This window comes from Dendrobates tinctorius, unplaced genomic scaffold (assembly GCF_039654945.1).
Source record: "Dendrobates tinctorius isolate UK_male_01 unplaced genomic scaffold, ASM3965494v1 ptg000138l, whole genome shotgun sequence".
Classification (NCBI taxonomy): domain Eukaryota; kingdom Metazoa; phylum Chordata; class Amphibia; order Anura; family Dendrobatidae; genus Dendrobates; species Dendrobates tinctorius.
In genome coordinates this window covers 21,244,041-21,382,576 of record NW_027361806.1, presented here as the reverse complement: position 1 = coordinate 21,382,576, position 138,536 = coordinate 21,244,041, and the positions used below count along the sequence as shown (strand labels likewise).

General features: G+C 42.9%; 1 protein-coding gene, 1 long non-coding RNA gene and 1 pseudogene across 4 annotated transcripts; 2 read left to right on the top strand and 1 right to left on the bottom strand.

Annotated features, from left to right (window-relative positions):
* Window positions 1-8,100: 8,100 nt before the first annotated feature.
* On the top strand, window positions 8,101-21,338 carry LOC141048892 (quinone oxidoreductase-like; annotated as a pseudogene).
* Window positions 21,339-24,755: 3,417 nt separating this feature from the next.
* On the top strand, window positions 24,756-80,794 carry ERICH3 (glutamate rich 3). 3 transcript variants are annotated; one of them, XM_073544794.1, is made up of 15 exons: window positions 24,756-24,779; window positions 47,804-47,897; window positions 48,632-48,757; window positions 49,829-49,900; window positions 51,704-51,829; window positions 57,305-57,466; window positions 57,921-58,124; window positions 59,223-59,403; window positions 61,233-61,419; window positions 61,536-61,828; window positions 65,324-65,548; window positions 67,451-67,882; window positions 75,114-75,236; window positions 75,595-79,005; window positions 80,311-80,794. In XM_073544794.1, the coding sequence occupies exons 1-14, from the start codon at window positions 24,775-24,777 to the stop codon at window positions 78,969-78,971; spliced, it is 5,607 nt and encodes a 1,868-aa protein (XP_073400895.1). In that variant the 5' UTR covers window positions 24,756-24,774; the 3' UTR covers window positions 78,972-79,005; window positions 80,311-80,794. The 3 variants fall into 3 exon arrangements, with proteins under 3 accessions (XP_073400895.1, XP_073400894.1, XP_073400896.1); XM_073544793.1 differs by lacking the exon at window positions 24,756-24,779 and adding an exon at window positions 24,888-25,196; XM_073544795.1 differs by lacking the exon at window positions 24,756-24,779 and adding an exon at window positions 40,957-41,088.
* Window positions 80,795-83,548: 2,754 nt separating this feature from the next.
* Window positions 83,549-128,060, bottom strand: LOC141048793 (uncharacterized). Its single transcript, XR_012220149.1, has 4 exons — window positions 127,751-128,060; window positions 105,239-105,462; window positions 100,376-100,502; window positions 83,549-85,338 (listed from the first exon to the last, which is right to left on the bottom strand). It is a non-coding gene; the product is annotated as an uncharacterized lncRNA (long non-coding RNA).
* Between the last annotated feature and the right edge of the window lie 10,476 nt (window positions 128,061-138,536).

The following is a 138,536-nucleotide window of genomic DNA, read 5'->3' as shown; positions in this document are numbered from 1 at the left end:
TGATAGAACAGTGTCAGGACACGCAGAGCATCACAGCTATGATAGAACAGTGTCAAGACACGCAGAGCTTCACAGCTATGATAGAACAGTGTCAGGACACGCAGAGCATCACAGCTATGGTAGCACAGTCAAGACACGCTGAGCATCACAGCTATGATAGAACAGTGTCAGGACACACAGAGCATCACAGCTATGATAAAACTCCAATGTACAAGAAAAGTCTACAGCGACCACATGAAATATGATTCTTAAAACTTGACGTTTATTTGATCATCGTTAAAAAGCCCAGATATGCAGATATGGGCAATCCCAGTGCAAGGAAAATTCTACATGTTTCAACCTACACGGTCTTAATGAATCCATGATTAAGACCATGTAGGTTGAAACGTAAGATTTTCCTTGCACTGGGATTGCCCATATCTGTACTTTTTAATATGATGATCAAATAAACGTTAAGTTTTAAGAATCATATTTCATGTGGTCGCTGGAGTCAACTTTTCTTGTACATTGGATTTCCATACCACAGGGACCAGGACGGCCCCGTGCGCCAATGCCCAGCCAAGGAACCTGGACATAATGGGGGGAGCTGAACTTTTTCCTTTTTATATACAGTTAGGTCCATATATATTTGGACAGAGACAACATTTTTCTAATTTTGGTTCTCGCCATTACCACAATGAATTTTAAACAAAACAATTCAGATGCAGTTGAAGTTCAGACTTCCAGGCCTTTTATCTGCTTAATTGAGAATGACATAACGAAGGGATTGCCCACACCTGTCCATGAAATAGCCTTGGAGTCAATTGTCCAATTACTTTTGGTCCCTTTAAAAACAGGGTGGCACATGTTAAGGAGCTGAAACTCCTAAACCCTTCATCCAATTTTAATGTGGATACCCTCAAATGAAAGATGAAAGTCTGAACTTCAACTGCATCTGAATTGTTTTGCTCAAAATTCATTGTGGTAATGTCTAGAACCAAAATTAGAAAAATGTTGTCTCTGTCCAAATATATATGGACCTAACTGTATTCCTGTATATTGTATAACTGTGATAGAACAGTGTCAGGACATGCAGAGCATTACAGCAATGGTAGAACGGTGTCAGGACCCGCAAAGCATTACAGCTATGGTAGAACGGTGTCAGGACCCGCAAAGCATTACAGCTATGATAGAAAGGTGGCAGGACCCGCAGAGCATCACAGCTATGATAGAAAGGTGGCAGGACCCACAAAGCATCACAGCTATGATAGAAAAGAGTCGGGACCGCAGATCATCGCAGCTATGATAGGAGTCTGGACACGCAGAGCATCACAGCTATGATAGAAAGGTGTCAGGACACGCAGAGCATCGCAGCTATGATAGGTGTCTGGACAAGCAGAGCATCGCAGCTATGATAGAAAGTCAGGACGCGCAGAGCATCGCAGCTATGATAGGAGTCAGGACATGCAGAACATCGCAGCTATGAGAGAAAGGATTATAGCCAACAAAAGAATTCCCATGTTCAAGAAAAATCAATCATTATTAGAGTATACAAATAAACAACAGTATATGTTAAAAACAATTTAATGGAGTTAAGCTGCAGCGATTACAAGTAAGAATTTTTATGTTAGTCCTAGAAAGTGTAAATCAATGTAAGGCCGGTTTCACATTTGCGCTTCAGGGCGCAGCGACGGCCTGCGCACGGCCGCAGCTAAGCCCCACCCCCTGCCGCGCCTCCACCGGTAGCTCCGCCTCCGGGCGCATGACGCTGCATGCGTCATGCGTCCCCTGTCTTTATCACTGAGGACAAAGGCCGTGTGCAGTATGCGTTTGGCGGCGCCTACGTCCTTTTGATGGTGCGCCGAGCGCAACCAAATTGCCACAGGTTGCGTTTGGCACTGGTCGGCGCACCGTCAAAAGGACACAGGCGCCGCAAAAACTCATACTGCGCACGGCCTGCGTCCTCAGTGATAAAGATAGGGGACACATGACGCATGCAGCGTCATGTGCCCGGAGGCGGAGCTACCGGCGGCCGTGCGCAGGCCGTCGCTGCACCCTGAAGCGCAAAAGTGAAACCGGCCTAACATGTTTATTTTTATCTCACTTATATAGCACCATTCATTCCACAGCACTTAACAGATATTACCGGCACTGTCCCCATTGGGGTTCACAATCTACATTCCCTATCAGTATGTCTTTGGATTATGGAAGGAAACCCACTCGAACACAGGGAGAACATACCATCTCCTGGCAGATGTCCTTTGTGGGATTTGAACCCAAGACCCCAGCGCTGCAGTGCTAACTACTGAGCCACCATGCTGCCATATAATGCCAATAATAGATGACCCATATGGACAAAAATCAGTCAGAAAAATACTGAAACATGATATTACCTTGAACAGATCATATAATGTCTCCACCTAGAGATCAAACATGTACATGACACCTCATGGTTTCACAATATTTTAGTCTACAAGAGTCCATATAGTTGCTCCGAAGATATAAGAATGTTCCGTTATATAGTAGATTATAAAGTGCAAGTGCTGAAATTATTAGGAGCATGGTCCTGCTCAGGTTAGTAAATACAGAAACAGACCTATGATAGAAAGGTGCCAGGACACGCAGAGCATCACAGCTATGACAGAAAGGAGTCAAGGCACACAGAGCATCGCAGCTAAGATAGAAAGGAGTCAAGGCACGCAGAGCATCGCAGCTATGATAGAAAGGAGTCAAGGCACGAAGAGCATCGCAGCTATGATAGAAAGAAGTCGGCACGCAGAGCATCACAGCTATGATAGAAAAGAGTCAAGGCACGAAGAGCATCGCAGCTATATTAGAAAGGAGGACATGCAGAGCATCGCAGCTATGATAGAAAGGTGTCGGGACACGCAGAGCATCATAGCTATGATAGAAAGGTGTCGGGACACGCAGAGCATCACAGCTATGATAGAAAGAAGTCAGGACATGCAGAGCATCACAGCTATGATAGAAAGGTGTCAGGATATGCAGAGCATCGCAGCTATGATAGGTGTCAGGACACACAGCATCGCAGTTATGATAGAAAGGTTAAACAAAAATATCCCCCAATCATGGGAACCAAAATTTATAGCACAACTCAAAATTCAACATAACATACCAAATTCCCTTTATCAAGACAATTATGCAAGAACTAGGGATTCGAAGAGTTTTTGCAAAAACCAAATAAATTTTATTACAAAAGAATTAAAAAACAGCATCATTGCTAATGCAGGCACACACAGGCATAAGTAACAACAACTACACCTTAACACATGTAAACAATGAATAAAAAATCTTATTGTGGCACAAAAATAAAAAATCCCCTATTTAATATTATAACCTACTATAGGCAATTTTAACAATAAATGAAAGACGGGATGAAATGTACTAGTGCTAAATAAAGTGCATCACATGCTCTGCTACATATGTAGCTCGCTAATTAACAAAATTTGCATAAGTAAAGAGTGCACACAATAGATGTAAAGGCATAAATGCCGTAAACAGAAAGTGCACAACATAGTGGGGATTACCCACCATCAAAAGCATAACGCCTCCTGAAGAAGCTACGGCGTAACGCGCGTAGGGGCGGCAGGCTGGGTCAGCACTCTCCGTTACTTCGTGTAAGTTACTTTAGCACCTTAAATTATCTGACTTTTTCAATGCACTTTATGCTTTTGATGGTGGGTAATCCCCTGTCTTTCATTTATTGTTAAAATTGCCTAGAGTAGGTTATAATATTAAATAGGCGATTTTTGTGCCACAATAAGATTTTTTATTCATTGTTTACATCTGTTAAGGTGCAGTTGTTGTTACTTATGCCTGTGTATGCCTGCATTAGCAATGATACTCTGTTTTTTAATTCTTTTGTAATAAAATTTATTTGGTTTTTGCAAAAACTCTTTGAATCCCTAGTTCTTGCATAATTGTCTTGATAAAGGGAATTTGGTATATTATGATAGAAAGGTGTCAGGACATGCAGAGCATCACAGCTATGTTAGAAAGGAGTCAGGACACGCAGAGCATCACAGCTATGTTAGAAAGGAGTCAGGACATGCAGAGCATCGCAGCTATGATAGAAAGGTGTCAGGACATGCAGAGCATCGCAGCCATGATAGAAAGGTGTCAGGACATGCAGAGCATCGCAGCTATGATAGAATGGAGTCAGGACATGCAAAGCATCGCAGCTATGTTAGAAAGGAGTCAGGACACGCAGAGCATCACAGCTATGTTAGAAAGGAGTCAGGACACGCAGAGCATCACAGCTATGTTAGAAAGGATTCAGGACATGCAGAGCATCGCAGCTATGATAGAAAGGTGTCAGGACATGCAGAGCATCGCAGCTATGATAGAAAGGTGTCAGGACATGCAAAGCATCGCAGCTATGATAGAAAGGAGTCAGGACATGCAGAGCTTCACAGCTATGATAGAAAGGAGTCAGGACACGCAGAGCTTCACAGCTATGATAGAATGGTGTCAGGACATGCAGAGCATCGCAGCTATGATTGAAAGGTGTCAGGACATGCAGAGCATCACAGCTATGATAGAAAGGTGTCAGGACATGCAGAGCATCACAGCTATGATAGAATGGAGTCAGGACATGCAAAGCATCGCAGCTATGATAGAAAGGTGTCAGGACATGCAGAGCATCGCAGCTATGATAGAAAGGTGTCAGGACATGCAGAGCATCACAGCTATGATAGAAATGTGTCAGGACATGCAGAGCATCGCAGCTATGATAGAAAGGTGTCAGGACATGCAGAGCATCGCAGCTATGATAGAAAGGAGTCAGGACATGCAGAGCATCGCAGCTATGATAGGAGTCAGGACATTCAGAGCATCGCATCTATGATAGAATGGAGTCAGGACATGCAAAGCATCGCAGCTATGATAGAAAGGTGTCAGGACATGCAGAGCATCGCAGCTATGATAGAAAGGTGTCAGGACATGCAGAGCATCGCAGCTATGATAGAAAGGAGTCAGGACATGCAGAGCATCGCATCTATGATAGAACAGTGTCAGGACACACAGAGTATCACAGCTATGATAGGATAAAACCTAAAAGAGACAAAATGAGCAAAAACTGCTGTAACTAAATAAGTAAAAAGCAAAAGTGCATCTAAATAATAGAGTTCTTAGTAATACTGTGTTTGATAAAAAATAGCATAAAAGCCGTCCCACTGTCGACAAGGTGACTCTGATCGGAGCGCTCCTACACTGTCTAATATTAAAAACCTTACCATGTGTCAGAGTTGACCTCAGTGTGTGAATTCTGTGTTATTGAAACCCCTACTAGAGGCAGAAGACAAAATTATTAAAGGGTCGTTGGACTTATTCTGCCTGGCATGGAAAGTTATTTAACTTTGCATTTCACTGTATGAGGGTGATTTGTCTTAATTTTCATGTAAAATAAAATTTCACATTAGCGGCTTCCGCCCGGCTTTCCCCCGTCTATTTGGTGCCTGCAGCTTCACTGACATCTGTATGTACTCATTGGAGTACGGAAGATGAGCTGGGGAAGGATAGAAGAATATGCAGAGATACTTCATCCGCCTCCTGGAGAATCTTGGAAAGTTGCCCATAGAACAAGTGTAAGAAGGAGCGCACTTCAGACCGGAGGGAAGGAGCAACTTCTGGAGAAGAGAGGAGAGTGCAGATATCTCCTCCATGATCATCTGGAAGAGGCCCGGACTTTTTTTTTCTGTTTTATGAGTTAGACATCTGAAAAGAGATAGAGAAGAAACAGCTAATCCCAGGTAAAGACCTCTAAGCTTAAAGGGGTTCTTCTCAACCTTTGGGGACACATTTTTTCTGCATAAATGCATGCATTTGGGGCTAGAGAGAATTTTTGCATTTGGGTTGCATTAATAATTCGGCCCCATTTCTCATTTACAGGCTCTTAGTTTCTCTGCACATTTAACTTTGTTGTGGTCTCTGGTTATAAATCTTAGAAAAAAGTTACAAAGTTACAAACTCTCCATTAGAACATCAGAAAGAGCTCACTGATGTAGTCTCAGTTAACTCATTCTACAGCCAGCAATGGTTAGTGCAGCACAAGGAATATAGAAAGCAAATGGAGCAACATTTTTAATGAAAAGAAAAATATTTTTTAGAGTAAATTGTATTTCCGTAAAAATAAAAAACGAGTATGAGTGTCCGTACAGGGTGCTGAAAGTGCACCAATGGGGCAGCGTAATCCAGCCCCAGGCTCTCTGTACCTGACGGCATCGATATACAGCCGTGGAGCAGGTGGGCTCGCCGAATCTTGGGAAAGACGCACCTGACTTACTATTGGAATATAAGTCTGCACAGAGTAGGACGATGATCTCTATTGTATCACGGCAGGACGGATGTCAGTAACTCTGCCGTCTCCTACCCAACACTTGGCCTTGTTCGCAGGACAGCAAAGAACCGGTTATACGGTACTGAGGGGCGCAGGAGCCCGACGTGCTGAGGACACGTCTTCTATCCAGAGAAGAAGGGAAAGTACAGGGTCTGAGGCTTCCCCATTCCATTATATGTGGATTTATTTATTTTTGTATTTTGCTTAATTGATGTCAATGGTTTCACTGCTTGTTTTCTATCAGGCAACTGAAAAAAAAATGTTAAATGGAAGCTAGCATCAAAAACTTGCTTAAATCACACTTTTTTACCAGTTTCCTTATCACCATTCACAATCACATTATAACACCTCTATATACAGTCGATAACACAGGATCCACCATTCACAATAGGTGATGTCACAGCTCACCTCCTGTACAATGACTGATAACACCTCTATATACAGTCGATAACACAGGATCCACCATTCACAATAGGTGATGTCACAGCTCACCTCCTGTACAATGACTGATAACACCTCTATATACAGTAGATAACACAAGATCCACCATTCACTATAGGTGGTGTCACAGCTCACCTCCTCCTGTACAATGACTGATAACACCTCTATATACAGTAGATAACACAAGATCCACCATTCACTATAGGTGGTGTCACAGCTCACCTCCTCCTGTACAATGACTGGTAACACCTCTATATACAGCAGAGAACACAGGATCCACCATTCACTATAGGTGGTGTCACAGCTCACCTCTTCCTGTACAATGACTGATAAGGGGGCATTCTCTTCGTTTGGAGGAAAGACAATTTCTGCACCAGCATAGAAGAGGGTTCTTCACGGTAAGAGCAGTGAGGCTCTGGAATTCTCTTCCTGAGGAAGTGGTGATGGCCAACTCACTGAATGAATGTAAGAAAGGAATGGAGGCTTTTCTTGTGAGTAACAGTATAGAAGGTTACGAATAACAGAATATTATAGGTAGATGGTTGACCCAGCTTAGGGGAGGGAATTTTTTTCCCTATGGAGAAAATTGGCTTCTACTCTGTGGGTTTTTTGCCTTCCCCAGGATCAACAGCTGCACTAAAAATAGGCTGAACTAGATGGACATAAGGTCTTCCTTCAGCCTTCAAAACTATGTACTATGTTACTATGTTACCTCTATATACAGTAGAGAACACAAGATCCACCATTCACTATAGGTGGTGTCACAGCTCACCTCCTCCTGTACAATGACTGGTAACACCTCTATATACAGTAGAGAACACAAGATCCACCATTCACTATAGGTGATGTCACAGCTCACCTCCTCCTGTACAATGACTGGTAACACCTCTATATGCAGAAGATAACACAGGATCCACCATTCACTATAGGTGATGTCACAGGTCACCTCCTCCCCTCCTGTACAATGACTGGTAACACCTCTATATGCAGAAGATAACACAGGATCCACCATTCACCCTAGGCCATTTTCTGACAATCGCTTCCATTTTTTAAAGATGAGTTAATCCGGTGACACATTTTGTCATTCTGGAATCTTCCTGCCACCCATGATATGATTTGGATCAGATCTTGCGCCATTACCAGGTTCTTGTGGATTGGGGAGAATCTGGACTGCACTTTATGGGACATTTGGTCAATAATGGGAAAGTCCGGGGGGCTTTACAGCATACAGTCGGGGTCTGCTCTTGTACCCTGTGCTCCTCGTGCTGTGTGTGACGCCTGTATTGTAGGTGTATACATATATTTATGTGTTTCAGACCAGTATGGCTTCTACAAGGTTCATGCGAGCAATTCGGGTCTCAGAGTTTGGGAAACCGGAGGTTCTGAAGCTCCATACAGACGTCCCAGTGCCTTCACTGGGAGAGAACCAGGTACACATGTTTGCATAGAGCAAAGCTGCAGTTTAGAGAATGGTGGAGAATTGCTTAAAATGCAAGTCCACTCATGAAATAGAAATTTAAACTCTTCAAAACTGGCGCACACAATTCAAGAATATTGTGCAAAAGCAAAAAATGCTCCTTTGCCCTTTAAAATGTCCTGCGATTTCAATGTGCAGGTTCTGCTAAAATGTCGCAAAATGTTTGGTGAACAAAAAAATTCAGAAGATCACTCCAGAGGAAAATGGGATTCACAATGGCGCAAAAATGTTGGGAATTCTTAAAAAGTTGCACTTGATGAATCGGCTGCAAATATCTGGAAACCCAAAAGCACGCAAACACCAAGAACATAGCAAAAAGCAGGCAAAAACATAAAAGCCAAAGGTGCAAATGAAAAGAACGTGGCACAAAAACACCAAAAACTGTAGAAAAAAAGGCGAGAATGTACTAATCGATCAGACTTTTTGCTTTGTATCTTTTTTCCCGTCTTTCATTAAAGGTTCTGATCCGAGTGCTCGCATGCGGAATTAACCCAGTGGAGACCGATATCAGATCTGGCAGCTTTGAATGGAAGCCGAGCTTACCCTACACCCCCGGGTCTGACACCTCGGGGCTGGTGGTGGATGTTGGCACGAAGGTGACGGCATTTAAGGTAATTGAAGTGTTTTTCTATGCCTTTTTTATGCTTATTTGGCCATTTGGTGGCGCTATTAGTTATGTTTTCTATATTTCCTATAGTGGAACTGAATAAACTTTCCGCTGAATCATTTATGGAGATTTCCATCGGGGCATTCGTCATACAAGTGTCGCCATATTTAATGCGCTAAGTCATAGCAGCGCGACTATTCCTGTAGTGATACTGATGGTGATGATCTTTATGACGGCGGGTCAACTTCACTACACAGGCGTTCCACAATTATATAGTGGGCACCTCGCCAGACGATAATGTCAGCACTGAATATGAGACGCTATATATTACCGCCATGTAGTGCCCATATAGTGTTAGACACCAGTCCTGCAGATCTCTCTGATTGCAGTCTTTAGTGTTTCCTTTCTTCTCCTCCTGACCCAGACCTCCATGACAACTTCTCCCAGCACCGTCTCGTCGGCAGAGTTTCTCGCACCTATGCCCCTAAAAACTATACTTCAGAAATTGTGATGTCATTACTGTAATTACTTCCCAACATCTAATGCCAAACAGACAACATCCTGAAAACGATAATGCCATATAGATAGCGCCTCAAAAATAATCCTGCCATACAGTGCCCCGTATTAATCCCCAATAGTGTATCGTAATAGTGCCATATTATGTGGCGTTCACCCTTGTGCCCCTTGGTGCCTACTAGAAAGGACTCCTGCAATCAGCACTTTCTATGAGCATTACGTCCCTTTAATTACACAGGTCTGCCATGGGAAAGTAGTTTGAAAAGTAAGAGGTGATCTTTATATACCTCCGATACTCCGTAAAAGTATCAAAAAAATTCCATCACGTGCAGTTTTTTCACAAACACGGACCCCATATAGGTTTTTTCTTGTAACGTACTTTGGCCCCTTTGTGTGACCTTTGGTGGATGATTCTGGAGTCATTACATTGGTTAGAAATTAATTGGCACTGTGCTGCGATTGGCTGCTGTGAACAGAGAAGATTTCCTTAACCCGGCTCCCAAATAGTGTGGTGGTGTCCATAGCATCCAATCAGAGCACAGCTTGCATTGAACCTCAGCAGTATAAGAAATGAAAGCTGCGTTGTGATTGGTTGTTATAGGCAGCAAAGACAGATTTTTTTTTTAGTTACAGTCACTTGTAGGAAAGCTAGGAGAATTTAGACTTTATTCTCGAGAAACTTAACTACGTGGATCAAGGGTGGTCAATATTTGGTGATCGGAAAGCTCTCTCTTTACTCCTTGGGCAGCAAGGAAGATACATGAAGTAGCCATGGTTATTGTGTGAATGGGACGGCCGGGATAGGACTCATCACTGGAGCCAAAAAAGTTGGCCAACGAAGACATGTTTGCAACCTGGACTCAAGAACATAGTTGCGGAAAGTTTAGTTGACCCCACTGAAGTTCTGCCACCGCTCCACATTAGGCTTGGACTGATGAAGCTGTTTGTGAAATGTCTACCGATAGAAGGAGAGACTATTAAGTACCTGTGTATCAAGTTTCAGGAACTGTCTGAAGCAAAACTGAAGGCAGGCATTTTTGTGGGTCCAGATATTCAGAAACTCATGAAGGACGACGTGTTTGAAACAAAAATGAAAGCTGTTGAGAAAAAGGCTTGGGATTCTTTTAAGAGATTGTGCAGAAATTGCTAAGTGACAACAAAGATCCATTAATTCCATGGTGGAGAACATGCTGAAAAGTTTCAGAGCCTACGGTTGTCTGATGAGTCTGAAGTTACCTTTTTGTACATTCCCATTTGATGACTTTCCTGAAAACTTCGGAGCTGTTAGCAAAGAGCAAGGACAAAGATTTCACCAGGATATCAAGGAGATGGAACGACGACATCAAGGAGATGGAACGACTACATCAAAAAGATGGAACAAAGATATCAAGGTGATGGAACGATGTTTTTTTAAAATCAGGGCATAAGGAAACATAAGAATCAGCCATTGGATTTGAAACCATTTTCATAAACCCAAATCTTGCATACCTGTGCTAGTTCAGTTACATTTGGCATACGGTTGTGGCTGTAGGTGCCACAGCCACAACCATATGCCAAATGTAACTGATTCTGCAGCTTTGTGTAGGCACAGCCACAACCGTATGCCAAATGTAACTGATTCTGCAGCTTTGTGTAGGCACAGCCACAACCGTATGCCAAATGTAACTGATTCTGCAGCTTTGTGCCAGTTTCTTGATTAGGACTGAGCCTCAGAACCAGGCACAGCAGGCCGTGCATTGTACAATGTTATCAGCGTTGTTCAGGATGCTCTTTTATTTTTATTATAATTTTTTATTTTAAACCTTGTACACAAAGGAGATCGTGTGTTCACCACTGGAACAATCACAGGAGGATATGCAGAGTACGCAGTCGCTTTCGAAGATACGGTCTACCCACTTCCCGAGCAGCTGAACTTCAAGCAAGGAGCGGCCATTGCTATTCCATACTTCACTGCCTACAGGGCTCTATTCCAAAAGTAAGTGCCATAGGCGTCTGCACGGATTGGCCACACTAAGGGTAGAAAGGACTCTACAGGATCGTGACCAGCAAACAACACTCTGAACAGGTTGCAATGCACATCACAACCACTGGGCGGGCGTATACAGACACGTATAGCATAAATATCTCCCGACATTGCTGCTTGAATAAGAATATTATTATGTGGAGACACGGGGGGGCGGCAGGCGCCCCAGTCCGCTAGCCGAAACCGCATGGACCAGGGAACGTCACGCCGAACACCCGCTCTCCTTTTATCGTGGGCATAACGCTACTCAGATAGCTCAGGGTGAGGGTACAACAGTGTGGCAATGCTTTATTGAACCACAAAACAGGCAGATAACACATTGGACAGTCCCAGCAAAATACCCCAAGATGGTGCACATTACAGAGTCTCACCCTTCCGCTGACTCGCCGGGATAATGGCAGCTGTTACTTCAGAGCTTCCAGGGCTGACAACCCCACCTGTGGCACACACACAGAGAGGAGGTAACGACAAGCTTTGGAAGATGACAGTCCATTGATGTACAAGGCCAGGTGACCTGAGGGTCACAACCTGACTTCTCCAAACATCTCCATGGAGCCAAGGCGACCAGCGGGTCCCAATCCTGTTTTTCTCCAAACATATCCATGGTTCAGAGATCAGATCAGCAATGGAGCAGATCTGTATTCTTCCAGCAGGGGCCGAAGTCCCCTAGGTTGTTTCCTGTAGAATGATAGATCTATGTCCCTCATGATGGAGCCATGATGAATTGGCAGCAGTCCTGTAGGGTCCCCTGGATGGTTGGATGTCTTGGCAGAATCTCTGGCTGTCTCTCAGTCTCTGTATACAGAGGCATGTAACCTATTTTTATACTTAACATGTGTCCTTCATTCAGTATTGACATAAAGGGTAAGAATGGAGATAAGATCAAGTAGCATTACTTGATTATTCCATCTATTTGCCTAGTTTTTCCTCCTGTTTTCCAAGTCACCAAACTATCTGGCTTAACACAATGCATAATTAGCATATCAGTAAACATCACTAGTCATTAAGGATAAGAGCACAATATGTTGTATGAAATGTCAATATTACAGGCTTACACAAGCAAAAGTCTGCTATCTTGACCAACACATAAATTCAAAAGTCAACATACAGATAACAGTCTATTCTTCTTGGTTTGCTAAAAATAGTTGTCTGGTTATTTAAGATACAATGTTGTGTTTCCACATTATTTGTTTTTATTTAGCCTCTTAATGACCAGTCTTTTTCAAGCCCAAATGACCAAGCATTTTTTTTTCCCTGTCAAGTCCTAATTTCATATTCATATTTTTTCACCATTTTAGCCATATGGGGCTTGTTTTTTTTTTGCTTTCTTTTTTGCAATTTTTCTCTAACAAAGCCATTTACTTTTTTTAAAGGAGGGGTATGAAAAAAAGCGGCAGATGTGCCATTGTATTTTTGGGGTTTTCTTTTTGTAGCATTCAATGTTTTGGTTTAATGACATGATACATTTATTCTTTGGGTCGATAGAAGGGCAGCGAGGCCAATATATATATTATTTTATTTGTTTATTGTTTTAAATTATTGAAACTTTTGAACAATAAAAGAAAAGTTGTGTTTGTGTCGCCTCAAGGCCTGTAACTCTGAAGAGTCATAAACACAATGTTGTTTTTTTGCGGGATGAGTAGTTCATTTCTAATCTTCTGTAGGATACGGATGAACAATCAATAAGGGCAAATGTGACATCGGTTCTTTTAGTTTTTACTTTCCGGTGTTCACGGTGCAGGATAATTACCGTAATTCAATTGTTAAAAATTTAGGCTGTTACAAATGCGGTGATACCGATACATCGTTTTTTGTTTTGCTTCTTGTTCTTTTTTTAATTGTTTTGTAACACTTTTTTTTTTAACTTTGGACTTTTTGTCATAAGACTTGATTAAAATTTTATTTTCAACATTTATTAATCCCACAAGTAGACTTGTACATGGACCTTTGATCGCTTGCATAACGCAGTGCGTTTCTTCTGGCAATATATACCTCACAGGCCTCCTATTAGGGCTGAATCAGCCCTGAGCCCCGTAGATGTTGTGGTCATTATCGACTTAGCATCTAAGCCTTAGATTCTAAGGCATCTTTCTCTTTTGTTACATAGGACACACGGCAAACCCGGGGAGGTGGTCCTCGTACACGGCGCCAGTGGCGGAGTGAGTAATATGACCTTGTAGCCTGTGATAAGAGGGCATCTTGCTGTGATAATAGCTCATTTTAGGGCCTATAAAATGCATCCAGGTAGCGGCAATCAGTGATCGTCTGCAGCGGTCACATGGGACAAGCTGTCGCTGCAGGAGAACGGAGGCATACAAAGACCAACAGACGAGCAGAGGAGAAACATACGGGGAAAAAAATGTGAAAATTTGTGTTTTTTTTTGTTTCTCCAGGACTTGCAGAAAAAGTGTAAGTTTGCTGCGGATTTTCAGCTTTTGGCATTGAACAATAAAATCTGTAACAAATCCACAATAAGAATCCATATTGCCGGACCGAATACACATTGAAAATCCTTAGGTCGTGTTCCCATGTAGAAAAAACCCTGCATCTTTTATTGTGCCGAAAATTTGCTGCATTTAACAGTTGAATTAAAGTCGATGTGATGAAAACTCCGGCGCCTGGACATTATTTTGGTGTTTTATTCCCTGTAGACATTCAGGAGTCTGTTAAAAACACAAAATGTCAATTGTTTTTTTCACAATGATTCTAAAAAAATGCCGTATCTAATGTGCACTAAGGTCGTGTGTGTACAAGACGCATTTTTATTCCTGTGACGTTTTTTATTTTATTTTCAGGGGGTTTTTTTAGAAACGGTTTTGGGTGCCAGAATTTTTTTTTTTACTTCAGTTTATTGTATAGCCAAGCAGGCTATCACAGGGTTAAGTCTGTTAGTAAAAAATGTAAAAACAAAAACTGTAAAAAATATAAAACTCGACATCACCCCAGTTTCCATAAGCCAAACAGAGAAATCTATAAAATAAAAGAAGGTAACATATTTAGTACCGCCACATAGGTGAGACTGTGCCCACCCAGGATGAGGGTGATAACTAAACCTTGTACCCCCCAGACTGTAACCATTAAGCTCGTTCACTACATAAAGTGACTGCAACCACAAAGACGACGGCGCCTCTACGGTAGAGAGGGAAATGATAAAAACCAAGTATCTCCGTGGGTCAATCAGTGAACAGTCAGCCTTGATGTTGGCGTGGTCCGCGCTGCTCCGCTTACCTCTCCTCTCCCCTATAGGTGGGAATAGCGGCTTGTTAGATCGGCAGAGCCCATGGATTCAAGGTATTCGGGACCGCCGGCAGCCCCGAGGGGTTAAATCTGGTTTTACAAAATGGAGCCCACAAGGTGTTCAACCACAGGGAGAAGGATTACATCGAGAAGATCCGGGTCAGTGTCCGCATTGTGACCGCCATATACTCTAATGTTAGACGTACATTATACTATCCCCCCGGTGTAAGTGATGTCCGGGAACATAATGTCCCTATTTATTAAAGAATGTATTGTGCTTTCTAATATGTAGGAGGCTGCTGGAGAAGAAGGGGTTAATGTCATCCTGGAGATGTTGTCCAATGTGAACCTGAGCAATGACCTGAAACTCCTCTCATCCGGCGGCCGAGTGATGGTGAGTGTCTGTATCCTGTCTGTACACTGGTCCCCTCCGTCATTTCTCTCCCTCCATACGGCTTTTTCTCCTATAAGGTCAGGGTCACACTTGCAAGAAACTCGCACGAGTCTCGCGTCTCAATATCCGGCAGTGCCGCCGGCACTCGGGACCGGAGCGCTCAGCTGCATAGAAATACATGCAGCCGAAGACTCTGGTCCCGAGTGCCGGTGGCAGTGCCGGGTATTGAGACGCGAGACTCGTGCGAGTTTCTCGCAAGTGTGACCCTGGCCTTAAGGGTTTTCTAGGTTATCGATGGCACATGTTTAGGATCCATTGTCTATACCACATTAGTGAGGGTCCAGCACCCCCCACTGATTAGCAACTTCCAGGTCCTGTGTGCCCGCAGTATACAGTGTACGGAGCTGTGCCAGCGCCGCTCTGTGCACGGTGTAGTGGCCGTTCTTAGTACTGCAGCTCAGAACACATTTACTTCTATAGGAGCTAAGCTGCAGTACCGAGAACAGCCACTAGATGGTGTACGGTGCTGTTCAGGAAATGCCCCAATCATACCGGCACAAAGCAGAAAAGAACTAGAGGATCAAAGGGAAACTGTAATTACAGCAGTATGTTCCTGAAGACATGTATTTGAGAAATAAAGGGTGTAACGCTGCTGGCCTGGGGGACAAAATGCTTGCATCAGTGCTGTGTGTGATGGGGACAAAATGCTTGCACCAGTGCTGAGTGTGATGGGAGCTGGCAGGTCTCCAGTGCTGTGTGATGGGAGCTGGCAGGTCTCCAGTGCTGTGTGATGGGAGCTGGCAGGTTTCCAGTGCTGTGTGATGGGAGCTGGCAGGTCTCCAGTGCTATGTGTGATGGGGGCTGGCAGGTTTCCAGTGCTGTGTGATGGGGATGGCAGGTCTCCAGTGCTGTGTGTGATGGGGGCTGGCAGGTCTCCAGTGCTGTGTGTGTGATGGGGGCTGGCAGGTCTCCAGTGCTGTGTGTGTGATGGGAGCTGGCAGGTCTCCAGTGCTGTGTGTGTGATGGGAGCTGGCAGGTCTCCAGTGCTGTGTGTGTGATGGGGGCTGGCAGGTCTCCAGTGCTGTGTGTGATGGGGGCTGGCAGGTCTCCAGTGCTGTGTGTGATGGGGGCTGGCAGGTTTCCAGTGCTGTGTGTGATGGGGGCTGGCAGGTCTCCAGTGCTGTGTGTGTGATGGGAGCTGGCAGGTCTCCAGTGCTATGTGTGATGGGGGCTGGCAGGTCTCCAGTGCTGTGTGTGATGGGAGCTGGCAGGTCTCCAGTGCTGTGTGTGATGGGAGCTGTCAGGTCTCCAGTGCTGTGTGTGTGATGGGGCTGGCAGGTCTCCAGTGCTATGTGTGATGGGGCTGGCAGGTCTCCAGTGCTGTGTGTGTGATGGGAGCTGGCAGGTCTCCAGTGCTATGTGTGATGGCTGGCAGGTTTCCAGTGCTGTGTGATGGGAGCTGGCAGGTCTCCAGTGCTGTGTGTGATGGGGGCTGGCAGGTCTCCAGTGCTGTGTGTGATGGGGGCTGGCAGGTCTCCAGTGCTGTGTGTGTGATGGGAGCTGGCAGGTCTCCAGTGCTATGTGTGATGGGAGCTGGCAGGTCTCCAGTGCTGTGTGTGTGATGGGAGCTGGCAGGTCTCCAGTGCTATGTGTGATGGGGATGGCAGGTCTCCAGTGCTGTGTGTGTGATGGGAGCTGGCAGGTCTCCAGTGCTATGTGTGATGGGGGCTGGCAGGTCTCCAGTGCTGTGTGTGATGGGAGCTGGCAGGTCTCCAGTGCTGTGTGTGATGGGAGCTGGCTGGTCTCCAGTGCTGTGTGTGTGATGGGAGCTGGCAGGTCTCCAGTGCTATGTGTGATGGCTGGCAGGTTTCCAGTGCTGTGTGATGGGAGCTGGCAGGTCTCCAGTGCTGTGTGTGATGGGGCTGGCAGGTCTCCAGTGCTGTGTGTGATGGGAGCTGGCAGGTCTCCAGTGCTGTGTGTGTGATGGGAGCTGGCAGGTCTCCAGTGCTATGTGTGATGGCTGGCAGGTTTCCAGTGCTGTGTGATGGGAGCTGGCAGGTCTCCAGTGCTGTGTGTGATGGGGCTGGCAGGTCTCCAGTGCTGTGTGTGATGGGGGCTGGCAGGTCTCCAGTGCTGTGTGTGTGATGGGAGCTGGCAGGTCTCCAGTGCTGTGTGATGGGGGCTGGCAGGTCTCCAGTGCTGTGTGTGATGGGAGCTGGCAGGTCTCCAGTGCTGTGTGTGATGGGAGCTGGCAGGTCTCCAGTGCTGTGTGATGGGGCTGGCAGGTCTCCAGTGCTGTGTGTGATGGGGGCTTGCAGGTCTCCAGTGCTGTGTGTGATGGGGGCTGGCAGGTCTCCAGTGCTGTGTGTGATGGGAGCTGGCAGGTCTCCAGTGCTGTGTGTGATGGGAGCTGGCAGGTCTCCAGTGCTGTGTGTGTGATGGGAGCTGGCAGGTCTCCAGTGCTATGTGTGATGGCTGGCAGGTTTCCAGTGCTGTGTGATGGGAGCTGGCAGGTCTCCAGTGTTGTGTGTGATGGGGCTGGCAGGTCTCCAGTGCTGTGTGTGTGATGGGAGCTGGCAGGTCTCCAGTGCTGTGTGTGTGATGGGAGCTGGCAGGTCTCCAGTGCTGTGTGATGGGGCTGGCAGGTCTCCAGTGCTGTGTGTGATGGGGGCTGGCAGGTCTCCAGTGCTGTGTGTGATGGGGGCTGGCCGGTTTCCAGTGCTGTGTGATGGGGCTGGCAGGTCTCCAGTGCTGTTTGTGTGATGGGAGCAGGCAGGTCTCCAGTGCTGTGTGTGATGGGGGCTGGCAGGTCTCCAGTGCTGTGTGTGTGATGGGAGCTGGCAGGTCTCCAGTGCTGTGTGATGGGGGCTGGCAGGTCTCCAGTGCTGTGTGTGTGATGGGAGCTGGCAGGTCTCCAGTGCTGTGTGATGGGGGCTGGCAGGTCTCCAGTGCTGTGTGTGATGGGAGCTGGCAGGTCTCCAGTGCTGTGTGTGATGGGAGCTGGCAGGTCTCCAGTGCTGTGTGTGATGGGGGCTGGCAGGTCTCCAGTGCTGTGTGTGTGATGGGGGCTGGCAGGTCTCCAGTGCTTTGTGTGTGATGGGAGCTGGCAGGTCTCCAGTGCTGTGTGTGATGGGGGCTGGCAGGTCTCCAGTGCTGTGTGTGATGGGGGCTGGCAGGTCTCCAGTGCTGTGTGTGTGATGGGGCTGGCAGGTCTCCAGTGCTGTGTGTGTGATGGGAGCTGGCAGGTCTCCAGTGCTGTGTGTGATGGGGGCTGGCAGGTCTCCAGTGCTGTGTGTGATGGGGGCTGGCTGCTCACACCAATGGCTAAGCCATGTACAGAAAGAGGGTCGCTCCCTATAGTCAACATGAAAGGAGCCAGGATCAGTAAACAGCAGCTAAACACTCCAGAAAATAAGAATTTACTGACCTCAACATTCATCTTCTCCAAAGCACAGTTCTAACAGAGCGCTGTGTTCTCTTATTCAAGATAGTTGGATGCCGAGGTCCCATCGTGATAAACCCTAGAGACACAATGATGAAGGCGTCCAGTGTCACCGGAGTTGGACTTTACCTATCCACTAAGGTAACAAGATGGAGCGATATCACAAAGTTGTATGAAATGCAGAGTGACATATATATAGAATCATAGAATCATAGAATCATAGAATCGTAGAGTTGGAAGGGACCTCCTGGGCCATCTGGTCCAACCCCCTGCTCAAAGCAGGATTCGCTAAATCATCCCAGTCAGATGTCTGTCCAGCCTCTGTTTGAAGACTTCCATTGAAGGAGAACTCACCACTTCTCGTGGCAGACTGTTCCACTCATTGATCACTCTGTCAAAAAGTTTTTTCTAATATCTAATCTGTGTCTCCTCCCATTCAGTTTCATCCCATTGCTTCTAGTCTTTCCTTGTGCAAATGAGAATAAAGTTGATCCTTCTACAATGTGACAGCCCTTTAGATATTTGTAGACAGCTATTAAGTCTCCTCTCAGTCTTCTCTTTTGCAAACTAAACATTCCCAAATCCTGCAACCTTTCCTCATAAGACAGGGTTTGCAGACCGGTCACCATTCTGGTCGCTCTTTTCTGAACTTGCTCCAGTTTGTTGATGTCTTTTTTTAAAATGTGGTGCCCAAAACTGGACACAATATTCCAGATGAGGTCTGACCAAAGAGGAGTAGAGGGAAATAATGACTTCACGTGATCTAGACTGTATGCTTCTGTTAATACATCCTAGAATTGCATTTGCCTTTTTTGCTGCTGCATCACACTGTTGACTCATATTCAGTCTGTGATCTATTAGTATACCCAAGTCTTTTTCACATGTGCTGTCACTTAGCCCTATTCCTCCCATTCTATATCTGCTTTTTTCATTTTTATTGCCCAGATGTAGTACTTTGCATTTCTCCCTGTTAAAAACCATTCTGTTAGTTGCTGCCCACTTCTCCAGTTTATTTAAATCTTTTTGAATCCTCTCTCTCTTCTCTAGTATTAGCTATCCCTCCTAGCTTTGTGTCATCAGCAAATTTAATCAGTTTACCCTCAATTCCTTCATCTAAATCGTTGATAAAGATGTTGAACAATACAGGGCCCAGGACAGAGCCCTGTGGTACCCCACTTGAGACATTCTTCCAACCGGATGTGCAGCCATTTACGACCACTCTTTGGGTCCGATCACTAAGCCAGTTATGAATCCACCTAACAGTTGCCTTGTCCATTCCATACTTAGTCATTTTTTCAATAAGGATTGTATGAGAGACTTTGTCAAATGCTTTGCTGAAGTCAAGATATACTATATCTACAGCATTTCCTTGATCCACCCAATCAGTGATTCCGTCATAGAAGGAAATTAAGTTAGTCTGACATGACTTATTAGTTACAAACCCATGCTGACTCTGTTTAGTCACTTCATTCTTATCCAGGTATTGACATACATGTTGTTTAATAATTTGTTCAAAGATCTTTTCTGGTATAGAAGTCAGACTCACCGGCCTATAGTTGCCTGGGTCCACCTTCTTCCCCTTTTTGAAGATAGGGGAAACAAGCTGAGAATGTATCTGAGATCAGGGACAGTTCACTCATCTCTTCCTGTAAATGATGTAGGTCCAGATAGTGCTGCTTCCCTGTTTCTCCCTGTAAATGTCGGTTCAAATAGTACTGCCTCACCGTCTCTCCCTTTCCATTCAGATAGTGCTGCCTCCCTGTAAATTTCATTGGCTCAGATAGTGCTGCCTGTATGTCTCTTCCTGTCCATTCAGATAGTGCTTCCTCCCTGTTTCTGGTGTTCTTCTGTAAATGTTCTCCTATTTGTTGCCTATAGAATTGTGTGCAGTAGATTGAGATGACCACAGTGACGTCAGTTATACAATTAGATTGTGGAATTGCTATTTAAACATTTTTCATATATATATAAAAAATATTTGTCAGTGTTTTTTTTATTTAAAAAAAAAAATAAATCTCACAGTTTTCACACTAGCTACTGTGCCTTTTCTAGAATTGAATCTCCTCTTCTAAGCCCCAGTGACCAGTGTGAAAATTGTGAGATTCTTTTTTTTTTTAGTTTTTATTACAGATTATGACATGGAAATATTTTTTTTTGTCAAACTTAAACAAATACATTTAACACAAAACCTCATTTAAACAATAGGTTATTTTTTGACGATGGATTCCCTTTAAGTTGGAGACAATTCAGGGCTGGATTTTTGAAAGCTTTCTCAACAGAATTCTGGAGTAAGAACTCTTAAAAGTCACAAAGTTTAAGCACAATTTGTAGCTGCTGCAAAATGTTGTGACTTTTGGCGTCTTCATGACAGTTTCCCCAGCTCCACTGAAATGGACGACGTTGGGGTGAGACGGGGACGCTCCGGGTTGGGGATGAGATGGGACCACAGCTGTGGCATTCTCTACACCAGAAATCTCACTCCAGTCCCCTTCAGATGCTCCAGATTCATGAAGAGGTGCGCACCACTGACTCCAGCACGGCGCCGTCATCATCAGGCCGGTTTTGATGAATCGGGTCCTGAGTATTAATAATAAAGATCTTGTCTGGTTTTAGGATGAATGGAAGGAGGCTGGAGCCGCGCTCCTCGCGGGCATGGAGAGCGGATGGCTGAGGCCACTGATTGGTCCAGAGTATCCACTGGAGGAAGCAGCTCAGGCCCACGAGGACATCATCCAGAGCAGCGGCGCCACCGGCAAAATGGTGCTTGTGATCTGATTGAATGAGATTATTAATCCCTGATCTGAAAACCTAATCACTTACGATTCCTGAAAACAGAGGATGAGCATGAGGAGGGGGATCAGTCACTGCACACTGTATACACTATATGGAGAAAAGTATGTGCCCCCCACATCCACCTCCAAGAGCTTTTCTGACCTCCCATCCTACATCCATAGATATTAAGTTGGATTCTCACCGCTGCAGATGTAATGGCTCTGCTCTTCTGGGAAGGATTTTGGGGGATGTTGGGGCAGTCTGTGTGCTAGTTCATGCTCGTGGTGTTGGATGGGGCTGAGGTCCAGAATCTGTGCGGCCGCTCATGTCCCCCCCATGTCTGTATGGAGCTTGTGTACTGGGCACAGTCATGGGGGGCAGATAAGGGTCTTCCCCAAGCTGTTCCCACAAAGCTGAAGCTACAATTGTCCACAATGTCTTGTGCTGAAGAATACGATTTCCCATCACTGGAGCTGAGGGTCTAACACCGCCCCCTGATAACAGCCCATAGCATTATCCTCCTCCACCATCTGTACAGGGGGCACAATGCAGTCAGGGGGTATTGTCCTCCTGGAATCACCAAACCCAGACTCCTCCATTAGACACAGAGAGAGAAGTGCGATCCATCACTGCACAGAACACGTCTCCTGCAGAGTCCAGTGGTGGCGGCTTTACACCACTCCACCAGACACTTGCATTGTGCTTGGTGATGTATGGTTGCATGTAGATTCTTAGCCATGAAGCTCCCAGTGGGGGCGCAGTGTCTGTGCTGATACCATAGGACGTCTGGACTCTGCAGTTATGGGGTCAGCAGAGCGGTGGTGAATTTCCAGCACTCTGCTCCTCGGCACTCGACCCCTCACTCTGTAACATTACAGGGTCTCCACTTTGTGGCTGAGTGTCTAACCTCTAGCCCCACCGGACGATCTGTCACATGGTAATAAAGGCAAATAGCATTGTGGGGCTAGAGGTTAGACACCAGGGGCAATGGAGGGTCCGAATGTTATATACTGGAGGCAATAGAGAGGCCGGATGTTATACACTGGGGGCAATGGAGGGACCGGATTTTATACACTGGGGGCAATGGAGGGGCCGGATGTTATTCACCAGAGGTGATGGAGGGGCTGGATGTTATTCACCAGGGGTGATGGAGGGGCCGGATGTTATACACTGGGGGCAATGGAGGGGCCAGATGTTATTCGCCAGGGGTGATGAAGGGGCCGGATGTTATTCACCAGGGGTGATGGAGGGGCCGGATGTTGTACACTGGTGGCCATGGAGGGACCGGATGTTTTACCCCAGGGGCAATGGAGGGGTCGGATGTTATTCACCAGGGGTGATGGAGGGGCCGGATGTTATACACTGGGGGCAATGGAGGGGTCGGATGTTATTCGCCAGGGGTGATGGAGGGGCCGGATGTTTTACCCCAGGGGCAATGGAGGGGCTGGATGTTATTCACCAGGGGTGATGGAGGGGCCAGATGTTATTCACCAGGGTTGATGGAGGGGCCGGATGTTATACACTGGGGGCAATGGAGGGGCCGGATGTTATTCGCCAGGGATGATGGAGGGGCCGGATGTTATACACTGGGGGCATGGAGTGGCCGGATGTTATACACTGGGGGCAATGGAGGGGCCGGATGTTTTACCCCAGGGGCAATGGAGGGGCCGGATGTTATTCGCCAGGGATGATAGAGGGGCCGGATGTTATACACTGGGGGCATGGAGTGGCCGGATGTTATACACCGGGGGCAATGGAGGGGCCGGATGTTTTACCCCAGGGGCAATGGAGGGGCCGGATGTTATTCGCCAGGGATGATAGAGGGGCCGGATGTTATACACTGGGGGGCAATGGAGGGGCCGGATGTTATTCACCAGGGGTGATGGAGGGGACGGATGTTATACACTAGTGGTAATGGAGGGGCCGGATGTTATTCACCAGGGGTGATGGAGGGGCTGGATTTTATACACTGGGGGCAATGGAGGGGCCGGATGTTATTCGCCAGGGGTGATGGAGGGGCCAGATGTTATACACTGGGGGCAATGGAGTGGCCGGATGTTATTCACTGGGGGCAATAGAGGGGCCGGATGTTATTTACCAGGGGTGATGGAGGGGCCGGATGTTATACACTCGGGGCAATGGAGGGGCCGGATGTTATTCGCTAGGGGTGATGGAGGGGCCGAATGTTATACATTGGCGGGCAATGGAGGGGCCGGATGTTATACACGGGGGGCGATGGAGGGGCCGGATGTTATACTGTTGGCAATGGAGGGGACGGATGTTATACACCGGGGGTGATGGAGGGGACGGATGTTATACACCGGGGGTGATGGAGGGGCCGGATGTTATACACCGGGGGTGATGGAGGGGCCGGATGTTATACACCGGGGGCGATGGAGGGGCCGGATGTTATACACGGGGGGCGATGGAGGGGCCGGATGTTATACACCGGGGCGTTGGAGGGGCCGGATGTTATACACCGGGGTGTTGGAGGGGCCGGATGTTATACACCGGGGGCGATGGAGGGGCCGGATGTTATACACCGGGGGGGGTGATGGAGGGGGCCAGATGTTATACACCGGGGGCAATGGAGGGGCTGGATGTTATTCACCAGGGGTGATGGAGGGGACGGATGTTATACACTGGGGGCAATGGAGGGGCCGGATGTTATACACCGGGGGTGATGGAGGGGCCGGATGTTATACACCGGGGGTGATGGAGGGGCCGGATGTTATACACCGGGGGTGATGGAGGGGCCGGATGTTATACACCGGGGGTGATGGAGGGGCTGGATGTTATACACCGGGGGTGATGGAGGGGCCGGATGTTATACACCGGGAGTGATGGAGGGGCCGGATGTTATACACCGGGGGTGATGGAGGGGCCGGATGTTATACACCGGGAGTGATGGAGGGGCCGGATGTTATACACCGGGGGTGATGGAGGGGCTGGATGTTATACACCGGGGGTGATGGAGGGGCCGGATGTTATACACCGGGGGTGATGGAGGGGCCGGATGTTATACACCGGGGGTGATGGAGGGGCCGGATGTTATACACCGGGGGTGATGGAGGGGCCGGATGTTATACACCGGGGGTGATGGAGGGGCCGGATGTTATACACCGGGGGTGATGGAGGGGCCGGATGTTATACACCGGGGGTGATGGAGGGGCTGGAAGCTATAAAACTGATTAAACAGAGTTCAGTGATCAGGACGTTTCTGTGGTGGATTTTGTTTTTGTTGTTGGATTAAATAAATTAACAAGAATGGAAACTTTCTCTGATGTTTTGTGAAAATGAGAAGAAGACTCAACCAAACCGTGTTTTAATTATTTCTCAAATAAAGCGCAGAGGAGCACCACAACTACACTGCACGCGCCCATAGAGCCGGGGGTGAGGCCGCGGTCACACGGTCAGTATCCGCTCAGTATTTGTAGCCAAAATCAGGAGAGGAACAATCAGAGGAAAAGCAGAAGAGAAACTCGTCACAGCTTCTGGATCCATCACCCTCCTACAGACCAAATACTGATGGGGTGAGGTGCGCCTACAAATACGGACTGAATACTGAAGGTGTGAACACGGGCGGAGCCGCCGGTGCCGGGGAAGATTTTTTTTTTTTTAATGAAAGTGAGAGACGGATCCAAAAATAAGGAAAACTATCACTGAGAGTCGGACACGTCTCCTTTTTTTTTGCATTTGCTCCGTCCTCCCGCCGGGATCTCGGGGTGTAGCCGCCATTGTTGTGACTGCCGGCTCCTAGGGAACAGGGATGACGGCGGCTCAGCCCAGAGGCCGCAGCAGAGGGCGGGTTACCCCGGGATTGGTCGGGCGCTCTCCTGCCCGCCTTGTGCGCCAGCACCGTGATGTGTGTGAGCCTAGCAACCGGGAGCCATCCGTGCCGAGCCAGGGAGGGAGCCGGCCGCCTGCACCATGAGCCGCCCGTACCCCGGGTAAGTGAGGACCCCCATCTGTGCGGAGAGTGGGGTCTCCTCCTGCAGACCCCGGTATATCCTGCAGGCAATTATTCCAAGGTCACTAATGATGTAGCGCGCAGCTCAGAAGAACTACAACACCCATCATGCCCGCAGAGTGTAATTAATCAGAAATTCTGTCACTGTCTGTTCTGGTGCCAGTTAGGGGCTGATCATCTCTGAGACTGCGGTGAAGCGACAGCGCTCATTTTTGCCTTTGGAGACCCCATTGGATCCTGCACCTTTACCTGCGTTCATCCCTTTAAATGATTGCTCCGGTCGCTGTCGGTGTCGTGTAAACCTCTTACGCTCCCGTGTACATTTTTGCTTTACTTTTTATTTTTTTCTGCGAACCAGTGCCGCCAATTTTTATTGACTAAATTGGAAAGGTGCGAAAGAGAAGCTGACATGGCGGCTCCTGCCGGATTGCTGGGTGATCACTGACGGATCAGGGTATTGAAAGGTTCACTTTAAGGCTGTGTGCACACGCTGCGGATTCACCTGCGGGTTTTCCTGCAGTTTTCCCTTGCGGTTTCTACTATGTTAAAGGTGTGAAACCGCAGCGGAATCCGCAGAAACAATTGACATGCTGTGATTTATAAACCGCGCGGAAAAAAACGCAGCGTGAGCACAGCAGTTATTAAAACCCATAGGGTAACATGGTACTGTACCATGTCTGCGGAACTGCAGCGGAACCGCAGCGTGTGCACACAGCCTTAGGCTCCGTTCCCACGATGAGGTTTTGCTGAGTTTTTGACAAAAATGGAATTCTCCTATTTTACTTAATGGGTGCAGAAATCTGCTGCATCAAAACCTCATCATGGGAACAGAGCCCTAGACTACATTGCAGAATGTATCAGGAAATTGCTTATATACCAATTCCCGGAGATAGTGAAATGTGAGAGATCCCATAATACTGGCAGTATAGATGGGATCGGAGTGTGATAAATTAATAAATGAACCTACAACTCCCAGCAGCCGGAGCGCCACAGGTTGTACAGGAGGCATCAATAACACGGTCGTAATTTTGTTGGATTTGCTTAAATAATACTATAGTAGGTAATTGATATTTAAGCATTTGCCTTCCATACACCACCTGCTGCTTCTCCCTTTACACTACTCCCCTACCCCCGGACATTTAGGGGATGTGCACACTGAGCCTTTTTACTGAGTTTTTGGAGTAGAACCTCCAAATGTTTGAGATTGATTTGGAGAGATTGTGCCAAGTTTCTGATCCGAAAACTCCACATAAAATACAGTGAGTTTCGGCACCGGATTTCTCCCCAGGTACAAACGAATTATTCCCAATATTGTCATATTGCTAAGATATGGCATCACTTTACAATTACTGGGGGTCTCAGCCCTTAAGAATAAGGGGCTGCAGCGATGACTTCCATGCACAGCGGCGCCCCCAGACATCGTGTCAGGAACTGCAGCGTGGATCCATTGAGATGAATGGGAGCGAGTGCGTTTCCCTGCACAGCTGGGAGCCTGCAAACTCCTCCTGGGCTCCAAAATCCTATTGCGATTGTATCCCTTCAATTGTTTATCGCTTTAGCAATGATTTTTTATTTTTATACTTTTCTGTTTGTCTGCACTTTACAGATATTTCTTTTAGGTTTTCTTTTAATGCAATATGGATGAACGTGCGTCGGGGTTCAGATGTCGTTGATGACTTGTGAAGTTGTGATATCTTAGCAATGAAATTTGCGACTTTATTTCATGAGTTTACAGAACAGACGAAGTTTAGATCAAACTTCCACAGAAATATAGGAGAAAATTGCAGCTTTTGCTCATAGCCGGTGTCATTTTGTCTTCATTTTGGGCTGACATCACAAGTTGCATATTTGGCCTCAGCGTATTTCACCTCCCACAGTGCTGAGATTTGAGAAGATCTCCTCTGCACATTGTAGATATTTTGGGCTTGGACATTGTGCTGCGGTGCTGATTTTTAAATCTGTAGCTTTTTACACTGTGTTCCAAATTATTAAGCAAATGATATTTTTCTCTGATTTTCCTAAATAGTCGGTACAAATGACAGTCAGTCTAATAAAAGTCATCACTCGTTAGAATATACATCAAATTTTATTGAAGAAACCTCCCAATAATAACAGTATAATCTCCAAAATGAATAAAAACTCAAATTGCACTGTTCCAAATTATTAGGCACAGTAGCATTTCTAAACATTTGATCTGTTTTAAAGAACTGAAAATGTTCATTTGTGGAATTTGCAGCATTAGGAGGTCACATTCACTGAACAAAAAGGATATTTAACTTCAAAACATCCTATCAGGCCAAGTTACATGGTAACATAGGAACCCTTCTGTGACATCACCTTCACAATTCTTGCATCCATTGAAATTGTGAGTTTTTGGAGAGTTTCTGCTTGTATTTCTTTGCATGAAGTCAGAATAGCCTCTCGGAGTTGCTGTTTTGATGTGAACTGCCTCCCACCCTCATAGATCTTTTGCTTGATGATACTCCAAAGGTTCTCTATAGGGTTGAGGTCAGGGGAAGATGGTGGCCACACCATGAGTTTATCTCCTTTTATGCCTATAGCAGTCAATGACTCGGAGGTCTTCTTTGCAGCATGAGATGGTGCATTGTCATGCATGAAGATGATTTTGCTCCTGAAGGCACATTTCTGCTTTTTATACCATGGAAGACAGCTGTCAGTCAGAAACCCCTATATACTTTGCAGAGGTCATTTTCACACCTTCAGGAACCTTAAAGAGCCCTACCAGCTGTTTCCCCATGATTCCGGGCCAAAACATGACTCCTCCACCTCCTTGCTGACGTCACAGCTTTGTTGGGACATGGTGGCCATCCACCAACCATCCACTACTCCATCCATCTGGACCATCCAGGGTTGCTCGACACTCATTAGTAAACAAAACTGTTTGAAAATTAGTCTTCATGTATGTCTGGGGCCACTGCAACCATTTCTGCTTGTGAACACTTTTTAGGGGTGGCCGAATAGTAGGTTTATGCACCACAGCAAGCCTTTGAAGGATCCTACACCTTGAGGTTCGAGGGACTCCAGAGGCACCAGCAGCTTTAAATATCTGTTTGCTGGTTTGTAATGGCTTTTTAGCAGCCGCTCTCTTGATCCAATGAACTTGCCTGGCAGAAACCTTCCTCATTCTGCCTTTATCAGCACAAACATGTCTGTGCTCAGAATCAACCACAAATCTCTTAACAGTACGATGATCACGTTTAAGTTTTTGGGAAATATCTAATGTTTTCATCTCTTGACCAAGGCATTGCACTATTTGATGCTTTTCAGCAGCAGAGAGATCCTTTTTCTTTCCTAAATTTCTTGAAACCTGTGGAACATCATTCTTAAGTAGTTTTCCTTTAATTGAGCTCATCTTGTAAACTAATTATCACAGGCGTTTGAGATTGACTTCAGTGATCCAAAGAGCCCTGATACACAATACCATCTATGAGTTTATTTGAAAAACAAAAAATTACATCTTTAGGACACTTAAATCCAATTTGCATAATAATTTGGAACACAGTGTAAATTCTTTGTTTGGAAAGAAAGGTTGAAATCTGCACCAAATCCGCTGCAAAATCAGCAGAGTGCGCAGAAAAGCTGTAGATTCACTGTGGATAAATCCGCATCAGATTTACAGATTGATAGTCAAGAGCATGAAGCACATCATGGTGCTGAGCGCTATTCACCCGTTCCTGCAGGCTGGCCTCGCACTGTACCTGTGGGTTATTATTTTTCCTAAGGGTGCGTGCACTCAGGTTTTCGGAGCAGAAACTCTCCAAATGTTCTGCTCAGCGGTTATGTGCACACAGTGGTTTAAATGAGTTTTTCAAGCAGAAAACTCTTCGGGAAACTATGTAAGTTTTTCCTTTTTTTTTTTTTTTTTTGTTGTTGCTTTCTGAGAAATTTCCAAAGATTTGGAAACTCAGAAGTGGTTAAAAGAAGTGACCCGCTCATTCATCAGGCAGCTTTTTTTAAAATCTGCCCACTCTCTATAGAGGATATAGAAAAAAAAAATGTTGGTGTCTGATGAGCTGCTGAAAAAACAACCGCAAAACTACCGGCAAATCCACTTCAGGAAAAAAACATGCCGGCTTTTTGCTGAATCAGCTTTGATAGAAAAATTTGGTGGCATCAGACTTAAACACCTCCTGTGCCCATACCCCCAGAGAAAGATGTGTAGATACATACCCCTGGAGAAAGATACATAGATACATACCCCTGGAGATGGATGTATAGAGACATACCCCCGTAGATAGATGTATAGATTCATACCCCCGTAGATAGATGTGTAGAAACAGAGCCCCGGAGATAGATGTGTATATACAGAGCCCCGGAGATAGATGTGTAGATACATGCCCCTGGAGATAGATGTGTAGATACATACCCCTGGGGATAGATGTGTATATATAGATACATACCCCTGGAGATATATACACATCTATAGATACATGCCCCTGGAGATAGATGTATAGATACATGCCCCTGGAGATAGATGTATAGATACATGCCCCTGGAGATAGATGTATAGATACATGCCCCTGGAGATAGATGTATAGATACATACCCCCGGAGATAGATGTGTAGATACATGCCTCTGGAGATAGATGTGTAGATACATGCCCCTGGAGATAGATGTGTAGATACTTGCCCCTGGAGATAGATGTATATATAGATACTTGCCCCTGGAGATAGATGTGTATATATAGATACATGCCCCTGGAGATAGATGTATATATAGATACTTGCCCCTGGAGATAGATGTATATATAGATACTTGCCCCTGGAGATAGATGTATATATAGATACTTGCCCCTGGAGATAGATGTATATATAGATACATGCCCCTGGAGATAGATGTATATTTAGATACATGCCCCTGGAGATAGATGTATATATAGATACATGCCCCTGGAGATAGATGTATATATAGATACATGCCCCTGGAGATAGATGTATATATAGATACATGCCCCTGGAGATAGATGTATATATAGATACATGCCCCTGGAGATAGATGTATGTACAGATACATGCCCCTGGAGATAGATGTATGTATAGATACATGCCCCTGGAGATAGATGTGTATATATAGATACATGCCCCTGGAGATAGATGTATATATAGATACATGCCCCTGGAGCGTCTGCCAATATTCTACACACTTACATATGGATTTTGCAGCAAATTTGGTGCAGAATCCACAGAATTGACACACCGTGAATTAATAAAAACAAACAACAGAACAACTCTTGTGCAGATTCCGCAATGAAGCCAGAATCAGACTGCGGATGAGATTACTCTCGCTCACTTTGCTGGTACCGTAAAATCCGCACCAAATCTGCAACGCGTGAACATAGCAGCAGAGCAGACGAGCCGCGCGTCTCAGTAACTGCGCCCGGCACGGTTCAGTAACGCTCCCTGATTTGCACTGCCGATGTTCCCGACACTGGTGGGGGTCTCGGATGTCAGGGGTGTTGGATTCTGGAGCTTCGTGGCACACGGGGCGACCATGGCGTCTCCCGTTTCTTTTTGGGAGGACTAGTGTAGTCTCTGATTCGGATTCGCAGCCGCACTCTCAGGTATCCTGTGAGCAGTGATCGCCGGTGTAGCGCGGCCTTGTGCCGCTGCTAATAAATAAATGACACTTTGTATCACGTAGCGAGCAGGGCCGGGTCACACTGCGGATTCTCCGTTCACGTCATTTGCTTTATTCAGACGGCGACCTGTCATTTCCATATTTATTCTGTGTGAACGCTGAGAATTGTGCTGGTTTTTCGGGGTCCCCTTAATATTTTACAGCACAAACCTCTAAACCATAAATGTAAGCCCTGCCTGTGTCCCGGGCCCGTTCACACTGGTGTGGTAATGGACGCGGTGCGGTCTTCTCACTGGTGGTGGCCGTGTCCGGGATCCCGCACAACTCACTACAGCGGGAATTAGTTATGTGGGGGGGGGACTCCGCTGTTCCCCCTGGCGGTATTGTGATGTGGTGTACCCTGGGCAGCGGGGCCCGGAGTCGGGGTATGGCCTGATTTCAATGGTGGAGCGAGGTGTCGCCAGCTCTGTGCTCCTCCGTCCTGCCTGTGCCCCTGAGTCTGTGCCCAGCGGGTGCGATGGTGTCACTGGGGCAGATCATGGTGGGCGCACGGCTGGGAATGTGGGGATTTTGTAGCTTTTCTTTCTTAGCCAGTGATTTTCTAGGGGGAGGAGGGAGGAACCTCATATTATACAGGGGGCACAGTGGGGACGTAACTGAGTGTAGAGGGCACTTTGGGCATACTGTGTGTGGGGACTACACTAGGCAGGGGGCACCATACTGTGTGGAAGCATTACACTGTGAGAGAGGGTACCTTGCTGTGTGAAGGCATTATGCTTTGGGGGGGCACTGTGTGGTCATCATACGGTATGTGTGGAGGGCATTTTAGGGGCATGGCACTGTGGGGGTGGGGCACTGTGGAGGCATTACATTTTGTGTGGGACACTGTGGGGGTATCATAGTGTGTGGAGCACTGTGGACGCACTACACTGTGTAGGGGGCACGGTGTGGGTGTGATACTGTGTGGGGGACACTGTGGGGGTATCATAGTGTGTGGAGCACTGTGGACGCACTACACTGTGTAGGGGGCACGGTGTCGGTGTGATACTGTGTGGGGGACACTGTGGGGGTATCATAGTGTGTGGAGCACTGTGGACGCACTACACTGTGTAGGGGGCACGGTGTGGGTGTGATACTGTGTGGGGGACACTGTGGGGGTATCATAGTGTGTGGAGCACTGTGGACGCACTACACTGTGTAGGGGGCACGGTGTCGGTGTGATACTGTGTGGGGGACACTGTGGGGGTATCATAGTGTGTGGAGCACTGTGGACGCACTACACTGTGTAGGGGGCACGGTGTGGGTGTGATACTGTGTGGGGGACACTGTGGGGGTATCATAGTGTGTGGAGCACTGTGGACGCACTACACTGTGTAGGGGGCACGGTGTGGGTGTGATACTGTGTGGGGGACACTGTGGAGGCATTACACTTTGAGGGGAACTGTGTGGGCCGTGTTATTAAGCTTTGTGTGCCGCAGCAGAGTATAACGTACACAGCAGGAATAACGCAGCCGGTGTCTGACTTGTGCTGCTGGCGGTTGGGGCCGCTTGAATTAAATGACCGATTCCCCATTAAGTCTTAATTTATTAGAGTCCAGGAATGGAAAATCCTTTAAGTTTAAGCCTGGACTGCGGCTTTGTTTGTTCTATAGGGGTTGTGTTAACTTCTTTTCACTGAAAAGGAGCCTTGTTTAGTTGACTTTTGTTATTTTCAAAATCTCCGCTCAATCTAGGCTTAAGAGTCCAGTGGGCGGTCCTACTCACTAGCTGGCACACTTATGCAGGCAGTAGGGCCGCCCGCCGGATTCTTACGTCTAGAATGAGCAAAGGTTTAAATGAGAAAAATTGCAAGTTTTACTGAATATCTTTCCAAAAACCAAGATCTCAATCTGGCCCGCTCCTCCTGCTCTCCAATCTGCTTCCTGTACGTCAGATACAATGTTTAACATGAGGGGTTCCCCTTTAAGAAATAACATGCTGACAGTCTGCAGTCACCGCTATGTATACTGAGCATACACTGAGCTCAATAGCAGCTCTGTATGCAGTGTGCTCCTGATCTCCCTCTAGTGGTGCCTGCAGGTAGGCAGAATGAGATACATTTTTTTGCCTATGCAGAGGATTTGGAGTTCTGACAGTTATACAAATATATTGAATCATCTATTTGCAAAGAATTTTGGATCTACAGATGACGAGATAATAAAAAAAGAGCTTCTGTGCAGCTTATGTAATCCGGGAGAGACCATTGCCCCCCATCGCCAGAGCCAGAAGCCTGTAGATAATGGCTGCAGTTACTTTCTTCTTGTGTGGTCATTTCTCATTATCAGTCTGGAGACCGAGGGTCGATATGTTTTAGTTACATGTGTCGGGTGACACCTCCCTTTGTTCCGTGCGCTGATATTTAGAGGATCCGTTATCGGTATACCCATGAGCGGTGCACAGACGGCGCAGGTCACCGTACACATTACATTACATCACTTCTGGCGTTTGTTTGAGTTTTATGTTCTGTGTATAACGGATTAGATCGTCTCCTGTTACCAAAGGAGATAAGCGGCATCGCAACTTCGTGATCGCCGCTTATCCTCTTTCCTTTATTGCTGCTTGTCAGTTACTAAGCTGCAGACACCAGCGCGTCACAGAACCGGACCTGTCTGCTCTAATAAGTCCATCAAAGTCTGAAAAAAGACGGAAAAATGGCTTTATGAGGAACAGGCAGATCACGTGGTAACTTTGGACTGGGACCCTCAGTGATCAACCCAGCAGCAGGTGTTCAGTTCCCCCACAGCGCCTCCGCAGGGAATATAAGGAATTACAAGGTGGCTATAGAAATCAATGGGCTGTCTGTGTAATAAGCAGTCAGGTCGGGTCCTCCAGTGTAAGAGAAGCTGCTTGTTGCCGCTCTCGTTTTTAAGCTGTTCGGTCCAGAATCACATTTTTTTTTTTTCAATTAAATTAGATAACCCCCTTTAAAGGGTTTACCAAGGATAAGAAAAACATGGCTTCTTTCTTCCATAAATAGCACCACTCTGTCTGTTAAGGTGTATTGGGTTTTGTAGCTCAGTTTCCATGATGTGAATGGAGCTGACCTGTAATACCACATACAACCTGAAGACAGGTGGGGGTGCTGTTTGCAGAACAAATAAGCTATATTTTTGTAATCCTGGACAATTAACGCTGCAGCTTTTCGTGATGTAGGAGCTTCCAATTTTGGTGGCATGAATGCGCGACCGATCAAGTTCCTGCAGAGCCTTATGGGGGTTAGTAGTGAGGTGGGCAGCAGAGAGGCGGTGCCAGAGCTTTCGTCTCTATATTGCAGCATGTATTGTATATCCGTGATCTCGGTGTTTGCTCCGAGTCATCAGCTATTACCGTTACAGCAGCGCCACGTTATATAACGGGGGGCAGCTCAGCTCATGCGTTTCTATTGCGCACGAAGCGCATCGCTAAAAACCGCTAATGTGAAAGTAGCCTTAGCGGGTCAATGAAGCTTAAGGCGGCACTCTGTTGTTTTAAAGGAAACTTGGCGGGCATTGTTGCTGGGTTAGGGGATGAAGTGTTTGCCTTGGCTTTGGGTGCTGGCAATCCACTTCTGCCACAGTCTCCATCTCCAGTCCATGTTTTCTATGGAGTAGAAATCTCTAGGGGCCAACGTCCATCGAGAAAGAGGTGGGGCATATACACAGACGTTATTTGAGCAGATTGAGCTGCAGTATAAAGTATGGAGGAGAGACAGAAAAGAAACCGTCTCTGTTCCGACAGGAGTGGTTGGCGGTGATTTGCACATGATATTTAGGGCACTTCTGGACATTTGATCTTAAATTCGTACATCAGGGCTCGTCTCCATGAAATACTACAGGGGACACAACTACCTGGAAAGCCGCACTCAGGTGTCACTCGATCAACCTATTAATCAGTAAGGCGATACCGGTGACATCAGGATGGTAATTATACGTTCTCTTCCCGTACGGCTCTTGTACCTCTTCCAATAGGTTCATTAAACTTGTAGCAAAGGAAGTATCGGCAAATATAAATATATAATGGACCCGTTCATTAGAGCTAACCATGAAGACTATTTAACGACGGCTTTGATGTTTGTTTGTTCTTTTATTATTTGTAAATACTTGTAGACACATTATCGTCTGTAGGCAACAAATATAAAATCCAACATTTTATAACATATTTTTATTGCCTTTTCTGCTGTTTTAAATGCAAAAAAATGTATTATTGTTACCTGGAAACAGTCAACAAGGTGCTGTTCACGGACCTGGGAGTTTTGCTTTTCTTACTGCTTAATATATAGTGACGTCCTGGTATGCACGAGCTGAACGTCTGTATGGATACACCAAGAGAAACAGGAGTAAATAGGTGGATAATATAGAAATTTCATCTTTATTTAGTACATTAAAAATAACATCAAGGTAACAATAGCTTAATAAATATGACAACACCGCAGGGTGAAAGCAGGAGACCACAAGGTATACAAAATTGTCAAACTGCACACAGGTGCACGATGTACAGAGTGATGTCACAGCAGATAGCCAGTGCGTATTACGCAATGATGTAAAATCATGTACCACGGTAGAGAGACCCCCATACAGCAAGTGCATAGAGAAAGTTGAAGCGGTCCAAACATTCAAGAGAGGGGGAATATCTTACCGATCGCAGAGGCAAAATGAACCCTGGGCCAGGGGTGAGAGGGCCCGACGCGCGTTTCGCGTGTCACACAGCACGCTTTCTCAAGGGAAGTGTAAGACTGGTATCAGCAGGACCTTCTTAAGCCCCATGTGATCAGTCACATGGTGGCCAGTGAGCCAATCATTGTGGTTCTAGGCGGCGCATGCGCACCGCACATCCCAAGTGTCGGCCAATACAGGGAAAGCGTCATGCGTTACCACGGGCGTGCGGGGAAAAGCGTGAATGTCCTCGAGTGTCCGGAGAAGGCACCCCGACGCCCCCCCGATTGCCAGCAGCATGGGAGCGCAGAGTGCACGCGCGCAACGCACTAGCGAGATTCCTGCTGAGTGTGTGTGTGTGACAGCGATCAGCGACCGGCCCCCCTGCCGGTATCACTGATCGCTGCAAGAAACCTCTGGACATTTTTTTTAGTCGCTGATCTCCCGCTGGCCAGCACGCATCGCTGCGTGTGACAGGCGGGAGACCGGCAATCAGCTGGTAACTAACGTACGCATCAGGTATCCAAGGGATGCGCGTCCCTTGGATACCCGATGTGTACGATAGTTACCAGCGAGTTAGAGGTGCCGCCGCCGCACGCTGGGGACCAGGAGACAGCAGGACGTCGCCAGGAGAGGCCGGGGATGCAGGCGCGCCCTCTGCTGGTGGAGGACTGGAACAGCAGGCACACTTGTCCGCTGCTCCCGGGCTCGCTCCTCACCTCGGCGTGCTGATCTCTGGTGAAGCTGTCTGTGTGACAGCTCACCAGCGATCACATAGCGACTTACCAGCGATCCTGACACCTTGATATTGTTGTCGGGATCGCTGGTAAGTCACTATGTGTGACTCCAGCTTTAGTATATGTAAAGGGAGTCATGTAAATGTACACCAGAATTAGAATACATGTATACGCTTGAAAATACATAAGATACAGATCTCCATACATATGCATACAAAGAAAGTCACATAAGTATACAGTAATGTTGAAGTACATATATATGTTTATAATGCAGGTCACTATCAAACAGGTGAATCAGCGGAAATGTAGAGCTCACGTCCAAGGAAGAAAGGGAGAGGGTCCCACTAGAACTACAATAGGAGAAAATGTCACAAATTAAAAAAAATACAAAATTCATATCAAAGGTTAAAAACAAAAGTCACCCCCAAACAGACCCCCCGGAATATGGGGGACATAGAGGGAAGGACAATAAAAGGGAAAGAGAGCATAGATTCAGTATCAGCTCGCAATAAACATATCACCCGGAATTGATCCTACAGATAGGAAGAAAATGACAAGGACTCATTTAAGACCTTAGGTGTCAATGTATCCAGTATTGTAATCCATTTGGCTTCAACTTGAGCCATTTTTTTTTTTTATAATCACCACCTCTAATACCAAGATGGATTTGGTCAATCCCTCTAACTTGAAGGGAAGCAGGATCACAGTTATGAAATTGCCTGAAATGGCGTGGGAAAGAGCTAATGGTGGTACAGCGCAGGACATTTGTGCATGCCAGACAGTGGCCGCATGATATAGATCCAAATGTAGGGCCCCTGGAGCTAAAGGGGTTTGGAGGGGTAGGTGCGTAGTGACTCTTAACAAGAAGGTCATTAAGGTTTTTGGACCTCCTTGAGGTCATGGAAGGATATTTACCCAGGGAAGCACCCAGGGAGGGCTCGGTACTTAATATCGGCCAATGTTTGATAAGAATCTGCCTCATCCCCTCCCATTGATGATTAAAGGTGGAAATAAACATGATGGGCCCATCTCTGTCCATGTCAGGGTTCCCCCTCTGGGACTGTAAGGAGCCTGTGCGATCGATCGCTTGTGTGGGGCAGAATCGATCTTCAATCCTGGCTGCAGAAAGCCGTCAAATTGGTCTTATCACACAACTTTACGATAGACTTTCCACGTTACTTATATCCTAAAAATAAGGCTCATCACCAGATTATACCTCCTTTCAAACCGCACTTCTTAGACACTGTTAGACCAGTTTTGTGACTGTACTTAATAATTAAAGGGGTTGTCCACTTTGGATAATCCCCTTTTGAACTGGAAAAAAAACCCCACCAAAATGTTGTTCTGCTGTTAAGTCTAATAATAAACTGTAATCTGTGGGAGAATGTGACAGTAAGTGTTACCTTTCTCTGTAGTGCCCCCGCAGGAGAATTGAAGAATTACACAATTCTCACTCAAAGGGTCCCCCAGAGAAAGCTGTTAATAGGCGAGGCTTCTGAAAGGGAGAGCACTCTTTATTAGCTCAAAAATCGAAAACTGATGCCCCATTAATGTCTGTATTGGATTAGTAATAGACCTAAATACTAGCAAGAGAGATTACAGCCTTGACACTTATAAATTAACAAATTTCAATTAGCTAATTATCTCTATACTTAATTAATAAAGGGTGGTGCCTTTAAATTTTTAGGCCATACCTGGCACTAGATGCATTGTCACAGTGCAAATTGCCCCACCCCTCATTTAAAAATAATAAAACAAATATTTATCAGTTATTGTACCTGTGCTTGAATGAGACCAGGATCTATGCTGTAAATCTCGCCTTGATTGGACCTCCGCCATGTACACTATAGAAAGGTGGCGCCATCCCGTACACACAAAACATATTCATGACTTTTTGTTCTGCACTCAATTCTGCAGCAGGAAAGAAGTTTAATTATCTGTAATTATTGTTATTAATCGCTGCTATTACTTAACGTTGTCCATCCATTGTATTAGATAATCCTTCTATAATAAACAATAAACCCAAAACCTGTACATACAAAGAGTTTAAAAGACATTCTGTTCAAATACTTAAAGTACTTTTCCCATGTATGAAAATATCCTATGTACAAGAATATAGCTACTATAATACTGCTCCTATGTACAAGTATATAACTACAATAATACCGCTCCTATGTACAAGAATATAATTACTATAATACTGCCCCTATGTACAAGAATATAACTACTATAATACTGCCCCTATGTACAAGAATATAACTACTATAATACTGCTCCTATGTACAAGTATATAACTACAATAATACCGCTCCTATGTACAAGAATATAATTACTATAATACTGCCTCCTATGTGCAAGAATATAACTACTATAATACTGCCCCTATGTACAAGAATATAACTACTATAATACTGCCTTTATGTACAAGAATATAACTACTATAATACTGCCCCTATGTGCAAGAATATAACTACTATAATACTGCCCCTATGTGCAAGAATATAACTACTATAATACTGCCCCTATGTGCAAGAATATAACTACTATAATACTGCCCCTATGTGCAAGAATATAACTACTATAATACTGCCCCTATGTGCAAGAATATAACTACTATAATACTGCCCCTATGTGCAAGAATATAACTACTATAATACTGCCCCTATGTGCAAGAATATAACTACTATAATACTGCCCCTATGTACAAGAATATAACTACTATAATACTGCCCTCTATGTACAAGAATATAACTACTATAATACTGCCCTCTATGTACAAGAATATAACTACTATAATACTGCCCTCTATGTACAAGAATATAACTACTATAATACTGCCCTCTATGTACAAGAATATAACTACTATAATACTGCCCCTATGTGCAAGAATATACCTACTATAATACTGCCCTCTATGTACAAGAATATAACTACTATAATACTGCCTCCTATGTGCAAGAATATAACTACTATAATACTGCCTCCTATGTGCAAGAATATAACTACTATAATACTGCCCCTATGTACAAGAATATAACTACTATAATACTGCCCCTATGTACAAGAATATAACTACTATAATACTGCCCCTATGTACAAGAATATAACTACTATAATACTGCCCCTATGTACAAGAATATAACTACTATAATACTGCCCCTATGTACAAGAATATAACTACTATAATACTGCCCCTATGTGCAAGAATATAACTACTATAATACTGCCCCTATGTGCAAGAATATAACTACTATAATACTGCCCCTATGTGCAAGAATATAACTACTATAATACTGCCCCTATGTGCAAGAATATAACTACTATAATACTGCCCCTATGTGCAAGAATATAACTACTATAATACTGCCTCCTATGTGCAAGAATATAACTACTATAATACTGCCCCTATGTGCAAGAATATAACTACTATAATACTGCCCCTATGTGCAAGAATATAACTACTATAATACTGCCCCTATGTACAAGAATATAACTACTATAATACTGCCCCTATGTACAAGAATATAACTACTATAATACTGCCCCTATGTACAAGAATATAACTACTATAATACTGCCCCTATGTGCAAGAATATAACTACTATAATACTGCCCCTATGTGCAAGAATATAACTACTATAATACTGCCCCTATGTGCAAGAATATAACTACTATAATACTGCCCCTATGTACAAGAATATAACTACTATAATACTGCCCCTATGTACAAGAATATAACTACTATAATACTGCCCCTATGTACAAGAATATAACTACTATAATACTGCCCCTATGTACAAGAATATAACTACTATAATACTGCCCCTATGTACAAGAATATAACTACTATAATACTGCCCCTATGTGCAAGAATATAACTACTATAATACTGCCCCTATGTACAAGAATATAACTACTATAATACTGCCCCTATGTACAAGAATATACCTACTATAATACTGCCCCTATGTACAAGAATATAACTACTATAATACTGCCCCTATGTACAAGAATATAACTACTATAATACTGCCCCTATGTACAAGAATATAACTACTATAATACTGCCCCTATGTACAAGAATATAACTACTATAATACTGCCCCTATGTACAAGAATATAACTACTATAATACTGCCCCTATGTACAAGAATATAACTACTATAATACTGCCCCTATGTACAAGAATATAACTACTATAATACTGCCCTCTATGTACAAGAATAAAACTACTTCAATAATGCTTCCTATTTACTTGTTTATGACTTCTATAATACTAGAGCTACAAACAAGAATTGGATGCAATATTCTTAGCTTTTGTTTGCACAGTATATTTATCTACCGGACTACAGAGACTGACTGGGTTCTCGGCTATATGAAATGTTCTTAGCACACGGGATCAGCGTCGGACTGGCCCACCGGGAACCGGTGGATTCTCCGGTGGGCCCTGGCATCTGGTGGGCCCTGGCACCTGCTGGCATACAGGGCCAGCAGTTGCCTAGGGCCCCGGCTGTTCCAGGGGCCCCCAGCCAGTCGTGTGTCGCACACCATGCAGCTGCTATGGGGGCCCCTGCCAGTGGAGCAGCAGCGGGTGTCAGGAGGCAGGAGCCCCTGTCCCCGCTGCTAAAGAGAAATGAATATTCACTGCGGAGCAGTGAATCTCATTTCAGGTCTCCACCCCCAGAGGCCCCGCCCCCAGCCCAGTAAGCCGCTCTGCATCAGGGCCGGCGCCGCCCTCAGTCCTCTCTGCTCCTGACTCACAGCCAGTGCGCGATGACGTCACTACATCACACACCCGCTGTGTGTCTGGCAGAGGGGGCAGCTCCTGACACTGAAGCCGGGATCAGGTGGGAGCGAGGAGGAGAGGTGAGTATTGTGTTTTGTTTTGTTTTTTATATCTCTCTCGCACTCTCTCTCTATCTGTCTCTCTCTCTATCTATCTATCTATCTATCTCTCTTATATCTATCTATCTTTCTATCTATATCTATCTATTTCTATATCTATCTCTATCTATCGCTCTATCTTTATATCTATCTTTCTATCTCTACATCTATCTCTATATCTATCTATCTCTATATCTTTCTATATATATCTCTATATCTATCTATTATATCTATCTATCTATCTCTATATCTATTATCTCTATATTTATTATCTATCTAGCTACCATCTATATCTATCTATCTTTATCTATATATATCTCTATCTAATATCTATATCTATCTCTATACCTATCTATCTATTTATCTATCCGTTATCTATCTCTATATCTTTTCTCTGTATCTATCTATCTCTATATCTATATCTCTCGCTATCTATCGCACTATCTCTATATCTATCTCTATATCTATATATCTATCTCTATCTATCCCTATATCTATCTCTATATCTATATCTATTTCTCTCTATATCTCTATATCTCTCTCTGTATATCTATCTATCGCTCTATCTCTATATCTATCTTTCTATCTCTATATCTATATATCTATCTTTCTCTATCTATTTATCTCTATATCTTTTCTCTCTATCTATCTCTCTATATCTATATCTATCTATCTCTATATCTATTTCTCTCTATATCTCTCTCTATATCTATCTATTTATTTATCTCTATCTCTATATCTATCTCTCTGTTTTTCTATCTATCTTTCTATCTCTATATCTATCTCTATATCTATCTTGCTCTATCTCTATATCTATCTTTCTATCTCTATATCTATCTTTCTATCTCTATATCTATCTTTCTATCTCTATATCTATCTTTCTATCTATCTCTATATCTATCTATATCTATATCTATCTATTATGTCTATCTATCTAGCTATCTCTATTATCTATATCTACCTATCTCTATATCTTTCTATCTATCTGTTATCTCTATATATATTATCTATCTTTATCTATCTATCTCTATCTATTATCTATATCTATCTCTCTATCTATTTATCGATCTCTGTATCTATCTCTCTCTATATCTATCTCTCTCTATCTACCGCTCTCTATCTATCTTTATATCTATATCTATCTATCTCTATATATATTATCTCTATATCTATCTACCTACTGTATCTCTATATCTATCTCTATATCTATATCTGTTTCTCTCTATATCTATCTCTATATCTCTCTATAGCTATCTATTTATTATCTCTATATCTATCTATCTATCTATCTCTATATCTATCTATCTATCTCTATATCTATCTTTCTATCTAACACTATATCTCTATATCTATCTCTATATCTCATTATCTATCTATCTCTATCTCTCTTTATCTATCTATCTATTGATCTATCCATCTATCTCTATATCTATCTCTATATCTATTATATCTATCATCTATATCTATCTATCCATCTATCTATCTAGCTATCTCTATCTATCTATCTCTATATCTCTCTCTATATCTATCTATCTTTCTAACTCTATATCTATCTATCTCTATACATATCTCTATATCTATCTCTCTATATCTATCTGTCTCTATATCTATCTCTATATCTATCTATCTATCTATCTCTATATCTATCTCTATATATATCTCTATATCTATTTTTATTTATAGCCATCTATATATATTTATCTCTATATCTATCTATATATGTCTATATTATTATTATATCTCTATCTATTATCTATCTCTATCTATTATCTATCTCTATCTATATATCTATCTATCTCTATATCTTTCTATCTATCCATTATCTATTTTCTATCTATCTCTATATCTATCTACCTATCGATCTATCTATCTATATTTCTTTCTATATCTATCTTTATATCTATCTCTATCTATCTCTATCTATCTCTATCTATCTCTATGAATCTTTCTATCTATATCTATCCATTATCTACTTTCTATCCATTATCTACTATCTATCTCTATATCTATTTCTACATCTATCTTTCTATCTATATCTATCTAACTCTATATCTATATATCTATATAGCATTATTCCCTATGAGGGGGGCAGTATTATACCCTATGAGGGGGTGCATTATACCCTATGAGGGGGTGCATTATACCCTATGAGGGGGGCAGTATTATACCCTATGAGGGGGGCAGTATTATACCCTATGAGGGGGGCAGTATTATACCCTATGAGGGGGTGCATTATACCCTATGAGGGGGTGAATTATACCCTATGAGGGGGGCAGTATTATACCCTATGAGGGGGGCAGTATTATACCCTATGAGGGGGGCAGTATTATACCCTATGAGGGGGTGCATTATACCCTATGAGGGGGGCAGTATTATATTCTATGAGATGGCTGCATTATATTCTATGAGGGGGCTGCTTTATATTCTATGAGGGGGCTACCCCAACTCCTGCTACATAATTAAGACATGTACAACCTTATATTATAGATATAATAGATTATTATAGATATTAGCGTGTTTTACCGCACAATTGGTGGTCTGGTATTTAACTCTATGCAGCTACATAGTGGGCCTCAAGAATGATTTTCTCTGGTGGGCCCAAGGTGTTCCAGTCCGACGCTGCACGGGATCATGCCATGCTGGCAATGATGGGATTACCTCTGCACTATGAGCCCTGAAGTTCTGTGTAGAGAATTACTGCCATGCTTTGCTAGAATTGTGTCTTGTTTAATTAGATACATTGTAAACAGATTGGTAAATTCCCAGCAACCTGCAAACAGGCTCCAAGGAAACTCTATACTGTTGCTATAGTGTATGAGCGATAGATTCACAATGCAGAGCAAACATTGTGTATTATTAAAGGAGAGGATAAGGTCACAGACACACAGGACGCGGACTCCTGACACGATCCATGATACACCCCATCCAGCCAGGTCACTGTCAAAGCAGAAGGAAAACAATCTCAGGGGGAATGACATATTCACTCTGATACAATCCGTGGTTATTGGAGCAGATGACTGATCAGATCTTTACTGCAGCACTAATTTAAAGGGATCATTCCATTTCATGAAGATAAAACTTAATAATTATATAATGAAAAGTTCACCAACTTTCAAGTTTCAATTCCTCATTTTATTTTATGTCTTTGCTTGTTTTCAGTGAATGGAACATTTTTCATGTAGGGACATTCATATTGTGTAGTACATTATTTTTCTAAAAACACCCCTGCATGCCCCCTCTCCCCTAAAAATAATAATAATACCCCTTTACTGATCCTCCTCCATACCACTCCTGTTACATCACATCATGTAAAGTTGGAGTTAGACATTTTCTGAACATGAGAATCCTACAAGCCAATGTGGAGTGATGCAAATGCACAGGAGAATCCTGATACAGGCAAATGTATCTGACACATGTTACATAATGTTTTCTGTCAAGCTGTACCTTGAAAATATCATGTCCTCTAGCTTTCCAGAAATCGTGATTGCCTAAAATAACCTTCATTGCGTCAATGATAACAAGGCAGATTATATCCCACCTCCACATTCCTGGCTCACGATTGTCTAAATGAACTGATGACTCTTGTTCTCAGAAGAAACATCAGAACGTATGAAAAATAAAATTCTGCACGTGCCAGGCTAACGCATGCTATAATACTGCCCATATGCACAAGTATAAAACTACTATAATACTGCCTCCTATGTACAAGAATATAACTACTATAATACTGCCTCCTATGTAGAAGAATATAACTACTATAATACTGCCCCTATGTAGAAGAATATAACTACTATAATACTGCCGCTATGTACAAGAATATAACTACTATAATACTGCTCCTATGTACAAGAATATAACTACTATAATACTGCCTCTATGTACAAGAATATAACTACTATAATACTGCCCCCTATGTACAAGAATATAACTACTATAATACTGCCTCTATGTACAAGAATATAACTACTATAATACTGCTCCTATGTACAAGAATATAACTACTATAATACTGCCCCTATGTACAAGAATATAACTACTATAATACTGCCCCTATGTACAAGAATAAAACTACTATAATACTGTTTCTATGTACAAGAATATAACTATTATAATACTGCTCCTATGTACAAGAATATAACTACTATAATACTGCCCCCTATGTACAAGAATATAACTACTATAATACTGCCCCCTATGTACAAGAATATAACTACTATAATACTGCCCCTATGTACAAGAATATAACTACTATAATACTGCCCTCTATGTACAAGAATATAACTAATACTGCCCCTATGTATAAGAATATAACTACTATAATACTGCCCCCTATGTACAAGAATATAACTACTATAATACTGCTCCTATGTATAAGAATATAACTACTATAATACTGACCCCTATGTACAAGAATATAACTACTATAATACTGCCCCTATGTACAAGAATATAACTACTATAATACTGCCCCTATGTATAAGAATATAACTACTATAATACTGCTCCCTATGTACAAGAATATAACTTCTATAATACTGCTCCTATGTACAAGAATATAACTACTATAATACTGACCCCTATGTACAAGAATATAACTACTGTATTACTGCCCCTATGTACAAGAATATAACTACTATAATACTGCTCCTATGTACAAGAATATAACTACTATAATACTGCTCCTATGTACAAGAATATAACTACTATAATACTGCTCCTATGTACAAGAATATAACTACTATAATACTGCTCCTATGTACAAGAATATAACTACTATAATACTGCTCCTATGTACAAGAATATAACTACTATAATATTGCCCTCTATGTACAAGAATATAACTACTATAATACTGCTCCTATGTACAAGAATATAACTACTATAATACTGCCCCCTATCCACAAGAATATAACTACTATAATACTGCCCTCTATGTAAAAGAATATAACTACTATAATGCTGCCCCCTATGTGCAAGAATATAACTACTATAATGCTGCCCCCTATGTGCAAGAATATAACTACTATAATACTGCCCCTATGTACAAGAATATAACTACTATAATACTGCCCTCTATGTACAAGAATATAACTAATACTGCCCCTATGTATAAGAATATAACTACTATAATACTGCCCCCTATGTACAAGAATATACCTACTATAATACTGCTCCTATATACAAGAATATAACTACTATAATACTGCTCCCTATGTACAAGAATATAACTTCTATAATACTGCTCCTATGTACAAGAATATAACTACTATAATACTGACCCCTATGTACAAGAATATAACTACTGTAATACTGCCCCTATGTACAAGAATATAACTACTATAATACTGCTCCTATGTACAAGAATATAACTACTACAATGCTGCCCCTATGTATAAGAATATAACTACTATAATACTGCCCCTATGTACAAGAATATAACTACTATAATACTGCCCCTATGTACAAGAATATAACTACTATAATACTGACCCCTATGTACAAGAATATAACTACTATAATACTGCTCCTATGTACAAGAATATAACTACTATAATACTGCTCCTATGTACAAGAATATAACTACTATAATACTGCTCCTATGTACAAGAATATAACTACTATAATACTGCCCCTATGTACAAGAATATAACTACTATAATACTGCTCCTATGTACAAGAATATAACTACTATAATACTGCTCCTATGTACAAGAATATAACTACTATAATACTGCTCCTATGTACAAGAATATAACTACTATAATACTGCTCCTATGTACAAGAATATAACTACTATAATACTGCTCCTATGTACAAGAATATAACTACTATAATACTGCTCCTATGTACAAGAATATAACTACTATAATACTGCTCCTATGTACAAGAATATAACTACTATAATACTGATCCTATGTACAAGAATATAACTACTATAATACTGATCCTATGTACAAGAATATAACTACTATAATACTGCCCCTATGTACAAGAATATAACTGCTATAATACTGCCCCTATGTACAAGAATATAATTGCTATAATACTGCTCCTATGTACAAGAATATAACTACTATAATACTGCTCCTATGTACAAGAATATAACTACTATAATACTGCTCCTATGTACAAGAATATAACTACTATAATACTGCTCCTATGTACAAGAATATAACTACTATAATACTGCTCCTATGTACAAGAATATAACTACTATAATACTGCCCCTATGTACAAGAATATAACTACTATAATACTGCCCCTATGTACAAGAATATAACTACTATAATACTGCTCCTATGTACAAGAATATAACTACTATAATACTGCTCCTATGTACAAGAATATAACTACTATAATACTGCTCCCTATGTACAAGAATATAACTACTATAATACTGCCCCCTATGTACAAGAATATAACTACTATAATACTGCCCCTATGTAGAAGAATATAACTACTATAATACTGCCCCTATGTAGAAGAATATAACTACTATAATACTGCTACTATGTACAAGAATATAACTAATATAATACTGCCCCTATGTACAAGAATATAACTACTATAATACTGCCCCTATGTACAAGAATATAACTACTATAATACTGCCCCTATGTACAAGAATATAACTACTATAATACTGCCCCCATATGATTTAGTGATTTTTCCTCTCCATGATTTCTATCTCTTACAGACCTTTGTCCGGGTATAACAGCCTCACAGATAAACATCTAACAGGATATTTTAACAATACCAGGATAAGGAAACAGCTTCAGAGAGCTGGACTGGTAAGAGACCTTTATGTACTAAAGTGTAACAATTATGGTAAGTGTAATTTTTCATGACATGTCGATAATCTGAAGAAGAAAGTAAGAAGATAAATAACAGTAATTAGAATGTTATCCTAAGAAAATACTCAGTTTGATACAATTGATCAGATAGCAGAGAGAAGCTCTGGGTGTTTGTGCTGAGCGTGCCCGTAGTGATCCATTCTGACATCTGCCAACAGGCGGACACATGAGATCGCTGGTGCTGCAGAAATTATTGGATTTGACAAGTTCTTCAGATTTGTGTAAAATGTTTTAATAGTACAATATCTAGGTAGTGCCCTGCTGGGATCTTCCTCACAAGTTTGGGTATTATAAAACATTATTTTCTCTCTTCTTTTGTTTGGGGATCGTAGTCATTCCTACAAATTTGCGGAGTTTGCTGCTCTCTGGCTCTCGGAAAATGTGTCCCAGCGCCCCCAATAGGACTCACAAATAAAGTTTACTGCGTCGGAAGACCAATCTAACTGATTAAAAGGGACAGTAGAGAGAAAGCGGTAGAGCCTGGGGGTCAGAATGATGTGGTCAGTATATTAGGGAGGTTACGGAGACCAGATTTCAGCTCTGAGACTGTCGATGAGTTTGTGATCTCTATATTAATCTGTGTCGATGGGACTCACTTATTTCACTCACATTCCCCCTAAAAACGAGAATCAATTCTGCAACTGTTGCTTTACCCTGAGTTTATATTCCAGATCACAAGGAGCGGGAGAATACTGACGGAAAAAGAATACCGGATCAATGCCATGAGACGAGACCATCAGAAGTACATCCGGGAATGTCTGGCCCAGGCGATATTTCACAAGGTCCTTGATCTGGAGGTGAGCACCTTACCCTCTCCTCAGGGGCGAGGCCAATAGCGGCCATGTGTCCGGCCCATTGATGTGCTTGTTTCCACTTTCCTGCACCACATGCACCTCCTCATCCAACACATCCATACGACATGCCTCACAGGGGCAGGTTCTCTGCTGGACTGCAATCCTCCGGTATAGATTAGGAAACCCTTAGTACTGTCACTCAGACAGGTCATAACATGAGCGCTGCCGGCCAAACCGCCAAGGAAATCTTCCCAAGCCCACCATCAACATATAAGCTTGGCTGAAGACACTTTCTAACTTTTTTTATATAAAGCGAGAAGAAGTCCGTAATGATGGTGTTTGTACCGCGCTCTGCAATATGATGGCGCTATAGAAGTACAATAAATAAATGCCACGGTCGTTACCAGTACAGGGATGTTATTTACTAGTAGGGGCTGAACACACGGATATTGTGCTGTGCAGCCTGTTACCTTCCTCTCCTCGGACACGAGACTTTGCAGCTTGTGATGTGAGACAGGAATGAAGCGTAACTTTACTCCGCAGTCAGCGAGCGCTCGGTGAATCCTCATTATCACGTCCGTCACTGAGCGTTTGTTCTTCCTCTAAACAGGATCTATTACTGGCCCGTAGTGAATAATACATTGCTGGAAACCATCACTCCACTTCGATCTTACTACACCTGATTCACATCTCAAGATAATTTGATACTTGGAACTTATGTAAAAATTATTCGTAAGGGAACTTAAAGGAGTTGCAGCGATTGTATTCCACATTACCAGACTTTATAGCGCTGACGATGCTGATTACAGCAATGGGTTAATCCTGTCTGGGAGGGGCCGCATTGTGAGGATGGCGCATTTTACATATCAGTGTTCAGCCTCAATCACCGATCAGATCAGTTCTGCATCCTTGTCTCTTACTGCCACTGGTGGTAAAAAGCGGTATTGCATTTGATTTGCAAAATGATTTCCATGCAGCAGTCACAAAATTTCACCGACGTAAAGTTTTTTTTTTTGTTTTTTTTTTGCTACAACCGTTAAACTGACATTATTTTATATCTTTTTGTCTTCCTAGCGACGTCACCAAATTGACATAAAGAGAAAACTGGAAACATTCGCCAGGAAAGAACGAGTGCAAAGACTTAAGGTAATAATTGCTATACACAACAATACTTAATATTGAGACAACGCACCGCCCAGAAAGCAACACATTGCTGGAGTCAGGCTATAAGCCCCTACATAATGATGCTGTCGGATTACATGGCCAAAGCCTGATGAGAAATTCCCTTTATGAGCAGCTGCAGATTTGTGCCAAAAAATTGCAACATTTTCTGGTTAAAAGTTTAATAAAAGCTTAAATGTTGTTGCCCTCTATCTCATAGCCCACCTGCCGCCATCTTCATCGTTTTCTGGCATTGCTCCCGGCGGTGACCTGCCTCCAGCTTCAGTGTTTCATGGAGCGGCGCCGAGGTCACTTTTCAATACAAGTCTATGAGAGCCTCGTTCCTGCCTCGTTCCGGCCTCGTTCCGGCTCTCATAGACTTCCATTGAAAGCTTGGACATATCGTCTGAGTTCCGCCAGAAACTGAGCTCACAAGATGGCGTCACAGGACCGGAGCGGCACCAAAACCGGTGAAGATACTCGAGGGTGGGTTTATGACCAGGGGCTTAGATTTAAAGCACCATTCCAGCACTGAACCCTCCCTGCTGAAATGGTGCTTTATCCAATTGAAAGTTGCAGTATAAGGATGCAAGCTCAATTTGTCATTCTTTGACTTGTAAAAAAAAAAAAAAAAAAAAAAATTGAGATTTTTGCAGCTGTCAAGTCTCCTGTTACTTTGCTTTTTACATAACAAAATGTTAAGTTCATGTTGCAGTTGTAGTAAAGCCTCGGGTGTTGAAGTCTCCATCCTTCTATCAGTCCCTAACATTGCTGATAGTGTGGATTGGGGTCACTCTTGTTCCCCTTCCACAGACCCATAATCACTATCTGGGCTGCCTTTATAACATTTAGTAAAGAAAGGCATCGATCTGTAGAATAATAGGAATTGTCTTCATACCCATAAAACATGCCAATAAACAGTTTTCATCTAAAATGTCTTGTTCTCCTCCCTGTCTGTCTGCAGGTAATCCCACATACTTCCACTAGGGGGCTCTCTTGCCACACATAAACCAAAAAGTTGCAATTTTCACTGAGTTTTTTGTGGCTGATACCTTTTAATGGCGAACTGAGAAGATGGTAACAAATCGCAGCTGTGGAGACTCCTCAGGTCTCTTCATCAGGCATTGACTAATGCAAAATCTGAAGAATCACATATTTATACACAGCACAGAAATAACACAATAGATAAGACAAGTGACGTGAAGCAGAACTATGTCTTTATGTCAGGATTGATCTCTTTTTGCATCACCTAAGGAATCTGCTCCTCAGACCTTTAGGGGACATCACAATCATTGACCAGACCTCAATCACAGGACAATAACATTTTCACTTTCCTTTATAGATGAACTGTTCCAATATTTATGACCACAATTGTCTTCTCCCTGCCCCACATCTGTAGTTCTGCTTCACGTCACTTGTCTCATCTATCGGGTCACTCCTGTGTCCTCTTGTGCATAAAATGTGACTTTTCAGATATTGTGTTATTCTCTTATTCTCTGCCTGATGGAGAGACCGGAGGAGTCTCAAAAGCTGCAATGTGTTACCAAATTTTCATTTGGCCAATAATAGTTGTCAACCACTGAGGACTCTAAGATCTAAATATTTTTCTTGCTACTGGCGATAAGGGTACAAAGATATAGATTTTTCCTGTAACAATTTTCACTGACAACTTTTTCTGAGCAGATAACACAGTTGATGCTGAAAGTGTCACGTTTCTGTTACGTTTCTGTTACATTTGTCACCTTTCTGTTATGTTTCTGTTACGTTTCTGTTACATCGGTGTTACAGGTGGATCATCCCAAAAGGCCTGAAGGAGAAACCTTTCCAGCCTTCTCCCCTCACCCTCCTACAGGACCTAAGAGTGGCACCAACAGACGTCTGGGGAATCATGAACGTTCGGATTCCTCTGAATCTGTAAGTGAGAATCTGACTATAAGCCGTGATCATCAGCACAGTGTCAGCACTTATCAGATCTTCCCCAGGTCTGTGAGTGCTCAGTATTTGGGATGTGCTCATTATAAGCGCTGCATGTGTCCAGCATGTGAATGGTCAGTGTTCAGGATGATGGTGCTTATGTGCCACATATCCGCTATGTTAATGGTGCATGTGCGGCATGTATGATGTGCAGGACACGTATGCGGGCAGCATACACTGAGCATGAGAACAATTCATGTGTCCAGTATATGAGAAGTGTGAACTTGGCACATGCCCAGTATGAGTGCTGCATGTGCAGTCGGAGTCCAGTGGAAGTAGTGATCATCCGGCATGTGACTTGTGTTTAGTATGTGTCTAGCATTGAATGGTGGATGAGAAACATGTCCCACAAGCTCGCTGCCTCGGGGTTATCCTTGACACTGATCTCTCTTTCAAACCACATATCCAAGCCCTTTCCACTTCCTGCCGACTTCAACTCAAAAATATTTCACAGATCCGTACATTCCTCAACCAAGAATCTGCAAAAACCCTAGTCCATGCCCTCATCAACTCCCACCTTGACTACTGCAACCTCCTGCTCTGTGGCCTCCCCTCTAACACTCTCGCACCCCTCCAATCTATTCTAAACTCTGCTGCCTGACTAATCCACCTGTCCCCCCGCTATTCCCCGGCCTTTCCCCTCTGTCAATCCCTGCACTGGCTCCCCATTATAGAATCATAGAATCGTAGAGTTGGAAGGGACCTCCTGGGCCATCTGGTCCAACCCCCTGCTCAAAGCAGGATTCGCTAAATCATCCCAGACAGATGTCTGTCCAGCCTCTGTTTGAAGACTTCCATTGAAGGAGAACTCACCACTTCTCGTGGCAGCGTGTTCCACTCATTGATCACTCTAACTGTCAAAAAGTTTTTTCTAATATCTAATCTGTGTCTCCTCCCCTTCAGTTTCATCCCATTGCTTCTAGTCTTTCCTTGTGCAAATGAGAATAAAGATGATCCTTCTACAATGTGACAGCCCTTTAGATATTTGTAGACAGCTATTAAGTCTCCTCTCAGTCTTCACTTTTGCAAACTAAACATTCCCAAATCCTGCAACCTTTCCTCATAAGACAGGGTTTGCAGACCGGTCACCATTCTGGTCGCTCTTTTCTGAACTTGCTCCAGTTTGTTGATGTCTTTTTTAAAATGTGGTGCCCAAAACTGGACACAATATTCCAGATGAGGTCTGACCAAAGAGGAGTAGAGGGAAATAATGACTTCACGTGATCTAGACTGTATGCTTCTGTTAATACATCCTAGAATTGCATTTGCCTTTTTTGCTGCTGCATCACACTGTTGACTCATATTCAGTCTGTGATCTATTAGTATACCCAAGTCTTTTTCACATGTGCTGTCACTTAGCCCTATTCCTCCCATTCTGTATATGCTTTTTTCATTTTTATTGCCCAGATGTAGTACTTTGCATTTCTCCCTGTTAAAAACCATTCGATTAGTTGCTGCCCACTTCTCCAGTTTATTTATATCTTTTTGAATCCTCTCTCTCTCTTCTCTAGTATTAGCTATCCCTCCTAGCTTTGTGTCATCAGCAAATTTAATCAGTTTACCCTCAATTCCTTCATCTAAATCGTTGATAAAGATGTTGAACAATACAGGGCCCAGGACAGAGCCCTGTGGTACCCCACTTGAGACATTCTTCCAACTGGATGTGCAGCCATTTACGACCACTCTTTGGGTCCGAACACTAAGCCAGTTATGAATCCACCTAACAGTTGCCTTGTCCATTCCATACTTAGCCATTTTTTCAATAAGGATTGTATGAGAGACTTTGTCAAATGCTTTGCTGAAGTCAAGATATACTATATCTACAGCATTTCCTTGATCCACCCAATCAGTGATTCCGTCATAGAAGGAAATTAAGTTAGTCTGACATGACTTATTAGTTACAAACCCATGCTGACTCTGTTTAATCACTTCATTCTTATCCAGGTACTGACATACATGTTGTTTAATAATTTGTTCAAAGATCTTTCCTGGTATAGAAGTCAGACTCACCGGCCTATAGTTGCCTGGGTCCACCTTCTTCCCCTTTTTGAAGATAGGAACAACATTTGCTCTTCTCCAGTCTTCTGGCACTTCTCCTGTTCTCCAAGAATTTTCAAAGATTATGGAGAGGGGTTCAAAAATATCTTCTGCTATCTCCTTCAGTACTCTGGGGTGTAATTCATCTGGACCTGGAGACTTGAATTCATTTAGGTTAGCTAAGACTCCATTACAAAACCCTAACCATGACATACAAAGCCATCCACAACCTGAGTCCTCCATATATCTGTGTCCTCGTCTCCCGGTACTTACCTGCACGCAACCTCCGATCCTCACAAGATCTCCTTCTCTGCTCCCCTCTTATCTCCTCTTCCCACAATCACATACAAGATTTCTCCCACGCATCCCCCATACTCTGGAACTCTCTACCACAACATATCAGACTCTCGCCTACCATGGAAACCTTCAAAAAGAACCTGAAGACCGACCTCTTCCGACAAGCCTATAACCTGCAGTAACCACCGATCCACCAAACCGCTGCACGACCAGCTCTACCCTCGCCTACTGTATTATCACCCATCCCTTGTAGGTTGTGAGCCCTCGTGGGCAGGGTCCTCTCTTCTCCTGGACCAGTCGTGACTTGTTTTGTTTAAGATTACTGTACTTGTATGTATTATGTACACCCCTCCTCACATGTAAAGCGGCATGGAATAAATGGCGCTATAATAATAATAATGTATCCGGTGTGTGTGTTGCATGTGCGCTGTATATCTCATGTGTGAACAGTCCAGTATGAGTGGTGCATCTGTTATGCAAATGTGTGTCCAGCATGTAGGTAGTGGGTATGTGACATTAGTCCAGCTTGTGAGTGGTCAGTGTTTGGGATGTGTCCAGTATGATGGTGTGCGTGCGGCATGAGGGGTTTTGGGTATACGTACTGAGGGCTCGTGTGCAGAATGTATCCTGTGAGTGCTTCTTGTGCCGCATGTATCCATGGTATGAATGCTGATACCCATTGAGGCTCGATATTACTCCTACGTTCTGTAAGATGACTTGCCTGTGACAGCAGAGGTATAGCGCGGTATAATGAGACCCCATGCACGGCGGCGGGCGCCCTATGACGGCATTGCATTGTACCGCTCTATGCATGTCCTCATCGTTACCTCCAGTCTTTCTTCCGATGTCTCCATGTGATTTGTGACCAGATTCATTGCTTCTCGTGCCAAACTCTTGGAATTTACCGTCCCTTGCTCTTGTTGCGGAGCAGCGGAGGTTGGAGACAGTCGGCGCCAGTTTATTATTGTTTGTGATTACTCCCATCAGAGCGCGACGATAAAAAGCTTCACAAACAGCAACAATCTCCGTGTCCCGGCCTCTTCCCTCATACATTATGTCCTCTGACCTCGGCCTGTTCACATTCACAACAATACCCAAATAAATATTTACTGCTCTCCTGCGAGTCCGAAAGGGAACGAACTGTGACGAGTCCACAACATAATAGTAATAATCGCACAATGTCAACACAGCGATTATTCCAATAAGCAGCATTATACAATAACACCGCGGACAAATATTCACATCCCCAACCTACCGCCATAATGTGCTGGGAAGATTTCCATGCCGCCAGCTACTATAGAGCAATATCACAGAGCTCGCCCCCAACCCCCGGGGTCCACAACTGTTCTGTGATGTTTTTATCAGGAGATAGAAAAGTTGTTCTGTTCATGGTCTCTTAGTGGTCATAATGGAATATACCGGTATGTTGGCTGCAAACATTATCTATACATATTCAGTAAGTTTGGGCACCCCTGGTCAAAATTATTGTTATTGTGAACAGTTAAGCAACTTAAAAATGAAATGATGTCTAAAAGGCCTAACGGATGACACACATACTTTGTATTTTAGGCAAAAAAAAAAAATTCCCGTTTTGAAAATTGCAAAAAGGAAAATGGGTTGATGCAAAAGTTTGTGCACCCTGCATGGTTAGTACCTAGTAGCACCCCATTACAGCTTGTAAACCCTTTTTGTAGCCAGACAAGAGTCTTTTAATTCTTGTTTGAGGGATTTTCCTCTATTCTTCCTTGGAGAATTCCTCCAGTTCTGTGAGATTCCTGGGCCGTCTTGCATCTTTTGCTTTTTTGAGGTTTAGCCACAGATTTTCAATGATGTTCAGATCAGGGGACTGTGAGGGCCATTGTAAAACCTTCATCTTGCGCCTTTTGAGGTCGTCTATTGTGGATTGTGACGTGTGATTAGGATCATTATCCTTTCATAGAAGCCATCCTCTTCCTCTTTTCACTTTCAGCTTTTTTACAGATGGTGATATGTTTGCATCAAGAATTTTTTGAAATTTCATTGAATCCATTCTTCCTTCTACCCGTGAAATGTTGCCAGTGCCATTGGCTGCAACACAACCGCAAAGCATGATTGATCCACTCTCATGCTTAATGGTTGACGAGATGTTCTTTTCCTGAAATTCTGTGCCCTTTTTTCTCCACAGATTCCTTTGATAATTGTGGCAAGAGAGATCTATATTATCCTCATTGCTCCACAGGACTTGTTTCCAAAATGCATCAGGCTTGATTAGATGTTGTTTTGCATATTTCTGACACTGAATTTTATGGTGAGGATGCAGGAGAGGCTTTCTTCTGATGACTCTTTCATGACGGCTATATTTGTGCAGGTGTCTCTGAAAAGTAGAACAATGTACCACAACTCCAGAGTCTGCTAAATCTTTCTGAAAGTCTTATGCAGTCAAGCAAGGGGTTGTGATTTGCTTCTCTAACAATCCTATGAGCAGTTCTCACTGACATTTTGCTTGGTCTTCAAGAACTTATCTTGACCTCCACTGTCCCAGGTAACTGCCTTTTCTTAATTATATTTCGAACTGAGGAAACGGCAACTTAAAAATGCTTTGCTATCTTCTTATAGTCTTCTCCTGCTTTTTGCGGCCTCCAACATTTTCAGAGTGCTAGGCAGCTGCTTAGAAGAACCCATGGCTGCTGTTTTTTAGCACAAGGATAGAGGAGGCTATGTCTTTATAAAGATGGGAAATTTGCATCATCTGACCTTTCCTAACGATGATGGTGAACAAGCCATAACCCTAACAGACTTGTTAAGGTATGAAAACTTGGCCAAAGTTGTCTGAGCACACAAATCTCCAAGAGTGCTCAAACTTTTGCATCGTCCCATTTTCCTTTGTGTCATTTTTAAAATGTAGAAGATGAAAATATAGATATTTTTGCCTAACATGCATAGGAAATGTGTCATCTTTAACCTTAGCCCTTTAACAGTAATTTTGACCAGGAACACCCAAACTTTTACATGTCACTGTACGTATGAAAACAAATTCTACATTGTGTATTAATGCTGAATGTATGTATAAATAACAATAATTCTTTCTTTACAACTCTAAAGTCTTCATCTCTTCGCCCAAACACCGCCCCCGGTAATATGCAGCGTCCCGTCCGTCTCCAGCCGCTGCCAGTGAACTCCTCTTCTGGTAATGCACCCAAAATGTCCACAGCTCCCCGGCAGAAACACTCGGCTGATGAGGACGATCAACGCTGCGCCCGTACGGTGAGACCAATCTGCGATAGCATCTTTCCATTTATCTAGTATCTATCAGGGGCTCTCCAATAATTTTGATCTTGGGGCCCAGTCTTCAGCTACATGCAAACATTATTGGCTGTGGATGGAGGATACAATGTGATTTGCTCATTTTTTTGTAATTTCAGCTGATAATTCCATAAAATAATGAAATATCCAGTTTGTTAAATAAATGAAATGCTTTCTGCTGACTTTGTCTGTATATAGTGTACTGTGCTCATCTGGGGGGGGGCCACCAGGGGATTCACCTGTTCCCCATTGGGCCAGTGCGAGCCTGCAGTACTGAATAGATTGACATAAGACATAGTTGAATACTATATATCTAATATAAAGCTAACATAATAAGGAAGCAGATCCACCAACAGCAAATTGCTGACGGTTTCTGAACGTTTCTTAGCTGTTTTTTTCCGCTTCATTCTTCCAGACAGACAAGGAGATCCTGAGAATCCTGCACAGCACCGAGCATACGACCGGGATATCGCCTTATCGACTTCCTATCATTAACAATTTTGTGACGCCGGTTCCACCACCGCCCCAAAAGCACCCTAAACTGACAATGAGCTCAACCTCTAGAGGGAGGCGATACCGGCCCACCACCACCGCAAATGGGCCTGACGCCCCTGCAAAGGTGAGAAGAAAATGAAAGAAGAATGCAGGAACCTCATCTCTATGTAGAGTAAATGTCGCACTGACCCTACAACGATAGGTCAGTCCCTCCATGTACAGCATGTTTGGGGGCTGAAGTATGTAGTGTCTCGAAGAGCTCCGACCAGTCGTTAGATTCTTTGGTCAATTGTGACTAAAAGGGAATCTGTCACCGGAAATTTGCGGGCTATGTACATGCCCTGTGTCCGGTACAATGGGCGGTGTTTATTCTTCTTTTCTCCATCCCATCCGTGGCCGACATCCGCGATATTTTCAGTAATTAGAGTAGTTCTCCATATTTCACGCGTGCACAAAGCAATCTTGCCTCGCGCATGCACAGTATGCTTAGCCCAACTGCGGGCAAAGCCGAAAATCATTACTGCGCATGCGCCGGTGCACTATGTCCCGGAACACAGCAAAATACTTCTGGGACATAGTGTACCGGCGCATGCGCAGTAATGATTTTCGGGTTTGCCAGCAGTTGGGCAAAGCATACTGTGCGTGCGCGAGGCAAGATTGCTTTGTGCACGCGTGAAATATGGAGAACCACTCTAATTACGGAAAATATCGCGGACGTCCTCCACGGATGGGGTGGAGAAAAGAAGAAGAAACACCTCCCATCGGACCAGACACAGGCCATTTACATAGCCCGCAAATTTCCGGTGACAGATTCCCTTTAAGTGGTTATGCCCAGGAGGACCACATCTCTATTTTTCTCTAATTTTTCTTAAAATGAAACCTGAGCAAAAATGGTAGAATGTTTTTTTTTTTTTTCACCATTTAATGCTTAGTTCTATTCATTTATACCTTTTGATATTTACAACTAAAATACCGCCACTTCTTTTTCCCCAGTGCAGCTGTTTTTCGAGCTTCCCCCCTTTCAATTTAAAAAAGCAAAAACCTTTCAAAAATAAATAAAAAGAATTGTATGACAAGAACTGAACAAGATTATTAAAGTTCCCCGGAGGCGATGATCAGGGACAGGCCGCGGCGTGTGATATGTTATGGTGTTATACGGCGGTGTCGACTACCGCGGTGATTTACCGGAGGAATCATCTGATTTATTTCTCGTTCTCTCCAGGACACCGGAAAATTTCATAAAACGTCCTTGCACAGTAACGTGAAGATTACCATGGTTTACCGGGGAAAAAACGTGCATTTATCACACGAGGTTGACGACTACAAGGACGAGATAAAAGTCTTCCAGCAACACTGCGGGGGCGAGAACCTCTGCGTCTTTAATGGAAAACTCCTGGAAGAAGGTGAGGGAAGGATGAGACCTAAAACATGGGAGCGTTTGTGACATGACCCCCCTGCATACACACATGCTTATACATAGTACGTTAAGTGTTCGCTATATTGTACGGGTTGTTATAACTGATGTGTCCACGTTCTTTACTGGTTTGTGACAGTAATTTAAACAAGTGTATTACAAAAATGTGTTTATTGTAATTTGTTTTGTTGCATCATTATTTTTCTTTTTTACTTTTCAAAACTTTAGAATATACTGGCAAATAGAGAGATATCTGTATGTTGTAGCAGATTATGCCTGAACAAAAGAAAATGATGGTTTTTAGGCAGAGAGAATCCTCCCATGCACGACGATGCAGCCTTTGGCTCACTGTTTGAGTTTCTGCCTTTCGTACCACAGTTCCTGAGCTTGAATCCCAGTAGTGACAAGCTATAAGTAAGAAGATGACAATTGACTAACTATGTGAAGAAATCTATAGAGAATTCTGGAAAACACTGCACTGTCTTCCCCCACTGGCCGCAGTGCAGCTGAACCGAATAACTAGAATAAGAAGTATCTTGTCTAGCTTTTGAGTTGGTTGGTTTCCAGGTCCGAACTACTAGGGATCACCTAAGACCACTAACTCTAGCTTAAATAATGTATCTCTTGCAGGTTTAGGAAGAGTAAAGTATACTCCCTGGCTGAAGCTGTGGCCTCTTTTAACTGCAGCTCATCGTGTTCTGATTGACTGTTGTGTACAAGCACAAGCCCCTCCACAATCTCCGTAGTCGGTGAAAGGAGATCTGATTTCCTTTAGGCACCGGTTGACACAGTTCCTGTTCTGCCGGTGACCAGGGATTTCCAGAGACTCTTATCACTGTGCAAAATTCATGTAGCATCACATTACTTAGTGATAACAATAGTTGTCAGGGAAGTTTTGTGACTGTGTGCTAACAGCATCATATCTGAAGACGACTAATGCAAAATTCATTATTTACCATGTTAAGCCTATACGTTTCATTATTCTCATGTTTCCTGCTGTATAAGTAGGGAGCGACCGAAAATAATCTAGTGAAAGAGATGGGAGTCGTCTGTACAGCAGTCGGAAGTTAGTGTGACAAAATGAGCAAATATTTTCAAGCCGTACAGAAAATCAGGTAGTTGCTAAGAAATCAGAACTAACTAAATAAACTAACTTTTTTTTTTTTTTTTTTAATAAAGAGTGTTTTATTAGATGTACCTCTAAGTAACCTCACAGCTAAAGGGTGCTGTTCTGGTGATAACATTAAGGGAAATGTAATAATGTACATGCAGTGTACAATCATTTATAATCCCATTCTAAAGTATTAGACAATTATAATTCCAGCTATTTCTAGAATGTTCTTGTGTCCTATATGTCACATTCAGTAATTAGGTAAGTGAGAGGGACCTAAAACAAGCGAGTTAGAGGGTGATGGAGCCTCCTATACAACGGACAGAAGTTCCTGTGGCTAAATGAGTACATGTTCGGAAGGAGGTAATAAAAACAGAAAGTCAAGTGGTTTCTTGGAAATCTGAACTAAACTGTCCTTAAAGAGTATTGTAATAGGTCTGCAAGTCATCCAAGTACCTTCATAGCTAAAGGGTGAACTTCTGAAAATTTACATTGAAGATTTATTAATATAAGTTCGAAACATCATTGAAAAACCTGCCCCAGTGTATTAGACAATTGTTATTCCATCAAATTCTGGAATATGCCTGTATCCTACAGGTCTCTTTTAATGAATTATTAGTGTCTGAAACTGTGGAAATGTGTAAACTGTATAATTAGTCTCCTAGTAGATCTGCTGTTACTGTTTTTTTTTGCTGGGTTTGTTGCAGACAGCTTCAGTTTGGTCTCTAGACGTCACCACGGTTTTCCGTTCAGCCTCACGTTTTACATTAATGGGATCCAGGTGGACCGGCTTAGCTCTTGCTGTGAATATAAACATCGCAAGGGAGCGCGGCTCGGGGGCAAAAATGGATATTTTGGATTCATCAATATTGAGGGAGCTTCTCCATGTTACAGGTATTATCCATAGAGCTCCTGACATCCAAACTCAGCAAATACCAATGCGGTGGAAAGCATGTTATTAGGCCAGAACTCTGCTGCATTTATGTTGTCCTAATGATTTCCCTTCCTAGGTGCATCATTTCAATGGGTCTGGATAAAAAGCCATCTCCTCCACCAAAGAGTAAGACAAAGGAAAAAGACAAGAAGGACAGTGACGAGGATGGTGATGAAGACCATAACGACAAAAAAAAACAAGAGGAGGACAGCAATGAGAAAGAAAAGAGGAGCCCAGTATGTGACGAAGAAGGTGAAGAGGACGACCAGAAGCCTGAGGAAAAGTCAATCATGGACTATGAGGAGGAAGGAGAAGAGAATAAGGACTACAAGACGGATGAATATGAAGCTGATGATGAAGATAAGGATGGTAAATTGTGCAGGAGATGAAATGTTCATATATCTTTACAAGTCTACGTATATGTTTTATTGTTTCACGGTATACATGCCTTATTGCTACACAACTGTCTAAACAACTTCTTCACCTTTCTGCAACATTTTATATTTTTCAAAAAAAGTTTACTCACTATGTAAACAGATTACATTACTTATATTGCACATTCTGTATTATGCTCCAGAGCTGCACTCACTATTCTGCTGGTGGAGTCACTGTTGCACATTCTGTATTATGCTCCAGAGCTGCACTCACTATTCTGCTGGTGGAGTCACTGTGTACATACATTACATTACTGATCCTGAGTTACATCCTGTATTATACCCCAGAGCTGCACTCACTATTCTGCTGGTGCAGTCACTATGTACATACATTACATTACTGATCCTGAGTTACAGCCTGTATTATACCCCAGAGCTGCACTCACTATTCTGCTGGTGCAGTCACTATGTACATACATTACTGATCCTGAGTTACCTCCTGTATTATACTCCAGAGCTGCACTCACTATTCTGCTGGTGCAGTCACTGTGTACATACATTACATTACTGATCCTGAGTTACATCCTGTATTATACCCCAGAGCTGCACTCACTATTCTGGTGCAGTCACTGTGTACATACATTACATTACTGATCCTGAGTTACATCCTGTATTATACTCCAGAGCTGCACTCACTATTCTGCTGGTGCAGTCACTGTGTACATACATTACATTACTGATCCTGAGTTACATGATGGCAATGTTGTTCACTGCTTTCTATGCTATGTAGAATAATCATGAATTCTGCTCTGGAGTATAATACATATACAATAAAAGGGTGAATAAAGGTGGATCTATTCCTTAAGGGAGTCTTCAGGGCTTTTAATATCGATTGGCCTTAAGTCCTGAATATCAGACAATCTGACATCCGACGAACTCTGCTGTTTTAGCGGCTGGATATAAACAATAAATGGCGCCAGAACAGCACGTAGTCATATATCGTGTTCTGGCTGATGTCGGGCGCTGCAGCTCATAATCTATTTGTTTATTTACAAAAAAATCCCATTAATCTGCAAGACTTCCCCGTGTATTCTGCACAGTGTCATTGTAAGGCCGGGGTCACACTAACCGACGCAAAATACGGTCCGTATTTTACATGCGTAATACGGATGAATGACCCCTAAATAGTGCTCCATATGTCATCCGTAAGCAAGGTGTGGTCGCGTATTTTGCGCATGTCTGCATCCGTATGTAATCCGTATGCCAAGATTTTCTCGCCGCCTTGCAAAATGGACATATAATGGAGCCCTATGACAGGGTTTCTAACCAGGAACAAAAGAATAGATCTAGACACATAGAAAATATATATATATATATATATATATATATATATATATATGTGTGTATATATATAATATATATATATATATATATATATATATACTCGTCATTGAGACAAATATACATATATATATTTATTTCACAGAGTTCTTCATAGCAGAATAGCCGCTAATTCAATTGCCGGCTTCTATCAAATCATTCCCCAACCCGACATGAAATGACACATGGTTGCATACAGTAAACCATTTCATTTCATGTTTTTTTATATGTCCCTGACTAATAATTAGATGAGGGATTGTGTGCAAAATTTGGGAGGTGTAGGTGTTATTTTAAGGGGTTAATTCGTTGTAAAAAAAATGCGTGGGCTCCCGCGGTAATTTGTCAACCAGAGAGGTAAAGCAGGTGAGTGAGAGCCCACACATTTTTCTACAACGAATTAACCCCTTAAAATAACACCTACACCTCCCAAATTTTGCACACAAACCCTCATCTAATTATTAGTCAGGGGCATATTAAAAAAACATGAAGTGAAATGCTTTACTGTATGTAACCATGTGTCATTTCATGTCGGGTTGGGGAATGATTTGACAGAAGCCGGCAATTGAATTAGCGGCTATTCTGCTATGAAGAACTCTGTGAAATATAAATATATATATATGTGTCTCAGTGACTTGTGTGTGTGTATATATATATATATATATATATATATTTGTCTCAACGACGTGTATGTATGCATATAGGAGGAGGGGCCCTATTATGGAGTTTGCATTGGGGCCCAGGAGCTTCAAGGGAATTGAAGAAGAACCTCGTTAGAGGAGGAAATCCTTCAAAGTGATCGTATCTACCACAAATGTAAATGATCGCTTTTGCGGATGAGGCCATGGAAGGCCGAGGCCCCAGCCCAGTGTGGGGCTATCACTTATTTGACAGGATGGCAAAAACAGGAGCTGAAATCATCTATACACTGGCCTTACTAAATAACTGACTTCATTTACTAGAATTATTTCCGACCAAATTGTAAAAAATAAAAAAAAATCATTTTATCATCATTTTGCCACAGTTTTCTTATACAGCGACATTGGGGTCTATTTAGGAAGACTGTCTAATCTGACCCTAGTAACCAATCAGAGCTCAGCTTTCATTTTTTAAATTGCTGTTTTAGATTGGATGCCACGCTGTGATTGGTCGTTATGGACAACAAAGCGACAGGCTTTATAAATTTACTCTGCTAGGCCTCATTTATCAAATCTGCGGCCCATAGCAACCAATCGCAGCGCAGCTTTCATTTTACCACAGCAGTTTAGGAAATGAAGGCCGAGCTCTGATTGGTTGCTACCGGCAACTGAGCCACTATCTGTTTAGACAATATTGATAATTTCGGCCCATTTGTTTCGCGTTTTACCTGTAAAATCGCAATCTCAAAACCACAGAAATTAATGGAAAAACTGTGTAAAGGTTTCTGATGTGGTTTTTGTTCATGCAGCCAAAAATATTTTCTGAAAATGAATACGGTTGCAAAAAAAACATCGACAATCTGTGGTGGGTTTTCATCACTACGACGTGTTATCACTTAATTTTAAGGCAGTCGGACCCCCTCAGATCCTTTATAAGGCTGCAGTGTTAGCTAGTCTTTTTCTGCACGCCATGCGCAGGTAACCAGGTGTGTCTCACCTTCACTGGTAGGGACCCGACTGATCACAGTGTTATGGCCTAAGGTAATGATCTCCCGTGCATTCTATAACCGTTCATGTCCCCACCCAGGTTGCTCTGTTATAATCCTTGCTATGGGGGCCCCCTTCCTCTATATATGCTTTCCCCCATTGATATTACTGATATTCAGCATTAAAGCCTTTTATGGTGATAATTGCAATTGTACAGTACATCCTAGCAACATATCAGCCTGAAGATAAGGAGCAAGTGACCTGGCGCTCGATAATGATCTTATTAATACGTGAGCTCAGGGTATGGTATATATTGTATGCTATTGAGAATATGACAAGAATACTTAATAGATAATTTCAGTATCTACATATATTAGTCCTTTATTACGGTCCTAAACGAGAGGCAGGTACGGCTCCTGCTGTGAACTCAAATCAACCTCAAACCATGTAAAATATAGGATTTTTTTTTTTGCTTGTTTTTCCTGTAGACTATGATGAAGATTTTGAAGTTGAGGAAAACAAATCTGTTGAGAAATATAATGAAGACGGAAGGTTGGATGATGAAGAGAAGGAAATGTCAAAGTCCCCCTGGGATGGTGAGAAAGACGATATAAACCAGGAATGGAGAAGTAGCGCGCCATCAAACGCCGCCGTGCAAGAGGCTTCTGACAGAGCGGTAGATGAAAGGGACAGCGACTACGAGGATAAACAAGGTTCGTTACTATCTTACTATTTATTCTGTCGCTTGTTTCTCATGGTTAATTGTCTCCTACAGTTAGACTTTGGTGGGGGTAATGGAGATACCTGTATTGGAGTTATTAAAAAAGGACTTATGTAGGGAACGCAAACCACTTTGTAAGAAAAAAAAAAGTTCAGAATTTTTTTTTAACCTTTATCAAATATAAAAATATCTTTACAATGTTGGTATCGCAATAATCCACCGAATCATTTTGTCCACATATTGAACACCATTAACGATAACCCCCCCCCCCCCACCAAAAAAAAGAGAATGGCAGAATTGTTTTATTTTTTGTATTTTATTTTTTTTTGCCATTTCTCCAAATCTGCATTTTTTTTTTTTTTTTTTTCTGTTTTTCAAAATTCCATATAGTAAAGTAAATGGCATCATTCCAAACTACAACTTCTCTCGCAAAAAAACAGGCCCTCGTACCGCTATATGGATGGAAAAAAATTGTGTTGATGGTAGGAAAAAAAATGAAATAAATTATCTGCAAGGGGGTAAATAATGAGAAAGGTTGATCTGATGAGTCCCGGGGTGCTAGGAGAAGAATTAATGATGTCATCATGACAGTGATGTCAGTTAGAGGGGTTTTCTGTTTAATTCGAACCCTTTATGCAGTATCATGGTATATTGATGTAATTTGGGAGGCTCGATCATTTAGAGCCGGTATATCAGTCTGTGTGTGCCGCTACGCTGAGCAGCTCTTATTTTGGAGGATGCAGTGTATCGTAGCATCATTTGTCTGTATTCTCATCCTTATTATCATATTTATTGCAATCGTCAAGGTTCACTATTGACACATCAAATAATGAAGGGTTCACAGACCACCCATTTTTCTTTCATTACCTCCTTACGGAAATTCTTTCCTTTGAACTCGGCGGCTCCTTTGATATTGTATTTTCCATATTGAATAGGGAAACATAGCGCAGCTGACGAGGAAATGAACTCGGCTGCTAGAAAAATCCAGAACCTTTATAGAGAACATAGAGTTCTGCAACAGAACGGTCGGATGAAGAAAGGTTTGAAATTATACATCAAGATGCAGAATTCGCCTTTGATTGTATTATCTAATTGACTTGGAGTTTGGGGGCCAATCTCTTAATTTTCCTAAATTTCTGATCTGCGATGACTAAATCTGCATGTTCTACAATCAGAATTTCTATGTGATCAATATTCCCTTGCTTTAATTATTCAGTTAATTAAATGCCCCATCATAGCTGGAAATGGCATACGAGAAATGGCACTGAGAACTAGTACCGGTGTAATTTATGCTTCTATGCATTTACTATACCCTGACATCCTTTCTTTGATTGACTATTTAAGGTAAGTTACAGGAAAAAAATTGTAATGAAGCCGATATACTGTGATAAGCCTAAAAAAGGGCCTCATGGGCGGAGCAAGACATAGAGCAACAAAGAGCCTTGCTCCGCCCTCGCAAATCTAACACTTGGGAAAAGACAGTTCGCCAGTTCTGCCTTTATTGTTTTTTATTTGCTTTATTTTTATATTTTGATGCAGTGGTGATCATATTTATCAAGTGCATCAATCATACCTTTGGGATGGACAGGTTGGCTACCTCTCTCATTCCTAAAGGGTGGAGTGGCGGTTGAGCATACTCACCCAGATCTTGAGATCAGTCAGTATTTCAGCAATAAGAACTTAGAGGGTCATACATTTATCACATATCTGATGGATAGATGATGAATGCATTTAGTGGGAAGACCCCTTAAAGATGGCTCTCAAACTGGACCCAAATCAGAAATGATTATATATGTAATGTGACCCAAGAGTTTCCATTTTACAGATCTTTGACCCATTTTGGTGCATTGGTTGAGCGCCCATTAAGATTTGACATTTTTTCTTCCTGTTGTAGATAGGGAACACAAAGAGTCATTCTCATCTAGCAGTTCAGTAGATGGTTCCTCAAGTGAAGATGACTCCGACCTTGACGACAATCAAAGAAATGGAGACCATGAGGCAGAAATGGACCAGGAGAAGGAAATGAACAAAACTAATCAGGACGCAGACAACCATGACTTAGACAAGGACCTTGAGCTGGAAGAACCAGAAGAGGAAGACAAGGAGATGCGGGAAACACTTAGTGAGGAACATGGGAATATTGAAGGTCATGATGATGTAGATGAACCCCTGTCAGATAGACCAGAAGGTGACAGAAAATCAGACTGTGTGAGTCCTGACAGCGAGCAGGTAAATGATGGTGGAACATTAGGTCTTATGGATGAGGAGGACAAGTCTGAGGCAGAAGATGACTTAGAGAGTAAGCTCACGAGTGATGAGGAGGGTGGTGAGTACAGGAAGAGACCTGCGGTTTGCACCTGACCTGCATGCCACCTGTGCCGTGATACCAGTGTGTCTACCCAACCAAGCATGCATAATATCATTCTTTCTCTACTCTTATTTGTAAGAAATATACAATAATTCATAGTATGGAAAAACAGACGTTCAAAGGGCTGTCAGAATTAGAAAACCCATTTTCAAATATGCTTTTAGTGAATTCTGAGTTAACAAATGAGGGACCCAAATAGGTAGACCACCCTTGTCAGCCAAAGAAGAGTGACTACAAAAAGCATAGCCTTGTGTCACACAGACAATCCATTGATATTAATGAGAAGTGTGTGATACTTCATTTCCCCTGTGGTGGCGCTGCAGGTAAACTGAACACTTGTTATTAGATCCACCATAGAGCGGATCGCTGAGGGTTCCCGTAGGATAACTCTTTCCCATGGTCATCTTATCCTTAGAAAACACTCCAAGTCTAAAGTGGACAACTCCCTTCTGTTTCTGCTATAGAAAAAATTCACCTAGAAATGCCATGTAAGCGTAGAAGTTACCTCTGACACAGTAGGAAAAGGAGTTCTAAGTTTGCCAAATAAGGCTCTGTTCACACCAGCTATCAGCGGGGTCCGAGTCCTGATGGGGTTCTGGAGTTTTACACTGAAGGTTTCTGTCTTTTGATGGTGTCTGTATTTTACCATCAAATTAAAAGAAGCATGCACAGAGGAAACCTTCAATTTAGACGCAAAGATATATAATATATCATACATAATCCAAAATATAATATATAATCCAGCATTGGAAGTGAAAGTTTGACTTTCATTGCATATCTTGCTGTTTTTGGTAATTTTTTAGTAGGTTTTTATTCCATGCACGTTTACAATAAATTACAGAAACCATCAACAAGCCGTCATGCTGTCATCGAATCTTATAAAGGCTTTTTTTTTAATTTTCTAAAAATCCATAATAAAAATAATTTCCAAGCCCCTTTTATTTCTGCAGGTGTCAGTAACTGAACTGAATCTGCCATTCATCATCCATTAGTGTCAACTTGTTGATGGTCTCCAGTAAAGATGAATAAATTCAATGCAAATCGAATTCATGTTGAATTTTTAGAGATTATCATGAATCGCCTTAAAAGCTAACTTCCATTTTGCACATTGCGGAAGGTTGCACCAACCAGACAAGTTTCACGTGGCGTCTGGCTTTGCACCCGGGCGTGCTTTCCCATAATTCCTTGCAGATATCACAACACATGCTATAGCATAGCCAATTAGGAGGGACTATTTTAGCCTTTATAAAAGCAGAGGCAGGGAACGCAGCAGCCAATTTATGGTGAATCTGGATAGTTAGAGGACTTCACAGCTTCCGGTCCCAGTGTTGTCCGGCTTGCAAAAAAGGTGCACATTTCCGACGTCGCAGTGTATTGGAGTCATGCCAAGCAGCACTCTTAATTGTGAGAGTTGCCTGGCACGACTTTATTATAAAGGGCATCGGAAATGACATGCTTACTATGCAGGGCAGGAGGAAGGAAGTCGGGTGTGCACCTTTTCTGCTTGCCGGAGAACACTGAAGCTGGAAGTTGGTGACTCTCCTGCGCCCACAGAAGGGCGGAACAGTGCAGAGGAGCGACAGGCAGAATGCAGAAAGCACAGACGTGAGATTTCGGCACGTGCTCCTGACGTCAAAGGCACACTGTAAAGACCAGGAAGAAGTCTGGTATAATGAAGAGAGGAGGCAGTAAACCCCATAGCCTGGAAGGTCTAATTAACATAAAGTGATAAAAGATGATTTTTACAGCACAAAATCTGATCAAAGTCTAATCAGAATAATCTGTTTTTCTCGTACGTGGAAAAATCAGAGGTTTGATTGAAGCCTATAGGCCGTGCTTGCATCAACAAGCTTGATAGGGGTGGGATACAGTCCTATGAGCGTTAGGCTGGTTTCACACTTGCGTTTTTTTCCCTATACTTTAACATGGGTGCGCATATGAGCGCATACACATGTGTTTGTACGCGTTTGTATGCGCATGCGTTTTTTTGTAGTGTGCACTCGGGCGCACAAAATGCATCCTGTTGCATTTTTTGTGCGTCCGACTTGCCACCAAAAAACGCATGCCCACGCAATGCGTTTTTTTTTTTTTTTTTTACAGCAAAACACCCATTAAAGTTTATGGGTGCGCATTGTAATGTGCACGTATGCGCAAAAAAAGCATGCGTTTTAAAAAAAAAAATGCACCAAAAAACGCACACAAATGCATGATGCGTTTTTTTCATGCGTTTGTGTGCGCAAAAAACACGCAGCAAAAAAACGCAAGTGTGAAAGTTACACCCATGTTTTTCAGGGCATTTGGAGGCTTTGGAGTACGTTTTGTTTTTGTTTTTTTTGATGAATTGAAGCTGCTGGCTTAATGTGGCAATCTTGGCAAATTCAAATTTCAAAAAATGTGCTCACATTTAGACATTAAAGAGAGTTTTTACAATTGAAAAATAAGGGAAAACAACAAAAATGTAATAAAGGTAAAGTAGAAGATTCTTACTATGGAGCTAATGTTAATTCACAGTACGCTTTCCCTTTACTACAGAGTAGGCAAATATGGTTTGTATTTACTGTAGATTGTAAGCGCTTTGAAAAAAAAATATTCTTTAAGAATGTTTAAGGTTTTTTTCTCCCAAATAATCTTCCAATTAGGATTCGTCGCTTGTTCGCATATTCACCGTTTCTGAATTCTGTGCAGATGTCATGTAATCAGCAGCTTTGTGTTGTTGTTGCTGCTTTGTATCTCTTCTCCTTTTCTTTGCTCTTTTGTGTCTTATTGTTCTTGTTTGAATTAGTATAGCATGTACAGAATAAATTGAGTGTCCTGCCATTCTTTTGCCATCAGTTCTTCAAGTAACACATTCAATGTTCTATAAAAATGTTAAAGATTCCCCCCAAATTGTATTCTAGACTTATTACATTCTGCCCATAATAACTTATCAATATGTGATGATATATTTAAGTATAAAATAAATCATTAGTTACAGTGATGCTTGCCAGTCATCTTCTCTCTTGTTAACTCATTAAACCCAGAGCATTGATTCCTTATAGGGTTATTACTAGAATAGGAATAGGTGATAACTACTAAATCGGTGAGGGGCCAACCAATAAAAAAAGAAATAAGAATGTACCAAGGAGGGCACCGCCAGATGAACGGACATCTGCCTAAAGCATGACAGACAAAATCAGAAATGTGGGAGTAAAAAAAGCATTCCAAAAGAAAGGGATCACCTTAAAAATACACTATTAATACATTTCTAGACGAAAGACAGACCACATACAAAATGAAAAGCAATTAAAACGGCCAAAGGGGCTACATGCGCACATCGCGACATGCCATAATGACGCTAATGTCAAACTTCTAATGCCAGCCAAAGTCTGAAGCCCTGGACATAAGATAATATATTGCGTAGGTAGCACATCTGCACGCTTGTAAAGCTAAGAATTGAGCATGAAATAGACAACAAAAAGTTTGAGCATAAAAATATAGTGGAGGGAAAACCTCATGCGTATCACCACCAGTGTTGTGGCTTCATCAGGGGGTACATAGGTTGTAAACTCATTAGAAACAAAAAGAAAACAGGTTGAACAAAAAGAACTGTGACACAGGAACACGGGGAAGGATTAGGTGGTGTCCACTCTGACATTGTAGGCGTCCAGCTGTGCATCTAGTTCTTCTGATAACTGTTCCTTTTGTGTTTCTGCCAGGGTAACCCCTGAGGAAGCCACAGCGTGTAGGTTTATACCAATCTCCTCTACATGTTATTGAAAATGTATGTGCTGAAATCTGCAGCATGTGAATAAAAGGGGTTAATCTGAAGCACGTCTGCAACAAAATCTGCAAGTAACCAGCGCAGATTTTAAGGCGTTGGAAAAATCCTCATCAAATCTGCAACATTGGTACTTACCCTAACGGATGCTGCAAGTTGCGCACAAAGGAAACTCTGAAATATTTCTTACTAAATTAATTAATTACAAAGACATTGGCTGGATTATTGTTGCAAGGATTTGCACTTTGCTAAATTAAAGTTAAAAAGGAGAGGAAAAAAAGTAATTTTTGTATTTTTAATTCATTTTACTGAAACTAGTTTGCCACTAAGCGCAAAAAACTGCCTAAATAGCAATGACCTAATATAATGTTATCAGAATTAGCACCTGTGGATGCTCCATTAATAATATACAGCCTTTTGACATTTTTGCATTTAAAGGATATAACAAATGACGCAACTTTGCAAAAAATAAAAAAAATAGAACTTTCCCACTGTTTTGTGTATATAGCTCTTATGCAGATAATTCTATCTGTGTCTTGTGTGTAGCCTGATCCTGCACTTATGTCCCTCCATTCTTGCTGCCCTTATACAGAGGGTAAAATAGTGAGGGCATCAGAAAGAGAATAACCCAAATGTTCAATATCTGACTACACCCAGGTTGAATTAACATTCATGCGGATGCCTCCTAGTTAGTGATGAGTGAGTATACTCGTTGCACGGGTTTTCTCGAGCATGCTCGGGTGTCCTCCGAGTATTTTGGCATGCTTGGAGATTTATCAAATTGTTGACGCAGCTGCATGATTTGCGGCTGCTACACAGCCTGAATACATGTCGGGATTCCCTAACAAACAGGCAATCCCTGCAAATCATGCAGCTGCGTCGGCAAAAACTAAATCTCCGAGCACGTCAAAATACTCAAAGACCACCCGAGCATGCTCGCTCATCACTACTCCTAGTAGCACTTCAGCAAAATGGATTTCATTCTGTGTAATACTTAGTCTGCCTAGAAATAAGGGGGGGTTTAACATCTGCTGGCCGCTTTTTTCCTACAGTTTTGATATGTAATGTGAGTACCTGAACATGTGAATGGTCACGATATAATGACTTGTCAATCAACACTGCTCTGTCCGTATACTGCTGTATGATAATATACTGTATATTATCATGATGTGATGACATCTGTGACTATATGAGGTTGCTGGTTGTAATAATCTCCTAGGCAGGTTAACTATGCAACTATATTTTTTTCCATACGTCCATGGTTTTACAACAACTCCAGGTAGATGGGCCAAAATACATTACCTCCAGTCCACAAGATCCCTTCCCTGGTACCAGTAGTTCAACTGCCCCCATAGCAGGCGATGCTGTCTCCCACTTTTGGTTGGCACGCAGATTTTGTGTCCAGTATAGTCTGTGGTCACAGTCCACGCTCCTCCAGACGATAACACGACCGTAGCACATGTATCCAGCAGCAACAGTCCTTAAGATAGTTCCTCAAATCCAAACAACAGATCCCACGACCATAGCACGTGTATCCAGCTCAGCCGGCTGCCAGTCTCCTTAGGCCATCCATACAGAGGTACCAGAACCTCAGTAATAGATCCTCGCTGATTGAAATCACTGCAGCAACTCCCTCACTAAACATTTGGCTTATTGTTCTCCCTCCCTGGGACGAACCCCATGAATGGGCAGGATGATTGCTTTCCTTGATTACCAATCTTGGGTCTGGCCTCATGTATGCATAAGATCCAACCTGCACGTGTTGCTCTGCTTACTGTCACTGAATAGAATATTTGATTCCTGAGGCTGAACTGACGAGAATGCAAATCTCTAATCGAACACAATTAAGATCAGCGTATCCGGTGCTCCGTGCTGGAAAAAGTCTGCATCCCTTAGAGCCACGGATTCTGCTCTACCTCCATTGGTTCAATAGTCTTTAGAACAAGACCATCTCCTCTCACTATCTATGGATTTACAAAGGACTGCAGGTAACGGACGATTCAGTCCCATACAGTCGTTTATCCTTCATAGAGATGTCTGTAAACTAGGACCTATAGAACTGGCAATTATGTACTTGGCGAAAAGGCTTCTGCCTAGGACGCGGCTTTTGGAGAAGGATAATAGATAAAACTGGAGCGAAAATTTTGTAACTATGTCGGCGCTGACCCTGAATTACTAAAAAGTCAATGAAATAAAAGCGTCTAAGTGCACGAGCGTTTTATCAAGGCTGTGAAAATCACTGCGATATTATTTACCGGACACTATTTTTACAGTAAGTTTCTAAATTATAAAATTTTATGGGTTAATATTAAATTAAAGGGCATGAAAACTTTTGGAACAATCTTTTGTATTGATCCAATGCATCGAAACTTTATAAAAAAGTGAATTGATTTTCTTTTTTTGTCACTGTTTAAAAATCTTTTTCCGTCTTGCTTGTACGGCACCTCTGCGGACCTATGAGTTTCCGTGGTTCCAGGCTGTGAGCCCCTGCATGTAGTCGAATTCCTCCGTCCTGTGTTGCTCTTTCATATTTTTCCAGTTTACCAAAAAGTAAAGGCAGAGTGACGGTAACGAGTCGCTGCAGGATCAGACTACATGAGGTTTGTTTGTAGTCTGGAACCACTGAGACACATAGGTCTGCGTAGGAGCTGTGTACACAAAAGCGTAGGAGATGTTTAGTTAAACGTGGCCTCACTTTTATTGGTAGTTTATCAATTCTCTAGAGAAATTGCATAAGCATTAGCAGGGGTGGGGAACCTCAGGCCCACGGGCCGATTCATGGGCGGAGGTAGCACACAATTTGTACGGCCCCCCAAAGAATGGTATAAATATCTAAGTGGCCCTTGGTGGAAAAAAGATTTCCCACTCCTGCATTACAGGAACGGATCACTGATTTTACTAGTACAGTGTAATGCTTCACTTCACCTCTGGGGGAGCTGCAGGGAAACTGAACACTTACCGGCTGTTTCTTCCACAGATCATAGCTGATCGCTGGGGATCTAAAGGATCAGACAGTCTGGAAGTAGCTTATTTTAGGGAAACCTTCTTACATGTTCTGGATAACCCGTTCTGAGTTACATATTCGTCACCCACATTATTAAATTGACTTTCTCTTCACAGTTTTTTCTATGTGCCCACTGATAACCCTATAGAAGGGGCAGACTCCCAGACCTCTTTTATACACCAAATCTTATTACAATTTTAAAAAATAGTCAATCATATGAATCAGGAGGCCGTCCCGGGGGAAAGGCGATGATCCTGGAGCTTCTCACGCATGGTTTGTGCATGATCTTGCTTTTGCTTCGTCCCCTGCATGGATGCATGTCCCCCGCAGGTCTGCGTCTGCGCTTCTGGCTGTATGCATTATGTGCATTTACTCTTGACCACTTCTCATCTTTTTGCCTCCTGTGAATTTGCTATTTTTTCTTAAAGACTGCAAATCAGTCCAGGAAAAGATAGCAGAGGCCATTGACAATAAACCGAGTCTGGATTCTGAGCCCGAACCCAGCGACTCCAGTACAGATGAAGAGGACCATTATAAAGGCAATTTGACAGGTAAGATCCAGTGTTTTATATTAAGTTTTGGTGTTCTTCATCCCCATACCAATGTTGTACAGTGTCGCTATAAGCCCACTTAAAACTGCTATCCAATACCCCTAAAATATGACCATACAATGTCTAAGAAGTGAAAAAGTTCATGGTGGTCTTTAGTAGTTAATGGTAAAACCAATGACGGTTCAGGACAGTAATAGCCTACATACTCTAGTGTTCCTTCTAAGGATGTTGTCCTTGGATATACCCCAATATGGGGCTATAGTTATCCCCCAGGGAAGTTGCCCATTTTGCTGGTGTGGAGTGGACAGGAATCGTCTTTATTGATATGCAAAGTAATGATGTGATCTGTATTTTGCAGACTTGGTGGGCACTACGCTACATGATTCGCCTGGTGGAGCTCTTCATCATGAACCAAAGCAACTGGGAAATGACACAGAAGTCATGTTGGATTCCTCAACACTTGTAGAGATACTGACTGAAAGTAGATCCAAGGCAGTGGAGGGAGAAAACCCTAACAATGAACCTGATGAAAGAAATGCTGTGTGTGAAGAGGAATCACGTGATGGGATTGTTGAGGAGATATGTGAATTTGAAGGTATAACTGCTGAGAAAGAAGATGCACCTGGTGATGGGACTGCTGAGAAAGAAGATGCACCTGGTGATGGGACTGCTGAGAAAGAAGATGCACCTGGTGATGGGACTGCTGAGAAAGAAGATGCACCTGGTGATGGGACTGCTGAGAAAGATGCACCTGGTGATGGGACTGCTGAGAAAGAAGATGCACCTGGTGATGGGACTGCTGAGAAAGAAGATGCACCTGGTGATGGGACTGCTGAGAAAGAAGATGCACCTGGTGATGGGACTGCTGAGAAAGATGCACCTGGTGATGGGACTGCTGAGAAAGAAGATGCACCTGGTGATGGGACTGCTACTAAAGAAGATGCACCTGGTGATGGGACTGCTGAGAAAGAAGATGCACCTGGTGATGGGACTGCTACTAAAGAAGATGCACCTGGTGATGGGACTGCTGAGAAAGATGATGCACCTGGTGATGAGACTGCTGTGAAAGAAGATGCACCTGGTGATGGGACTACTGAGAAAGAAGATGCACCTGGTGATGGGACTACTGAGAAAGAAGATGCACCTGGTGATGGGACTGCTGTGAAAGAAGATGCACCTGGTGATGAGACTGCTGTGAAAGAAGATGCACCTGGTGATGAGACTGCTACTAAAGAAGATGCACCTGGTGATGGGACTGCTACTAAAGAAGATGCACCTGGTGATGGGACTGCTACTAAAGAAGATGCACCTGGTGATGGGACTGCTACTAAAGAAGATGCACCTGGTGATGGGACTGCTGAGAAAGAAGATGCACCTGGTGATGGGACTGCTACTAAAGAAGATGCACCTGTTGATGGGACTGCTACTAAAGAAGATGCACCTGGTGATGGGACTGCTACTAAAGAAGATGCACCTGGTGATGGGACTACTGAGAAAGAAGATGCACTTGGTGATGGGACTGCTGAGAAAGAAGATGCACCTGGTGATGAGACTGCTGTGAAAGAAGATGCGCCTGATGATGGGATTGCTGAGAAAGAAGATGCACCTGATGATGGGACTGCTACTAAAGAAGATGCACCTGGTGATGGGACTGCTACTAAAGAAGATGCACCTGGTGATGGGACTGCTACTAAAGAAGATGCACCTGGTGATGGGGCTGCTACTAAAGAAGATGCACCTGGTGATGGGACTACTGTGAAAGAAGATGCGCCTGATGATGGGATTGCTGAGAAAGAAGATGCACCTGATGATGGGACTGGTACTAAAAAAGATGCACCTGGTGATGGAGCTGCTGTGAAAGAAGATGCACCTGATGATGGGACTGCTGTGAAAGAAGATGCGCCTGATGATGGGACTGCTGTGAAAGAAGATGCACCTGGTGATGGGACTACTGAGAAAGAAGATGCACCTGGTGATGGGACTACTGAGAAAGAAGATGCACCTGATGATGGGACTGCTGAGAAAGAAGATACACCTATTGATGGGACAACTGAGAAAGAAGATGCACCTGGTGATGGGACTGCTGTGAAAGAAGATGCACCTGGTGATGGGACTACTGAGAAAGAAGATGCACCTGGTGATGTGACTACTGAGAAAGATGCACCTGATGATGAGACTGCTGAGAAAGAAGATGCCCCCAGTGATGGGACTGCAGAGGAAGATGATGTACCTGGTGATGAGACTCAGGAGAATGAAATTGCAGCCATTGATGGAACTGCTGAGACAGAAGATGCACCTGGTGATCGGATTGCTGTGAAAGAACATGCACCTGACAATGTGACTGCAGAGAATGAAGATGCACCCAGTGATGGGACTGCTGATAAACAAGATTTGCTTGGAGATGAGACTGGTGAAAAAGATGCACCCGGTGAAGGGGCTGCTGAGAAAGATGAACCTGGTGATTTAGCTGTTGAGAATAAAGTTGCACTTGACAATACCACTGCCAAGGATGAAGGTGCACCTAGTGATGGACCTGCAGAGAATGAAGATGCAGCAACTGATGTAACTGAGAATGCAGAAGCATGTAATGAGGAGACTGCTGAAAATAAAGATGGACCTAGTGATGTACCTGCTGGGAATGAAGATGCACCAAATGATGTGTCCGCTGAGAATGAAGGTGCATCTAGTGATGTTGCTGCTGAGACTGGAGATACACCTGGTGATGGGACTGTTGAACAAGACATTGCAAATAGTGATGGGACTGCTGAGAAAGAAAATGTACCCATTGATGAGACTGCTGATAATGTAAAAGCAACTAGTGATGTATCTGCAAAGAATGAAGATGCAGCAAATGGTATTTCTCCTGAAAATGCAGACGTGCCTAGTAATGAGACTGCTGAAAATGAAGATGCATCTGGTGCTATACCTGCTGAGAATAAAGATTCACCACATCATGTGTCTGTTGAGAATGATGGTGCATCTAGTAATATTGCTGCTGAGAATGAAGATACTCCTGGTAATGGGACTGTTGTCCATGATGGTGCAACTAGTGATGAGACTGCTGATAATGAAAAAGCACCTGATGATGTCCCAACTGAAAATGATGATTTGTCTGTTGGTATCAATGTGGACCATGAAGATGTTTCTGGAGCATTAAACCTTGAAAATTCTCCAAGTTCTTCATCTATAGAGAAAGTAGGTCCAACTGGTACCGAAAATGAAGACACAAGTGATGTAGTAAGTCTGGTTGGAGAAGATTCCTCGGAGGGTAATCAAAACCCTTCAGGTGATGTGAACACCAAGAGCGAGAATGAAGTGCAGACTGAGCAAAACTATGTTAAGCCTTGTGATGATGGTGGAAACAAGGATGATGTTGGCGTTGAGCACACGGTCACCTTAGTGGAACCTATAAGTAATGAAGATGACGATGCACAACCAAACAGTAGACCTGCTGAAGTGAGAAATGAAGAGGGAGCTCAAGAACTTATAGGAATAGAAGATAACAGTACCAAAGAGCTGGATGAAGATAATAAGCCACAAGATGTATCTCAAAAGGAGACGATAGATAAAGTTGAGGAGTTCATATCACTATCCCCGAAGGAGCCGGAGGAGACATTGCCCAATGAAACCGACATTAGTAAGCACCATGTGGTGGAAGAATCTGGTACTGAAATTCTTCCTGTCCTGGCCGGATCTGGAGAAGAAATGACTAAGGTAGAACAAATCGGGGGATGATCAAAAATGGAGAAGACCACAAGGTGTGAAGAAAGTGAGTATTTAGGTATCTACAATCAGCGATGCTATAGGGTTGTCCATTACCACAATCCCGGTTAGAGATGTTCCTGTAGGAACCACTGCAACTCCCTCTTACACTTGGCCCGCTCAATGGTTGTTAACAGAAGTTATTGAAAAACCTGAGCAAGTAGCAACTCTGCTCTTTTTATGATTCCCACAGACTTCCAATGAGTTCAACAGAAAGGCCATTGAATATGCAAAGGACAGGCATTACCAAAGGTTACTCAGTGCCCCCCATTTTCTAGATAGAGGAGAACTTCAGAGGGATGGTGAACACCTATCCGCAGACAGAGCATACGCTGCTGATGTGATAAATGCTGAAGATGGGAATAACCCTTTACAGTAGATCTGTCACCGGATTAGTATCTGTCATCGGCACAGTTTGAGGACAGGTCCCCTTTCCCGATAGCCAAACGCGTTGTGCCATTTAACCAAATGAAGCAATCATAGAATAAGTAGACACACAATTTGTGAGTCCATTGTATTAATTAGGGGATCGCTCCTACTGGCACTCGCTAATTATCATTCTTAAACCACAACCTACATGGTATTTATGTTGGAGCTTCATGAAATAGTTGAAGCTCCGCAAAATATCAGCATTACTGCAGATTACGCATAACCTACAGATAACTTTGTGCTATCGTGAAACTTTTGATAGAAAAACCTTGAGGAGAGACATGGTAATGCCATTAGTTTACCATTACTCGCAGATGATCAAATGTCTTAAATCCCAAACCTAACTTTTACTATTGCATTCATTAAAGTATGCAGCAATATTGTCTTACTAGTGATCTAGTCCTGTATAGTGAATAGGATCTGAGTTGCAGTATCTGGGAACGACCGCTGTGCTGTCCCAGCTTTATACACAGTTTACAACTGGCCAACACCACAGATGATAACAGCTAATAATAAGGGATGTCAGACCCATAGCTATCTGATATTGATAACCAGGTCCTAAATATAAATGAAGTGGACACCCCTTTAATTTACTCAAATCCCCATAAAAGAGCTATTAAAATCAGGGAATCTTCAGCCCCCACTAGTGGGAGCATGGGGCAGATCTATAATGTAACAGTATGCAGTTAGCTCCCTCTAGTGGCGGCAGAAGATAGCCAGAATGTCATCATTCATCTTATGTTCATGAATATAATTACACTATTTGCATAAACAAAACCAATTATTTAAAATAGAGAAAAGGCCTTTTATTTATTGTATTTTATATTTTGCTGCCTTATTGCTATTAAAAATGTGTCTAAAAATATTATTATTTTATCTGCAGTTAAAAGAGCAAAACCATCAGAATTAAGATACAGAAGAACGAGGGATCTTCATTTGACATTTTTTGTAAACTCAGATTATACTATGCAGATGGTAAAAGTACAACCAGGAAAATGTCTATTTTTACTATGTCTTTACAGGGAATCCAAGAAATTATATATTTAAATTCAGCTTTCTTTGTATGAAACCACAGCCTCAAAGCAACGCACTTTCTATATGTTTACAAATCCTCATGTGTTTTTCTATAATGAATCTATATCCGGGTCAAATAAAAAAAAATAAATAAAGGAATAAATGCATTATTTTCAATGAATGGATATTATAGTCTCTCTATTCTGAATAATATGTCCTTGTATTTAAAATGAATAATCCCAAAAGTCAGATAATGCAGTGTCTGTTTCCAGCAAATATCTGAAGTTTTATAAAATCAGAAGAAGCAGTCCAAAAGGAAATGGCTCTGATTAAAAGATGATATTATACTAGTAGTATTGGTGTACACATTTTATTTTGCGCTTTCTTCCTGAAGGATTCATTACACTCTTAACTGTGGCTATACTAACAATATTAAAAGCTGAGCATGTTTGAAAATAATATAATTACTTCAACACTTCACCTTGTGGATAAGAACTACTATAATACTGCTCCTATGTACAAGAATATAACTACTATAATAATTCTCCTATGTACAAGAATATAACTACTATAATACTGCTCCCTATGTACAAGAATATAACTACTATAATAATTCTCCTATGTACAAGAATATAACTACTATAATACTGCCCCTATGTACAAGAATATAACTACTATAATACTGCCCCTATGTACAAGAATATAACTACTATAATACTGCCCCTATGTACAAGAATATAACTACTATAATAATTCTCCTATGTACAAGAATATAACTACTATAATACTGCCCCTATGTACAAGAATATAACTACTATAATACTGCCCCTATGTACAAGAATATAACTACTATAATTCTGCTCCTATGTACAAGAATATAACTACTATAATACTGCCCCTATGTACAAGAATATAGCTACTATAATTCTGCTCCTATGTACAAGAATATAACTACTATAATACTGCCGCTATGTACAAGAATATAACTACTATAATACTGCCCCGATGTACAAGAATATAACTACTATAATACTGCTCCTCTGTACAAGAATATAAGTACTATAATTCTGCTCCTATGTACAAGAATATAACTACTATAATACTGCCGCTATGTACAAGAATATAACTACTATAATACTGCCGCTATGTACAAGAATATAACTACTATAATACTGCCGCTATGTACAAGAATATAACTACTATAATACTGCCCCTATATACAAGAATATAACTACTATAATACTGCCCCGATGTACAAGAATATAACTACTATAATACTGCCGCTATGTACAAGAATATAACTACTATAATACTGCCCCGATGTACAAGAATATAACTACTATAATACTGCTCCTCTGTACAAGAATATAAGTACTATAATTCTGCTCCTATGTACAAGAATATAACTACTATAATACTGCCGCTATGTACAAGAATATAACTACTATAATACTGCCGCTATGTACAAGAATATAACTACTATAATACTGCCCCTATATACAAGAATATAACTACTATAATACTGCCCCGATGTACAAGAATATAACTACTATAATACTGCCCCTATGTACAAGAATATAACTACTATAATACTACCCCTATATACAAGAATATAACTACTATAATACTGCTCCTATGTACAAGAATATAACTACTATAATACTGCTCCCTATGTACAAGAATATAACTACTATAATACTACCCCTATATACAAGAATATAACTACTATAATACTGCCCCTATATACAAGAATATAACTACTATAATACTGCTCCTATGTACAAGAATATAACTACTATAATACTGCCCCTATGTACAAGAATATAACTACTATAATACTGCCCCTATGTACAAGAATATAACTACTATAATACTGCCCCTATATACAAGAATATAACTACTATAATACTGCCCCGATGTACAAGAATATAACTACTATAATACTGCCCCTATGTACAAGAATATAACTACTATAATACTACCCCTATATACAAGAATATAACTACTATAATACTGCTCCTATGTACAAGAATATAACTACTATAATACTGCTCCCTATGTACAAGAATATAACTACTATAATACTACCCCTATATACAAGAATATAACTACTATAATACTACCCCTATATACAAGAATATAACTACTATAATACTGCTCCTATGTACAAGAATATAACTACTATAATACTGCCCCTATGTACAAGAATATAACTACTATAATACTGCCCCTATGTACAAGAATATAACTACTATAATACTGCCCCTATGTACAAGAATATAACTACTATAATACTGCTCCCTATGTACAAGAATATAACTACTATAATACTACCCCTATATACAAGAATATAACTACTATAATACTGCCCCTATGTACAAGAATATAACTACTATAATACTGCCCCTATGTACAAGAATATAACTACTATAATACTGCCCCTATGTACAAGAATATAACTACTATAATACTGCCCCTATGTACAAGAATATAACTACTATAATACTGCCCCTATGTACAAGAATATAACTACTATAATTCTGCTCCTATGTACAAGAATATAACTACTATAATACTGCCCCTATGTACAAGAATATAGCTACTATAATTCTGCTCCTATGTACAAGAATATAACTACTATAATACTGCCGCTATGTACAAGAATATAACTACTATAATACTGCCGCTATGTACAAGAATATAACTACTATAATACTGCCCCGATGTACAAGAATATAACTACTATAATACTGCTCCTCTGTACAAGAATATAAGTACTATAATTCTGCTCCTATGTACAAGAATATACTATAATACTGCCGCTATGTACAAGAATATAACTACTATAATACTGCCGCTATGTACAAGAATATAACTACTATAATACTGCCCCTATGTACAAGAATATAACTACTATAATTCTGCTCCTATGTACAAGAATATAACTACTATAATACTGCCCCTATATACAAGAATATAACTACTATAATACTGCCCCTATATACAAGAATATACTATAATACTGCCCCTATGTACAAGAATATAACTACTATAATACTGCTCCTATGTACAAGAATATAACTACTATAATACTGCCCCTATGTACAAGAATATAACTACTATAATACTGCTCCTATGTACAAGAATATAACTACTATAATACTGCTCCTATGTACAAGAATATAACTACTATAATACTGCCCCTATGTACAAGAATATAACTACTATAATACTGCCCCTATGTGCAAGAATATAATTACTATAATACTGCCCCTATATACAAGAATATAACTACTATAATACTGCTCCTATGAACAAGAATATAACTACTATAATACTGCTCCTATGTACAAGAATATAACTACTATAATACTGCCCCTATATACAAGAATATAACTACTATAATACTGCTCCTATGTACAAGAATATAACTACTATAATACTGCCGCTATGTACAAGAATATAACTACTATAATACTGCACCTATGTACAAGAATATAACTACTATAATACTGCTCCTATGTACAAGAATATAACTAATATATTACTGCTCTTATGTACAAGAATATAACTGCTAGAATACTGCTCCTATGTACAAGAATATAACTACTATAATACTGCTCCTATGTACAAGAATATAACTACTATAATACTGCCCCTATGTACAAGAATATAACTACTATAATACTGCTCCTATGTACAAGAATATAACTACTATAATACTGCTCCTATGTACAAGAATATAACTACTATAATACTGCCCCTATGTACAAGAATATAACTACTATAATACTGCCCCTATGTGCAAGAATATAATTACTATAATACTGCCCCTATATACAAGAATATAACTACTATAATACTGCTCCTATGAACAAGAATATAACTACTATAATACTGCTCCTATGTACAAGAATATAACTACTATAATACTGCCCCTATATACAAGAATATAACTACTATAATACTGCTCCTATGTACAAGAATATAACTACTATAATACTGCCGCTATGTACAAGAATATAACTACTATAATACTGCACCTATGTACAAGAATATAACTACTATAATACTGCTCCTATGTACAAGAATATAACTAATATATTACTGCTCTTATGTACAAGAATATAACTACTATAATACTGCTCCTATGTACAAGAATATAACTACTATAATACTGCCCCCCTATGTACAAGAATATAACTACTATAATACTGCCCCCCTATGTACAAGAATATAACTACTATAATACTGCCCCCCTATGTACAAGAATATAACTACTGTAATACTGCCCCTATGTACAAGAATATAACTACTATAATACTGATCCTATGTACAAGACTATAACTACTGTAATACTGCCCCTATGTACAAGAATATAACTACTGTAATACTGCTCCTATGTACAAGAATATAACTGCTATAATACTGCCCCCCTATGTACAAGAATATAACTACTATAATACTGCCCCCCTATGTACAAGAATATAACTACTATAATACTGCCCCCTATGTACAAGAATACAACTACTATAATACTGCTCCTATGTACAAGAATATAACTACAGCAGATAATACAGGAATTCTATCAAAGCTGCACCAAGCAGCACAGTAAGTGATACATCGCTGGAATTATTGTCCTATATTTTGCTGCTCACGAATTCCATGCGTAAATCTTCTGAAGGATTTCCTTTAGGTGTAAGGAGTCAGGGTGTGGAGTCTTCCTGTGGTTGAGTATCAGGCGTGTGGTCCCAGGAGCTGAGGATACAATATATCTGCTCTGATTTCCAGCTGTGCGGATGCAAAGGAGATGAAGGTAAGAGAGAGGCCACAGGTCCCCGATAGTCAGGAGTCGGGGTCTTGGTTGCAGACCGTTGTGGACATTGATGGTGCTCACCTGCAGATGAGAGGAGCTAAATAACATCACTAGAGAAAATGACAACTTGCTGGATAGTAAATGTTTGCAGCTGTCCGTGTCCTGTTTTCTGGACTATTTGGAGTGCACATTATGCCACACTATTAGGAAGCATAGGGTAAGTAAGTGCTCCCTGGCATCACACACTTTCCCTGACACGTTGGATGGTAACTCTCACTAGCCGCATCCACACTATGTAATACCCATTATATTCCCCCAAGAAGTATAACTCCCCACATAACGTGATGCCTCCACCAGTAGTGCACATAAAGATCATGGGGACCCATAGCAAAAGTCCTCATTAGGACCCCCCCGTCTTTGTTCCACCCGCTAAAAATAAATATTAGCAGAGTAATTGGGCTCACAGCGCAAAGTCACAGTCCCAGAAGACCGTACCTCCCAACTTGTATAGATCGGGAGAGGGATATGTACTGTTGTGCCCTTAATGAAACCCCGTACTGTTCCCACCCACAACAATACCCGGTCATGGCTCTCATAGAATATTATGCCCCCCAAAATGTCCCATACACAGTATGATGACCCACACAGCTCCCCATAAAAGGATGACCACTAAAGCTTCCCAACACTGAATGAACATTGAGCAGTCCCCCTGCACACAGAATGATGAGCCCCCACTACCACCCACACACGGTATTTGGGCCCTCAGCTGCTCACAACCAGTATGCTGGCTCCCACAGACATTTACAAACAGTTGGATGACCCACACAACCCCTCTCACAATATGATGGCCCCACTACACTGAATCATATGATGGCCTCCACAGTCTCCCACACACACTATTACGATTCAATTATGCCCTCCTCAAAGTATTATAACCCCACGCACTGTTTGATGGCCCCCACAATCTCCCATACACAGCATCCTTATGCCCCCAAACACAGTTCGAGTACGTTATATAGTAAAGTGAATGGTGTAATTCAAAACTACAACTCATCACGCTAAAAGCAACAAGTCTTAATATAGCTGTGGGGATAAAAAAGGATCTTCAATTATACCTTTTCCCTTGCCATACTTCAAGCTTCTGTTCACTGGACCTGATTGAATATGCCAGTCTGATTGGGAATACTGGTTAGCTGACTCTTTCCTGTATTTTGTATATTGTGGGGTGCGACACACAGACCTCACATCCAGCCTATATTACTGGGAGAGACACACAGACCTCACATCCAGCCTATATTACTGGGATAGACACACAGAGCTCACATCCAGCCTGTATTACTGGGAAAGATACACAGACCTCACATCCAGCCTATATTACTGGGAGAGACACACACAGACCTCACATCCAGCCTATATTACTGGGAGAGACACACACAGACCTCACATCCAGCCTATATCACTGGGAGAGACACACAGAGCTCACATCCAGCCTATATTACTGGGAGAGACACACACAGACCTCACATCCAGCCTATATCACTGGGAGAGACACAGACCTCACATCCAGCCTGTATTACTGGGAAAGATACACAGACCTCACATCCAGCCTATATTACTGGGAGAGACACACAGAGCTCACATCCAGCCTGTATTACTGGGAAAGATACACAGACCTCACATCCAGCCTATATTACTGGGAGAGACACACAGACCTCACATCCAGTCTATATTTCTGGAAGACACACAGATCTCACATCCAGCCTATATTACTGGGAGAGACACACACAGACCTCACATCCAGCCTATATTACTGGGAGAGACACACACAGACCTCACATCCAGCCTATATTACTGGGAGAGACACACACAGACCTCACATCCAGCCTATATCACTGGGAGAGACACACAGAGCTCACATCCAGCCTATATTACTGGGAGAGACACACACAGACCTCACATCCAGCCTATATCACTGGGAGAGACACAGACCTCACATCCAGCCTGTATTACTGGGAAAGATACACAGACCTCACATCCAGCCTATATTACTGGGAGAGACACACAGAGCTCACATCCAGCCTGTATTACTGGGAAAGATACACAGACCTCACATCCAGCCTATATTACTGGGAGAGACACACAGATCACACATCCAGTCTATATTTCTGGAAGACACACAGATCTCACATCCAGCCTATATTACTGGGAGAAACACACAGACCTCTATCTAATCCAGCCCATAGTACTGAGAGAGACAACAAGGTCACATCCAGCCTATATTATTGGGAGGACACAGAACTCTCATCCAGCCTATATTACTGGGAGAAATACCCAGAGCTCACGTCAAGCCTATATTACAGGGAGAGACACACAGACCTCACATCCAGCCCATATTACTGAGAGGGATAGACAGACCTCACATACAGCCTATATTACTGGGAGAGACACACAGAGCTCACATCCAGCCTATGTTATTGGGAGACACAGGTACAGGTACCTGTTGTGAACACTTTTGATCTGGCTTCTGAGTTTGGGCTCCCTCCGGTGGTTGCTGCTGGTAATGGAACTGGTCTTGCTGACAGAAGTCAATCACCTGAGGAGGATGATTGGAGGTCAGGTGTTACAGACTGGAGAGATTTAAGTGAGCAACCTTCCCTCAGTGGTTGCGGTGATTTTGTTTTCTTCCTGTGCATTTTGGAAGTCTGCTTGCCTCCTGCTTTGTCCTGCGTCTTTCAGATAAGTCATTTGCTTGAATCTTTTTGCATTTAATCCATTTTTTGCTTTTCTCTGATTGCTGCTTTGCTGGTGTGAGTCCAGCCTTGTTCCCTGCTGGGATCTGTGCTGAACTCTGTTCCATACGCCACAGCTCATGTCAGTCTTTTCAGTATTTCTAATCCCCTGTTATATCAGTATCTTTTGATTTGCGTCCAGTTCACACCAGAGTTCTGATCTAGTGGGGGAGAGGTCGTGTGGCCTCAGTATTTTTTCATATCAGACGTGTTGGATTTTTCTTAGGGTTTTTTGCGTGATTGCAGACAGTATCTTTCCTGTCTTGTCCTATCTAGACAGTTTGGGCCCCATCATTTTCTCACTCTATTTTCGGTCTGTGTTTGTGCCTCATCTTGTCTCACCGGCAATATATGTTTGGGGGCTGTCTATTCCTTTGGGGTTCTGCTCCAGGGCAGTTTAGCTTTCCCCTTTCTCTCTTTAGGCTTAGGTAATTCTGTGGCTGTGCCGAGGCGTCTAGGGCATCGTAGGTACGTCCCACGGCTAATTCTAGCTGTGTTGTCAGTTTAGGGGTCTGCAATCCGCTAAGTTACCAACCTCTCTGGGTATCTGGTTGCCGAGCCTATGCCCCGGCTATCCTCCTCAGTTACCTAATCATAATAGGTACCTCTTTGTTAAAATACCTTGATTAAGCATTTGCTATTGACCCGTGATACATAAGGGGATACACTTTTGCTGTGCAGGGAATGGGGGGATTCAACTCCTGAGCCCACTCCATCATGTTCACACTTCCATATACGGCAGATGTCGCCACGAGGTTAAATATTATTCATAAATATTATTGAAACTTTGGGCTGATGAAAAGTGAGAAGAGTAAATGTGATGCTGTTTATTGTAAATCGTGACGATTATAAATCTTCTGGACTTTGATGAGATCTCAGAAATGATTCTCTGAGTGACAACTTGAATCTCACACAGGATCGCAGGACATCTAGTGACCAAATATGAAACCTGCAGGAACTCCCTATTGGTTCTCATACAGAAGAACACTGGGGACATCTTGTGCCCAAACAGCAACATTACAGTACGAAACTACATCATTTTCATCCTCCTCATGTCCTGCCTTATTTGCCTCTATTTCATATATGTGTATACTTCTGTCCTTCTATTCAGCTTTTATTTGTTTTTACCCATCTTATTCACTCATTCAATTATTAATTGTACTTGTTATTGCAGCCCCTTATTTATTCATTTATCTGCTAATATTATGTTTTTCCTCTCACAATTTTTATGGGGTGAATTAGAAAACAAACCCTTCACTGCAGGAAGATCTCCAGATGCACATCCCTTCTCAGCAGGTAAACCAGAAGGTGCACTTTACATTTTAGCCGGCGCAACAGGGGGGATTTCATTTTCAGCAGGTCCAGCACTATGTGCAGCTTCATTTTCAGCAGCCATTATTTGATTTGTGTTTTGTATGTAGCCCCTTCTCATGTACAGCACAAGGGAATTACTAACTCATTCCCAAAATCACTAGTTCACAAAGTTCTCAGCAGATACATCACTAAGTGCAGCTTGGTTTTCAGCAGATACATGACCAAGTGCAGCTTGATTTTCAGCAGATACGTGACCAAGCGCAGCTTGGTTTTCAGCAGATACATGACCAAGCGCAGCTTGGTTTTCAGCAGATACATGACCAAGTGCAGCTTGATTTTCAGCAGATACATGACCAAGCGCAGCTTGGTTTTCAGCAGATACATCACCAAGCGCAGCTTGGTTTTCAGCAGATACATCACCAAGTGCAGCTTGATTTTTAGCAGATACATGACCAAGCGCAGCTTGGTTTTCAGCAGATACATGACTAAGTGCAGCTTGATTTTCAGCAGATACATGACCAAGCGCAGCTTGGTTTTCAGCAGATACATGACCAAGCGCAGCTTGGTTTTCAGCAGATACATCACCAAGCGCAGCTTGGTTTTCAGCAGATACATCACCAAGTGCAGCTTGATTTTTAGCAGATACATGACCAAGCGCAGCTTGGTTTTCAGCAGATACATGACCAAGCGCAGCTTGATTTTCAGCAGATACATGACCAAGCGCAGCTTGGTTTTCAGCAGATACATGACCAAGCGCAGCTTGATTTTCAGCAGATACATGACCAAGCGCAGCTTGGTTTTAAGCAGATACATCACTAAGCGCAGCTTGGTTTTCAGCAGGTACATGACCAAGCGCAGCTTGGTTTTCAGCAGGTACATGACCAAGCGCAGCTTGGTTTTCAGCAGGTACATGACCAAGCGCAGCTTGGTTTTCAGCAGGTACATGACCAAGCGCAGCTTGGTTTTCAGCAGGTACATGACCAAGCGCAGCTTGGTTTTCAGCAGGTACATGACCAACCGCAGCTTGATTTTCAGCAGATACATGACCAAGCGCAGCTTGGTTTTCAGCAGGTACATGACCAAGCGCAGCTTGGTTTTCAGCAGGTACATGACCAAGCGCAGCTTGGTTTTCAACAGGTACATGACCAAGCGCAGCTTAGTTTTCAGCAGGTACATGACCAAGCGCAGCTTGGTTTTCAGCAGGTACATGACCAAGCGCAGCTTGGTTTTCAGCAGGTACATGACCAAGCGCAGCTTGGTTTTCAGCAGGTACATGACCAAGCGCAGCTTGGTTTTCAGCAGGTACATGACCAAGCGCAGCTTGGTTTTCAGCAGGTACATGACCAAGCGCAGCTTGGTTTTCAGCAGGTACATGACCAAGCGCAGCCTGGTTTTCAGCAGGTATATGACCAAGCACAGCTTGGTTTTCAGCAGGTACATGACCAAGCGCAGCCTGGTTTTCAGCAGGTATATGACCAAGCGCAGCTTGGTTTTCAGCAGATATATCACCAAGTGCAGCTTGGTTTTCAGCAGGTACATGACCAAGTGCAGCTTGATTTTCAGCAGATACATGACTAAGTGCAGCTTGGTTTTCAGCAGATACATGACTAAGTGCAGCTTGGTTTTCAGCAGGTACATGACCAAGCGCAGCTTGGTTTTCAGCAGATACATGACCACGTGCAGCTTGGTTTTCAGCAGATACATCACCAAGTGCAGCTTGGTTTTCAGCAGATACATGACTAAGTGCAGCTTGGTTTTCAGCAGGCATTATTTGGTGCATCTTCTTTCGTAATTAGTTGTAACCGTTAAGACCATGTTGCCCTGAAATGCGTTACATGGTGGCCTCTGCCTTTTTTATATGGTATGGCTCCTGCTTTTAAAATGAGGGAATAAAGCTAAACTCAGATGCTGGCGTTTTTTCTATTGCTTCATGCTCCTTTTTCAAGTTTTATCATTGATACCAAAAATGGTGTATTAAATTGTGTAAGAGGTTTTCCCAAATGGTGCAAAATTCAGGACGCAAATGACAATCAGAACATAATGTACATTAAATGCACGATATCATTTTAGGATATTGCGTTAATCTGAGCTGCAAGATGACGATTATGAGAAACAAAAATCTTCGCGTTTAAGCCCAAATTCAGATGTATGGAAGGAGAAACAGATTCTTTTTCTTCTGTGCTTGATTTGATTTTCATCCATTTTCTTTCTTCATTTTTTTTTTTACTGATTCAATTATTTAAAGTTTGATCCACAAATTTGAATTTTTTTTTTTTTTTGTCTTTTGGGGGAAAATCGTTCCACAAAAAAAAAAATAAATAAAAATCAGACATGAGAACAGCCCTATAGACAAGTGTAGAAAGACGTTCTGTATGTGAAAAATGGACGTCTGAGTGCTGCCTGGCAGTTTAGCGACAATCCTTATCACAATATCTTCTTATTTTTAAGTTTTTCACGGTATTTTAGGGTTTCATTTGTTATATAGGAAGATTTGTGGATTGTAATCTGCGTTGCCAGCTAATTCAAAACCAGACGTAGTAAATACATGAATAGTGGTTTATCCAACGCGTTCCAGAGTCCATGTGATTCCTTCTTCAGGAAATACCGCAACAGAACTTTTGCGCTTTTTTCCTATAAGTTCTATTACTAGGGTTTCATTTGTGTACAACGTGTTGCATCTTTTATGTGTTTATTTAGTTGGCAAATTCTGCAATATAACATTGTTTCAAAGAATCATTTAAAAATTCAGGGTTTAATGAGATTGCCTAAAGGAAGACTTCTAAGAATCGTTCTAATTAGAGATAATTGTATTCTTAAAGGGAACCTGTCAGCACATGGAAATAATTGCATTGGTGCATATGCACTTGTTTCCTGATACAAATAACACCTTTATTGTAAATATCCATTGTGCCCATATGCAAATCAGGCTTGAAATGCACTGGGGGCGTGTCTATGCACTTGGAACACATCTTTTAAGTTCATTGACACGCCCCCAGTGCATTGCATGTAGATTCTTCATTAGATTTCTCATGATTGTCGTCAAATCAGCTCTCTACAGAAAAAGTGTCATTCTTAATGATGAAAAAAAGCCTCTATAGCCATACCACTGCGTCCATATGTAACACCATGCTGACTGGTTCAGTGTACACATTATCTCGATGCCATTTTTGTATCCTAATATTTTTATTTTTTTTTTTTACAATTTTTTTCTTTTCCATTTTGTTATTTACTTATTTAAAACCCCAGGAAAATGTTGAACAACTTCCATTGCTGCTGAACAAAGGAAAGCAGAACACGGAACGCGTAATCTGAGAAACCAAAGGCAAGGAAATGGCACGACGCTCAATAATTAATTCTGCACATGCCGTACTAATTCAGAAACGCTGCGAGAACAATACAACACAAAAGAGCAAAAAAAAAACCAAGGAGAAGCGATACAAAGTAGCAGCAACAACACAAAGCTGCTGATTGCAGGACTGCGCGGAGCAAGTTATAACCTGCAACTGCGACGTGCTAAGAAGTGACAACACCGAATGTGGCGGAATTATTACTTGGGGAAACACATGAAACATTTTTAAAGGATTTTTATCAAATCTCTCTCTCTCGGCCAGCGGTTCCTTTAAATTTCCTCATTTTCAGGATCCGTCTAAAAACGGATCCTGTGCCATCCGTTCACATCAGTTGAGAACGGATCCGCTTGTCTGCCTTTTTGACGGATTTTAACTGATGCAAATAACTGAAGTGTGAAAGAGGCCTTATTCTACGACGCCGTGCACGTGTCCGATTTTCTATTCAGACTGATTCAATCCAAGGGAAAAATGAATACATGCACAAGTTCCATCCGATTATCATCTCACACTCGGCCATCCACGTCTATGGGTCTGTAGAAAAAAAATCGGGCAGTCCTCGGATGACGTGCAGTCGCTTTACGTGGACTGTAGAAGTTAATTTATTTTCTTTTCCGCACCCAAGAAAATCGGATCACACTGTGATAAAACTCTGATCATAACGAGATTAGCATAATCAGACCGATGTTCTAGGAGGAGAGAAAATCGCCCTTGTGACCCTCGTCTTAGTCCGAGTGCATAAGGCTGAGGCTAGATGATGATTTTGTCAGCGAAGCAGCCAAAAATTTGCTTTGTGCCGCAGCCGCTGTTACTTTTGCAGCAAATTGCAGGTGAATAGGGTCGTATTGAATCACCCATGCTGCCATCACAAGCAAGTTGCAAAAAGTAAAACCCATTGGTTCATAGTTGTAACAGCCATAATATTGTTTATTTTTACGTAAATTTCACTGTATGAAGTCTAATTTTATGGAGAGACCAAGCTTAGTTATTTTAAATGCTACTTTGCCAAACACGTACGTGATTGTTACATTCGTGTTAAATCTCTTATGGGTTTAATGGAGAAAAAAAAAATCAAACCGCGTTTTTATACCATTTATAAATCACCATAAATAATCTGTTCACTGCATTATATGGGTTATATGTTTACAGAGATAAGACATCTATCCATGTTATTCATTCGGTTTTAATATTTAATATTTTAATTTTAAAATGTGTATTAAAAATCTAATAATTGTAATTGTTTTTCATTGTTTTATCAATTATATAGGAAAGATAAGTTCAGACTATTTAACTTATAATATAAAAGAATATGGAGATGTTGTGATATAGGCCGGGGTCACACTTGCGAGTGTGATGCGAGAAAATCGCATCAATACTCAGCACTGCCACTGGCACTCGGGACCGGAGTGTGCCGCTGCATAGAAATACACAGAAATACATACAGCCGCACACTCCGGTCCCGAGTGTCGGCGGCAGCGCCGGGTATTGATGCGAGACTTGTGCGAGTTTCTCGCATCACACTCGCAAGTATGACCCCGGCCATATAGAGATATTTCTCTATGCACCAGAACAATGTGCATGTAAAGATGAAGGATGCTATTTACATCTTTAGACTGAGAAAATCCTCCTATACTTAGCTGTTGTGAGCTCATTTTCTTTTTCACCTTTGATGACCGATGAACTCCCTCTGCTGGTGAAGGGAGGTGGTGAAATTGATTTGGATGGGAGAGACCTGTCACCTGAACAGGTGGATTGTGATTGTGTTAGGGTCGGCGGAACGCACCAAATATAAATAATAGGAGGCGCGTTCGCCGCCCGGGGTCCACCGTGCGGTAGGTGACTAGACCGCTGCTGGACAATGGCAGATGCACCAGAAGGTGCCATAGTGCGCACAGGTTAACGTCACCCGAACGCTAGGAGCGGCTCTGTTGAGACACAGAGTCGCTTGGCAAAAGTATATGCAAAGGCGCTGGCACTGTTAACGTCACAGGAGCCGACGTGTGGCGTTGCAGCCGCGAACACCAATAGCTGCTGGTATTGCAGCGCAGTGGCAGCTAAAGCCGCAAGCGTCAGCGCAGAGAACCGGGCACCGACGGACGCTAGTGTAGGCGTGGATCGCACAATGGCATGTCGCTTGCCACAACCTGGAGCTGACTAACCCAACACACAGTCACCAGTCGTATTATCCAAGGGAAGGGGTTTCATAATAAGTCAGTCACCAGTCCACACATCCGTCACCATACACACACAGCATAATATGCTACACTAGCGCATGGCCAAGCCGCCATGCGGGCTTTTTATAGCCATGCACTTCTGGGACCTTCCAGTACCCTGGAAAGGACGAATCAGATCCGATGCAGGACCTGAGCATGTGACCCCTGCTCTCCAGTGAGAGGTCACCTTGCGGGCATGCCCAGTAGCACGGCATGAGGACTTAGCCTCTGGAGCAGTTCCCTGCAGAACAGGATGCGCTACCATTGCTGCACCAGAGGTGGCAGCAACATCCAGGCTGTCAGAGCAAGTCTGAGTAGCACGCCTGGCTCGCCGTGATTGCTGAGCAGCACCCAGAGCGGTCGGAGGAGAGTGAGAGACCGCTGGATGTCTGGCTCTGGATTCCCGCTGTGCAGTGTCCGGAATCCAACGCCTAACAGATTGGACATCTGGAATCTCTGAGTGGATATAAGGCAGCCGACGCCCTGTAGGGTTGCTGGTGATTTATCTGCTCTGAGCTCTGGCCTCCAGTTCAGTTCCTGTCTTCTAAACCTAAGTTTTGCTCTGTTATTGTTCCATGAGATTTTGTCTGATTTGCTTAGTTTTGTGTTCTGCCAGCCCCAGCTGGGGCTTTGCTGAATTTCCATTTTTGTCCCTGATCTGTTAAATCTCTTTTGCTCTGTCTTCAGAATATATCGGAGTGCTAATATAGGGATTTTGAAGTCTAGTGACTTCAGGGCCGTTTTTCCTATCAGACGTGTTGGGACATTTTTGGTAGGGTTTTTGTGGATTGCAGCCAGCATCTTTTCTGTCCTTTCCTATCTAGTTAGTTGGGCCCCATCGCTTGCTCTGCCTGTCTTTCTGTTTGTGTTTCTGTTGTCATCTGTTTTCACCGACAATACATGTTGGGGGCTGTCTATTGCTTTGGGGTCTGCTCTGGGGCAGTTTAGATTTCCCCTTTCTTTCTTTAGGCTTATTTAGTTCTCCGGCTGTGAAGAGGCGTCTAGGACCACCGTAGGAACGCTCCACGGCTACTGTTAGTTGTTGTGAATAGGATCAGGGGTCTGCAATCCGCTAGCTACCAACCTCTCCGGTTTTCTGGACTTAGCTTGCATTTTTGTTTTTTCCTCCTCCGGTGACTCATTCATAACACTTAGCAGTGCGGACTTAGGATCACTGCTAAAGTCTCTATCTGCCATACTACAAAGTGTGAGATTGAGTCCCAGTAAAGATCACACTTCAAGAGCAGCAAAACAATGGACACCTCACTGGTTGGAAGTCAGTGGGGCCTTGGTGTCCGATGTGAACATACAGTAGCCTTATCTGGAGCTATTAGAAGAATTCCCTTCATACTCTGTACTGGAGGTAACATCTGGGTTGAGGGGTAAATACACAGGTATCATGGCACATGTGGCATACAGGATCTCACAACGTAGGTTGCCTTCTATACTTATCAGTCATGAGCTTACTCTATAGCTCATCGTCCACCTCAGTCTGGTCCTTCTCATCCATGTGACCTAAGGTTCTAGGATCATTTACCTGCTCGTTATCAAGAATCAGACAGTTTTTCTGTCCTCTTCCGGTCTGCCAGACTGTGGTTCATCTACATCATTATAACCTTTGATGTTCTCATCAACAATGGTCTCGTGTTCCTCACGATGTGTCTCCAGCACCTCCTTGTCTTCCTCTTCTGGCTCTTCCAACTCAAATCCTTGTCTAAGTTATGGTTGCCCATGTACTTATTAGTTTTATTTTCTGGTCAATGCCTTTTCGTTCTGATTCGAGTCATCTTTGCTTGAGGAACAATCTACTGAACTGCTAGATGAAAAGGATTCTTTGCTTTTTTGATCTACATTGTGGAATTGTGAAATCTTAATTTGCAAATCAGAACCGATACACCAAAATGTGTCGAAGATCTGAATCTTGGAACCTCTTGGGTCACATAATATACAATTACTTCTGAGTTATGTCAGTGTGAGTGCCACCTTATAAGGGTTTACCCACTACATACTTTCCTTGTGTATCCATAGGATAAGTGATATCATAAATGTATGATAGCTGGGACTACAACCACTGGGTCGCCCACTAATCCCTATAAAGAGGGTTACAAAATCCCATGTGTGCATGGAGCGATAGTTTGCATGCTCTAGCACAAATCCATTCACTTCTATGGTCATGATGGAGATAGGGGATCCTTCATTCTCCCTGAAGTGAATAGAGCCATAAACAAGCATTCACTTCACCAGCGGGACCCCATTATTTGGTTCCAATTGTTGGTCCCCCCCAGTGATCATACACTTATCACTTTCTTGTGGATAGATAATAACTACTGTTCACATTCTTTGGGGTCATACATGACCTGACCCTGCTTAATCATCTGACTGTATTACTTTTGTTTTAGTGTGACCATTTTGGACAAACCCTTTTTTTTTTACAATTTGTACATCTTCTGACCATATTCTCTACGTTATGTTCTCAATAGTTAGCGCTAAAATCATGGTCCAGAATTTATTCTCTTATTTCTAAACACTGTTTTTCGGTGAGTCCTTTGTAACTCCGTTCATACTGCACCCACACACACATGATACACCATTTGAAAGGTAAACTTGCCCCCTTCAGCAACAAAATAGCCAAACAAACCACACATCCACAGTTTTATCACAAAATACAGTTTAAACATTAATTTTCATAAACCTGCAGTAAGGAAAAATGACCTGCAGGTGGCACCACAGTACCCCAAAGCACACTACCAACACATGTGTAAACATGCACTGCTTTTTTGCGGATTACTTCGCCCCACAAACACACATGATATACCATTTGACAGGTAAACTTGCTCCCTTCAGCAAGAAAAGAGCCAAACAACCCACACACTCACAATTTTGACACTAAATAGTTTAAATATTCATTTTCATAAACCTGCAGAAAGACACAATGACCTGCAGGTGGCACCTCAACCGGAAAACATTTTTTGGCCTCTGCTTATCAAAGCAATTTATTGTATTACCAATCTACATATATAAATACCTGTCTGTGTTCATCATCTCATGAAATACATTTACATATGACCAGCTTGCTTTTTCTGAAATTGCCTGCGCCCCCGACGACCAATGTGTGAAAATTTATCATGGGCAAAGCTAGTTATGTATAAAAAAAGATTGTTTTTAAGAAAACAATCTTTAATTTTTCAGGAACAGTGTTGCTTTGAGCCACTTGCAATTTTCTGGCCCTTACACCGTGTGCCGAATTATTAGGCAAGTTGTATTTGAGAGGATTCTTTTTATTATTAACAACTATGTTCTCAATCAACCCAAAAGACTCATAAATATCAAAGCTTAATATTTTTGGAAGTTGGAATGGGTTTTTTTTTTAGATTTGGCTATCTAAGGCTGGTTTCACATTAGCGCATTTTCAGCGCGCGCACGGCCTGGGGTAGCTCCGCCCCCGAGCCGGCTCTCTGCCCGGCGTGCCCGCCCCTTGCTTGTAGCGCCGCCTACTAGCGGACAGCGGCGCCTGCGATCGGCGCACCCTATCTTTAGCATAGGGTGCGCAGATCGTGCGCAGGCCGTGCGCTAGTTGCGCTTTGACCTGTGCTGCGCACTTTTGACGGTGCGCCGTGCGCGCCAAAATCAAACTTTTCGGATTTTGGCGCGCACGGCGCACCGTCAAAAGTGTGCAGCGCAGGTCAAAGCGCAACTAGCGCACGGCCTGCGCACGATCTGCGCACCCTATGCTAAAGATAGGGTGCGCCGATCGCAGGCGCCGCTGTCCGCTAGTAGGCGGCGCTACAAGCAAGGGGCGGGCACGCCGGGCAGAGAGCCGGCTCGGGGGCGGAGCTACCCCCGGCCGTGCGCGCGCTGAAAATGCGCTAATGTGAAACCAGCCTTAGGAGGATATCTGTTTTTTCAGGTAACTATTACAGTGCAGAATTACTAGGCAACTTAATAAAAACCCAATCTATACCCATCTCACTTGTTTATTTTCACCAGGTAAACCAATATAACAACACAAAATTTAGAAATAAACATTTCTGACATTCAAAAACAAAACAAAAAAAAAATCAATGACCAATATAGCTTTCACCTTTCTTTACGATGACACTCACCTTCCTTCCATCCATAGATTCTGTCAGTTGCTTGATCTCTTTACGATCCACATTGCAATGTGCCGCAGCCACCACAGCCTCCCAGATACTGTTCGGAGAGGTGTACTGTTTTCCCTTCCTGTAGATCTCACATTTTATGAGGGACCACAGGTTCTCTATGGGGTTCAGATCAGGTGAACAAGGGGGCCATGTCATTATTTTTTCTTATTTTAGACCTTTACTGGGCAGCCACACTGTGGAGTATTTGGATGCATGTGATGGAGCATTGTCCTGCATGAAAATCATGGTTTCCTTGAACAATACCGACTTCTTCCTGCACCACTGCCTGAAGAAGGTGTCTTCCAGAAACTGGCAGTAGGTCTGGGAGTTGAGCTTCACTCCATCCTCAACCCGAAAAGGTCCCACAAGTTCATCTTTGATGATACCAGCCCATACCAGTACCCCACCTCCACCTTGCTGGCGTCTGAGTCGGAGTGGCGCTCTCTGCCCTTTACTGATCCAGCCTCGGGCCCATCCATCTGGCCCATCAAGAGTCGCTCTCATTTCATCAGTCCATAAAACCTTAGAAAAATCAGTCTTAAGATATTTCTTGGCCCAGTCTTGACGCTTTATCTTATGTTTCTTGTTGAAAGGTGGTCATTTTTCAGCCTTCCTTACCTTGGCCATGTCCCTGAGTATGGCACACCTTGAGCTTTCTGATACTCCAGTGACGTTGCAGCTCTGAAATATGGCAAAACTGGTGGCAAATGGCATCTTGGCAGCTTCACGCTTGATTTTCCTCAATTCATGGGCAGTTATTTTGCGCCTTTTTTTATCAACACGCTTCTTGTGACCCTGTTGGATATTTGCCATGAAACGCTTGATTGTTCGGTGATCACACTTCAAAAGTTTGGCAATTTCAAGACTGCTGCATCCCTCTGCAAGACATCGCTCAATTTTTGACTTTTCAGAGTCCGTCAAGTCTTTCTTCGGACCCATTTTGCCAAAGGAAAGTAAGTTGCCTAATAATTAAGCACACCTTATATAGGGTGTTGATGTCATTAGACCACACCCCTCATTACAGAGATGCAAATCACCTGATTTACATAATTGGCAGTTGGCTTTCAAGCCTATACAGCTTGCAGTAAGACAACATGTATAAAAAGGATGATGTGATCAAAACACTCATTTGCCTAATAATTCTGCACCCAGTGTAGTTGTGTTTAGGTGCTGACTGCCTGACTGCATAAATAATCAATTGTAGAACATGCAGATTTATTCACCTTCGATCAAAAATTTAGGAAAAATGGTGAAATTGCTCCCCCCAAAAAACGCCAAGTCAATTATTGAACCTAATCAAAAGTGGTGTCTACCGTGTGATTTCTGATTCCAAACCTTCCTCCGTCCGACCGTTCTGCCGCAGTACTCTAGGTTCTCTGTAGACGTTCTGGGTTTTCCTCGTAGCTGAGTTCATTTTCTCGTCAGCTGCTCTATGTTTTCCTATTCAATATGGAAAATACAATATCAAAGGAGCCGCCGAGATCAAAGGAAAGAGAATTTCAGTAAGGAGGTAATGAAAAAAAAACTGAGCCGTCTGTGAATCCTTCATTATTCTATGTGTCAATACTGAGCCTTGAGGATTGCAATAAATATGGTAAAGAGATGCAAATGGGAAAATATGTGGAATATACAGACGACTGCTGAGGTACTGGGCAGTGTAACAAACTAGAATGGATCTGAAAAGTGCCAATAACTTATATAAGCCGCGTTCTGCTGCCATTCATGGCTCTGTATATATTGCCCCAGCAGCTCGCAATGGCGGTACTTTACTCATTGGACCAGTGCATAAATGGCCTCCATTAAATCTGTATATATCACGAAACAATTACTGACCTCAGGGAGACCAGTCAAAGAAAACACTGCGGCAGCCGGCAAAGGCGCTCAATCAGTGAAATCCTAGGTGCAATGCTCCCTGGGAAATACAAATATGCAAATAAAGTCTGTGGAGCCTCATTTAAGAGTCTGGATATTGACTTAAAGGGCCACTTAATATGGTGGTAATGGTGTTTTCCGAAAGGAGCCACTCCTTGGCTGGGTCTTTCCCTGGAGGAAGATCTGGTTAGTCCCGTGTTTGAGCGCCTTTGCCGGCTGCCGCAGTGTTTTCTTTGACTGGTCTCCCTGAGATCAGTGATTGTTTCGTGATGTTGGTCTACTAGGCATTGCTTCCACCTAGCCAGAATCCTACTCCACACTGATGAGGGGCAACACCCCAAAACAGCTGTCTGTGGATGGGTACCTGGCCTTGGTATTTCCCTTGTCATATCTGTAAACTCGTAAAGAGCTGGATATTGATTTAAAGGGCCACTTAATATGGTGGTAATGGTGGTTTCCGAAAGGAGCCACTCCTTGGCTGGGTCCTTCCCTGGAGGAAGACCTGGCTAGTCCCATGTTTGAGACTCTTAAATGAGGCTCCACAGACTTTATTTGCATATTAAATCTGCATATAGAACATTGAACTGGTTTTATGTCATTTATTATGGATGATGGTTGGTTTAGAGACTTTTTTCATTAGCGTTGACTCCTAACAAGCTGCAGCAGGAACCCTCTCCCCTTGACCCACCAATAGTTGTCACCAATGTAGGAAGCCACCAGTTGGCTTGGCCATTATTTTATGATGACATGGCTTCCTTTGAAATACATGCAGCACCATGTGTAATACCACAACATACTGCGTCCTCCAAAGTAAGGAAGATGCTCGGTGTAGTGTCACGTGCAGACTGATAAGATGGGTTCTTGAAGCCTCTAGTCCGGATGACCAGGTTTTATGCAGACTCAAACCGAATACTGCTGAAATTCTGCTATGGTGGCCAATTGTTGCACAACTTTGTTTCCCAACATGTGGCTGTTGGTGGACAGAGCTTCGGCTACACTGCCACCTCACCACCGTAGCACCACCTGGCTGTATCCTTATGAATCATGGACAGGTGGCCCTAATGCAGCAGTGTAGATGCGTCTCTAATGGTGCGGTTGTAAGTCATAGTTGTAAGGTGTGTTCCTCAGGATACATTGAAGTCTTGCGCGAAAACACCGACTCCTACACAGTTCACTCACCGTAATTATTTTACATGTTGATGATTCAACCAGAAAATGGAAAACATTCAAAACATTATACAGACCCTCGTGCTGTAGAGAGTGGCACCCAATCTGTACCTACTATATTTTCTATAAATCTACCTACTGGCAAGCTGGTCAAAACTGGTTACCTGTCCACACCCTGATAACTGGGAGATTTATATGAGTGTAGTGTACGGGCTCACCTGCTGTACAGCACAACAGTTTACAATCAATTACCTGTATCTCCTGAACCAATATTCCTCTCCCGTCCCGAGGAATAGTCTGTCCTCAACTATACCGAAAATACCCTAACAGTGAACCAACTGCAATGGCCATTTAGCCGTGTAAGATCTATCGATGATGAGAAATTATCCCGTACTATAATGTTCCTCAGAAACTCTCTCCTGAAACAAAAAGAAATTAAAATTTGGTCTGAAGTCCGTTGCGAGCCGTGTCAACACCTAGACGTGGATTAGAATTCTTAATTACAGAACAAACAGAAAATGTGGCAGCAAATCTGGAAGTTCCGGACACTGATTTTGGCAATAAACGTGGCCTGAAACAGTCAATATGCCTATCTTATCTTTTCAATTGTCTTGTTATTAAATATTGAAGGTACAATGACATTAACAAGAAAATTCTTAGTCAATTAAAGAAACCCATGAGGGTATAATGTATAACACTTAATGTACAAGCAAAAATAAATATAACAGTATTAGAGTTGGGGATAGAAAACAAGAGGGGCGAAGAGTAAAAAAGAAGAAAGAGGAGGGGGGAGGTCTGACATCACTTCAGAATGAAATTATTTTTAGCTATGGTTGCACACTTGATGAAGGCAAGGACTAGATCTGAAAAGATTCCATGGGCTCCAGGTCTCTTCAAAGGACGCCTGTGTATGATTCACTAAGGCTATAACTTCGGCCATATGGTATAATTGGTCTATTTTGTCAATAATTGCTGAAGCAGGGGAATTAGGATTGATCTCCAGTAAGTAGGGATGAGAAGTTTGGCTGCGGCAATTATATTGAGGGCAAGGACAGAGGTAGTCTTCTTCTCATGGTATATGGGGAAATTCAGCAGTGCGACTTCTGGCGTTAATGTCACTATTTTCCCGGTAATAGACAGATGGATAGAGCTAGGCATATTGACTGTCTAACTTTAGGCCCTATCTGAGTCTTGAGTATTTTGGCACCAGAATGTAGTGAGGTGTGATTGCGGGTACTCACTGGGTCAACCTCAGTGGGTCGTAGCTTTCTTATTGACCCAGGTTTGCTCTGGACAAATAATTGGTGTATATGGATGGATGCAGCAGGTGAACGGTATCCATTGACTGTGACTTAACCCCTCTGGGGCGTCTAACAACTCTGACATTAGGTCCTGGCCTTTTCCGTCTCTCAGCAGCGATCCTGGTAGAAACGTCCACACATCTGGACAGGTTCTGATCATGGACACCATCAGCTCCACGCTGCCGCTGCTCTGCTCTCTGTGAGATGCTTCCATGAGAGGATGTCATTGGATTCTCATGTCCTCTCCCTGTTCTCAGTCTGTCCTTAGTATGGCCGCACGTCCTCTTCCTGTGTTTCACATCACCTCAGATTGATGGCAGCTCCACCTCTGACATTCTGTATCTTAGTCTTTCAGTAATGCTCAGGCAACAACAACATTACCACAAATTGCCTATTTACAACAGGTACAGTATTATACTGATGTGCACACACATTTATACCGCCCTGGTGAGCCGACACTCGACACACATCTCCCACAGTGCCTGATATGTAGCTGTGCTGCGCTGGTGTGCTGAACCTGAACCGGCTGATCTGTAGTGGTGGAAGCCAGTATGCAGCAGAGCATAAGAGTACTGGAGGAAAGGAGACTTGGATGAAGTAGAGCTGAGTAGCAGAGCTTGAGTAGTGGAGACTTGGATGTAGCAGAGCTGAGTGGTGAAAGTGGAGCAGGAGACTTGGATATAGCAGAGCTGAGCAACAGATCTAGAGTGATGAAAGCCAGTATGTAGTAGAGCATTGTAGAAATACTGGAGAAAAAGGAGACTTGGATGCAGCAGAATTGATCATTAGAATTTAAGTAATGGAGACCTGGATGTAGCACAGCTGAGTAGCAGAACTGGAGTAGCGGAAGCCTGGATGTAGCAGAGCTGAGTAGCAGAACTGGACTAGTGGAAGCCTGGATGTAGCAGAGCTGAGTAGCAGAATTGGACTAGTGGAAGCCTGGATGTTGCAGAGCTGAGTAGCAGAAATAGAGTAGTGGAAGCGTGGATGTGGCAGAACAGAGTAGCAGAAATAGAGTAGTGGAAGCGTGGATGTAGCAGAACAGAGTAGCAGAACTGGAGTAGTGGAAGCCTGGATGTAGCAGAGCTGACTAGCAGAAATGGAGTAGTGGAAGCCTGGATGTAGCAGAACAGAGTAGCAGAACTGGAGTAGTGGAAGCCTGGATGTAGCAGAACTGAGTAACAGAAATGGAGTAGTGGAAGCCTGGATGTAGCAGAGCTGAGTAGCAGAACTGGACTAGTGGAAGCCTGGATGTAGTAGAGCTGAGTAGCAGAACTGGAGTAGTGGAAGCCTGGATGTAGCAGAGCTGAGTAGCAGAAATGGAGTAGGGAAAGCCTGGATGTAGCAGAGCTGAGTAGCAGAAATGGAGTAGTGGAAGCCTGGATGTAGCAGAGCTGAGTAGCAGAACTGGAGTAGTGGAAGCCTGGATGTAGCAGAGCTGAGTAGCAGAACTTAAGTATTGGAGGACCTAACTTAAATGAAAAATCTGATTTCCTGCAGTCAATAGAGGAAGTTAAGATAAAATGACTATATATTACCTTATATATACTTTGAAATAAACAATAACAGAGTATGCAGTGAGCTCCCCCTAGTGGTGACTGCGAGAGGTCAATATTGTATCAATCTACTCGCACGATGCAGAGGATTTGAAGCTCTGTATCCGGAACATGATGTTATTATACAGATCTATTGGGAAATGCACTGTGCAGTGAACTTTAGACCTGAAAATGATGGCGCCTTATAGTAAACAACATTGCAATGCAAGGATGAATGTAGAGAAGGCAATCTTAGTAATGAAATGTTAAATAGTAAGAAAGTAACTAACTGTGTTTATACCCGCAGTCGCTGTCACAGCGCCCATCCCTTTCATCTCCCGCGCTGTCAGAAGCCTCTGGTGCAGCGTTTGATGCCGCACTACTTCTCCATCCCTGGTTCATATCTTCTTTTTCATCATCCGAGAGGGAACTTTGACTTTTCTTTCACTTGATCATCTTCCCGTCCTCCCTCATTATGTTTCTCATCAGGTTTGTATTCCTCAACTTCAAAATCTTCATCAAAGTCTGTGGGGAAAAACACGCAGAAAAAAAACTATATTTTAAAAGACTTGAGGTTCATTTCAGTTTAAAGCAGAAGGCGCCGTATTGGCCTCTCACATCGGATGGTAATAAAGGACTAATATATGGAGATGCTGAAATCTTCTGTGAAAAATCCTCTTATTGTATATTTTGCATTCACATCACCCAATATATACCATAACTCATTGACTCAGCTCTCACTTATCAATATGATCATTAGCGAGTGTCAGGTCACTTGCTTCTTATCTTTAGACTGTTGTATTGCTATTCTGTACTTAAGGATAGCAAACAAGATTAGATTTAACATTATTAGAATATGCCAGAATACTAATATTATCAGTGTGGGATCGTGTTTGTAGCAAATTTGGCTATTATGATCCCAGCGTGGACTCCCCGCACCCTGATTTACTAAAGGTACTTTAATGAGACATTTTGACTGCATGGTTAAAAACTGCATTAGAAAATGTACAAATACTCAAATCCTAACTTATGATAAAGAAGGGAAAACTGAAGAGATCCATAAAACAATCATCTTTATTTAAATCTGAATATAAAAACCAAAGAAAGAGGGCGTGGCATGGCGGGAAAGGAGTGAGGACGCACTTAGGAGAGCTCCCACTCCCACACCGGTGACCGACCCGAACAGAGCCCGAAATACATACCCCATGCACAGGTGTCTGCTAGGAGGACCAGGGGGAGCACATCCGCAGGCCCTTCTGCACCCGACAGTGCTCCCCAAGGCATTTCCCGCTACTTTACAGGAGCGGGAAGAAGGGAGGCCGCGGGCGCCATGACAGATGCGGCGAGCAGAGCGTAGCAGGCCCCACCGCCAACAGGAAGTAAGATGCAGGTGGTGGGAGAACAGTCCGGGGAGACAAGACTGTAGGGGGGCCCCCTGGGAGAACTGGTGACACGACCGCAGGAGCCCCGCAGACAGTGAGGCGCTCTCCCCAGAATAAATCCACTGGGCCCCGGGAGACCCATCATTCACAGGGGAGCCCCGCGGACGGGCCAGCGCAACCACAAGTCGGTGGGCCGGGCAGGAACCCGGGGGAGATGAATGCGGAACCCCCCACACCACAGGGAGGTGGCAGTGTCCCCCCAGACGCCGACATGGATACCGCAGATGACTCTGCAGCAACAGGGGGAGCAGACCCCATGACGAAAGGACAGGCAGATACCACAGTATCCCCTGCTCCTCAAAGAGGCCTGCCATATATTATGGCAGCTCCTCTACCTTTCCATCGGCCAGAGGCATCCCTGACACCGCAGTGTGGGAAGATGTCCTCTTTTTTGACAGGACACTCCGCAGCACCCATGGGAGCTGATTTCAATATATTATACAATACGATAAAAGATATCCCGACGAAGCAGGATATGGAGCAGTACATTGCCCGTTTGGAATCCTCCTATAAGGATGAATTTTCCATACTAAAAGATGGATGATATCCAACAATGTGGTGAGAAAGTGGAATCCCATGACCAGCTTTTAGCCTCTTTGAACGAAAGAATAGAGGCTCAGGAATCTGTCACAGCCGCTCAAGCTAGACAGTTGCAAACTCTAGCAGAAATGCTGGATGATTCTGAGAACAGGGGATGCAGAAATAGTATAAGAGTAAGGGGATTGCCCGAATCTTTACCCCCCCAGGAGTTGAACACCACTTTGAGAGGCATTTTTATCTCGGTACTAGATAGGCCTCAGGATGCCCCATTGGAACTGGATCGCGCCCATAGGTCCCTGGGCCCACGTCCCGGCGAGCAAGACCCACCGAGAGATGTGATATGCCGGGTTTACAAGTACCAACTTAAAGATGCGGTCATGGGAGCAGCCAGGAGAGTAAAACCCATAAACCACTCGGGATCTCGTATACAGCTCTTCCCAGATTTGCCAAGATGGACCCTACAGAGACGCAGAGCTCTTCGCCCTCTCTTGGACGAGCTGCAGCGGCACGACCTTCCTTACACTTGGGGATTCCCGTTTTGTCTCCGGGTTCGGAGGAGAGGCAGAGTGCATCGTTTAAGTCATCCTAGGAGTTCTGGCATTCTCGGCCGCCTTGGATGTAACTGAAGTGGATATTCCTGATTGGCCATCCTTACCATCATTTTATAGAATAGAGGATCCCCGAAGAGGCCAGAACCCTCAGCAGCAGCGTCATTGCGGGGGACGGCCCAACGGTCCGGGGCACATACAACTGGCAGAAGGAGAGGCTGACTGATTTGTCCTGAACTGGAGATTGTTTTGTGGTGTCATATTTTGAGGGATAACTCATTGTCTAAAAGATTATACTGGTTCAGAGCTACAGAATGGGGTGCCTAAAATAATATCAGTGTTGTTGATAACTGTAATGTATAATAATTAGATCTGTCTCTTTAAGCAAGCCAGACTTATGGGACTTGGAGGGTGGAGACAAGAGGGATGAGAAGGGAAGTTTCAGTTTCACTTCTGTGTAGCATGGGAATGCAAGTGTTATGCTGTGTGCTGGAGGACGAAGAATAAAACATATCTAAAGTTTAATACCTTGAATTCTTCATAACGTGTGGACATTACAACTGGCGACGAGGATGGGATATAATCACCTACTGCTGTGAGCACGGACTCTATTTTACCGCTTCACACGCCAGCACCACTGAGAGACTCTATCATGGCTGACTACTTGCACACATTCCCACAGTTTGATATGACTGATGTCATTAATCTCTCCCATAACTGGAGAAAATGGCTAAACAGATTTGAGAATTTCCTAGAAGCCATGGACATAAAGGAGGAGAAAAGAAAGAGAGCTTTGCTCCTGCATTGTGCAGGCACAGGAGTCTATGACATATACAGTACGTTACCTGCAGCAGAAACAGACACATACAACAACTGCACTAAAGCTATCACTGGCTACTTCAACCCCAAACAGAACATCAGATATGAAAGATATAAATTCAGGATTGCCAAGCAGCTTCCAGAAGAGTCCATAGACACTTATGTCACACGGCTGAAAGAGTTAGCACATGGATGTGCCTTTACAGATGTAGATGATGAAATCCTAACTCAAATAATTGTCACCTGCTCGTCTAATAACCTAAGGCGTAAGGCTCTGCAGCAGGATATCTCTCTACATGATTTGCTCAAAATGGCCCGTGCTATAGAAATAGCAGATCATCAGGCTACTGTAATGGAGAATGGGGATAAATTACATGTGCATAATCTCAAACAGAAAAGTTTACCAGACAAACAAGCCCAGAAACAGAAGAAATGTTATAGATGTGGACAGGATTTCCCTCACCACCAGAACAAATGTCCAGCTATGGGACAAACCTGCAGTAAATGTGGAAAAGGGAATCATTTTGCAGCTGTTTGCAAATCAGCGCACTACAAGCCTCCGCTGCCTATGACAAAATCTGCAGATGTAAAAGTGATAAATCAGGACACAGAAGAAATGTCTGCGACTGAGAACTATGTGTTCACTACCTCTGTCACTGGTTCAGTACAGTCTCCCTGTGTTACACTCTCAATCTGCAACACTGACATTACCTTTACAATAGATACAGGAGCTTCAGTGGATATCATAGATGGCACTACATATGAACAATTGAAAACAAGGCCAGTCTTACAACAAGTGCAGACTAAAATCTTTCCTTATGGATCTAAAACACCTCTAGCTATAATGGGACAATTTGATGCTGAAATTAGATATAAAGAAAACAGGCAGAAAACCACTTTCCACACATTACAAGGATCGGGAGGATGTCTTCTCAGCTATCACACTGCCTTGGAGCTAGGGCTCATCCAGATTATTCATACCATAACTGACCCTGCGGATATGGATGTACAAACTATGGTGAACAGCTTTCCCTCCCTATTTAGTGGTTTGGGAAAACTAAAGGACTCTCAAGTACACCTTCATGTGGATGACAATGTTCGTCCAGTAGCCCAGCCTCACAGGCGTATTCCATTTCACCTGAGACAGAAGGTAGAAAAGGAACTCCAATTGCTCATGGATGAGGACGTTATTGAAACTGTTACTGGTCCCACTCCGTGGGTCTCTCCACTTGTGGTAGTTCCAAAACCAAAGACTCCTGATCAAGTGAGACTGTGTGTTGACATGCGCCTGCCCAACACCGCTATTCAGAGGGAAAGACATATCTCACCTACGATTGATGACATTATTCATTTATTAAATGGAGCCACCGTCTTCTCAAAGCTCGACCTCAATAAGGGATATCATCAATTAGAACTGAGTCCAGAGTCCCGATACTTGACCACATTTTCCACCCATGTGGGCCTCAGAAGATACAAAAGATTGACTTTTGGAGTCTGCTCAGCAGCAGAAATTTTTCAGGATGCAATAAGGAGTGTCATTCAACACATCCCAAATGCCTTTAATTACAGTGATGACATATTGGTTTTTGGTAAAACTCAAGCTGAGCATAATCGTGCTCTATATGCTATCTTCGAATGTCTGCTTTCTGCTGGACTCACTTTAAACAAAGAGAAGTGCGAGTTGGACAAGGGTTCATTAGAATTCTATGGTCACATCTTCTTGGCAAAAGGAGTACAACCAGACCCCAAGAAAGTGGAAGCTATTAGAACAGCCTCAATTCCACAGGATGCTAGTGAAGTGCGTTCTTTCCTTGGAATGGCAAGTTACTGTGCTAGATATATTCTGAATTTTTCAACAATCAGCAATCCACTACGGGAACTTACAAAACAAAGTTGTATTTTTCAATGGTCTCAAGACTGTCAGGCCTCTATTGAAACAATTAAAAATGAACTCTGCTCGACAACCACTATGGCTTATTTTGATCCAGCTCTTCGAACTGAACTGATTGTGGACGCCAGTCCCGTGGGACTGGGTGCTATTCTAGCACAGTACAAGGATAACAATCAAAATCCTCACATCATTTCTTATGCAAGTAAGAGCTTAACAAACACTGAAAGAAAATATTCTCAACCTGAAAAAGAAAGCTTGGCAGTTGTCTGGGGATGTGAACACTTTCACTTATTTCTCTATGGAGCTCCCTTCACCATTGTCACAGATCATCAAGCACTTCTTACAATTTTTGGAAATCCCAGAGCAAAAATGCCTGCACGAATTGAACGATGGGGCCTACGTCTACAGGACTACAACTATAAAATTGTTCACAAACCTGGAAAATACAGTAATCCGGCTGATTATCTTTCAAGACATCCTACTAATGATGATATACCTGTGCATTCCTCCATTGAAGAATACCTACGTTTTGTTACAGATCATGCCGTGCCAAAAGCACTTTCTCTTGATCAATTTATAAATGAAACAACAAAAGACAAGACACTCTGTGCCCTAATACAAATCATCCAAAATCGAAGGTGGCATGAAATTCAAAAGGAAAAATTTCCTGATTCTGAGATTGATCTGAAAGAGTTAAAACTATTCTCAAACGTACGTGAGGAATTATCAGTCACTGAAGAACACCTCATTCTTCGAGGTACCAAACTAGTTGTACCTAAGACTTTGCGTAACTTAGTCATACAGATAGCACATGAAGGTCATTTAGGAATTGTTGGCACAAAGAAGTTACTCAGAGAAAAAGTGTGGTTCCCAAATATGGATCACTTGGTGGAAGAAAAGATTAGACGCTGTTCTACTTGTCAATTAATCACTCCATCATCAACCTTAGAGCCATTACAAATGTCTCCGTTACCCACTGCTGTCTGGGAGGAAGTGGCAGTCGATATATATGGACCATTGCCAAATGGCCAATACATTCTCGTAACAATTGATGAATATTCTCGATACCCTGTCATTTCATTTATCTCTTCAACATCTGCTAATAATGTCATACCGGAGCTGGACGACATTTTCTCGGCATATGGTATTCCAAGAGTGGTCAAAACAGACAATGGACCTCCCTTCAATGGACATGTGTTTACACAATTTTCTGAATACTTGGGATTCAATCAAAGGAAAATCACACCTTGCTGGCTGCAAGCCAATGGAATTGTGGAACGTTTTATGCGCACTCTGGGGAAACTTATCAAGGCAGCGAGCCTGGAGCACATCCCACTGAAACAGTCATTATACAAATTCATGCGTAATTACCGCAATACGCCACACTCCACTACTAATGCTGCTCCAGCTCGTTTAATGTTCAGCAGAACCCTGCGTATACGTCTCCCTGATGTGACCAGCCATCCCCGACCGAGTGACTCCTCAGTGAGATCCACAGATTTCTCCAACAAACAAGCCATGAAACGTTATGCAGACAGAAGGCGAAGGACACAGTCAAGTGCCATCGAAAGAGGGGATGTCGTGGTGGTACGTCAAAGACCAACCAACAAGACCTCACCTGTATATGGTCCTGCAAAATATTATGTTACTAAAAGGAAAGGCAGCATGATCACAGCTGAACGAGATGGACACTCCATAACGCGAAATTCTTCATATTTTAAAATCATACCGCAGAATGATGACAATGAACTCTCTTTGGTGGAAGATTTGGTATCTGATGGTGGAGAGGACCAACAAGAGGTAGCTGGTCCATCAATAATGAACCCTCTCAATGAGCCCAGACGTTATCCTACACGAGAGAGAAGAGCTCCATCGAGGCTTATTGAAGAAGTGTAACTACAGTTTTGTTGTTTTTTTTTTTGTTTGTTTCTCTGGTCTTGGAATTGAACAAATAAGACTAAACGGACACATGATTTCTTTGGACGTTTTCATGTTGTTGCATTTATCAGTAATATGGGTTATTTATAGAAAAAAAAAAAAAAAAAGGGGATGATGTAATGTATAATAATTAGATCTGTCTCTTTAAGCAAGCCAGACTTATGGGACTTGGGGGGTGGAGACAAGAGGGATGAGAAGGGAAGTTTCAGTTTCACTTCTGTGTAGCATGGTAATGCAACTGTTATGCTGTGTGCTGGAGGACGAAGAATAAAAGATATCTAAAGTTTAATACCTTGAATTCTTCATAACGTGTGGACATTACAATAACGAAACTGGTTAAGACATGGGGTATGTTTCACTCGTTTATAATTAAGATAAAATATACATGGTCTTTACCTGTTAAGTTTTCAATATAAAGGGAATACGACTGTTAGATCATTACGGGGTTGGGAACCGGGGGAGACGGTGTCTCCGACTACTCTTTTGCTGTACACTTAAGCCCTGGAGGCGCTGTTTTGCCACCGAGGCACGCAGCTATTAACGTTTACTTCCAACAGGTTAAATTGTCCATTGGAGTGTGTCTATCCACACTCGTTAAATTTCCTTTACCTTTGTCTTCTTTTAACTTTTTATCTACTTTCTTTGTCTATACCCACCTCCCTTGTTAGCTTTCTCTCCCTCTTCAACAGCGGGCTTTGGACTGCGAAGCCGATCCATCCCTGTAGCCGAAACTTACATCCTCGACCTCGAACTACAGATATACTGCCGGGTAAGACCGCTGCACAAAAGATAACACTGGGCTCCTTGAATACTAGAGGCTTTAATACCCCGCAGAAGCGGTCACATATTTTATATGGCATGCACAAGAAAAGAGTAAATGTGTTAATTTTACAAGAGACACATTTTAAAGTCGGACATATTCCTAATATTCACGATCGATATTACACAACCTGGTTCCATAGTGCTAACCCGAATTCACGATCCCGTGGGGTGTCTATAGCGCTCCATAAATCCCTCCAACATACCATATTGGACACATTGGTCGATGCGGAGGGCAGATACGTGATCTTGAAAATTCAGATTTTTTTCAACCACATATACTATAGCGGGTTGGTACGCCCCCAGCCGAGACCAAATACGAGCTGCTAGATCTTTCTTGAAGACCGTGGCTGTTTGCTGAAGGGGTGGTTATACTGGGAGGTGACTTTAACATGACTCTTAACCCGACTCTAGACTCCACGGCAGCAAAGTCTTAAAGCCCCGTCACACATAGCGATCTCGCTAGCGAGATCGCTGCTGAGTCACAAGTTTTGTGACACAACAGCAATCTCACCAGCGAGATCGCTGTGTGTGACAGCGATCAGCGACCGGCCCCCCTGCCGGTATCGCTGATCGTTCTGGGAAATCTCTGAACATTTCTTTCGTCGCTGATCTCCCGCTGGCCAGCACGCATCGCTGTGTGTGACAGGCGGGAGACCAGCGATCAGCGATAAAATAATAAAAAAAAAATAAAAAAATATTACTATTCTCATCTTCCGACATCCCGCGCAGCATTCCCGCCTCTCTCCACGCTCCGGTCCCAGTAATCCTTTGCAAGAATGACCGCGAGACTTCGCGATCCCGTGAGAACGGACGTCATCGCGGTAATTCTCGCAAAGGATTACTGGGACCGGAGCGTGGAGAGAGGCGGGAAGGCTGCGCGGGACGTCGGAAGGTGAGAATAACAATATTTTTTATTTTAATTCTATTTTTGACATGCATCAGCTCTGAACACAGCGATGCCGCACGCACGGCGTCGCTGTGCTAATCGCTGGTGAAGCTGTCTGTTTGTCAGCTCACCAGCGATCACATAGCGATTCACCAGCGATCCTGACACGTTGATATCGTTGTCGGGATCGCTGGTAAGTCGCTATGTGTGACGGGGCCTTTACTTATCTCTTCGTCAGCTGTCCTCTTTGAAAAGGGACCTCCAAGATTTACGGCTCACTGACGTCTGGAGACTCTGTAATCCAAATGAGATAAACTATACGTTCTTTTCCACACCACATAACTCATATGGTAGGATAGATTTCTTTCTCCTTAGTCATTGTGCGCTGGCCTGGAACCCAAGACCTTCTATCGGGAGTTTTCTGTGGTTGGATCATGCTCCAGTGTTTCTGGACATTAGTCCTCCTGACTCAGTGATGCGACAGTGGACATGGAGATTAAACGATAATCTTTTAAAAGATAATACTTGTGTGGCCGACATTAAGTCTACCATAGCAGAATTTCTACAAGACCATGCACATGATACTACTGCCATGCCTATTAAATGGGAAGCCCTTAAATGCATCCTTAGAGGGGTTCTCATTAAACATGGATCTCGTTTGAAACAAATAAAAAGTAAAGAAATTATAAACTTGACGGAAAAAATATTGACATTAGAGATGAAGCATAAGACGAACAAGGAGGCGGAAACGTTGATTGACCTGATTAAATGCAGGGACGATCTGAAGTCCCTACTAAATGAAAAATACCGACACCACAGAAACCGCTTTAAAAGTATGTTATACTGTCAAGCTAACAAATGTGGACGTCTGTTGGCTAGATTTTTACACCCACGTAATCAGACCACATACATTTCATCTCTCCAGCAGAACGGGGGCCGAACGACGTCAAACCCGACAGAAATTTTGGACATAATGCGGCGTTATTATCATACATTATATAACATCAACGGAGATTGTCCCCCTCAATCACCCTTAGATCCTCAACCACACATAGAATCTTATATACGTGACACTGCCCTTCCTACATTGGCCTCAGATTCAACTACTCCATTAGACTCGGACTTTATGACCAAATAGATTGATGAAGCCATCCAAAATGCCCCGGCTGGTAAAAGCTCGGGACTGGATGGGTTTTCCCCTCATTTTTATAAGATGTTTCGAGAACAACTTAGCCCCATTATGACATGGGTGTTTGACTCCATCACAGTTGAGTCTCCGTTCGTTCCACAATCTCTGGAGGCTTTTATTACAGTAATACCGAAGCCAGGGAGGGACCCTAAAATAGTAACAAACTACCGCCCAATATCTCTCATTAATGTTGACGTAAAACTATATGCAAAAATCCTAGCGAACCGACTGGCTCCTCTCTTGCCCTCAGTAATACATTCAGACCAGGTGGGGTTCGTGCGGGGAAGGGAGGCGAGAGACGGCATAGGTAAGACTCTCATCTTGACTGCATATGCTAAATCAAAATGTAAGCCGTTGGTTGTGCTGTCGATGGATGCGGAGAAGACCATTGACTGTGTACACTGGGGCTTCATGTTCTCGACCCTACGACAGATGGGCCTGGGAAACCGCTTCTTGCATAGGGTTGCAGCCCTATACTCTGGGCCTTCGCCAAGGGTTAAGGTTAACGGAGCAATGTTGGACTCTATGACCATTGGGAATGGGACCAGGCAGGGGTGCCCTTTGTCGCCCCTTTTATATGCAATAGTTATGGAACATTTGGCGGTGGCGATCAGGATGAACCCCAGTGTGCACGGTCTATGGGTAGACAGTGTTCATTATAATGTCCTCTTTATGCGGATGACCTCCTACTGTATATATCCCAGCCACATATTACCCTCCCATCATTAATGGAAAAGTTCCAAAAATATGGAGCAGTCAGTAATTTTAAAATTAACTTTCAGAAAACTGAAGCCCTTAACATATCCCTAGGACAGACAAAACTCACAAGAATTATGGGAAATTTCCCCTTTCGGTGGAAAACCGGGGCCATTCAATATTTGGGCGTTCAGATCCCTACTGACACGACTGACCTATATAAACTAAACTATGTTCCCCTGTTGGAGTCGACTCTGAAACGGTTGAGGGAATACGGACGGAAGAGCATCTCGTGGTTTGGCAGGATGAATTCATTTAAAATGGATATTCTTCCCAGGTTCTTATACCTATTCCATGCGGTTCCGATTGTACCACCGAAGACATTCTTCCAGACCATTAGATCTGCGTTAATCCGCTTCATCTGGCAGACATCTAAACCTCGTCTCAAATACATTATTCTAACCGCCCCGAAGCCCAGAGGTGGTGCGGGCCTTCCCGACCTGGAACTCTATCATAGAGCTTCCCTACTTGCATGTTTGTTTGACTGGCAATTCGGCCACCGTTCTAAACAATGGGTTCATTTGGAACAGACATCTTTTGGTGTCCCATTGCGCCATCTTCCATGGATCCGACGCACTGAACCGGTTGCAAACGACTTTAAGGGACCAACAGGTTTCTTGACCCGAGAAGTTTTACAGATCTGGAATCGTGTTAAACATAAAAAGAAATTGATCAGCACTCTGAATCTGCTGTCACCAATATTTGGTAACCCGGATTTTCCTCCAGGATGTCACAGAGACCAATTTTTAGGTTGGCATAGGAGTTCTGACTTACGACTGGGACAGGTACTGGTGGACGGAAATTTTCCGACATGGGATGCTTTATGGGTAAAGTTTCCCAATAGGTCACTTTCCTGGATGGAATATAATCAGCTGAGATCGTTTATACGGGGACGTTCGGTCGACCGTACTTCTCGCCCCCCCACGACACGGTTGGAAGCTTTATTACAACTGCAGGACCCTCCCTCTCATCTGATTTCTCTTTTATATAAGGAACTTCATTCAGGAGACTCGGACATGGCTCCAAGTTACGTCCGTGCGTGGGAGGAAGAGATGGGTTGTAAATTTTCAGCGGAAGACCTTGACAAAGCATTTCTCTTTACACATAAAATGTCTCCGGCTGGGGGCGCACAGGAGAAAAATTTTAAGATACTGACCAGGTGGTATCTGTCCCCCGTTAGATTGAAGTCCATTTTCCCGACAGTAGATGATACATGCTGGCTCTGTACAGTGGAGAGAGGCACGCTATTCCACATTTGGTGGCAATGCCCTGCTGTGCGACCCTTCTGGGAAAGGGTGTTTCGGGCCTACCCAAAGATCTCTGGAAAATATGTCCCTCCCTCCCCACAAATTGCCATCCTATCAATTCTCCCGGGTTCCATATCCACTCAAAAGAAGAGCCTTCTCCGGTTTTGTATTACTGCGGCACGGATGGTGATCCCACGCCACTGGCGTACGACGACACTGCCAACTATGGCAGAATGGTTATCAGAATTTACAGACATTTTTCGTATGGAGGAGTTGATGGCTGAACTGGAGGGAGATAACTCCCGTTTGATCCGAATATGGCAGCCTTGAATCGTGTTCAGGGAAACTCCTGGATTACTTCGATTGGTCGAAGACGCTTCTTAGGAGCCGGCTCGGAGATCTGAAGACCGTCTCCTTTTCACTTCTCCCCTTTTCCCTCACCCTCCCCCCCTTTTCTCTTTTCTTTCTATACTTCCTGTGAGTCCTCCTACTCTAATTTCTTTCTATCTTTGTTATTTGAAATACACCTCCACAGGTTACGTGCAAATTGTTGTTGAACATGAACCATTGATGCCGTAATCTAGTACGGCTTGGTGTATAATCTTATGTCTTGTATGTTATATGTCAAATTTTTCTCAATAAAATAGATTCAACATAAAAACCAAAGAAATAACAATTAAAAAAGCCCTCACTTTGGGAGACAAAGGAAGAAGCCTAGCGGTGAAATGCGCGTCGGGGTATATGGACGTTTAGCCCAGCTCCACAAAAAGGTGAATCGTTACCCTACATTGAGGGCTTTTTTCATGTATGCATTATAAGTCTAATGGCACATATCGGTGATTTACCTGTCTAGCTTATTATAGCTTTTGACCTATTTTTTTTATATGATGTGCAATATTTGTCTCCCAAAGTGAGGGCTTACCTTGGCTTTTATCCCAGTACTGACTTTAGTATTTTGCCCATTTTTATGCCTATGAGATTTCTGTTTGCACTATGCACTTTATTGATTTCTGTTTATTGGGTATAATTATATGGCATAATTTAAGGCTATAGTCTAATTAAGGGTGTATCAACTTTTAGGAGTATTTAAGTATTTTTTCATATGGATTATTTTTCTTTTTTTTGGTCTATTTGTGTGATAGCTGGTTCGTCCTTCTATTGAGGCATTCTGCTTTTTTACTTGTTATTTCTTTGGTTTTTATATTCATATTTAAATAAAAATGATTGTTTTATGTATCTCTTCAGTTTTTCCTTCTTTATCATAAGTTTGGATTTGAGTATTTAATTGGTGGTGAAGTGCCATTTTTTCGTATATTTATTGGACATTATATTGATGGTTATTATAAAATGTACGTGGTTTTACTGTAAATTGCTGTGTTTTTACACGACAAGCACTTTACATTTATCTTTTGTGTTACCCCTTTGTCCTCATAAATTGTAAGTTCTTGTGAGGACAAAGGGGTAACACAAAAGATAAATGTAAAGTGCTTGTCGTGTAAGAGAAACATTTGCACCTCTTCTGCATGTTTTACCCACTCCTGGTTTTGGCTTACAAATACTTAGGCAAAAAACTGAACAAATACTGTTTGTCTTTTGGCTAACTTTTGCTCTGGAATAAACAGAGAAATCTACATGTCATCCAGATCTTGAAGTGAATCTATCGGCAGGTTTTTACTGTGTAATCTGAGTATTATGATGTAGGGGCATAGGCTCTGATTCGAGCAATTTCACTTGCTTGCCATTTTTATTCAGTCACTCTTATCTCCTGCCTCCTGTAAATCTTGAAGTTCTCTGAATGCTGAACCCTGTATAACCCCGCTCCACCACTGATTGGCAGCTTTCTGTGTTCACTGTTCTGTGTTATGGGCAGAATGGTGGCTCAGTGGTTAGCATTGCAGCCTTGCAGCGCTGGAGTCCTGGGTTTGAATCCCACCAAGGACAACATCTGCAAAGGAGTTTGTATGTTCTCCCTGTGTTTGCGTGGGTTTCCTCCGGGTTCTCCAGTTTCCTCCCACACTCCAAAGACATACTGATAGGGAATTTAGATTGTGAGCCCCATCGGGGACAGTGCTGACAATGTGTGCAAACTGTAAAGCGCTGCGGGATATGTTAGCGCTATATAAAAATAAAGATTATTATTATTAAGGTCCAGTCATTAGTAAACTAAATAGGGGAATTCAAATAACGCTGCATGAACCGGTCACTGGCCAATATCTGTACAAGTACAACTACAAAGTGCTACCAAGAGAGAAGAGTGAACACGGGATAGTTAGTTAGATTAGTCATAGGTCAGTCTAGCGAAATGTGTTTTAGGGAATGTTTGAAATTGTGGCTACTGGGAATTCACCAGATTGGGGTGCATTCCAGAAAACTGGGGCAGCACGAGAGACGTCCTGGAGATGGGAGTGGGAGCTTCGGATTATAAAGTATGTTAGTCTTATGTAATTAGCAGAGCAAACAGGATGGGTAGGGTGATAGACAGAGATGAGGAGGAGATGTAGGGTGGTGCAGCACTGTTGAGAGGACAGGTAGTGTGGTAGAGATGAGGATGAGATATAGGGTGGTACAGCACAGTGGAGAGGACAGGTAGAGTGGTAGAGATGAGGAGGAGATACATGGGTGGGACAGCACTGTGGAGGGCTTTGTGTGTAAAACAGATACGTTTATAATGAATTCTATAGTGGATGGGCAACCAGTGCAATGTCTGTCACAGGGTAGAGGCATCGGTGTAGCAGCTGAACAGAAACATGGTCCTGGCTGCTGCATTTGTGATAGATTGGAGTGGAGAGACTTTAGTAAGAGGGAGACTGATCAGCTGAGAATTGTAGGAGTCCAGGAGAAAGAGAATCAGAGTGACATTAAGTTTTTTTGTAGAGTTAAATGTAAGAAAAGGTTGAATTCTAGAGATGTTTTGAGGTGCTGGTCACATGAATGAGTCTTCATATATGTAACCCATTGTGTTTTATCTGGAAAAGGTAAGAAAAAAAACATGAAAAAGTGAAGGAAAACCAAAAGCGGTTTTAATATGGTTTTACTTTGTAGGGAAAAGCTAGAGATGATTCCTGCCCAGATTACTATCATCCAACCCAGACATGTTATTACAGCCGCCTCTGCCCACCTAAACTGTGGCCCCCTCTTTCCCAGCGCCTTATAGCAGCCGCATGGTTTGTCTCTATGAAACGTTCACCCTTGGACTTCATCCAAATTGTAAATTAATTCTTTGTTTTCTTCAGAGCATAATAACAAACACATTGTCAGCTTTAAGGCTATGTGCACACGTTGCAGATTCACCTGTGGTTTTTTCCACGCGGATCCGCAGGTAAAACCGCAGGTAAAGTGACCTGCGGTTTTCCTGCGGTTTAGCCCTGTGGTTTCACACCCCTACTAGGTTAAAGGTGTGAGACTGCTGCAAAAACCACCCAAACAATTGACATACTGCGGTTTGTAAACCGCAGCAAAACCGTGCGAAAAAACAGCAGCGTGAGCACAGCGGTTTTGAAATGCCATAGGCTTACATGGTACTGTACCATGCCTGCGGAAACGCAGCAGAATCCGCAACGTGTGCGCACAGCCTTATAATATTCCACTTGTGCATAATCATCATCACTGTAGAATGATTGACACTAAAGCCCAATCGACTCCACAAAGGGGTCACCTCCTCAGATGGTGGTCAGTAGATACAAGCGGAGAGCCCACAGACAGCACATAAGTGTCGGGTCAATAAGGCTCTAAGGGAAGTCCCAGGGTCAGCGCTTACTATAACAAGCACTTCACACATTGAACGTGAACAGTAAACCACAATAAAATGGAATAATCAGTGTTTTTCAGAAGATCAAAAAGTCACACGGTCTCTTAGAATATAATCCCCACATCTGCCGGCACATCTGCAGTGTAAATCTATGCAAGTCACATTGTATCAGGCATCATAGATTAATGGAATGAGAATACAATATGTGATATGATGCTCCACCACATTATTCTACGATATCGGGGGACAGCTTGGCAGCATTGATGGCCAACAGCACATACTCTTCATTCAACACCTTAGTGATATTGTGGTGGGCTTGTGCTTGAAAACAGCAGCTTATGAGAAAAAGGAGAGCTGAAGTGCAAAGAAACAGAACAGCAGATGCAGCCAGTTGTTAGGCAGGTCGCGGAGTTATGGTGATCAGTGATGAGCTCGATTGCTAGTAGAGCATTTTTGGCGTGTTCAAATACTAAGATCAAGCCGCGGCGGCTGCAGGTCTCGTGGCTGTTCGACAGCTCAAATACATGTATGCATAGCCTGTTTGCTAGGCAATCCCTGCTTGTGTAGCGGCTGTTCAATAGCTACGAGACATGCAGCCGCGGAGACTCGAGCGTAGTATTTCATCATGCTGGAAATGCTCTACTAGCACTCTAGCACCCTCGCTCATCACTAATGGTGACCTAAAACTTTAATTGGCAGAACAACAAAAGTTACCGTACTCAAGTAATACTTCAGACCACGAATGTATCGCTCGCACCCACATTGTTGCTGGAAGACTTCTATCTCGTCCTTGTTTGTAGTCACCACTTTCGTGTGATAAATGTACGTTATTTCCCCGGTAAACCATGGTAATCTTCATGTTACTGTGCAAGGACGTTTTATGAAATTTTCTGCCGTCCTAGACAGAATAGAAAATAAATCAGATGGTTCCACTGGTAAATCACCGCGGTAGCTGACACCGCCATATAACACCACAACGTGTCACAGCTTGGGTTTTCTCCCAGATCACCGCCTCCAGGGAACTTTAATCATTTTGTTCAGCGCTCTTAGCCAACACTTCTCATAATTTATTTATTTTTTGGAGGATTTTATTTTTTTCAGAACTGGGACACATGGATATAAGATGTATTGTAGCGATGGATGGGTAATCTGTCTGAGTAGAAGAGAAATGCAAATATATTTTTTATCCTATCTTCTTAATATTGGCATGTACAAGACTATAACTACTATAATACTGCCACTATGTACAAGAATATAACTACTATAATACTGCCCAATGTACAAGAATGTAACTACTATAATACTGCTCCTATGTACAAGAATATAACTACTATAATACTACCCCTATGTACAAGAATATAACTACTATAATACTGCCCCTATGTACAAGACTATAACTACTATAATACTGCCACTATGTACAAGAATATAACTACTATAATACTGCTCCTATGTACAAGAATGTAACTACTATAATACTGCTCCAATGTACAAGAATATAACTACTATAATACTGCCCCTATGTACAAGAATATAACTACTATAATACTGCCCCTATGTACAAGAATATAACTACTATAATACTGCCACTATGTACAGGAATATAACTACTATAATACTGCTCCTATCTACAAGAATATAACTACTATAATACTGCCTCCCTATGTACAGGAATACAACTACTATAATACTGCCCCTATGTACAAGAATATAACTACTATAATACTGCTCCTATGTACAAGAATATAACTACTATAATACTGCCACTATGTACAGGAATATAACTACTATAATACTGCCCCTATGTACAAGAATGTAACTAATATAATACTGCTCCTATCTACAAGAATATAACTACTATAATACTGCCTCCCTATGTACAGGAAGATAACTACTATAATAGTGCTCCTATGTACAAGAATATAACTACTATAATACTGCCACTATGTACAGGAATATAACTACTATAATACTACCCCTATGTACAAGAATATAACTACTATAATACTGCTCCTATCTACAAGAATATAACTACTATAATACTGCCTCCCTATGTACAAGAATATAACTACTATAATACTGCCCCTTATGTACAAGAATATAACTACTATAATACTGCTCCTATGTACAAGAATATAACTACTATAATACTGCTCCTATGTACAAGAATATAACTACTGTAATACTGCCCCTATGTACAAGAATATAACTACTATAATACTTCCCCTATGTACAAGAATATAACTACTGTAATACTGCCCCTATGTACAAGAATATAACTACTATAATACTTCCCCTATGTACAGCAATATAACTACTATAATACTGCCCCTTATGTACAAGAATATAACTACTATAATACTGCTCCTATGTACAAGAATATAACTACTATAATACTGCCCCAATGTACAAGAATATAACTACTATAATACTGCTGCTATGTACAAGAATATAACTACTATAATACTGCCCCTATGTACAAGAATATAACTACTATAATACTGCCCCTATGTACAAGAATATAACTACTATAATACTGCTCTTATGTACAAGAATATAACTACTGTAATACTGCCCCTGTGTACAAGAATATAACTACTATAATACTGCCCCTATGTACTAAAATATAACTATAATACTGCCCCTATGTACAAGAATATAACTACTATAATAATGCCCCTGTGTACAAGAATATAACTAGTATAATACTGCTCCCTATGTACAAGAATATAACTACTATAATACTGCCCCTATGTACAAGAATATAACTACTATAATACTGCCCCCTATATACAAGAATATAACTACCATAATACTGCCCCCTATGTACAAGAATATAACTACTATAATACTGCCCCCTATGTGCAAGAATATAACTACTATAATACTGCTCCCTATGTACAAGAATATAACTACTATAATACTGCCCCTATGTACAAGAATATAACTACTATAATACTGCCCCTATGTACAAGAATATAACTACTATAATACTGCCCCTATGTGCAAGAATATAACTACTATAATACTGCCCCCTATGTACAAGAATATAACTACTATAATACTGCCCCTATGTACAAGAATATAGCTACTATAATACTGCTCCTATGTACAAGAATATAACTACTATAATACTGCCCCCTATGTACAAGAATATAACTACTATAATACTGCTCCTATGTACAAGAATATAACTGCTATAATACTGCCCCTATGTACAAGAATATAACTACTATAATACTGCTCTTATGTACAAGAATATAACTACTGTAATACTGCCCCTGTGTACAAGAATATAACTACTATAATACTGCCCCTATGTACAAAAATATAACTATAATACTGCCCCTATGTACAAGAATATAACTACTATAATACTGCCTCTTATGTACAAGAATATAACTACTATAATAGTGCCCCTGTGTACAAGAATATAACTAGTATAATACTGCTCCCTATGTACAAGAATATAACTACTATAATACTGCCCCTATGTACAAGAATATAACTACTATAATACTGCCCCCTATGTACAAGAATATAACTACTATAATACTGCCCCCTATGTGCAAGAATATAACTACTATAATACTGCTCCCTATGTACAAGAATATAACTACTATAATACTGCCCCTATGTACAAGAATATAACTAGTATAATACTGCTCCCTATGTACAAGAATATAACTACTATAATACTGCCCCTATGTACAAGAATATAACTACTATAATAATGCCCCTGTGTACAAGAATATAACTAGTATAATACTGCTCCCTATGTACAAGAATATAACTACTATAATACTGCCCCTATGTACAAGAATATAACTACTATAATACTGCCCCCTATATACAAGAATATAACTACCATAATACTGCCCCCTATGTACAAGAATATAACTACTATAATACTGCCCCCTATGTGCAAGAATATAACTACTATAATACTGCTCCCTATGTACAAGAATATAACTACTATAATACTGCCCCTATGTACAAGAATATAACTACTATAATACTGCCCCTATGTGCAAGAATATAACTACTATAATACTGCCCCTATGTACAAGAATATAACTACTATAATACTGCCCCCTATGTACAAGAATATAACTACTATAATACTGCTCCCTATGTACAAGAATATAACTACTATAATACTGCCCCCTATGTACAAGAATATAACTACTATAATACTGCCCCTATGTACAAGAATATAACGACTATAATACTGCCCCTATGTACAAGAATATAACGACTATAATACTGCCCCTATGTGCAAGAATATAACGACTATAATACTGCCCCTATGTACAAGAATATAACTACTATAATACTGCTCCCTATGTACAAGAATATAACTACTATAATACTGCCCCCTATGTACAAGAATATAACTACTATAATACTGCCCCTATGTACAAGAATATAACGACTATAATACTGCCCCTATGTACAAGAATATAACTACTATAATATTGCTCCTATGTACAAGAATATAACTACTATAATACTGCCCCTATGTGCAAGAATATAACTACTATAATACTGCCCCTATGTACAAGAATATAGCTACTATAATACTGCTCCTATGTACAAGAATATAACTACTATAATACTGCCCTTATGTACAAGAATATAACTACTATAATACTGCTCCTATGTACAAGAATATAACTACTCTAATACTGCTCCTATGTACAAGAATATAACTACTATAATACTGCTCCTATGTACAAGAATATAACTACTATAATACTGCCTCTATATACAAGAATATAACTACTATAATACTGCTCCTATGTACAAGACTATAACTACTATAATACTGCTCCTATGTACAAGAATATAACTACTATAATACTGCTCCTATGTACACAGTGGCGTAGCAACTGTTTGTGGCGCCCGGGGCGGTCGAAAAATTTGCCGCCCCTTTGGTCGATGATAATCCGGAAGCATCCGAAGAGCCCACACTACACTCAAAGATCTAATTTTTAGTCTGCTACTAACTCTGCTGTTATTATTTCTACATTTCTAGACTTTCATCTTCTTGCAGTTCTCTCTCTATATATATATGTATGTATTAGCTTGATGATGCTGGATGAAGACCTAATGGCTTTTTTTAATAATAATTTTTAATAATGTGACAGAAAAAAACAGAAAATATATGGGGAGGAGATGTACGAGGACACGTATATGGGGGGATGTACGAGGACACGTATAGGGGGATGTACGAGGACACGTATAGGGGGATGTACGAGAACACTTATATGGGGGATGATTATTGTATTAGGACACCTGTGGTGTGATGTCTATGTGGCATGTGACAGCTGTCTGTGGCTTCTCCCGTACAGATGTTGGTGGTGCATTCTCCGGTAATGGCCGCGGTGCACCCAGCAGCCTCTCCCACAAATCGCCCCCATACCATGCTCCCCAGTATCCCACCTCACCCCGTGCAGTACTGTCCTACCCTTTTCCTCTCGCTCCCAGCCGGGGCAGCAGCACCGCCATATTCTTTCCTCCTCCCGGGAGCATCAATAGGGCGGAGCCTCTGCAGCTGCTACGGTGCCAGGACGGGACAGAAAACCTAGGAAAGCAGAGCTGCTGCTGTGCTGACACATGCGCAGAGTGTACACACACAGGTGTATACACACACACAGACACACACACACAGGCATACACAAACACAGGCATACACAAACACAGGCATACACACACACATATGTGTATATACACAGACACACACACACAGGCGTACACACACACAGGTGTATACACACACAGGTGTATACACACACACACAGACACACACACAGGCATACACACACATAGGTGTATATACACAGACACACACACACAGGCGTACACACACACACAGGTGTATACACACACACAGACACACACACAGGCGTACACACACACACACATAGGTGTATATACACACACACAGACACACACACAGGTGTATACACACACACACACAGACACACACACAGGCATACACAAACACAGGTGTACACACACATAGGTGGATACACACACACGGTCGTACACACACACACACACAGGTGTATACACACACACAGGCATACACAAACACAGGCATACACACACACATAGGTGTATATACACAGACACACACACAGGCGTACACACACACACACACAGACACACAGGCATACACAAATACAGGTGTACACACACATAGGTGGATACACACACACGGTCGTACACACACACACACACAGGTGTATACACACACACAGGCATACACAAACACAGGCATACACACACACATAGGTGTATATACACAGACACACACACAGGCGTACACACACACACACACAGACACACAGGCATACACAAATACAGGTGTACACACACATAGGTGGATACACACACACAGGTGTACACACACACACACAGACACACAGACACACACACACAGGTGTACACACACATAGGTGGATACACACACAGGTGTACACACACACACACAGGTGTATACATACACACACAGACATACACACACACAGGTGTACACACACATAGGTGGATACACACACAGGTGTACACACACACACACAGGTGTATACATACACACACAGACATACACACACACAGGTGTACATACACACACACACACAGGTGTACATACACACACACACACAGGTGTACATACACACACACACAGGTGTACATACACACACACACACACACAGGTGTACATACACACACACACACACACAGGTGTACATACACACACACACACATAAGTGTACATACACACACACACAGTGTGGCTGCATGCACAGATCCTTTCGCTGCTGCACATGGTGAGACACAGGCAGCGGTGTTGGTGGCACATAACTGCACACAATGGAGGCAGACACACACCCAGCGCAGCCTGTGATGAGGATGACAGCTGCCTGCACACAGGGCCGCCGGGGGCAGCCGCAGACCACCTTACCCCAGCCCCGCACTCACCAGCTCACTGCTCGGCTCTTCCTAACATGGCTCCTTGTGTGCATCACATTCCTGGCAGTCGCGACCATCCCACCATGACAGTCCTCCAGTGCAGCGGGGCTGAAGTCAGCACTGCCTCTGCCCAGCGCAGCGCTGCTCACTGAGGGTCCAGGCGGAGAGGAGGGAGAAGCTGCTAGGTAGCAGGGGTACAGAGACTCCCGATAGGCGGAGGAGAAGGATGGAGGAAGGGTGGGAAGAGGCTGCATTACATTACCCCCTCACTGCACAGCCCCGCAGGCCGAAATGTACAGTCAGTGAGTCCAGGCTCCGCGCTTCTCCCACAGAGGAGAGGAATTGTTTCTGCTGCCGCGCCGCCCCCACACACGTGCCGCCTGGGGCGGACCGCCCCCCCCGCCCCCCCCACGCTACGCCACTGTATGTACAAGAATATAACTACTATAATACTGCCCCTATGTACAAGAATATAACTACTATAATAATGCCCCCATGTACAAGAATATAACTACTATGATACTGCCTCTATGTACATGAATATAACTGCTCTAATACTGCTCCTATGTACAAGAATATAACTACTATAATACTGCCCTTATGTACAAGAATATAACTACTATAATGCTGCCTCCTAGCTGTGAGGTTGTGTGTCTGTGGTTCTCCTCATGTCTGGAGCAAGCCCAGGGAGGGGCCACCCTGGGCGTGGAAGCTCCCCAAGCAAGACCCTGGCTTCCAGGCCTACACTGGGAGGAAACTCCCAACCTTCTCATGTGGATGGAAATCCTCGAGTTGCCTCTGGGGAAAATAAACCTCAGAATGAAAGTCCCAGCAGCATGGAGAAAGATCATGCGTTGAAGCTCAGTACGGGAAAGAAACAGGAGAAAGTTTTGTTTGTGTGCAAGGATGTTGCAGTTAAACAGTCGGCCAGTCAAGGCAAACAGTGTCCAGAGCCTGGAAGGATATCCCAGAAGGCATCTTCTGCTGAGACCCTGAGGGCTGGAGGGCAGGTGGCTGCACAGAAGGTGAGGCACAGTCCATTACCAGCCTCTGGTGTGCAGCTCACTCCAGGCAGACAGAGACGGACATCTCTGGAGAAGCAAACACTCCAGGAGAACCTTCAGCTGAGACATGTGGTGACCAGCATGGTGAGCTCTGGACGCACGAGATTGCAGGCTGGTGGCAGCGGTAAAAGTGTTGCGGAGGCTGGAGCCACAAAACCAGCGACATTAAAAAACAAGGTGTCACCCCCTAAAGCAAGACCCCAGAAGGAGCCGCCGCGAGCCCCAGAGCTACAGCTGGCAGAGGAGATACCAGGACTGGTCAGAAGGTTTGGTGAGTTGCAGCAGCAGAGGAATCTTCTGAAAATGGAAATTGACTGCATTTACCAGGTGAAGGCTGCTAATCCTGGGGATCACTCTGTATATAACCAGATACTGAATGCACTGGGGGTAGAGCTGGCGACTGTGTGCTGGCGAGGATGGGGCCCCTGGCAGAGACATATAGGAACCAGGAGCGGTTTAGGTCCTACACGCAGGACTCTGCTGGCTCCCACACAGACATTGCCCCAGGTGGGACCCGGCAGCAGGTACGGCCAGTGCTGCAGCCCGCTAGCTTCTGTTTCAAGGAGGGTAAGATACTGCACCAGCAGCTGCAACTACCTGCGGCAGACCCCAAGCAGGAGCAAGAGGCTCAGATCCCAACGGTACCACAAGTCCCAGCATACCCAGCACAACAGCAAGACAGTGGACATGAGACTACATCTACTGTTGGCGTCCGGGAGAGCACTAATTCTGGGGATATTGATACTGTTTATGTGGGCTTGGGGGCTGAAGGGGGTACAGAGACTGTGGTGGACATTGCGCATCCTGATGACGCTATTGAGATTGATGATGATGATGATAATAATGTGCAAAATGTCTGTGATTTCCCCCCTTTGGTTTCCAGCACACACGGTGCAAGAGGCCCCTCCGCTGCAGACCCTCGCCCTGTCAGTCAGCCCAGTGTGGCCCCACAGGTCCCTCCCAGTAATATTTGGAGCCGCGGCGCTCCGTCCTTTACCTCCGGTGCCAATTACACCGGGCAGGCTTTCAAAAGGAGGAATGTGGTGCGGTTCAGGCACAGAGGTGCCAAGGAGGACCTGCCGGACAGGAGGCTGGTGGTCAGGGAGCTCCTGTGCCGCCAGATGGGGTTTGAGCCGGTTAATATCTTGGCGGTCATCAATCTGCCAGACAGACAGGGCTATGACATCAGTTTTAAGCTCATGTCTGATCTGGACAGATTCTGGGCCAATTTCCCCAAGTTCAGGGACGCTGATGGCTGGAATAAGTTCAGCTTCATTCCAATATCTAAGCCAGATACCGCCACGGTTAATATCATCTTTTGGAATGAGGCTGTTCCCCCGCAGGACATTGTGGTGTGGCTCCGGAGGCATTGTGACCTTGTCTCCGACCTCACCAAAAACAGGGATGAGGACGGTATATGGACCGGTGGATGGAAGGTGCTGGTGAAACTGCACCAGCACAACAATATCACGGCTCACTTTCCAAACTCCTTCTTTATCGGGAGGGAGAAGGGGGTTTGCTTCTACCCTGGGCAGCCACGAAAGTGTTTTAAGTGTGGTAAAGTGGGTCACCTGGCAAACACCTGTACCGTGGTAAAGTGCAGCCTGTGCGGGGAAGTCGGCCACTTAGCGACAGATTGCCAGATCATCAAGTGTAACCTCTGTGGGGAGATCGGCCACCCTCACAGGGACTGTCCAGATGCCTGGCACAATATATGCAAGCTCCTTCCTGATGAGGAGTTAGTGACAGAGGCTCAGGAGGAGGAGGCTTTAATGTCAGGGACAGTACTGACCAGGTCAGAGGTCCACCAGGGGTCCGCTCAGGTAACATCAGAGCAGCTTTGCAGAGAGGGGACAGAGGGGAGCATGGAGGTCGCCCCTCAGGTCCAGCAGCCACATGTAGCCACCACTTCAGTATCACCATCTCTAGCTGAAGAAAGTGGCTGTAATCAGGTAAAAAGGATAAAAAAGGACAAGGCCTCCCGTAAACCTGAGGAGAAGTATGTCACTAGCCAGGGTGGTAGGAAAAAAGTCCAGAGCTCGGCAGGTGTGATGGTCGTGTCCAATAAGTTTGATGTTTTGTCTGAGTCTGATGGGGACTTGGAGGAAGAGATAAAAAGAATAGAGACTGAGTATGACAGGGACGTAGCGGACCATCCCCTTACAAAACGGAAGCCCGTACCTGCTGACACTGAGATACAGTCTGATATGGAGACCGGTGGTAGTCAGAACATCTGTGACCCAGACTTATGATGGCGGCTTTTACATCTCTGCTCCTCTGTTGTGGTATTGTGATGGCAGATTTCTCATTAAAAATAACATCCAGTAATGTGAACAGCATTAAGGTGAGGAGGACGAGGCACGCTATCTATGACCATCTCGGATACCTGGACGCAGATGTCATCTTTCTGCAGGAGACGCGGCTGACGACTCAGGGGCTCATGAGGGAGGCTGAGAGGGAATGGCGGTCTCGTCCCTCCTTTTGGTCACTGGCTGTGGAGCCGTACGCCGGGGTCGCCATTCTGTTTAACACCAGGGATGTGACAGTACATAGGATGACGGAGGTGGTTATGGGAAGGTATCTGGTGCTGGAAGTCACTGTCTATGGAAGGCGACTCCGGCTTATTAACATCTATGGGCTACAGACGGTGACTGACAGGATACAGTTATTTAATGATGTCAAGCCTTATGTGTTCACCTCTCTTCCAGTGATAATGGTGGGGGACTTTAATGCCATACTGACATCAGGTGACAGCTCCTCAGGTAGAACCGTGACGAGGAATGGTAGGATCTTGAATAACATAGTCCTGCAGGCCGGATTAGGTGACATCTTTAAACGGGAAGAAAGCCAAAATTAACCTATTCCTGCTCCAATAGAGGCAGTAGAATAGATCTGGCTTTTGTAAGTCCCATGGAAGTCATTGGTGCCATGAGTGAGAGAGTCGTCCCATACTCAGACCATCTTGCCCTATATTTCTGCCTGGGGGCCACTAAGCGAGCTGATGTTGGTAGGGGGTTATGGAGACTCAATTCTAGCCTCCTCCATGATGTCTCTGTCCAGAGTTGCGTCCACTCCCTTTTGCAGGGTCATCTACAGAGAGCGGACTTCTATGACAACATGGCAGACTGTCAGTTAAGAAAGGCAGGAGTAAGTATAGCCAGTACCTAAGGCTGCGCAAAGAATTGGAGTCACTCTATTCTGAGGGCGGGGGTAACAAAGAGAAGATCGACCGGCTGAAATCTGAGATAAGACAGTATCAGTACAGCAGGTATACCTCCTTGGTTCTCGAACGGGATTATGGGATCTTAGGGCACCTGATCCCTTCGAGAATTGCCGGGAGCGGGTGGCCAGTAAATTGGTCACAGGTCTCATTGACTCCCAGCAGGGTGGATTTGATTTAAATCTAACTGATTTAAATCACGATTTAAATCACGATTTAAATCTCTAGTCAGTAAGGCTTGATTTATATCAGTGATTTAAATCAAAGTTTCTACCTAAACTAGTTCTTGCTACTTTAACATGCAAGTAGGTGAAGATTTTTAGAATCACTTTTTAGATTACTTTTTTCTCCCCAGTTTAATGGGTTAATCATTCATATTTGGACACCACTGTTCTGTTGTACTTAGGAAGGAGAAAAATAATCCTGACCTTAATAACAATTTAAATAGATTTATTCAACTGAAACAATAACAACATTACAGCATAAGTTATTTGCTTAAACAAACATCCATGTTTGTTAACTAATTTGGCTAAACAAAATATATATATATATTAAGAAACTTAGACTGTCAGCCCAGCCGACACATGAAAAACTTAAATACTACTGTCCCTGCTGTCCTCTGTAGCTCACTTGTCGTCATCTTCATCATCATCTTCTTCTTTGTTCCTATTCATAATCTGGAAAAGAAAAACAAGCTTTCCTGCTTTATTGGGTCCCAACCGATTTCTCAATTTAGAATGAATGAATCCAAAGGAAGAGAATATTCTTTCAACGCCTGCAGAAGAAGCTACTGCTGTTAAAAGTGAAATCATTACTTGAACAGTCTCTAAATCCAAGCGCTTAAGTGACTTCCACCAGTTTACTGGTGTGATCTTCCTTAAAATATCTTCAGCAAACATATATTTCTTGAATGGTTCCCCCTTAGCTCTGAAGTTTATTATAGTTGGCATTAAAGATGGCTGATTGCTGGATACCCATGTCATAGCTAACTCCTCTTCCTCAGCACTTAGGTTTTGACCCTGATATTGGATATTGACAATATTTGCCAAAAAATGAGCTGGAGTCAGTGCTTGTCCCATTCATTTGTTTACTGCTTGTAATTTAATTCTGTCCATGTGTAGTTCTGTTTTTAAGTGTTCACTCAGTTCCTTCCAAATTTCAACAGCATCTGCAATAAAACAGCTATTTTTCTGTATTTTGTTTAAAGCTTGAGAGATGGGTTTCAGGAAGCTCAGCATATGTTCAACATTTCTCTTAAGCCCAATGTTGAGGATTTTGGCCGTGACAGTGCCATCTATTTTATCTCGATTTTCTTCACAAAGTGTCATCAGAATAGGCCAGTTTTTGATATACTGCTCAAAACAGTCCACCACAGAGTTCCATCTAACATCTTGTGGGAGCGTTAGCTTGGTTCCAACCATCCTTTTCAGAGCTGCTGCAGCAAAATGATTATTACGGAAGTATTTAGCAATTTCAACAACATTAGCCTTTATTTCTGGAACACTTAAGTCTTTGGCTAAGAGGTGCAGCAAATGAGCGCTGCAACCATATGTTATTAGCAGCTTTGTATTCCCTCCCTGCTCTTCTAAATCTCTTCTCATCTTGGATACGTTTGCAGCATTGTCAGTGACCAAACTGCGTACTAGACATTTGAATTTTTGTTCACATGTCGTTATAGCTTTTACTGCCAATTCTTGTAAGTATTCTGCTGTGTGTGCATTTCCTGACGTATCAGTTGTTTGTGCAAGGAAGACTTTACCTTCTTCTGTTGTTACACAAGCACATACAATAGGATCATTGTGGACATTACTCCACCCATCAATACTTAGGTTAACAATTTTACCCTCCAGAGCTGTTGCACATTGCTCCATTTCTCTGTCATACACTTGATCCAGCAGTTTCCCTGCAACATCAGCTCTGCTGGGTGGACTGTATCCTGGTCTCAGTGACTGAACCATATTAATGAAATGTGGGTTCTCAGTCAGACGGAAAGAAGAGTTCGTTGCATAAATAAACTGGGCAATTTTTTCATCAATCAACTCTTTTTCTAATCTGCTAGTTCTTATCACAAACCTATCTATGGTGGTTCCAGGAGGTAAAGGTTTTTTCTTCCTTTTGGGTGATGGTGATATGTGGCTGTGGGTGTCTGATGATGATGCTGCTGCTGCTAATGAAGCACTATCCTGGATGGATAACTCTGAAACTGTAGAACAGGATGATGGTGATCTTGGAGGTGGATAGTTTCCAGAATCCATGAATTCCCCTAAACAAAAAAAGTCAATGCTGTTATTTTATTGTTTATACAATTTCTGCTTATTGTACACAACACATCACTGCCCCTGCCCCAAAAGGAATATTTGTTTTTCTTCATAACTGTACCAAATGACAGTAACATGCAGTAATAATAAGAAATATAATTTTTCTCACACATGACAGTTCAGTCTTTAGAAATAGGATTCAATAAAAATGTTTACCAACCTGAAGATCCTGCCTGTTCAGAAGTGTTTCTTTGGTCATCTTCATCACCGCACTTCTCATGATGTTGCCTCATTCGCGCCACCAGGCCTTGCATCTCTTTGTTGCATCGTATGCATTTTGCACGCATGCCTGCCTTACCGATAGGCGAAGGAGCTTCATTAAAATATTCCCAAACTGGGTCTCTTTTACGGCCTGCTGCCATTATAAGGAAAGAATGTAATAAACCTCAGATCGTACACACAAACAGATCCAGACTTGTCTGTCTGTGGCTATGCTGCAGTATTATGCTCAAAGTTTCACTTTCATTTTCTTGTCTGCTTGCCCTTCCTCCTCCTCACACTTAGATTCACATTCTTCTTGTGTTGTGCAGATCTATTCCACTCCAAACAATCAGAAACATATTGTCTAACTTCTTGGACTTGGCACTGAAGGGGTTGATTCTGTATTCATAGGTTTGTAGAACAATAGGATTAAGGTCTTTTTCTCAACTCTGTTCATGTTGTAACATTTTTGCCGTGAAGAAGAGGCTGGGACCTCTGCGGAGTCAAATTCAGTTTTGAGAACTGCGTAAGTAAAGCGAGCGTCTGTGATAATATAGGAGAGAAACTGCCCACTAATCCTACAGAAACCTCTGGAAGAGCATGGCATTGTGAATGTTACACATATATAGCCTTTATTCTACTGAGTTAAACAACTCAGCTTTATCTCATGATGGAAGAACCTTTGGATGGTAAAATATTTTCCTCAAAAAGCAGTTTATTGGAAAAAATCCGATTTAAATAAAAAAAATCCGATTTAAATCAAAAAAATCCGATTTTTTTGATTTTTTAAAAAAAACCATTGATTTTTATCCACCCTGACTCCCAGGGTGTATTGCAGGAATCTCGGGAGGGTATCCTGGGGGTTGTGAAATCTTATTATACTGACTTGTTTCAGAGGAAGGCTTTGGATAAACATAAAATGACTCAATTCTTGGAGGCAACTCCAACGCCTGATACTAATGATCTGGACTTTTCTCCTTTGACAGCAGAATTAACGGTGGAGGAGGTTAAGGAGGCCATTGATAAGTTACATCTGAAGAAGGCACCAGGTCCGGATGGTATAACAGCAGAATTTTATAAGAAATTCAGAGACCTCCTGGCTCCAATTCTCGCGGATGTTTACAAAAATTGTCTAGAAAATGACCTGATGCCTCCATCCATGAGAGTGTCCTCATTAATTCTGCTGTCTAAAGGTAAGGAGCCGAGCGACATCAAGAACTGGAGGCCGATTGCCCTCTTGAATGTGGACAGGAAGATTCTAGCAAAGATCCTGTTTTCTAGATTAGTCTGTTTGTCCCCGGCACTGTTGGTAGGCTCTCAGTTTGGCACAGTAAAAGGGAGGAACATCTCTGGAGCGGTCATCTCGATACAGGAGATGTTTGAGAGATGTAAAGCTATGCGGTGTGGGAGATATGTTGTCAGTCTGGACCAGGCTAAAGCCTTTGACGGAGTTGATCATGATTATCTGTGGGCCACTTTGTCAAAGTACGGTATTCCAGGACAATTTGTGGATTGGCTGAAGACTTTGTACAGAGAGGCGGTGAGCTTTCCTCTGATTAATGGTTGGCAGGGTGGCACTTTTGGAGTTGAGGTGGGGGTGAGACAGGGTTGCCCGCTGAGTCCACTCCTGTATGTTTTTGCCATAGACCCATTTTTGAGGTCACTGCAGGAGTGTAACTTTTGGGGGGTGCCAGTCCCCCACTGCTTGCCTCTGAAGGCGGTTGCCTACGCGGATGATGTGACGCTGGTGATATCTAATCCTCATGAGGTGCAGATGTTGTCTGCGGCCATCAGAAGTTACTCAGAGGCCTCCGGGTCTCTGGTCAACCTTGAGAAGAGTCAAGCTCTGTGGACATTGCAATCTGACCCAGACTTTGATCTGCCACAGTTTGTTAAGGCCTCCACCCATATTAAGATCTTAGGGGTTACATTTGGGAGGGAAGATAATGCCAGCCTAAATTGGGAGGAAAAATTGCAGACCGGAAATGCAAAGGTTCAGCGATGGAAGAACTGGAGGCTGACTTACAGAGAAAGGGTTGCTATGTTGAAGACTTACCAGGTCCCCATCTTTTTGTATGTCTCTGTCGCTTTTCCTTTGCCAGAATCCTTCTCGGCGAGGCTCCTCAGCCTGTTCTTCCAGCTCTTGTGGGCGAACAGGATGAACCTGATAAAGAGGGGAATAACGTACCTACAGCGGAGTGAGGGCGGGCTGGATATGTTAAATCCAAGGGTTTTCTTTGAATCCTTGTTTCTGAAAGTAAATTTTGGGAGCATGGATTCAAACAGTAGCTCCCTGTGGGCGAATAGTATCAGGTATTGGATATTGCCTTTTGTGGAATCTTGGGTGCGAGGTGGCAGTCTCAAGAGGAGGAGATGGACAGGTGACCACCTCCCCGAGTATCTGGAATATGGTCTGAAGTGTGTCAGGAAGTGGGGACTGGAGACGTCCTACATTGAGAGTAATACGTGGAATGATCTGTGTGCTCATATACATAGGACTTTCTTTTACTCTCCACTGGCCCTAAGAGATTGTGCCACCAGGACTCTTCAGGACATTCTCCGATTCCTCAACGGGAGGCGACTTCCAGCAAAGTTTTTTAACATTGCTTGGCTGTCGCTACATGGGAAGCTCTTTGTGAGGGGGGACTTAAAATATTTAAGTGTTTCGGATCGGAACTGTCCCCTTGGTTGTCAGCAGGAGGAAACCATGGAGCATTTTATTTGTGATTGCTGGGGAGGTAGGGAAATATGGACGGAAGTATCGACCAAGCTGAAAATCCCCAGACTGCTGTCCCTGAATTACCCTGACATTATCTATGGAGTCCCATCCACTGACGGTAACATCGACAGGGGGACAATGTACCTGATCATTACCACCATTAAGTATTACCACTGGCACGTGAGAACCCGAGTGTCCCTCCACAGCGAGCCCTTCCATCCCGTCACCGCAGCCACAAAGATACTGTCCGAGCTCAGATGGATAAGAGCGTTAGAGATAAAGAAAAGTCAGAGTAATGAGAAACTATGGAGGAATGTGTCTGTGGGATAATAACGTGATCGTGTTACTAAAAGTGTTTATTTCATATTCTTCCTTCCACAGGAGTGAACTCTAAGGCTGTGGGCACACGTAGCGTTTTAAAACGCTCACTAAAAACCGGACTCCTTCCCAGAAATTGCGCGTTTTTTTCCGCGCGATTTCACCGCGATTTTACCGCGATTATGATCGCGATTTTGCCGCGATTTTCGCTTGCGATATCAAGCACTTTCCAAGCGATTTGAAGCATCGCTTGGAAAGTGATTGACAGGTTGGTCACACTCGTCAAACATAGTGTTTGACAAGTGTGACCAGGTTTTTACTATTGAGGCCGCCTATGCGGCATCAATAGTAAAAGACAGGATGTTAAAAATGCTAAAAAAATAAAAAAATCGGGGTATATTTACCTTCCGGCGTCCCGCGATGCATTCCTGGGCCTCAGCGTTCCCAGCGATGCCTTGCGAGACCTGTGATGACGTAGTCTCGCGTTGCTATAGCGATCTCGCGAGACCGCTAGAGTCACGCGAGACTACGTCATTACAGGGCCTTGCCGCAAGGCATTACTGGGAACGCTGAGGCCGGGAATGCAGCGCGGGACGTCGGAAGGTAAATATACCCCGATTTTTTATTTTTTTACAGGGGTATGGTACCCAGGGCCTGGAGGACAGTCTCCTCTCCTCCACACCGTGGGTACCAACCGCACATGAGACGCTTAACTTCCCGCATGGTGGGCATAGCCACATGCGGGAAGTAAGCGATTCTCATGCATTCCTATGGGTGCGGAATCGCGGCAATTCTTTGCGATTCCGCACAAAAGAATGAGCATGCTGCGATTTTTTCCGCGATGCGATTCCGCCGCGGAAAAAAGCGCAGCATTAGCACAACATGTGCGGAATACCATAGGAATGCATGGTGGGCGTTCTGTACACGATTTTTAAGCGTTTTCGGGCCGAAAATC

Coding starts and splice junctions, on each gene's coding strand:
- ERICH3 (XM_073544793.1), top strand. CDS start 25,177: ATGAGCCGCCCGTACCCCGG. Junction 57,467..57,920: donor ATCAACGCTGCGCCCGTACG/GTGAGACCAATC, acceptor TCATTCTTCCAG/ACAGACAAGGAGATCCTGAG. Junction 61,420..61,535: donor GGAGCTTCTCCATGTTACAG/GTATTATCCATA, acceptor TTCCCTTCCTAG/GTGCATCATTTCAATGGGTC.